The following is a 144,179-nucleotide window of genomic DNA, read 5'->3' as shown; positions in this document are numbered from 1 at the left end:
GAGAGCCACGATACGGAAAACCTTACTGAGACGCCGTCGCCGCCGATCCCATCTCGGGGGATCCAGGGATCGCCTCCGGCACCCCTGCCGGAGAGGGGAATCATCTCCCGGAGGACTCTACACCGCCATGGTTGCCTCCGGAGTGATGAGTGAGTAGTCTACCCCTGGACTATGGGTCCATAGCAGTAGCTAGATGGTTGTCTTCTCCTCATTGTGCTATCATTGTCGGATCTTGTGAGCTGCCTAACATGATCAAGATCATCTATCTGTAATTCTATATGTTGTGTTTGTCGGGATCCGATGGATAGAGAATACTATGTCATGTTAATTATCAAGTTATTATACATGTGTTGTTTATGATCTTGCATGCTCTCCGTTTCTAGTAGAGGCTCGGCCAAGTTTTTACTTTTAACTCCAAGAGGGAGTACTTATGCTCGATAGTGGGTTCATGCCCGCATTGACACTGGGACAGTGACGTAAAGTTCTAAGGTTGTGTTGTGTCTGTTGCCACTAGGGATAAAACATTGGCGCTATGTCCGAGGATGTAGTTGTTGATTACATTACGCACCATACTTAATGCAATTGTCTCGTTGTTTAGCAACTTAATACCGGAGGGGGTTCGGATGATAACCCGAAGGTGGACTTTTTAGGCATAGATGCAGCTTGGATGGCGGTCTATGTACTTTGTCATAATGCCCAATTAAATCTCACTATACTTATCATGTCATGTATGTGCATTGTTATGCCCTCTCTATTTGTCAATTGCCCGACCGTAATTTGTTCACCCAACATGCTTTTATCTTATGGGAGAGACACCTCTAGTGAACTGTGGACCCCGGTCCATTCTTTAATACCGAAATACAAATCTGCCGCAATACTTGTTTTACTCGTTTTCCGTGCAAACAATCATCTTCCACACAATACGGTTAATCCTTTGTTACAGCAAGCCGGTGAGATTGACAACCTCACCGTTTCGTTGGGGCAAAGTACTTTGGTTGTGTTGTGCAGGTTCCACGTTGGCGCCGGAATCTCCGGTGTTGCGCCGCACTACATCCCGCCGCCATCAACCTTCAACGTGCTTCTTGGCTCCTCCTGGTTCGATAAACCTTGGTTTCTTCTCGAGGGAAAACTTGCTGCTGTGCGCATCATACCTTCCTCTTGGGGTTGCCCAACGAACGTGTGAAATACACGCCATCAAGCATATTTTCCGGCGCCGTTGCCGGGGAGATCAAGACACGCTCGCAAGGGGAGTCTCCACTTCTCAATCTCTTTACTTTGTTTTTGTCTTGCTTTATTTTATTTACTACTTTGTTTGCTGCATTATATCAAAACACAAAAAAATTAGTTGCTAGCTTTACTTTATTTACCGTCTTGTTTGCTATATCAAAAACACAAAAAAATTAGTTTACTTGCATTTACTTTATCTAGTTTGCTTTATTTACTATTGCTAAAATGGCCAACCCTGAAAATACTAAGTTGTGTGACTTCACTAGCACAAATAATAATGATTTCTTATGCACACCTATTGCTCCACCTGCTACTACAGCAGAATTCTTTGAAATTAAACCCGCTTTACTTAATCTTGTCATGAGAGAGCAATTTTCTCGGTGTTAGTTCTGATGATGCTGCTGCCCATCTCAATAATTTTGTTGAACTATGTGAAATGCAAAAGTATAAAGATGTAGATGGTGACATTATAAAATTAAAATTGTTCCCTTTCTCATTAAGAGGAAGAGCTAAAGATTGGTTGCTATCTCTCGCCTAAGAATAGTATTGATTCATGGACTAAATGCAAGGATGCTTTTATTGGTAGATATTATCCCCCGCTAAAATTATATCTTTGAGGAGTAGCATAATGAATTTTAAACAATTAGATAATGAACATGTTGCTCAAGCTTGGGAAAGAATGAAATCTCTCGGTTAAAAATTGCCCAACCCATGGACCGACTACTTGGATGATCATCCAAACCTTCTATGCAGACTAAATTTTTCTTCACGGAATTTATTGGATTCAACTGCCTGGAGGTACCTTTATGTCCATCACTCTTGGTGAAGCAACAAAGCTTCTTGATAATATGATGGTTAATTACTCTGAATGGCACACGGAAAGAGCTCCACAAGGTAAGAAGGTAAATTCTGTTGAAGAATCCTCCTCCTTGAATGATAAGGTTGACGCACCATCCTTCGATAATACTTGAGATACACTTTCTGCGCCTAGCTGAAAGGCGTTAAAGAAAAGCGCTTATGGGAGACAACCCATGTTTTTACCTACAGTATTTTTGTTTTATATTTGTGTCTTGGAAGTTGTTTACTACTGTAGCAACCTCTCCTTATCTTAGTTTTATGTTTTGTTGTGCCAAGTAAAGTCTTTGATAGAAAAGTAAGTACTAGATTTGGATTACTGCACAGAAACAGATTTCTTTGCTGTCACGAATCTGGGTCTAATTCTCTGTAGGTAACTCAGTAAAATTACGCCAATTTACGAGCAGTGATCCTCAGATATGTACGCAACTTTCATTCAATTTGAGCATTTTCGTTTGAGCAAGTCTGGTGGCCTAATAAAATCCATCTTTACGGACTGTTCTGTTTTGACAGATTCTGTCTTTTATTTCGCATTGCCTCTTTTGCTATGTTGGATGAATTTCTTTGATCCATTAATGTCCAAGTAGCTTTATGCAATGTCCAGAAGTGTTAAGAATGATTGTGTCACCTCTCGAACATGTGAATTTTTATTATGCACTAACCCTCTAATGAGTTGTTTCGAGTTTGGTGTGGAGGAAGTTTTCAAGGATCAAGAGAGGAGTATGATGCAATATGATCAAGGAGAGTGAAAGTTCTAAGCTTGGGGATGCCCCGTGGTTCACCCCCGCATATATTAAGAAGACTCAAGCTGTTTAAGCTTGGGGATGCCCAAGGCATCCCCTTCTTCATCGACAACATTATCAGGTTCCTCCCCTGAAACTATATTTTTATTCGGCCACATCTTATGTACTTTGCTTGGAGCGTCGGTTTGTTTTTGTTTTTGTTTTTGTTTTGTTTGAATAAAATGGATCCTAGCATTCACTTTATGGGAGAGAGACACGCTCCGCTGTTGCATATGGACAAATATGTCCTTAGGCTCTACTCATAGTATTCATGGCGAAGTTTCATCTTCGTTAAATTGTTATATGGTTGGAATTGGAAAATGATACATGTAGTAATTCTAAAATGTCTTGGATAATTTGATACTTGGCAATTGTTGTGCTCATGTTTAAGCTCTTGCATCATATACTTTGCACCCATTAATGAAGAAATACTTAGAGCTTGCTAATTTGGTTTGCATATTTGGTTTCTCTAAAGTCTAGATAACATCTAGTATTGAGTTTTGAACAACAAGGAAGACGGTATGGAGTCTTATAATGTTTACCATATGTCTTTTATGTGAGTTTTGTCTGTACCGTTCATCCTTGTGTTTGTTTCAAATAGCCTTGCTAGCCTAAACCTTGTATCGAGAGGGAATACTTCTCATGCATCCAAAATCCTTGAGCCAACCACTATGCCATTTGTGTCCACCATACCTACCTACTACATGGTATTTATCCGCCATTCCAAAGTAAATTGCTTGAGTGCTACCTTTAAAATTCCATCATTCACCTTTGCAATATATAGCTCATGGGACAAATAGCTTAAAAACTATTGTAGCATTGAATATGTACTTATGCACTTTATCTCTTATTAAGTTGCTTGTTGAGCGATAACCATGTTTCTGGGGACGCCATCAACTATTCCTTGTTGGATATCATGTGAGTTGCTATGCATGTCCTTCTTGTCTGAAGCAAGAGAGATCTACCACCTTCATGGTTGGAGCATGCATGTTGTTAGAGAAGAACTTTGGGCCGCTAACTAAAGCCATGATTCATGGTGGAAGTTTCAGTTTTGGACACATATCCTCAATCTCATATGAGAATAATAATTGTTGCCACATGCTTATGCATAAAAGAGGAGTCCATTATCTCGTTGTCCATGTTGTCCCAGTATGGATGTCTAAGTTGAGAATAATCAAAAGCGAGAAATCCAAAATGCGAGCTTTCTCCTTAGACCTTTGTACAGTGCGGCATGGAGGTACCCCATTGTGACACTTGGTCAAAACATGTGCATTGCAAAGATCCGTAGTCCAAGTTAATTAGGACAAGGTGCGGGCACTATTAGTATACTATGCATGAGACTTGCAACTTGTAAGATATAATGTACATAACTCATATGCTTTATTACTACCGTTGACAAAATTGTTTCATGTTTTCAAAATAAAAGCTCTAGCACAAATATAGCAATCGATGCTTTCCTCTTTGAAGGACCATTCTCTTTACTTTTATGTTGAGTCAGCTCACCTATCTCTCTCCACCTCAAGAAGCAAACACTTGTGTGAATCGTGCATTGATTCTTACATATTTGCATATTGTACTTGTTATATTACTCTATGTTGACAATTATCCATGAGATATACATGTTACAAGTTGAAAGCAACCGCTGAAACTTAATCTTCCTTTATGTTGCTTCAATACCTTTACTTTGATTTATTGCTTTATGAGTTAACTCTTATGCAAGACTTATTAATACTTGTCTTGAAGTACTATTCATGAAAAGTCTTTGCTTTATGATTCACTTGTTTACTCATGTCATCACCATTGTTTTGATCGCCGCATCCACTACATATGTTTACAAATAGTATGATCAAGGTTATGATGGCATATCACTTCAGAAATTATCTTTGTTATCGTTTTACCTCGCTCGGGACGAGCAGTAACTAAGCTTGGGGATGCTTGATACGTCTCCGACGTATCGATAATTTCTTATGTTCTATGCCATATTATTGATGATACCTACATGTTTTATGCACACTTTATGTCATATTTGTGCATTTTCCGGAACTAACCTATTAACAAGATGCCGAAGTGCCATGCTTCGTTTCGCCGTTTTTGGTTTCAGAAATCCTAGTAACGAAATATTCTCGAATTGGACGAAATCAAAGCCCGGGGCCTATTTTCTCACGAAGCTTCCGAAGTCCGAAGGAGAGACGAAGAGGGGCCACGGAGGGGCCACACTATAGGGCGGCACGCCCCCCTTGGCCGCGCGGCCCCGTGGTGTGGGGCCCCGTGCCGCCTCTTGACCTACCCTTCCGCCTACAAATAGCCTCCGTGACGAAACCCCCGAGACCGAGAGCCACGATACGGAAAACCTTACCGAGACGCCGTCGCCACCGATCCCATCTCGGGGGATCCAGAGATCGCCTCCGGCACCTCGCCGGAGAGGGGAATCATCTCCCGGAGGACTCTACACCGCCATGGTCGCCTCCGGAGTGATGAGTGAGTAGTCTACCCCCGGACTATGGGTCCATAGCAAGTAGCTAGATGGTTGTCTTCTCCTCATTGTGCTATCATTGTTGGATCTTGTGAGCTGCCTAACATGATCAAGATCATCTATCCGTAATTCTATATGTTGTGTTTGTCGGGATCCGATGGATAGAGAATACTATGTCATGTTAATTATCAAGTTATTATACATGTGTTGTTTATGATCTTGCATGCTCTCCGTTTCTAGTAGAGGCTCGGCCAAGTTTTTACTTTTAACTCCAAGAGGGAGTACTTATGCTCGATAGTGGGTTCATGCCCGCATTGACACCTGGGACAATGGACGTAAAGTTCTAAGGTTGTGTTGTGTCGTTGCCACTAGGGATAAAACATTGGCGCTATGTCCGAGGATGTAGTTGTTGATTACATTACGCACCATACTTAATGCAATTGTCTCGTTGTTTAGCAACTTAATACTAGAGGGGTTCGGATGATAACCTCGAAGGTGGACTTTTTAGGCATAGATGCAGCTTGGATGGCGGTCTATGTACTTTGTCGTAATGCCCAATTAAATCTCACTATACTTATCATGTCATGTATGTGCATTATTATGCCCTCTCTATTTGTCAATTGCCCGACTGTAATTTGTTCACCCAACATGCTTTTATCTTATGGGAGAGACACCTCTAGTGAACTGTGGACCCCGGTCCATTCTTTAATACTCGAAATACAAATCTGTCGCAATACTTGTTTTACTGTTTTCTCTGCAAACAATCATCTTCCACACAATACGGTTAATCCTTTGTTACAGCAAGCCGGTGAGATTGACAACCTCACTGTTTCGTTGGGGCAAAGTACTTTGGTTGTGTTGTGCAGGTTCCACGTTGGCGCCGGAATCTCCGGTGTTGCGCCGCACTACATCCCGCCGCCATCAACCTTCAACGTGCTTCTTGGCTCCTCCTGGTTCGATAAACCTTGGTTTCTTTCTGAGGGAAAACTTGCTGCTGTGCGCATCATACCTTCCTCTTGGGGTTGCCCAACGAACGTGTGAAATACACGCCATCAAGGAGAAATTACCGGGGATCCAGTGCCAGCCGTCCTCGCCGTCGTGCTCACCGGCGCCCTCGCCGTAGGCATGTACCAAACGGCGGTCTGCACCCACTCCTCGTCTGGCCAATTCGTTCCGCCACTGCGTCCACCATCACCTGCGCGCGAGCTGCTTACACTCGGGGCCATCACCTTGTCGGAGCCCCTCTCAAGTTGCTCCCAGCTCGCCCCTCTCCGGCATTGCTCGCCTCTCACTCTGACACCAGCTCAACGGCAACCTCCCGCGCCAATCGCCGCAGAATCGCCTAGGGTTTCAGACAGGGGAAAATAGAATGTGGGGGCGACCGCAATTTTCCTTTCTTTTCTAACGCACGAGATGTATTCACAAGTACTGGAAAGTGTAGGGGGCTATCAGCAAAAGTAACGCAACGGCCAGCGCGCGCAGATTCGCCAGCGTGGACATCACGTGGCGCTTCCTGATTGCCGAGGACCTGATTTGAACCCGAAATACAAGTTGTAGGACTGCAATACCACGTTCTACAAAATGTAGGACCAAAGCTTCACATGGAGGACAAATTGTAGGACTTCAGGTGTATTTACCTCGAAATCAAATGATGTGGATCTTCCAAACTTTGTGTTAGCGACCTCTCCTTCCGCCACTACTGGGCTGGGATAGGGCTGACACTACTGGGTTTGGGCTATGAAGTCAGAGGCAGCGACGAAGCGATATGAATAGGCTGGCTTTGGAATTGGACGGCTTCGGCCTCCTGGCTTATGTCTCCTTCTTCCTCCTCAGCTCCTCTGCTCTTCTTCTTTAATGGCTAAGACCTAAATTCATGGCATGTAATTAGGGTCCGACATCATGAGAAATAGTTTCCTCTGAGTAGATTGGTGTTTACATTTGGTATTCAGAATCACTCGATTTCTCCACGAAAAATCCCCAAAATTCCACCTAAAAAATTCCATCTCTACTACCTGTCTTCTCTCAGTTCCATGGATTGGAAATCTGAGCTCGTCTCCTTAATCAAGGAGGATGTGCAGGCAGGTGTCGAAGCAGCCCTCCAGAGATCAGGGTATGGCTCTATAGAGGACTGACGACTCGACGGAGGAGACGACAAGGCGCCACACCAGCTGGTTCAGCGAGGTGGGCAGGCGTCGCATCGAGCGTGAAGAGGTTAAGGTGAGGCGTGACCCTGTGTATGCGGAGAAGATGGCTGGAGTCATGCTGCGTTTCCGGTACCATGGATGACAACCTCAGCATCAACTCCATCCACGGTCGGCGTCTCCGTTGTCCCCGAGTCAGCAGTCGTGGCCTCCACTACAACCTCGACTTCTCCCGTGGTCGCCTCTGTCATCACTGCACGTGCATCACGCCATGACAACCTCGCGGCTCGCCCGCCCACAACATGTTTGACGAATCGCCTAGACAGCGCCGCTACCTCAGCGGTATCTATGATCACCCCCGCTGCAACATCAACTCCATCCACGGTCACCGTCGCTGTCACCCCAGAGCGCTGCTTCCTCGACCTCGAGCCAATGACCACAATCTCGACTATGACATCCACACTAGGCATCTCGGCCGCCAGCGCAGAAGCGGAAAGTTCTGGAGTGCCGACGCCAGCGAACTATTCACCATATGCTACACCCGCCACTGCGGTCAGCTGGTTGCTTCTAAAGTGGGGAAACCTATTACTATCATGGTCTTTATGATATTGGAGCAAGTATAAGTGTGATATCGTATTCCGTATATCTTGAAATTAATCCTGATATTGACCCTATACATATGGAGGAAGGTATGGCCATCCAACTTGCTAATAAAGAATATATGTATCCGCTTAGTATTTTTTGAAATGTGGAAGTACTTGTGGGTAAGATTAAATATCCCACAGATTTAATTGTACTTGGTTATTCTTAAGATGCATTTTCTTCTATTATACTCGGTAGATCTTTGAGCTGAAATTATTTTACATAAAAAGAAAGTGTTCATGAAATGTGCAGGAGACAAATTAGAGTTCAACTTCACTAAATTCACTGATAAACATTTATAAAATGGAAAAAATTCTATAGATGAAGTGGAATGTGGTTGTTGCTTTATCAGACACGGTGGAGCGATATGTAATTAATCAATATGAACCCTTTATTATTGAAGAAAAAGAAACCTTAGAGCAAATATTATCTCAACAACCCTCTATTTTGCAATTAAATATTCCACCTGATCATTTAGGAGAATTGCCTCCCCCTAAGGAAGATCCTAGTTTTCAACTTAAACCACTACTTAAAGAAATGAAATATGCATACATTGATGAAAAGAATATATATCATGTTTTTATTAGTGGTAACCTTTCAGCTGAAGAAAAACCAAGGCTACTTGATGTACTGCGCGCCCACACGCTAACCATTGGCTATTCACTTGATAACTTGAAAGGTATAAGCCTAGATTTATCTATGCAAAAATAAATTTGGAAGAAGATGCAAAGACTATTGTTGACTATCAACGTCGCCTTTATCCAAAAATGTAAGAAGTGCTAAGGAAAGAAGTTGATAGTAAATGGGTAAATCATGTCCATTGTGTACCTAAGAAAGGTGAAATAATTATTGTTTCTAATGAGGAAAATGAACTTGTAGCTCAACGCACTGTAACTGGTTATAAAATGTGCATTGACTTGAAAAAATTAAATAAAGCTACCCGCAAGGATCACTATCCTTTACCATTTATTGATCAAATGCTTGAAAGATTGTCTAAACATTCTCACTTATATTATCTAGATGGTTATTCAGCTTTCTCTCAAATACCGGTGCACAAGGATGACCAAGAGAACACAACCTTCACTGGCCCCTTTGGTACTTTTGCTTATAGGAGAATTCCCTTCGGTTTGTGCAATGCTCCAGATACTTTTCAAAGATGCATGAATGCTATATTTGCTGATTATATTGAGAAAATTATGAAAGTATTCATGGATGAATTTCCTGTTTATGGTACCTCTTTCGATAATTTCTTGTTTAATCTTAACAAAGTTATGCAACGATGTGAGGACCAACATTTAGTCTTAAACTGGGAGAAGTGCCACTTCATGGTTACATAAGGAGTTGTTCTTGAACATTGCATTCATGAAGAGGAATTGAACTGGACCGCGCTAAAATAGAAACTATTGAGAAGCTACCACATCTAGAGATATTAAAGGTATAAAAAGTTTTCTTGGATATGCAGGTTTTTAAAAGAAGGTTTATCAAAAACTTCTCTAAAATATCAAAGCGTCTAACTAATATTCTGCAAAAGGATGTTCTATTCTCTTTTAATGATAATCGTGTAGAGTGATTTAATGTTTAAAGATCGCCCTGGCCCGAAGAGGAGAAGGGCCTCAAATATTAAACTAAAATAGTAAATCTTGTTCAAAATTTATGTACGCTGAATAGTGATTACTAGAAGTGATGTTTTTTCAGTTACATTTATAGAGTATTAAGATGCTATTAGTTTATCATTGAATCAACTATAACTCGTAATACACATTATTTGACCACGGAAAATAATCGTGCTAAAGGTCAATTATAATGCAAAAGTTTTCAAGAACTTGTTTTACGTCATCATAAACTACAATCCTCTATTTAGCTTTTTTTGAGATCGCGTGCTTCGTTATATCTACTAATATATTTAACAATATTAAAATATATATAAGAACACTCCCAATACAATATACATAAACACCATAGCATTCATATTGTGTTTAAAATTAATTCAAGGAGGCATGTGTTTTTTCCCCTCGTTTTGCTTTAATGTTAAGGTGGTTCCACTATATTCTTAAGAGGAAATGTGCCAGAAACAAACAAACAAACAACTTGTAACACAGCTATAATATTCAGTGACATATGTTGCAATTATGTAACACAAAAGTTATCACATTTGGCAACATTTCTATATGTTTACAATGCTAACAAACTAATATACACAATATAGTCGTAATAGCACAATATGAAAAACTATAAACAAGTATAAACTTTTATTATAATTATATTTATTTTAACTCGCCCTAGTTTTAAAAATTATTTGGAACGATAATGAGTTTATACTGGGATTACTAGTCGGCACATTATAAATAGTTGGTTACGGTGCTAATAGACATATCAATTGGAAGGTGGTTACTGACATAGTAATTGGAAGGTGGTTACCGGAAAATACAGTTCCCTATTAGTATAACATCGAGTGCGCAACACAGGGAGCAGTAGAGTACCTATGATCTCGAAGAGATTTCTGCGGATGCATGACATGCATCTGTCACACTTTTGTCCAGTGGAGTTGATCTTGGTCACACTTTAGTCCAATGGAGCTGATCTTGAACACCACCATCGCTGTCACCAGGGCTGAGACACACCAATGTCATCAGCGAGTACTATGCAAAGTGGCAATCTGACACACGAATACGACCAATAGCATACCATGGCCGCGTCTTTGTTGCCAACAAGAACAACCATTCTCCTGGTTGTTTTGGCGACGTTGTCATGTAAGAAAAAAAAATGACATGTGACATAAGGAAATAACAATAAGATTATGGAATAGAAAATTCCCAGCTAAAAAATGAAGAGATGTACCAGCAATACTTTCACCAAGTAAATACACACGAGCTAAACTCCGATGTTGTTTCGCATCCAATAAGAAATGTATACTTCTGATCCAAAACCCCACCTATAAAGGATACCGCAAAGACATCCCTAACACAAATTTCATGACCCGCACGCTAGATTTAACAGCTCACGACCAGTTTCACAGCTTCCAATAAATTCAGTTACCGTGACCATCACCATATGCAGCCTGCGCAAAAAAAAAGTTCATAAAATGACCAAGCTACATATTAAGGTTTGTAACTTATGGTGTAGCCATTTTCTTATTTTCATGGAGGTCGCCGGTGTGACTGTGTCATAATATTTTTTACACAAGAATTGCATTTCTTTATTACAATTCAAGCATCATGGGGATACAAACCATCAGGTGGCACCGACAGCCAAACATGGCGGCCCTGCTCGTGGAGCACACTACTTCTACCTAGCAAATGAGCTTCTACATTGGACTTCCTATTCTCATAAACGAAACCTAACTCATCAAAACTGTTTACCGACTCGTTTAACTCCTGGAAAATGTGCACATATACTCCCATCGTCCCCTTCTCCAGGCTCATGACAACGTTGCTGCAATCCGTCGCCACCCGTACTCTCCTGTCGTCGATATCGTATGCTAGGGCCACTCCCTCCCGGCAAGCCAATGCTTCGAGGGTCTTAGGCTGTGTCTTCCCCGGCAACACCATGGCCGATGCTCCCATGAATCTTCCGCTAGCATCCCTCGCCACTGACACTATGGATCTGCGGCCTGAGTTCTTGCCGACTGCCGGGTTAAATTTTATTTTCACCACACCCGACGGCGGAGCAATCCATCTAGGTGCTGCACTCAGTGGTGCAGAGACCACCGCCCTCCTCTGTGGCACATGATAGATCAGCCACGAAACTTTGAATGAAAGCGTGCACTGACAAGGGGCTCTGGTAAACCTTCTTGTTGAGGGTATACTTCATGGGTGTACCATCGACGGTGGCTAGATCCGGGAAGCACGGGTGGCCCATAGACGGTGATGGTGGCGTATGGCACATCGGGCGGCCCGGTTGTTGTTGATCAAGATGGAGGAAGTCCAGCCCAAGAACAAGGAGCCGGATCCACCGACCTGCTCCGGAAGTCGGATTCGGCTTGACCCATTAGGGTTAGCCGGATCCAGTACGACGTATAAGGAAAGGTGGATCCTTGATGTGCACGGCAATGTGGTATTCCGTAGTTAGGCAACTTGTATTCCGGCTAGGACTCTCCGTGTAAACCCTAGATCCTGGCGCCTTTATAAGCCGGATCCCGAGAGCCCTAGAGGCACGACCATAACTCATTGTAACAATGCAAAAGCGCCCAGATAATTCCATACAAGCAGCACTAGGCCCTGTCATCATACATGTGTTCCGAAGCTGGGTAAATCGCATACCACCGTCCCGAGGACTCTCCGCCCGATGGCCCCTACTTCTTCTCCCCCTCGTGAGGATCCCTCCTCCGAGGTACCGTCGAATAGGCAACGACAGTTGGCGCCCACCGTGGAGCCAGCAGCGTCTGGAGGCCGGAATCGGGAGGGTTCTGCCATGGGAAGCTTCAACGACTCCATCGCTGTGGGGCGTGTCCTTTACGCCGGGAACTTTCGATCGTCCCCCAGGACGAGTGCTGGATTCCGGATAAGACCGACCCCGTCAAGCTCTCCATCGTCCCAATCGGCGGCATTCACATCTTCATCGGCGAGACCATCGATTCCGACGGAAACGCCCTGGTACGTAACGCTGACGCGACCGCCGCTGACCAGGACGCAGTCGTGAGGATCCAATCTGAATCGCAGGAACTTCCTAAGGAAGATTACGCTTCAGATCGGAAAATTTCAAAGCCGACCCAATCCGCCCCTGAGAAGGATATTACGGTGGAAGACCAATGCTGATCCGCCTGGGTCTCCCAGGTGTTAGAGAAGCAAAGGTGTCACTTCGTGCACTTCCTCGCACATACCGCAGGAACCGCCCTTCCTCAGGATGGAGCTGGACCCATGCAGGTTGAGGCCGCCGGAGGCAGCAATACTCCGGATCAGCAAGAGGTTGCCAGAGACAACAATGCTCCGGATCAGCAAAAGGGTGCCGGAGACAAAGAAGAATTGATACTCGAGAATCTAAGCCCACTATCTGACGACGCATCTTCCATGGACACGGAGGAGTACAATCGTGCTATGAAAGAGTTGGAGGCCGAGGAAACAACTGAGGCAGAATCCGCTCCACCAAAGCAGGTCCTTTCGACCGTAACTAGGTTGGAGCAAGGAGCTGACGCAGAAACAACTCCGCCCAACGCCGGAATTTCGGGCCTGTCAAATCCGGATGCTCCTCGTCGAGATCGCTCTCGCATCGCGCCGGAGCCTAGAGAAAGACGTGGCCTTGACTTCGGGGAAGAGATGTCCATATAAGAGATCGCTAGGGCAGCAGGTCGGGGTGCCATCGCACACTCGGAAATCCTAACCAAGCCAATAACTCCGGAAGAAGCCGCAGACCCGGAAGCTTTAGATGCCAAAAGGAAAGAAATGCTGGCTACCACTGAAAAGTTCGCCAATACCGCAGTAGTAATGCTCGAGGAAAGGCAGGACGCGGAGGAGCTGATGGAATTGGTCGGGGAGAACGAGCGTAGAACCACAGAGTACCTGCAGAAGGCCAGAGCGCTTAGGGATCGGTGGCAGACAATAGTCAGCGATGCTAACAGGGAAGCAGAAAGGATCTGCCAGGAAGCCATTCGCCCCCAGAGGATAAATTTTGACAGCCCACCAATGGCCACTCGCCCCCAGAGGATAAATTTCGACAGCCCACCAATGCGTCACTAACAGCAGGATGCAGCCCTGCTCCAGTATTCACATGGCCATAATTAGAAGCAGCGAGTGGAGACCTACTTCTGGAAATTTGTTGTGAGTTTGCACTCATGGAGATTCGTGGAAGGGGAAAAACGCACAGAAACCAGAAGAAAAACCTAGAGAGGCAAGATGCTTCGGAAGAAAAACTACAGATTGGGACAGCAAGGAGAAGAGAGAAGCTGTGGATGGTGGAAGGGAACACCGTGGCGAAAGCGGCAAACAAAAACAGCATCGGCGGCTGAAGATAAGCTAGCTAGGGTTTCCTTGAGGGTGGGGAAATTGAAGAATAGGGGAGAGCCGACGAGGAAATCACTAAGGGGATAGAAGGGGATGGACCTGATCTGAGAATAGAAGGAAGAATCTGGAGGAAGGAGAGCGGCATCAACGCCAATCACCGGCATGTAGCCAAAGTCGCCATGGCGGCTCTTCTTAGACAGAGTCTCCCGACCAGGTAAAGAGAGGTTAATCACAAGTTGACACACCCCAGACGAAACATGTTCATCATGACCACTTGGAAAATATCCATCACCGCCCGCGGGAGTTAAGAGCATCTCCAGCCGCGTCCCCCAAAGGGATTTGGGGCGCGCCGGACAAAAAATGTGCTCCAGCCGCGTCCCCCAAAGCCCATTTTTGTCCGGCGCGGCCCGATATGGTGTCCGGTGCCCCGAGCCCATCCCCGTCCCACAGGGGACGCACCGGGGACGCCGGACACAACGAAAAGCGAGGTGAACCAACGCGGGCCCGACGCATCAGCGGCTCAGTGAAAAATTGTCTCCCATTCCTGCCAAATCCCGCCCCACCCGCCATATCGCGCCTATCCCGCCGCGCATTTCTGGCCTCCCAACACATATCCCGCCGCCGATTCATTTCTCCTATCCCGCCGATTTGTTTCTCCCTCCCGCCGTCCACCCGCCGCCGCTACCCTCTCCCGCCGTCCACCCACCGCCGCTACCCTTGACGAGGCGGTTCCTCGGCAATGCCCACCATGAGGGGCTTGGGTTTTAGAGAAAGGCGACGACGGAAGTTCCGGGAGCGAGGCGGTACACGACGTACCCGGGTTCACGCCCCCGCGGTGGAGGGTCGCTACGTTCTGCTAGCAATCCACTATATGAATATATGAGTACAGGGGCCGCCGTAGGCGGAGTTGTTGAATCTAGTCTAGTTCTAATCCGCGGGTTGCGGTGTCTAGGCGTGTTGCCTCTAAAATTATGTTTCTTATTGTCTGTGTCCCTAAGGGGTGCCCCTGCCTGGCTTTATATATCAACCAAGCTAGGGTTTACAAGAGTCCTAGTAGGATTCATATTGGAGTCTTCTTTCCTTGTAGTCCAAGTTGAGGCGCGTGCAGGTCCAGCTCGTCGAGTCCTCGTGCTGGTCCACCTTCATAGTTTGCACCGGGTATGGAAATGTCGAGTACCCGAAGGGTTATGCCCACGTCGCATGGCCCCGAGTGTCCGGCCGAAGTGAAGCTTCGGGCAGGGACTAAAGTTGTCTTCGCCGAATGTCTTGATCATCTCGTTGAATCTTGTGCTTGATGTAGAATCGGAGTTGCTTTCGTCGGGTGCGCGAAGCGCTCCCGATGGGAGTAGCCCCGAGTCTATGGGCGGGTGCTTGCAGCCACGCATAGACTCAAGTTGTACTACTCGAAGATCTTGATTGTTGATGCCGATGTCTTCAACTTTATTCTTCTTTGTTGGCGAGGTTGCCATATTTTTTATCGGGTGCGCGACTAGCGCTCCCGATGGGAGTAGCCCCGAGCCCGTAGATAAATATGAAATAGTTATGTATAGGGTGTTAAAAAATGCTAAGTCAAATACCGTACATGTCCTCGCGTTCCGAGAACATGATGCCGATAACTCTGATGATTTCACTGATAGAGGAGTTGATGATTCAGATGATATCCCAGAGGAGCCGATGATTGAGATGATGGCCCTGAGGATACGATGATTGGGATGATGGCCCAGAGGAGCCGATGATTGGGATGATGGCCCAGAGGAGCCGATGATTCGGATGATGGCCCTGAGGAGCCGATGATTTAGATGATGGCCCTAAGGAGCCGATGATTTAGATGATGGCCCTAAGGAGCCGATGATTTAGATGATGGCCCAGAGGAGCCGATGATTGGGGTGATATCCCGGAGGAGCAGATAATTTTATCGGGTGCGCATCCAGTGCTCCCGATGGAAGTAGCCCCTGAGTTTGGGCACTGATGCTTGCAACCGTGAGTAGACTGAAGTCGAGCAACCCGATGTTTACAGTTTTCTTCAGGTGCCGTTGACACATTGTTGTTTATTTCAAGGGAAAAACGCACCTTGAGCATCGTTGATGCCATTGTTTGTAAGTTTTTTGGTAGGTACATGTATATGCACTTTTACCGTGTCAATGCCGTTGGCAAATTTTGAAGGAGAAAATCTTAATTGCCCGTTTAAGGGTATGTGTATTCATTGGTCAGCAAATTGTTTGAGTGATCAGCTCGTGTTGCGGGTCTTGCTAAACCCGTTGTATGTGCAACTTTGCTTTCAACCGATGTATGTTTCGACAGTCACTCCCGAATATTTCGGGTGTAGTGGTTCTGCCGATGAGCCCGTTGTTCTTTGATACTTCCATAATTAAAGTACCGAACGTGAGTCGTTTTCGTACGTGTTTCATGATCCTTGCTATCTGTGGCACTCTTTGAGGCATCTATAGCAAAGGAAAAGAGAAAGGTCCCCGTTGCTTCATGATCCTTGCTATTTGCGGCACTCTTTGAGGCATCTATAGCAAAGGAAAAGAGAAAGGTCCCCGTTGCTTCATGATCCTTGCTATTTGCGGCACTCTTTGAGGCATCTATAGCAAAGGAAAAGAGAAAGGTTCCCGTTGCTTCATGATCCTTGCTATTTGCGGCACTCTTTGAGGCATCTATAGCAAAGGACAAGAGCAAGGTCTTCGTTGATTTTGCATCATAGCACTCGTAATTTCAGAGGCTTTTTCATTATCCTTGCTATCTGCGGCACTCTTTGAGGCATCTATAGCGAAGGAAAAGAGCAAGGTCCCCGAAATAATCTTCAAGGGACCGTGAGCATAGTCAAATCTTCAAGGGACCGTTAGCACAGCCGAATCTTCAAGGGGCTGTGAGCATAGTCAAATCTTCAAGAGACCGTTAGCACAGCCGAATCTTCAATGGACTGTGAGCACAGTCAAATCTTCAAGAGAACGTTAGCACAGCCGAATCTTCAATGGACTGTGAGCACAGTCAAATCTTCAAGGGAATGTGAGCCCCGAGGTTTGTTGTAATATACGAACAAGGTTCCTGACGATACAGTTCGGGTGTCCCGAATTACTGCAGTTCTTCAAAACTTGAGTCTTCATATCTTCTCGGGTTCCAGCGAACCGACGCTCCCGATGGGAGTAATAGTCTTCATATCTTCTTGGGTTCCAGCGAACAGGCGCTCCCGATGGGAGCAATAGGTGTTCATCCGAGGAGGTGCTCGACTCGGGTCTTCTGCTTGTAGATGCCGATGAATTTTTGCTGTTGTCGTCGGCAGCCCCCGAGTATTCGGGTGTGCTAACTGTCACCGTCTTCTCGTCTTCGTCCGAGGAGTAGTGAAATCCGTCGAAGTAGTGAAGTCCGTACGTGCAAGTTAGTTGCGCGCTCTTGCTTGATCACCATGTCGCGGAGTCACTCGTAGCGCCGGAGTGTTTGCGATGGCGATGAGGCTGTCCCAGGTGGTGGAGTCAAAATATACTGCAGAGTAGACTGATAACTTGGCGATGCAAATGCTGCTGATCTATTTTTCTTCTTCTTCACGTGGAGTATCATGGTTATTGGTTGATTGCTGTTTTGCGCATGCAATTAGCATTTTGGCCGCTCATTCCATGCGGGCAGAATCTCCAAGCATGCCGTACTTCGCTGATTGCTCGTGGTTTTCCCGAACGTGAAGCAATGGGTCTGCTGCCCGCCTTGGTACTTGCCGGGCTGAACTGAACCCGGACCGAACACGGCTGATGTTTCCAAGTTTGGACACAGATCGGGATGACGACATGTGCCGGGCGGCCAATCTGATGCTTCCTGGAGAGTTCGCATGATACCGATTCAGTGACACCTTTGGCTAACGCGATCCATGTGCGTGCTGATCGATGACTCCTTATTTGACCTTCCTGCTCAATCAATATTGCTTGGACCCGAGTGAGCCGTCGGGTGCATGCGTAGCGACGAGTGGACTCTCAAGCTAGAGTCCTGCTGCGTGGAAATTGGGATTCCGCGTTGCCGCCTTCACCTTTCCCGGCGAGATCCACAGATCGGATCCTACGACGGCGCATGATTACCGCCACAAATAGGTAATCTGCACCGCGCGCCTGGTAGCGCTGATGTTGGGCCTCGGGCGTGGTGATCATGCTTCTCAGCGACGTAGTAGATCTTGACGTAGTAGATGTTGGGCCTCGGGCGTGGCGATCATATCTTCTTGAATTCCGGCGTGGATTCTAGCGAACCAACGCCCAGCGAACCGGCGCTCCCGATGGGAGTAATAGTCTTCATGTCTTCTCGGGTTCCAGCGAACCGGCGCTCCCGATGGGAGTAATAGTCTATGCGATGGGAGCAGCTGAAGTAATTCGCCATCCAAGATAGTCGGTGTGGCGGGCGCAGCTGAAGTAATTGCGTCATCCAGGATAGTCGGTGCGGCGGGCGCAGCTGAAGTAATTGCGCCATCCAAAATAGTCGGTGCGGCGGGCGCAGCTGAAGTAATTGCGCCATCCAAAATAGCCCATGCGGCGCCTTGGCTGACGTGGCCGATGAAGAGGACGCAGTTGATGTGGCCAATCCGCGTCGGGTGAACATCCGAATATATCGGGTCCGTAATGCCGGATTCGCGGCAGGCGAGCCCCAGTATAACGAGTGCGTGACAGTGGACGCGGTCAGCCGAGCAGAGCAGTTGACGGGGCGAGCACCTGAATATATCGGGTCCGCGATGTTGGGTCCATGACAGGCGAGCCCCAGTATGATGAGCTTTTTTATATTGGATCGCTGATGAGTTTCGGATAACTGCGCAGCCTGGTGACTCGTCGATGTACTGTAATGTTGTCTTCAATTTTTCTTGCACATAGTGGCAGCTCTCTCGGTCGTTTGTTTTTCCTTCTTTAGTAATTGACCAGTCTTGATCTATTTCCAAGCTGCACACGTCTTTCTTTTCTTTTCTTTTCTTGGAACTTGCTTCCGCGAGGAAACCGTCCTGGCCAAGACCCAATCTGCATCGGAGTTGGAGCAGCTCTAGCATCTTTGATCGACCCTTCTTCTTCTATCTTCTTCGTTCCTTTTGCTTCACGTGGTTCCGTTTGGAGATAGGGCGTACGTACCCAGCTAATACCAGCATGTTGATTGGATTTTTTTTTTTTCCTTATGCGATTGACTTCTGTAAGCGCACATGATTCCTTGGATGAATTGCCTTGTTTTTTCCATGAGATTTGATCCTGCGTTGCCTCTTCTTCTGGCGTTAATTCGCATCAGTTTTTTTTTTCTTTCTCTCTTTTTTCTTTTGGCCGCCTGGAGCAGTACGTAACCTGGGCAAGCACGATTTGGCCGCCGCCCGATGCTTGCCGCTGATGTATTGCTAGAAGCGATCTAACAGCCGACGTAGTTGATGACAAACTCGATGACTTTCTGAGCGTTGTTGATGATGATGGATCTCGCCCGGATGACAAAATTCAGCGTCGCGCTTCCCACAGACGGCGCCAATTGACGAGGCGGTTCCTCGGCAATGCCCACCATGAGGGGCTTGGGTTTTAGAGAAAGACGACGACGGAAGTTCCGGGAGCGAGGCGGTACACGACGTACCCAGGTTCAAGCCCCCGCGGTGGAGGGTCGCTACGTCCTGCTAGCAATCCACTATATGAATATATGAGTACAGGGGGCCGCCATAGGCGGAGTTGTTGAATCTAGTCTAGTTCTAATCCGCGGGTTGCGGTGTCTAGGCGTGTTGCCTCTAAAATTATGTTTCTGATTGTCTGTGTCCCTAAGGGGTGCCCCTGCCTGGCTTTATATATCAGCCAAGCTAGGGTTTACAAGAGTCCTAGTAGGATTCATATTGGAGTCTTCTTTCCTTGTAGTCCAAGTTGAGGTGCGTGCAGGTCCAGCTCGTCGAGTCCTCGTGCTGGTCCACCTTCATAGTTTGCACCGGGTATGGCAATGTCGAGTACCCGAAGGGTTATGCCCACGTCAACCCTCTCCGCATTCCATTGCGCCGCCGATAGCCCCCAAAAAGATGGCCAAGAAAGCGGCCAAGAAGCCGCCGGGGAATGCGACGAAAGGGGCGAAAGCGCCGTTCGCGAGCCACGAAAGGCGCCGGCCCCGAAGAAGAAGCCGGAAGGATGGACCGATGATCAGTGGCATCAAGACTGTCTGCGCCGGAAGATGTCGACGGCGGAGCGGAAAGGACGGAGGGCGGCGGAGCAGGAGAAGAAGGCTCTGGCGGCGTGCCAGCACCAGCACATAATGGTCGGGTGTATCGCCGCCACCAACGCGAGCCCATATAGTACGAACGTGCCGGTGTACGTTCCGGGAGTCTTCTCTCCGTCGTCATCCGCCTTTTACAACGACGGCCCCTCCGGCACTCCCGGGTGCGTGACGCCTAACTTGTCGCCCCACTACCAGGATGCGCTGCCGCATGGCGGCTTCAACCCCAACAACCTATACTCCCCGGCGTACGAGCAGCGCGAGCCAGGACCCGGTGCGGACGGCGACCCTTTCACTGGCCGCAGGGGGCCGCTCGAATTCGATGGCACCGGTGCTGAGGGTGATGAGGAAGAGGGCGGGGGTGAGGACGAGGAGGACGATGAAGAGGAGGAGGTGGAGGACGAGGACGAAGAGGGCGGCGAGGGCGGCGAGGAAGAGGACGAGGAGGGTGCCGGTGACGATGATCTCGTGGAGGTAGACGCGGACGGCGTGAAGAAGAAAAAGAAGAAGAAGGCGTCGGGAACACGAGGCCCCAAGTGGAAGGTTTTGGAAGATCTTTGTCTGTGCGAGTCGTGGGCGACGGTGAGCCATGACTCCATCATCGGCGCCAACCAAAAATACGGGAAGTATTGGGCGAGGATCAAGGCCGAGTTCGATGAGCGCAAGCTCATCAACAACGAGTACAAGAAAGTGACAATGAAGAGGAGCCAAAAGGCAATGTCGACGCGATGGGCCATCATCCAGGCGTCGGTGAACTCCTTCCATGGATACCATCACGACTTAGTGACCAGAGCCGAGAGCGGCGCCGACCTCTCCCAAATGGTACGACTCTTTCTTCCATTCTCTGTAGCGCCTACATTGTGTTCGATGAAATGATTCCGATTCCTTTGGCTAGTTTGATAGGGCCATGGAGGTTTACGCTAAGAACTCGGAAGGTCACAAGTCATTCGGGCTGATGCATTGCTATACCAAGCTCAAAGGGAACGAGAAATGGCGGTTGACGCGCCAGTCGCTGTCCAAGGGGAAGGACGCCATTGATCTGGACGCGCCGCTGGCAATGTCGGCAGGGCGTCCTACTGGCAACAAGGATGCCAAGGCCGCCTTGGCCGACGCCGCGTCGTCTGAGAAGACGCAGGCGTCGATCACGAAATGCCTCGCGGACGTCTCCTCGACCTTTCTCTCCCGCGACAAAAAGACCGACGAAAGGTGGGCGGAGCTGCTCAAGAGGCAAGAGGAGAAGTTGGAGCTGAAGAAACGCAGGGACGACATGTCCCTGCTGAGAGCGTCGACAGAGGGAATGTCTCCGCGGACGCGGGCGGCGCACAACTTCTTCAAAGGCCAGATCCTCGACGACATCGAAGCCAAAATGGCGGCGGCCGATGCTGCGGCCGACGCGGCGGCCCAGGAAGCGGCAGCGGCAGCAACCGCGGCGCAAGAGCCGGCTGACGCGTCTTCGATTGCTACACCATCGTCGGCCTATGCAACGGCGGCGGAGCAGACGGAGCATGCACAGCATCAGGCAGATCGTGACGAGCTCGTCGTGATCGACGGGCCTGCGTCGACTCAGGATACGTCGCCGACGACCAACCCCTTCTTCTAATTTAGCATGCACCATGGTCTGTAATATGATCGCGCGCCTAGTACTCTGATCGCGACGATTCGGAGGGAACGATCTCTTCTGAATGCAACAATTTGAATAAATGTTTGGGGGCCGCGTTTGGGAGACGCGGCTGGGGAGCGACGTCCTCCAAATGCGGCACGAACAAAACACGTCCCCCAAACGCTCAATCCGGCGCGGTTTGGGGGACGCTTTGGGGGACGCGGCTGGAGATGCTCTAAGGGCATCTCCAACCGGCCGACCCAAACGGACGCGCTGGGCCGTCCGTTTTGGGCCGTTTGCGTGGCCGCGCGGACACCAGGACAGCGCCCCGCGTCCGCTTGTCCGTTTGGGTCGCACGCTGCGCCCAACGCAGCGGCCACCCATTTGGCCATTTGGCATATTTCTTTGGGAAATAGGCCATCTGGCCACACATACTTATAAATAGTATCTAACAATTATAGAAATAATATCAAATAGCATAAACTAATATCAAATAAAATGTTGCATCATGAAGAAATAAAATGTGCCATAGTTCGAACAAATATAAAAATTAGAAATTGAGATTGTCAACTCAATTTGGACGCTCTACGATCTCCTTCTGCCTCTTCTCGAACCAAGCTCTCTTCGCCTCGCTCATGTTGGTCAAGTCGGCGTTCATGATCAGGTTGTCCTCGGCTTAGCGTTTGAGCTCAACTTCCTTCGCCTTCAACTCCACCTCTTGGGCCCTTGCCAGTGCTGTGAGCTCAATTTCTCTCTCTTTGAGCTCAATTTCTCTAGCTTTGGTCTTTGGACGGTGCCTGTACGGTGGACAAATCGTCGAGCAGGTTCCGTGCACCTGCCATCGCTGCTGCTCCCATGTGCTTGGGGCCTTTGGAGTTCGCCGGCGCACGGTTCAGGTCAATGGACGAAGGAGACGGCCCCGTGAACGACTCGCCCACCTCCGGTGACCCATCCCGTGACGGGTACGCGTACCGCGCCGACTGCGTCCCCAATTCGTGGGCGCCGGGCGTGTACCCAAACGGTGCAGTCGACAGGGATGTTGACCTTGGAGGAAGGGGCCGGGTCACGGACGAGGCCGAGCTCCCCCCCGAGGCCATGCCGGCGCCCGGGAGGATCAAGTGCTGAGCGAGCGCTGCGTGGCCATAAAAGAGCATGGCATGCTCTTGCATGACATCCGCCTTCGCCTCCGTCTTGAGTTGGAGAAGCTGCTCCGCCGCCCGCTGCCGCTCCTCCGCGGCAGCGACATCCCTCTTCCGTTGCTCGAGCGCCCTGCGGCGGTCGGCCCTCTTCTTGCTCTCGATCTTCCTCTGCTCCGCAGTGAGGTCGGCCTTCGCCTTCTTCGACGCCGGCCCGGACTCCACGACCACCGGCCCGCCCAGTTGAGGAGCCTCCGCCAAGGGAGGACCGGCAACGGCCGCGAGCTGTGCCTCGTCTCCGATGGTGGCGGTGGTGGCGGCAGTCGCTTCGTCGGCCATCTCTAAGTTTTGGGAGTGGAGTGGACTGGGTGTGTTTTGGGAGACAGACAGGCGGGCCAGGGGCGGACAAGGGGAGGACGCGAGCGACCAGCATCCGGCGTCCGCGGCCACGCAAACTCGTCCCGGACGCCGCGGCCATCCGTTTTAGGGATGAGTCCGCGCGGTGGGCAGCGTTTTTGTCCGGTTGGACCCATCCGGACGCGCGGGCGCGGTTTAGGTCGCCCCGTTGGAGATGCCCTAAGGATGCATTATTCATTGAAAAATGGAGAGTGTAATGAGGAAGTTGTGGTGGGGCCCATGCACGTGGTTTTGCCTCCATTGCCCACAGAGGAGATACACTCCAGCATGCAACGTGGAATGACATCTACATTATCAACTTGATCCAACGACGCCCGACCTGATGGTTGCGACCGGCGCAGCCTCCAGGGATTTTTTTTTTCTTAGCATAATATAATAATTATGGATATAGTTCTCTTCAGTGTGTGTGTCTCATCTCATATGATTTAATATGATCAACTATCTGGGAGAGACCAAGTTCAAACAAAAGAATGTTGCATTTTATTTCACACAACCTTCAGGCCCGCCATAAAAGCATTCAGCATGATGAATAGGTGTAATAGAGTGGCATTTTTCCACGGTAACTACCTTAGGTAGGTCTGCTGTGATGGGGCTCCCGTTCCCATCTTGATCAATGAATTGAAGGTTTGTGAAAGATGCGGCACGACCATGTCCACCATGTGGAAGGGCACCACTACCCATGGGAGGAGTTGGAAGCGTCTTATCATTAATCACAAAAGCACCAAAAGCCACATGGTTTGCCTTCTCTTTTAAGTATGTGAACAACGACCTTGGGAAGTAGCCCACGCCTGTGGGGATGGTGTTAAAACCGTAATACACCCACCAGTCACCACTTGTTTTGTCCTACCATTGATTAGCATCAGGTTAGGTAAATAATTTAAGAACTTACTATTAAAGAATAAGAAATAGTAAGACCATAAGGGAGGACTAAGATATGACTTAACGAGTAAAATAACGTCTAAAAAATATTCATGTCAATAAAAATGTAACTATTACCTTAATCACTCTGATTGTGACTTTTTGTATATGTCCACCATGGACATCCGAAGCTGGATGTATGACATCACCAGGAGTAATAACGGCGCCATTTGCCCGTACAAAGCCAGGGCAGCCCATGTTTAAGCAACCTGTTTCGTTAAATCCATCTATCTGTTGCATATAAGTTCATTCATGTTTCAGAAATCTTATATATAAAAAAATATATAAATAATTTTCTTGTTGAGAACTATAATAGAAATCATTATAAGCACATTACCGTCCAGTCAATATAGAAGTGTGGATGTGAGTCCCCATAGTGGTCTGGATAAATCTATAAAACCAAGATACAAATGAGGATCACATGCAAAGGTTAATAATAGATCATATCAGACAACGCAATCCAGAAAATGAAGTGGTATTGCGCTTTCCACTTTTGACAAGTAAGGGCTACTTAGTTTGCAAAAAGTTACATTAACGACCTACATATGGTCCTTGGGTTTTTGCCGATATAAAGGGGCCCAAGTTATTAAGGGGCCCAAGTTTATCCCGTAAATCACTTTCAAGTTATTTATGACTATTTTAATCAAGTTTAGCGATGTTTCTCACGTTTTCCTAATTTGGAATGCAGTCGGTGTGTCCCTTTATATTGTCATTCATGCAACACATGAAACCTAGTACCCTAACAAGTATTTGAGTTGAAAATCTATGTCTGAATTGAAAGGCAAAAATAATTCATACATGCCAACCAGCTCTAATTGCATTGAGGCTTGATTTAACACCATCTCCACGATGATTAACCCAAATTCCTGTCGAACTCCCTTGGCCAGGTTTTAGCTCGAGGTCATACACATCCATCGTGGCATGCAAGCCATAATATTTGTCACCAGGACTTCCAGAAGTTTGATGTAGCGCAAACTGCACGGTGAAAGCACACAAAATAAACAAGATGATAAGTAGGGAAAAAATATGAACAAAACATGAAATTACATTATTGTTCAAATAAAGAACTCATAAATTCAAAACAATTCTGAAACTCATGCCTACTATTTGCTACAAATCAGCATGGCCTTGTAAAAAAGTTTATGAATTACATATTGTTTGATCCTAATACTGAATTTGTGAATGAAAATAAAAAAATAGTAAAACAAAGTTTGAATAGTTTCTTCGAACTATTACATGATCAAAGTAACCATTACCCTAAGTAGTTTAATCCTAATTCCACTATCGATCATGTCAACGCTAAAGCGCACACACACACACGCACACGCACACACATTAAATTATGTCTCCTCTTGACAATTGGGAAGTGAATTATCTTTTTGCTCTTGATATTTGAAAAGTAAATTCTCTCTCCTCGTACACCTATGATGCAATCTGACATCCAGGATGTAATCGTATGGTCATGATGCACGGTTCCACCCCACCCCACTCATCGTATTTTCATATCACTTTAAATTTGTCTGTTGGTTAACCCTAGGTACAAAAGATAAGAAAAGTAAGCAAAGATACAAAAATATAACTCACATACGGTTCATCGTACAAACTAGAATCTTGTCCTGAAGATGTCACCACGACGAAATTTGACTTCAAACTTGTCATATTTTGTTTGGTCAGACCATCCACTGAATTGAGTGGTACTGAATCATGTTCCTTCAGCTAAAATGGTAAATACACGTTAAGATGGAAACACATACGAAGCATCCAATGTAGAATCTACAAGCTCAAGAACCGTACCTAAAAGTTTGTAACATGACCGTAAGAAGCACACTAATCACTTTTAGAGTACCTAATTTGGTGGAATTCGACGATCATAAATTTAGTGTACTCAATTGATGTTCTAGTACTTCTCAAATAGATTTGTGTATGTGCTGGGTATATACATTGATGTAGCAAAATGGAAACTACTGATCCATTGTCATGTCATTGTTATCATGAACCACCATATTGTATAGTTTACAAGACACAAGGAATTAAAATGGTAAATAAAATTCACCTTTCCACCTCATCCATCAAGACCAACAAGCCTGGGAAGGGTAATGTCATATTCTAACTGGCGGACACTAGTCAAGAAGTTGTAGGGTGTTTTATTTCCCATATATGTCAATTGCGGAAACACCTAGTATCAACCAAAGGAACATATGTGGATGTCAATACGTGTTGGTAGTATCATTTTTTTTGGGTGCTTAACACCTAGATCCGATGCCACTGGAGCAAGATCCAAAACAAGCGTGTGGCCTATATCACCACCTAAACGAAAATATAGAAGTTCTCTTCCTTGGATTGTTAGATGGATGACAAGAAACATATATGGTTACTAAACATTTAGGATCTGAATTCTTTTTAGACCAATCCTATGAAATATCGAAACCACCTCCTTAATTTATCTCCAATCTAACCCTCTAATAACATGATTCAAGACATTAAGAGATAAATAGTCCCTACTTTCACATCCAACACATGATTATCCTATAATACACTACTACAACACATAATTGGATTACCTGTACGGTGGTACGACATAGGCGAACACCTTTGGTTTGAAGTGCACGAAAAAATAAGCATATAGCAATCACTTGTCCAAGGAGAATAAGTTTAACCATTTTGATATGTGACAGGATGAAGATCACTATAGGCATCGAGAACTATTTATAAACTTTTTGTGTCTTGTGAGTGCATAAGATACTTTCATAAAATGTAACAATTATTATTTGTGCAAAATCTTTCATTTAGTACAAATATACCCTGAGATATTTATGTGAAAATATTTGTTTAATGCTAATAAAGGCCTGGACATTTATTTTAGTAAGGTGTAAATCCTTTGTACTAGTTCCAAGAGAGCAATAAATAATGAATTGAAAGCATGCATAAATAGTTTTAGTTCCATCCAACTATACGGTACTAATTGACTCTGCAAATACTCCCTACTTTCACATACAACACAACACACATAATTGGATTACCTCTACGGTGGTACAACATAGGTGAACACCTTCGGTTTGAAGTTCACGACAAAATAAGCATAGAGCAATCAATTGTCCAAGGTGAGTAAGTCTAAGCATTCTGATATGTGAAAGGATGAAAATCACTATAGGCATCGAGAACTATTTGTAGACTTTTTGTGTCTCGTTAGGGGATGAAATACTTTAATAGAAGGGACCAATTAGTATTTGTGCAAAATCTTTCATTTATTACAAGTAAACCCTGAGATATTTATCTGATATTTTTTATTTAGTGCTAATAAAGGCTTCGACATTTATTTTAGTAAGGTGTAAATCTTTTGTACTATTCCAAGAGAACAATAAATGCTGAAGTGGAAACATGCATAAATATTTTTAGTGCCAACCAACTATACGATACTAATTGACTATGCAAATACTTCTAGATCTTTCCTTAACATCTTTAACATCCAAAAGATCAAATAATTAATAACCCATTGATAATGTGGTGACCCAGCACACCACTTCAAGTTGCAGTGCGCAAGTTGTTGACATAACACTCACTGTTTCCCCCAGAGTGATACAACAAAAATGTTGCAGGTGAAATACTCTTTTATTTCTTATCACATTACATAGAGTACACGAAGATCCATGATCCTTGTTGGTCTAAAAGAATTTGCAAATAAATCTAAATTCAGATGTCCTATCTCTAAGAGCTATGGTCCTAGGAGAAATGTAGTGGCATGGGATCTCAATACCAAACTAACCTATATAGTTATTTGTTTTATCTACTAGTCTTCTTCTCCATTGATCCTATACTAATATAGTTCGCTATGTAGATGTCTCCTCCATCTTCAAGTCCTCCTGGAAGTGTCTACTACGTCATCTTATAATCTAAGGAAGGGTTTAAGAAGAAACATATTGAGTACAAGTGCACTCAGCGAGTTCTATAAGTGGGTGTTAGAATCTCTTTCTACAACCTTGGATTTAGGGATCATGGGATTTATGCAGTTTTTCAATTTGGGTTTTTGCAATGGTAAGTTTTGTTTAGAAAAACTATGTTTGTAGCCTTCCTAGTTTGTGAGAATTTCATGGCTTTTCCCACCGCGATTGTAGTTCTTTCTGTTAACATGGAGTATCATGACAAGTTCTATACAATTGATACTTTTCCCACAACGTCCTTGTCATTGTTGCCCATTATAGATATACGAGGTATGAGGCCCGCACCAAGTTTATCGAGTCATATTGAGTCCCTCTTCGTGATTTTCCATCAATTCCCCATTTATTTTGTATTTAATTCTGGGAGAAAGATAAACCTCTTTTACGTGATTTTGAATTTCAGGAGCTACAGACTCGAAAAATTGCAAGATCAAAGAGCATGCTTTGAAATTTTCGGGACGCATCCAACAAGCTAAAGTAGAGCATCAGGAGGCCAACCGCCTGAGAGAAAGGGGCCAGGGCGCGTCACAAGGGTCTGGTCCTGTCGTGCCACCTATTTTGGCCAGGGCGCTGCGTGTTTTGACCTAAAACGATCTATATATACCCGGTGGTATTTTTCCTCACGACACACGGATGCGGAGATAAAAAAAACATCAAAACATAGGTACAACAGTCTGCCGCCGGAGGAAGATTGGAGGGGGGGGGGGGGGTATTGGGTATTCGAAGTTAAAAATGTTCCACCAGAATAATATAATATATATATGAGTGTGCATTTTCTGCAATGGTGGTAGCTACCCCTATTGTTAGAGCCGTTGGATGTTGTGCATCTTAAACCGTTGTTTGAGCTGACATATTTCAAATTTTGTGTTATGCCAGTGCAAGTAAAGTTACATTAATACTCCTGGGGTTTGGGGTTCCCGTATCCCCCAGCCGTATCGTGGGTGTATCCACTGCATATCCGCTTTATTTTCTTTTTTCAGAAAATGGAAAATCGTTAGATACGTATGGGATACGTATCGTATCCAGCCGTATCCGAACGTGTCCGACCCCCGATATGATGGCTTTCTTGCCGTATCCGTGCAACCTAGGTTGGTAATCATAAATGTGGAAGACGCCTCTATTTTTTCCTATTCAAAAAAATAAGAAAACAAGCACCTTAGTTACCAATTAGACTGCAACTAACCAAAAAAATACAACTAATCAAACCCTACGTTTCTTAGCGCCAAAAAAAACCCACAGTGAACTTGGGATAAAGTAGCACAACGCCATACTTTTAATCATCGATTTGGGATACAGATGAAATATGGTAATAAAACTGATGCAGAAATACTCAGATCCAAGATTTCAGTTCGCAGAATAGGGAAATCACATCTAACAACATAAAATTGTTGGAGAGGATAAAATTTCTAACCGCACAGGTCCCAATTCTTGACAGGGACGAAGGCGTCTTCTCCCTTCAGTCGAAGCCCTCCGGAGGCTCCTCAACCCATCGCGGCGGTACCTCTGGTCGAGGACGCAGCCCCTCATTACGCAGTGCCCTTAGAGCATCTCCACTCGTCTCCCCGACGAAGCCCCCGAGCGATGTTTTTTCCATCCATACGGCGTAATTCGGTCCAGTCGCGCCCCCGGTTTCTCGTTTTCGTCCGGATTTGGCCCTTCATCCATCCGGCGAGCCCACGCCATCCCCGATCCCCCGGGGATCTATCGGGGACTCCGGACGAGTGAAAAGCGGGGAAGGGCCCGATCTGTCGGTGACTCGACACACGAACCCCACCGCCACCTCGCTCAAAATCTTCCCCACCCCTCGTATCTCTCTCGCCGCCGGCACCACCCCGCCGGCTTGTTGCCCAGATTCCGCCGTCCCTCCTTCTCCACCTGCCTATATTCCGCCGTCTTTCGACGGAGGCCTATCTGGCTGCTCCTCCGCCGGCCTGTTTTGCGACTTTGGCCTACTCCTCGTCGCTCGCGGCTCGGGTTGCCTCGACCACGCCCGTCAGGTGTTCGTCCATTTGCGTCGCCGGCCATGGACTCAGACGAAGAGGAGGAGCAGATGTTCGTCGAGCTTATGCGAGAAGAGATGGCAGCCGCCGCCCAAGACCAGGAGCACATGATGATCCTCGGTTGCTTGTCAAGCATGTACGCCGGACTGGCAACTGGGTCGACGTGGTGGGTCGGCACCAGGTCGCCGGAAGTGCAAGCCGAGACAACGAATGGAGGGCTACTGCATGTTGTACGCCGACTACTTCGCCGACAATCCATTGCAGGGTGAGAGTGTTTTCCGGCGTCGTTTTCGGGATGAGCGAGAAAACTATTTCGCAAATTGTGTATGCCATCCGAGACTTTGACCCCTACTTCGGATGCAAGGCGGATTGCACTGGTTTGGTTGGATTTTCGTCACCGTGAAGTGCACGAGTGGCTATGAGGATGCTGGCGTATGGAGCTCCCGGTGATGGTGCAGATGACTATCTTCGGATGGCGGAGTCCACCGCCCTTGATTGTTTCTAGCGGTTCTGCAGGGCCATCATAGCAGTGTTCGGGGACTTTTACTTGAGATCACCCATTGTCGAAGACACTCAGAGGATCCTTGCAACAAATGAAGCTAGGGGTTTTCCAGGGATGCTTGGAAGCATTGACTGCATGCATTGGAAATGGAAGAACTGTCCGTTTGCATGGCAGGAAATGTACAAGGGTCACAAAAACGGCTGCACTGTGATACTTGAAGCAGTGGCTACCCATGATCTATGGTTTTGGCACTCTTTTTTTGGTATGCCTGGATCCAACAATGACATCAACGTCCTAAACTGCTCCCCGATCTTTTCCAAGCTTGTTGAGGGTCATGCTCCCCCGGTGAACTATGTGATCAATGGTCGGCACTACAATAAAGGATACTACCTTGCGAGACGGTATCTATCCAAAGTGGGCAACATTTGTGAAGACTATCTCGAAACCTAGCACCCCCAAACTTTGCGAGTTTGTGAAGAAACAAGAAGCTTGCCGAAAAGACGTCGAGCGTGCATTTGGTGTCCTCCAGCAGAGATTTGTCGTCGTCCGGTTCCCCGCTATGACTTGGTCCAAAGATCAGATGTGGGAGGTGATGAACTGATGTGTGTGCCTACACAATATGATTATTGAAAATGAGCGAAAACATCCGGTTCCTCTTGCTGAGCAACAAGCACCATATGAGAGAGAGGGACCTCTTGCACAGCCTAATCACCAGGTGCCTCCATCATGGGCCGCCTTCATTGCTATGCGCCAGGAGATCCGAGACTCTACAATGCATCAACAACTGCAAGATGATCTGGTGGAGCACATATGGACGCTCCGAGGCAACGCCAACACCGACGCCAACTAGTGTGTCTTTATTTATTTGTTTCAAAACTTGTGAAATTGTGTGCTTCATTTGTTTCAGCACTTGTTAAACATTGTACTGATTTTCGCCCAATTTGCTTCAGCAGTTTTCTGAATCTTGTTCGCCGAACTTGTTAAATTTTATGTCGAATTTGATTGAAATATGTCAAATGCCCCAAGTTGGGGGTGTCCTGCCGGGGGGACGGCTGGAACTTCGGCGCTCCCCAGGCCTAATTTTCCTCCAATCCGGACGAAACTTTCGCCGGATTTGGGCGTGGGGAGCGCCAACGAGTGGAGATGCTCTTACCCCGAGAGGTAGGCTTCCCAAATTTTTTCGTCTGTGAGATCAAACCACAAGCAGAGTGGCCGGATAAGGAGCTGGTGGCCGCTCATCCCTGCCAGGATACCCGGACCATTTTTTGCAAATAGGATACCTGCAAAGGGGATTAAATCGAGAACAATCAAAACATTAGGGTCAGCGTCGACTTGCAGGCCCGGAGCCGCATCACCGTGAAGAAAGGAAGATGAGCGCAACCTTGTGTCGGCGGCGAATCGAGAGCTCAACCTATCCCATCTCCTCTAGCTTAGCAACGCCGGACCTCACACTGTCACACATAGTCTCCACGCGAACCGACAGAACAACGATATCTGACACTTGCAAACGGAGGCGAAAAGTCTTGCACGGAAGCACCTCCCAAGTCCACCAGCGGCAAAACGGTAACACACCGCGAGGGCCCCAGCCAGATCGCGACGTCCCGAGCAACCATAGGACACCGGAACCCTGGGAGATTAGAGCTCTTAGACTATCCACAATGGGAATATCATAAGTAGTATCATGCATTCCATGCATGCAAAATGCTGATGTGGCAGTGCAATTAAGGATAAGAGAGGGGGTACTAGTATCATAGGTAGATACTGTATCATAGCAAATACTACTAGAAAAATTAATATCAAGTAAGTCTTGTACATATATTTGCATTGAGATTTTACAAACAATTAATATATGAAAACTATGATACTAGTATATGATACCATGCATTGTAAAGATAATAACATGTAGTAGCACTAGTGGAAAACAGGGCTTCCGTGGGAGCCTTTTGTCGCGGGCGCGCCTGCACCCGCGACAAATGGCCTGGCCACGTCGCCCCGAAACCATGTGGAGCGCGCGGAGGCTTTTGTCGCGGCCTTTGTCGCGGGCCGTATTACGACCCGCGACAAAAGGGGTAGGAGCGACGTGGCCACCCCTTTTGTCGCGGGTCGTAATACGGCCCGCGACAAAATGTCCCCCCTATATATATAGAAGCAGCCAGCCACCCCCCACCTCATTTTTTCCTTGGTGGTGAAGGTGGAGGTGTATGCTAGCTCATTTTTTCTACATGTGCACAAGAGGTGTTTGATGGAATGCTTGTGAGAGGGATGCCACTTGGTTTTATTTGATAAGATTTCTCCTTTTTTTGATCCTAAAAGGTTAGCAACTATTTTCTCGACTATATATATATGCATAGTCCGTACAATACTAATTTTAGCAAGGTGATTGCATCTGATACATATATAATTGTACTTATGATGCAGATGAGTCATCCATGGATGTACGGTAACCGATGTGCCCCGCTTTCAGAGAGGGCGTGAATTCTTTCCTGCTTGTGGCCGAGGCCAACAAGTCGAAGCAAGGTTTTATGTGCTGTCCATGTCTAAAATGTAAGAACGAGAAGGATTACTCTTGCTCAAGAGACATTAAGAGCCACACCGCTTCGGTTTGGATTCATGTCCAGCTATAATGTTTGGACCAAGCACGGAGAAGAAGGGGTTATGATGGAAGACGGCGATGAGGAAGAAGATAATGATGACCGAGCACCGATCTATGTTCTCTGAATGCTTTGATACCGCAATGGACGACAATGAAGAAGAAGGAGGTGAAGAACAGGCATCGAGATGATCCCGTTGATGATGATCTTCGTCGGGCCATTTCGATGCAAGAAGAGAGCTGTGGCACGGATAAGGAGAGGTTGCGGTTCGACAAGATGTTAGAGGACCACCACAAATTGTTGTACCCGGGTTGTGAAGATGGGCATAGAAAGTCTGGGTAGCATATTGGAATTGCTGAAATGGAAGGCGAGAGGTCGGTGTAACTGACTCGGGATTTGAGAAATTGATGATAATATTAAAGAAAGTCTGTTTCCAAGAAATAATGAATTGCCCGTCGGTACATATGAAGCAAAGAAGCTTGTCTGCCCTCTAGGATTAGATGTGCGGAAGATACATGCATGCATTAATGATCGTATCCTCTACCGCGGTGAGAAGTACGAGAATTTGAATAAATGCCCGATATGTGGTGCATTGCGGTATAAGATCGAAAAGATGACCCTGGTGATGTTGAGGGCGAGCCACCCGGGAAGAGGGTTCTGCGAAGGTGATGTGGTATGCTCCAATAATACCACGGTTGAAACGTTTGTTCGAAACAAAGAGCATGCCAAGTTGTTGCGATGGCACATGGAAGAACGTAAGAAAGACGCGATGTTGAGGCACCCCGCTGATGGTCGGCGGTGGAGAAACATCGGGAGAGAGTTTCCGGATTTTGCGAGGTGAGGCAAGGAACTTATACTTTGGTCTAAGTACGGATGGCATGAATCCTTTTGGGGAGCAGAGCTGCGAGTCACAGCACCTGGCCCGTGACTCTATGTATCTACAACCTTCCTCCTTGGTTGTGCATGAAGCGGAAGTTCATTATGATGCCGGTGCTTATCCAAGGCCCAAAGCAACCGGGCAACGACATTGATGTGTACCTAAGACCATTAGTCGATGAACTTTTGGAGTTGTGGGCCAAACCAGGTGTACGTGTGTGGGATGAGCACACGGAGCAAGAATTTGACCTACGAGCGTTGCTATTCGTAACCATCAATGATTGGCTCTGCTCTCAGTAACATTTCGGGACGGACGAACAAAGGATACAATGCATGCACACACTTGTTTAGATGAGATCGAAAGTAAATATTTGGGAAAAAGCAGAAAAGTTGTGTACCCGTTCAATCGTCGTTTCCTTCCGCGCAAGCATCCCTTAAGGAAAAAAGGCAAGCATTTCGATGGCGAGGAAGACCGCCGTCCGAAGCCTGTCCCCCGTAGTGGTGCTGATATATTTGACATGGTCAAGGATTTAAATGTTATCTTTGGAAAGGGTCCAGGCAGTCGACCTGTTCCGAAAGACGATGACGGACACGCGCCCATGTGGAAGAAGAAATCTATTTTCTGGGAGCTAGAATATTGGAAAGTCCTGGAAGTCCGCTCCGCAATCGACGTGATGCACCTGACCAAGAATCTTTGTGTGAATATTCTAGGTTTTCCGGGCGTGTATGGAAAGACAAAAGATACAACGAAGCACGGGAGGACCGGGAACTTCATAAAGGACGAAACGGCAATCATCCAGGGCGGTTTGTAGGGCCTGCCAGCTATGCTCTTACCAAACAAGAGAAGGAGATCTTTTTTGAAGCCCTATTCAGTATCAAGGTTCCGTCTGGTTTCTCGTCGAATATAAAGGGGATAGTAAATATGAAGGAGAAAAAATTCCGGAACCCGAAGTCCCATGACTCGTCACGTGCTTATGACACAATTGCTTCCGATTGCATTGAGGGGACTTCTACCGAGAAAATGTTCGACTAGCCATTGTGAAGATATGTGCATTCCCGAACGCAATTTCTCGAAGGTAATGGATCCGAAACTTTGTCGGGATTACAGGAAGATGTGGTCCAATGTCTTGTCGGCTTCGAGTTGTTGTTCCCACCATCCTTCTTCAATATTATGACGCACCTCCTCGTTCACCTAGTTGAAGAGATTAGAATTCTCGGTCCTGTATTTCTACACAATATGTTCCCCTTCGAGAGGTTCATGGGAGTCTTAAAGAAATATGTTCATAACCGAGCTAGGCCGGAAGGAAGTATCTCAAAGGGCTACGGAACTCGAGGAGGTCATTGAGTTTTGTGTTGACTTTCTTCCCGACCTTAAGCCGATTGGTGTTCCTGAATCTCGGTATGAGGGGAGGCTGATCGGAAAAGGCACACTAGGAAGGAAAACAACGGTGTGGAGGGACAAGATTTCTTTCAATCAAGCGCACTACACGGTTCTATACAATTCCAGCTTGGTGGCTCCGTACATCGAGAAACATAAGAATGTTTTACGAGAAATAAACCCGGGCCAGCCCGAGTCCTTGATTACACGTCAACACATGAATACCTTCGGCGGTTGGTTGCAAAGACATCTCATTAATGACCCATCTGCGGTGGAGCAGCTGTACTTGTTGGCCAGGTTACCATCTTCAAACATATGTACATTCCAAGGGTACGAGATAAATGGGAATACATTTTACACGATCGACCAAGATAAAAAGAGCACCAACCAAAACAGCGGTGTCCGCTTCGATGCAACAGACGAGAATGGGCAGACCACCACATATTATGGATACATAGAGGAGATATGGGAACTTGACTATGGTCCCACTTTTAAGGTCCCTTTGTTTCGGTGCAAATGGGTGAAGCTCAGCGCTATACATATTGACGATAAGTACGGTATGATAACAGTGGATCCCAACAATCTTGCGTACACGGACGAGCCTTTTGTCCTAGCCAGCGAGGTGGCTCAAGTTTTCTACGTGAAGGACATGTCTAGCAAATCAAGAAAAAGAAATCAACAAAAGAATACATCAATCGAGGAGCCAAAGCGCCACATAGTTCTTTCGGGGAAAAGAAACATCGTGGGAGTGGATGACAAGACAGACATGTCAGAAGATTATAATAAGTTTAAAGAAATTCCGCCCTTCACGGTGAAAATTGACCCAAGCATCTTGCTAAATTGTGAAGATTCTCCATGGCTACGGCGTAGAAGATCACAACACTAGATGGCGATGTAATAATGTATTCTTCATATATAGTTCCCAAGACAATCTCTACATTTATGTAATAATGAAGATTAAACTGTGCTTGGCTTGTTGATCCGCTTGGCAAGGCGTATCGATGCTCCTTTTATAGGCACGGCACCGCTTGTACTTTGTCTTATTCCTTCGACAGGCCGTCGTGCGCTACATGCTTTATCTCATCGAGCAGTGCGTCCACCCACGCGTCCTTATCCTGCCGACAGCTTTAGTCGCGGTTGCAGCCACCAACCGTGACAAAAGGTTACCGACACATCCTTATTATCCTGCCGACATCTTTAGTCGCGGTTGCAGCCACCAACCGTGACAAAAGGCCCTCCTAGATAAGCCTCCCCAGTCTTTTGTCGCGGTTTGAGCCTCCACCCGGGATGAAAGTTTCGCGCGCCACTTCGTTCCCGCCTATTTTCTTCCCGCATTCCCGCCATTTTTCCACTATATATATGTAGGCTTGGACTCTCATATCCGCAAACCTCATCACTCTCTCCCATGGCTTCCATCGTATGTCTAACACCCCGGGAGGCGGAGGCGCTTTGCGCCTCGAACTACCCCTGCCCGCCCGGCTACCGCGTCCCGACCGGCCGGTTGCTGAGCGTCGGAGGCGTACCGGTCCCTCCTATCCCTCGTAGGTGTGCCACGCGAGATGGCCATCACGAACCACTACTATTTCGAGCTCACGCCTGAGCAGCGGAGGAATCCCCAGTGGCATCCCGACTACAGCCCGACTTGGGACAGCTTCTTCATCAATCGGCGTGAGAGGGCGGTTGCCAGGTACGAGGAGGACGGCCCTCCTCCTTCGAACTTCAACGAGGCCGGCCGTCGGATGTGGTGGCGCGGCCGGACTCTCCGGAGCGTCCCGGCCTATCGTGGCCCCCGCCTGCGCTACCCTCAATCCCAGCCCACGCGTGGTCATCCGCCGAGGTTCGACAACCGCGACCCCGATGCTAGCGACGATGACGTCGGCGACTTTGATGACTACGGTGGCGACGTGTATAGGACTAGGCACGACTATGATTGAATGGCTCCAACATTCGAATCTGGCCATGTATCTTATTTTTCGGTTGAGCTACGTACTTTAATTTCAGTTCAATCGTAATAAATTTCGTGTCAACCACTTTATTGAACAAAAACAACCGACAACGACTTTATAAACTAAATTTAAACTAATAGAACCGACAACGACTTTATTGAAATTACAATAAAATAGATAAATTACTAGTCTAGTCTCTACTCGTCGTCGGAGGTTGTCTCCGTCCAAAGGTCATCCCACCGAGGGTCGTTTTCGGTCCAAGTTGTATTCGAGTTCTCGAGCTCGAAGGCGGCGACGGCCCGGCGGTGCCGCCTCGTTGGACCTGCGTTGTGCCCTAAGGTTAGCAAAGAACGCGTCGGGGGACCGCGCCCTCCACTGGCGCATCAACTGCTCGTCGCGCTCGGCGATGGCGATCCTGCGCTGCACCTGGCGATGCCGGCGACGGTCCTCGTCGGTGACGAGGCACGGCAGTGGCGCGAGGAACTCCGCCTCCTCTAGCGATTCAACATCCGGGAAGTTCATGTCGTGCCCCGGCCGCCGAAAGCGCCACGCCGCCGCGTCGTAAGCGCGCGCCGCCTCTTCCGGCGTGTTGTACGTGCCGAGGGTGAGGCGGAAGCCACCGGCGCGTATCTCGGCGGTGAACCTACCGCTCGGATGCACTCGAACGCCACGGAAACCGGACGCCCCTCGACGACATGGAGGCATCCCGGAGATGAATGAGCGGAGGCGGTGGCGACGTGTGGTTGCGCCCGCACTCGTCGCTCTATATAGTGCACGCGGGGCATGGCACGTGTCAGCGGTGGCTACACGTCGCACGCCGGCGTCGGCGGGGTGAGGCACGTGTCAGCGTGTGGCTACACGTCGCACGCCGGCGTCGGCGGGGCGAGGCACGTGTCAGCGCGCGGTGGCTACACGTCGCACGCCGGCGTCGGCGGGGCGAGGCACGTGGAAGCGGCGGCGGCATGTGGCGAGGCACGTGTAAGCTACGGGTACACACGTCGCACGCGGGCAGCGACGGGGCGAGGCACGTGGAAGCGGCGGCGACACGTGGCGAGGCACGTGTAAGCCACGGCTACACACGTCGCACGCCGGCGGCCGACGGAGCGAGGCGCGTGGAAGAGGCGGCGACACGTGGAAGAGGCGGCGACGCGTGGAAGATGCAACTAGTTATATGGATGTCATATTCATGTTCATTGTATTTTTCCGACAAATTTTCATATATAACACTTTTCTATTTGATTTACCATTTAAAAGTTATTGAAATAAGAAAAAACAAAAAAGGAAAAAAGAAAAAAGAAAAAAAACAGAGCTGATCCGTGTCCAAGCTGCTCCGGGCCGTTGGATTCAAACGGCCGGAGCCGTTGGATGCGGAGTGCCACGGATCGGCCAAAAGGGCCTTTAGTCGCGGGCGGTGGCTCAACCCGCGACAAAAGACCCCCTTTGTCGCGGGTGGTAGCTCAACCCGCGATTAAAGGGGCCTTTGTCGCGGGTTGAGCCACCACCCGCGACAAAGGGGGAGGTATATAACTGCGCGCGTCGCGGGCGGGCCGCCCACCCGCAACACCCGGAGGCCAAACCCTAGCGACTTAGCGCGCCGCCGAGCTGCCGGACTTCCGCGCCGCGCCTCCGCCGCCGCGCGGCCGTCTTCCCCGCCTCTGCGCCGCGCCTCGCCCTCGGCCGCCGCCGCGCCTCGCCCTCAGCCGCCGCCGCGCCCTCGCCCTCGGCCGCCGCCGCGCCTCGCGTCGCGCCGCGCCCGGGCCGCGCCGCGCCTCCGCCGGCCATCTCCCTGCTGCCTCCGCCGCCGCCGGGCGCCGTCTCCCTGTGCCTCTGCGCCGCGCCTCGCCCTCGGCCTCCGCCGCCGCCGCGCCTCGGGCCGCCGCCGCGCCAGCTGCAGGTAGCGCCCGCCGCAAAGGAACACCTTTTTTTTCTTTTTTAATTACTGTAATTGTTTTTAATTTAGTTTTTACATTTCTGTAATTGTTTTAGTTTTTATGTTTTTGTAATTTAGTTTTTAATTTTCTGTAATTGTTTTAGTTTTTAGGTTTAATTAGTTAATTAGTTAATGTATTTAGTAGTTAGTTTTTAGGTTTAGTTAGTTAATTAGTTAATTTGTTAGTTGTTTTAGTTTTTATGTAATTAGTACTTAGTTTAATAGTTAATTTGTTAGTTTTTATGTAATGTGTGATAGTGCAACTTTAAAATGATGAAGAACATTGTTATTCGATGGTATCACTTAACCGCGAACGATTAGTCACTCCCTTCTAGAATCGATTTAGCCGCAACTCCCTCTCTCTCCCTCGCAATCACTCGACGCCGCAACTCCCCTCTCTCTCCCTCTCCTCTACCTCTCGCAAACACCCCCGACGCCGACACCGGCCCTCTCCTCTCCCTCTCGCGCAATCGCCCTCGTCCCGTGCTCCCTCTCCCTCTCGCGATCACTCGACGCCGCAACTCCCCTCTCTCCCTCTCCTCTACCTCTCGCGAACATCCGAGCCTCTCGCAAACACGCGTCGCCGACACCCTCTCCCTCTCGCAAACAAGCGTCGCCGACACCCTCTCCCTCTCGCAAACACGCGTCGCCGACACCCTCTCCCTCTCGCAAACACGTGTCGCCGATTAGGGTTAGGGTTTGGTTTGTGTTTGATTAGGGTTAGGGTTTGGTTTGTGTTTGAACATGTACTTATCGATTTAATTCTTTTGCAGAAACAATGGATCAATTCGAACGGGACTTGGAACAGGAAGACATATTCGCGGACATAATCCGCGATGGTACAGAAGCCGACCGAGCCGACTCCGGTGATGGAGAAGCCCGCGGCTCCGGTCATGGAGAAGCCGACAGCTCCGGTCATGGAGAAGCCGACGGCTCCGGTGACGGAGAAGCCGACGACGGCTCCGGTGACGGAGAAGCCGACGGCTCCGATCATGACGAGGTATTAATGGAATTCTATATGTACATATGTATTGAGGCATTAGTATAGAGGCATTAATGCAATTCTATATGTATTCTCTTAGGCCTCCGAAGATAAGATAGAGAAACGAGGCCCGGCAAAGAAGTTGACCAAGAAAGACCACTTCACAATTGAAGCTATATCACCGGAAGGCCAACCGGTGGTACCCGAGAATGTCGGAGTGAAGTTCAAAAATCAGTGCGGAGTTGTGGTTAGAGATCGTGTCCCGATCACTGTCAGAGAATGGAACAAGACGAAGAATGTGTCCGAAAATCAGGTTGCCGATAGGTACAAAGACACACTTTTCGGAGACCCGATGGCACATTTCACTTTGCCGATTTGGGATCGGAGTCTGAGAATGCTAAGCAGCGAGAGCTAGTGAAGAAATGGGCTCTTAAGAAGATGGGGGAACTTTTCCGGGCGTATAAGAACCGGTTATGGAAAAATTATAAGAAAGACAAGAAGCCTCCATTATTCGAGAACTACCTAGCGAAGCGAGGAGCATAAGCGGGAAGAATTTGTGAGGTACAAAGAATCGGAGGAGGCTCATGAACTCGTCGGCGAAAAACAAGAAGAATGCAAGCGAGAAGAAGTATCACCATCATACGGGGCGAGGGGGCTACGGAAGAGCCATGCCTAAGTGGGATGCACAAGAGGCCGAGATGGAGCTGAACGGGATCACTCCGGAACCCACGCGAGAAGGATGGGACACAAGGGCTCGAAATTGGTTCCTCGCGCATGGCTGTGAGTATGACATGAAGACAGGGAACATTGTTGAAAGTGACACCGGGGTTAGGGTACCCAGGCAAAAATGGATTGAAGTGACGACAGATATAAAGGCGGGAAAACTAAAGTTTGCTCCCGATAGAGAGAAAGACTTGCCGACGCTTGTCCTCGGTAATCCCGAGAAGGGAGGACGAGCAAGAGGCTTCGGCCCTAGTGTTCCGTGGTCGCTTGGGTTTCCGGCCGACGCGGAGACTTATAGAAGCCGAGCGAGAGCTAAACAACGCCAGCCGGAGGTGCGGAATGACCAGATGGCCGAGTTCCAACGCCGACTTGACCAGCGAGCAGCGGGAGCTTCAGCAGCGAGCAGCGGGAGATAAATGAACTAAAAGGACGGCGCCCGCCGGATAATGCCGCTGAAATATCTCGGCGACGAGACAAGCGAGCGTGGCCGACTCGGAGGCCCCTCCTACACGGATGATGATAGATGCCGGTCCCGGCGACCCCTTCGATGGAATCAAGGAGCAAACACCTTGTGATCTCCATGAGGTGTTCGGGAAGGTTTCTGTTAAGGTGGCGGTCGGCTATGTCTTACCGGCATTTGGACTCGAAGGTGAGCCGGCAACATGGCATGGCAATCCGATTCCAGCTGGATATGCTCGTGTCGGGGTGGATTCAGTTGTCCCGTCGTGGGGGACATTGGAGCTCGATATCCCCGGAGGTGATGGGGGGCTTACACTCGAGAGAGGTGCTCGGGAGAAATCATTCTCTCGGGAAAAGAAGAATATCAAGCCGCCGAGCTGGGTAGCACCTAGTACCGGTCGTCCCGAGCAGGTCACCATCACCTCCTCCAGGTGATCGCAGGCCACCATCACCTCCTCCTACCGATCACATGTCGCCACCATCACCCCGTGGGTACGGCGTCGACCACGACATCGGTAGTCCATCTCCATCTCCAGCGCCGCCGCCTCCGCCCAAAAAGACTCGGAATGCACCCAGCCGGAAGCGTTTCAAGAGTCCTGTCCCCAAGAGGTCGCCCCTCCCAAAAGTACCAAAGGTTCCTCCCCCCCGTCCTTACGATCGTACCCCGGAGGAAAATGATGCCATTGTTAAGAAAATCAATTATGATTTTTTTCATAAGCCAAAACCTCCAGCGCCAGAGCCATACACAGAGAAGCAAATAGCATATGCTACTAGTTTTCCGAACACACCATCGCGAGTATGACTTACACGAGAAGAAGGATGACTATACACGCACTCTTGCGAAGGTAATTGACACAAAGAATGCTGAAAAGGCTAAGGAGAAGGACATTGCTGGCACGAGCAAATCATCAGCTAGAAGTGCAACTTAGAATAAGTCAACTTCAACAAGTGCACCCCTCAAGGCCAAGCAAACGACAAACGCAAAAAGAGAAAGGAAGTTCCCCTCCTCGGTGCTCAGCCCAAACAATCGATCCCACCACTCAAAGTGCTTAATGTTCCCAAGCTGTACCAGGAACATGGTGGTTTCAATATGGAAGAAGCTGCAAAGCTAGCGGCTGCCCGTGACGTTACCGTGGAGGAATTGATGTATGCAGCGGATGCTGCAGTACCCACTGCTGATATAGCTCCTAAATTTGTCTACGGGGCCGACTTGGTCAGCACAGAGCAGCTGCTTAAACTGCCAACACATATGCGGAATTTGCATCGAGTGGTACCTTGATGCATGCAAGGAGAACATAAGGTTCATCGTGGCGAGTATACCATGGGAATATTACTACCGAAAGGAGGAGATCCATATTGAGATGAATGAACTCTGGCGGTTATTCAATCTAGATGCCCTCGACAAATCTCTCATGAGTTGCTATTGCTTGTAAGTTGTTAACTACATATAAGTTCATTTTCATTCAGTTCATGTTCGTTTTCATTGCATATATATACTCATTATATCTTATGTGTTCTCTTATGCGGACTGAAGATCGATGAATGCAAAAGTAATAATATTATCAATATTGGGTTTATTGACCCGGATAAAGTACATGTTCAAACGGTAAAGTTTAATGCCCAAGAAACGGGGGAAACCTACTAAGGTTTTTGGGGGAGCAATATTTCGTGATTCAATATTGTTTCCTTACAACTACGAGTGAGAGTCTTAATGATCTTTATGCACATTCAATTTTTCTTACTCGATGTTAAGTGTAATTCCTGACGTATATGCATAACATGTGCAGCTTCCACTTGGATTCTACTAGACATTCAACCTCGATAAGGGAATAGTTGAGGTAAAAGACCCACCGAGTAGAGGCGTGGACGGGTTCCAGGACTTGCGAAGTTGCTCCAAGTGTAATTTCCTTCATCGCCGCGCTTTATCATTCGTGAGATATCAATTAATTATCCACTCATTCAATCATTCTTTTGCACTGGCAGGGCTTGGACCGCTTTCAAGAGACATCGTAAGAACGAAACCCAGGCAGAGAAGCTAACATTTACTCCTGTACCGTGCTCCCGAGCAGCCACAAGGGACGAATCTATGTGGATACTACGTTTGCGAGTCCATTCGCATGTTAACCACTCGAGAAGCGTAACAATAATAAATTCAACGTAAGCAATAACATTCACAACTTTATTTATTATCATCAATATTTCGTTATCAAGACCGATATAGTCATACTCATCTCATTTTCGTATATAGGTCGACTTCATGCGGGACAGACTCCAACCAAAGGAACACGCACTAGGAATCGCGGAGGAACTGGCGGGACTTTTGATTAAAGATGTACTAAACAACAAAGGCTTGTTTAGTCCAAATAGATGCTCTACCTCCAAATAGACGGTCGTTAGTACCGCTTGTCGATCGTGAGCTAAATGTATATATATATGTAAGGGCTACATGTAAAGAGGAATCGACTTTTGCTTCCAACATTTGTTTGATCGATCTATATATATATATATATTGAATGAACGTGTACAATTTCTAGTAGCGTACAAATATATGCAACTTTTATTTTCGAACGAAAAAAATGATATAACAGAGCGGTCGGTGGCGGGGGAGGGGTGCTGCACCCTCAAACCCTAAAGCGTAAGCGTTGTGCGCGCGCCACGTAGAGGGCCTTTTGTCGCGGGTGGTAATACCGCCCGCGACAAAAGGGCTCGTGCCCTGCGCGCCGGGCGGCCGCCACGTGGTGGACCTTATGTCGCGGGTCGTAAGTGACCCGGGATAAAAGGCCTCCCTTTTATCGCGCCTTGCTTGTCGCGGCTGGCCGCCCGCGACAAAAGGCCCTAACCACCCGGATCAAAAGGCCTGTTTTCCACTAGTGTAGTATCATATGCATGATACTTCTATATGATATTATGCATTGTGACTAGTCTTAGGATGCTCGGGCTGGTACAGTCTTCGGCCCAAAATTAAGCGCCAGCCCTAATTCGAAGCAAATTCAGAGTCCCCGATGGCCCATGGATACTTACAGTCGTACAGGCCTTCTCTTTGTCCCTGACACTCGTAAACCATGCCAGCCCATCCACGGTTGCTGGCTTGCGGAGGTGACCTTTTTTTTTTTCTTGCGGAGACGACCATTCAGTCTGACATTCACTCGGACCACACGACCTTCCAAACAAAGCTTGGCCGGTCCAGACGCCGCGAGCCAAGCCAAGCAGACCAGACGCAGCACACAGCACAAATCGCATAGCAGATCTGCAACCTGGAACCCAGAGCTAGGCTGAGGCCAAGAACGCAGGCAGGCGCCGTTTTGTCCCTATCAGGCGCGCCTTTCCGAGTCCGATACGTCCCGATCACCGTCGCCGTCGCCGCCGCGGGGGCCATTCCTCCTCCGAACTGCTCTCTACCTTTCTCCTCTGTGTGCTCGCATGTGTCCGTGTTGGCAAATCGATCCCCGGCTTTCGCACGGCCCGAGTGGGGGCGCGCGGTCCGCTTTCCCCCGTCCCTCCGACTACCACCACGACGGACGGCCATCATGAGCGGCCGCGACCGGCGACCGGGGCATGGGTAAAAGAAGAGATTCCGTGCGGTTGCCTGCCGACAAATCTCGCCGTCGACGGACAGACGGCTCCGGTCAGTCCATCCATCGGGGCGGTCAAACGCTCGATGGGTCGTGTGGTTGACGATCGATTTGCATGCATGTGTGTGGTCGAGTGCACATACTAGCTAGGGACAACCATTGATGGCCACGTTCGTGCGGCAGGCGCTTTGCTTCCGGCCACAGTGCTATATGTGTTACGTGCACCGATCCTGCATGCCCAATGCCCATGATATTGATATACACATATAGATCTGCAAATGTTTTCTCCAGACTGAACCATGAGTACACACAGAACATGAGGCATGCATATGCATGCATGATCGATCGATCGATCGTGCATGCGCGCGCCATCTTTCGATCGTGCGTGCTAAAGCTGCCAGCCTTCCTCGCCAGAAATTCCGGAAGAGTTCTGACAAAGCAAAGAACTTCAGAACCCGGAGAAGGACGATGGACTCTACCCTTCCATGTCTTTATACATGCCTCGCAGCTTTCGTCCATGGCTTTGCACAAGCTTGCTGCAGGCACTCGAGGCATCAATGTGCGCAGCCAGCATGCGAGCGATCGAGATCTGCAGGGAGGGTAGAAAGAAGACGCTCATTATGCAAGTCCGTGCACGCAGCATTGCCATGTCCGTATCGGTGTCGCCTCTGAGCTCTAGCTTTTCCTCCTCCGTCGGCACGAAAAGGAAGAGCTAGCTAGTGGTGGTGGCGACAAGCCTTTTGCGCTCACAAAGTTCTTGTTCCTACATTTGTCGCCACCGGTTACATGCATGTGCCTAATGCCTATGCATATACTGATATACAGCAATTAGCGCTGATGGAATACGGTATCTAACCAGTCGATTATTAGGGTATGCGACGGTACTAAAAAGGGCGCCACCTCTAGCGCTTGGTCTTGTGGATGTAGGCTTCTTCACCTTTGTAGAAGCATCACAGGTCAGTTTCTCTCATAGGAAGCGCGATTTCTAATGTTCACCACCGCTGTGAGATCAGATAGTTTGGTGTGGAGCGGGTTACCGTTAGTTGGGTTCGTATGGTTGACGACTTTTTATGGTCCCCGATGTGTCGTCGGCGAGGATAGGTGTGACCATGTTGTGTTGTTGTTGAGGTGAACTTAGTTCTTATTGGTTTTCGTCCGGTTTCTCTCTAAAAACTAGGTTTTTTTTTTTTGAGAAACACAATATATAGACGCTCACATACACGCGCATACACTCATCTCTATAAACACACGTACATCCTACCTCTATGAGCACTTCCGGAAGACCGAGGCAGCGGATTGGATATGGTGACGAAGTCACCACTTGCGTCGTTATTGACGGAAACGCCGCCTCCCACTGAATGAATACTCCACCTTTATGAGACACACAGATGTTAAACCTAACGTTTGAACTCTGATGGGTCAGGTACGTATAACCGCCTTCCTAACCACCCAACCTCATATTGGTTCTGAGGTACTTTCTTATTAATTAATAAATATGACAAAGTTTTTACCTTTTATTGAAAAAGACAATAAAGATTTGTCAGAACTGATTTAAGATCGACAAATTAGCAGCGTCGACTGCTATCATTGCAGTGGCAGATTAGCCTGTCGACTTTTACTGATAAACAAGCGACAGCAAACAAGCATCCAGCTCGCAGATGCTGCTATCAGCTTGGGAAATGGCTCGATCGTGACATCAAATCATAGCCTGAGAGTGATCAGTAGGGCCTACGATTAGATGTTACAAAGCAACATTTCAGGTAGCAGCAGGCCCCTCTGGATGACACTATTTGCACTGCACCCCTCATAAGCAAAGCCTGCAGCGGCACAAGGCTAAGACTGGGCTAGGCTGACTTTGAATTTACTGTACTTTCTAGCGTTGACAGCGGAACCGCGTGCCGTGGCGGGGCGGTGACGTGGACAAAGTTAGAAGTGAGCTTTCAGGCCACATTGTTACACAAGATAAGCACCTCAGTCACGTCCCTAAAGCGTCGCGCTGGATATATTTTCGGCTCCACTCGTATGCTCCCAAAGCCTACACTGGTGGAAATTCTTTGGTCGCGGTTCGCAACTGCCATTAGTCGCGGTTGCGCAACCGCGACGAAAGTAGCGCGACTAAAGGCCCCCCCTTTAGTCGCGGTTGCTTACGAACCGCGACTAAAGGCCGTCCACGTGGGCGCCAGGCGACCGTCGGGGCGGAGGCCCTTTAGTCGCGGTTCTTCCGGCCGACCGCGACTAGAGGCCGCCGCAGGTTTAGGGTTTTAGGCCCCCCTAAACCTGCCCCCCTAAACCTGTTTTCTGTTTAATTTGTATTGTTTTATTTCTTTTGTGCTTTATTTGTAATTTTGAAGGAGTACGTTTCACATATTCTACGGTACTACATACATGCATGCATATGAATGTACAATTTCAAACAAATTTGAAATTAGAACCAAAAAAAATTCAAGAGGAATATACAATATATATTCAATATCATCGGATGACCATATACAAGTTTGAACAAGTTTCCATACATAATTTAATGCATGTATAGTTCTACGTCCACTACGTAGTGTTGTCCTCGTAGGATCGATGACTTCCCTCGCGAACCATCCAGCTAGTTCCTCCGAAGTGGTCGGAAGCGAGCTTCCGGACTAAGCGTCTTCCGGAGGTTATTCCTCTTGATGTTGTTCTCATCCGACCGGTCCCGCTCATTGGTGTATCTCCGGATCCTCTCACAAACATAGTATCCACATAGATTGGTCCCCGGTGGCTGAATATCCCCGACCGTCCGCACCGCCCTTTTAAAATGTAGCTCTTTTTTGAATTCACCGACCTTTTCATCTACGAACCGTCTCCAAACCCTACGAGGCAAAGAAAATTAAATGAACAAGAGAGTTATTAATTAGTTACTTGATATTAGGAAATGATGAACGAAATAGGCCGATCGATATAGAGCGCAAATGAATGAAAACAATTACTTTTGCATCATTTTTCTCATGTCGGCCCAAAGCGCCGCATCCATATTCGGAGAGTCGTGGACGAGAACCGTGGAGGTGTGAAATTGAATTACCATCGGAATCCAAGTGGAACTCGCGGACACGATACATGCACAATCATGCATATATAACTCATCGATTAGCCACATACCATGCATGGAGTAAACAAAAGAGAATGTGCTCAAGACGTAAACACTCACCCAAAATGGTAAGGAAATAGAATATCACTTTTGAGTTCCCGTTTTCTAAGAAACCGCCACGAGTCTTCCTCCACGTCGGCGGGGTGGTGTTCTAACACATATGAATTAACGATGTGTGGGTCAATGAACCCAACATCATGGATGTTCCTTATTTGCATTTCCCACTTCTTCATTCTGCATAATAGCGTACACAACAAGATAGTTAGGACAATATATAGTGCAGGCAATGAACGAGATGGAGTAGAAATTAATAAATCACTTACAGAACGTAGCAACTGATGATAGATTTGTCGAGGTCGCGCAGATTGAACAGCTGGAACAATTCACTCCGATGAATTGGTATATAGTAATGTTTGAAGTGATGCTCAGCTCTAACTTCCGCATAAATATAGTCTTTGGCGTTTTTAAGTTTTATGTAACTCTTGTACCAATTTAGCGTACCTTTCATTTGTCGAGGTAGATCCTCTTCCCGCGCTGTGCTCGACGAGAGGGCCATTCTTCACATATGTAAATACTACGTCCTTCATTGGCGCCTCATCAAGGCCTAACAGGTGCACGAAGAGTGATACCTAAGTCGGCCGCTTGTTCTCCGGCACTCGTTACAGCCAATCCATAAAGCCGCCGCAGCTGCTATGATATCGGGGGCATCCGGACCGGCGGCTTGCACTATGAGCGGGGCGATCGATTGTTTACTTTGTTCCCCGAGCTGGGCAACTTCTTTCCCCTTTCTAATTTTTTCTCGGCCTCCTCCAAGGCTTTCTTCTCCCGCTTCTCCGCCAAATCTTGGTTCCTCTTGAACGCGAGTGCTTGCCTACGAAGTTCACGTGCATAGTCGTCGAGCGGATTCTTTGCGGCTTGGGACGGTGTGTTCAAAAATGACTTAGCCCACTTCTTTTGCTCATCAGAAAATACTGGCTTGGGCTCGCCCTCTATTTTCTTCTTGCAGCTCGCCTTCCATTTCTCTAAATCAGCAGCCGCGCCCGCCTCGACTTCCTCGGCACTATGTTCCCAAGGCCTCGTGGGGAGAGGCTTCAGTGATGGCTCCGGTACCTTTGTTTTCTTAGGTACGTAAGGGTCCGGGTTAATAATCCAGGACTCGCTGCTTCTGCTTCTTCGCCGGAGGTGGATTGGGGGGCGGCGTCTGCTTACCCGTCCGGGGCGGACTAGGGGGCGGCGGCTGCTTACCCGCCGGAGGTGAATTGGGGGGCGGCATCGGCCCTCGTGAAGGAGGTGTAGGTGAAGCACCACCACCACCACCGCCACCGCCGCCACCACCACCACCGTAGGGGGTGGACTTGTTGGCGCCTCGCCCGGAAACTTGATAAACTTCTTCTCGCCATAGAATGAACTCGGAGCTTGACATCTCCAAGTCTTGTCGCCCCTTCAGGTGTAGCAATGTCAATGTCCAGTGTCCTCAAACCCTTGGACTATGTCCTCCACCGTGACACGAGCATAGCCATCTTGAATGGGGTTGTTGTGGTGGAGTGCTCCGTGTGGTAAAGCACCGCCGATGGCTACCTTCATGGACATGTTCCCGATAGGATAATACAGATGACATGCTTTCATCTCCTTTATATCATCCACGGGGTAGCGAGGAGGCTCCGGTGCAGTAATTTCGACCACCGCAGGCTCCGGTGCAGTAATTTCGATCGTCGGTGCACCAGCCGATGGGGCCTCCGTGGAAGCCACACTGCTTCTCCGCGGCTGGCTTCCGAGATCCAATGGATGATCTTCATGCGGCGCCCGAGCTGCATCTCTTTCGGCTACTAGTACACTCACGGTTTTCTTCATGACATCCATTTCCGATGCCAACCGCGCCACAACATCTTCTTCCCGATCCATCTTTCTCTTACGGCTTCTGTAACCGTACGGGTCATCGTTCTGGGAACCCTATTTTCCACGGAATGTGCCCCATGCCTCGTACACGTCCTCCGTGTTCAGGATTCCCGAGGGCTTTTGTCATGGCGTCGTTCTCTCTGTTGAACTTGATCCTCCCCTCTTGAGCATCCCTCATTGCCTCAATAAGCTTTTGGGTGGGTGTAATTATTTTGCCCTGGTAAACACACTCCCCTGTCTCCGGGTTCAGCGATCCCCCATGCCCGTTGATACGTCTCCGACGTATCGATAATTTCTTATGTTCTATGCCATATTATTGATGATACCTACATGTTTTATGCACACTTTATGTCATATTCGTGCATTTTCTGGAACTAACCTATTAACAAGATGCCGAAGTGCCGCTTCTCGTTTTCTGCTGTTTTTGGTTTCATAAATCCTAGTAACGAAATATTCTCGGAATTGGACGAAACAAAGACCCAGGGGCCTATTTTTCCACGGAGCTTCCAGAAGACCGAAGAACATACGAAGTGGGGCCACGAGGTGGCGACACCACAAGGCGGCGCGGCCCAGGGGGGGCCCACGCGGCCCTATGGTGTGGCCCCCTCGTCAGGCCCCGACTCGCCCTTCCGCCTACTTAAATCCTCCGTCGCGAAACCCCCGATGCGAAAAACCACGATACGGAAAACCTTACCGAGACGCCGCCGCCGCCGATCCCATCTCGGGGGATTCTCGGAGATCTCCTCCGGCACCCCGCCGGAGAGGGGATTCATCTCCCGGAGGACTCTACACCGCCATGGTCGCCTCCGGAGTGATGAGTGAGTAGTTCACCCCCGGACTATGGGTCCATAGCAGTAGCTAGATGGTTGTCTTCTCCTCATTGTGCTTCATTGTTGGATCTTGTGAGCTGCCTAACATGATCAGGATCATCTATCTCGTAATTCTATATGTTGTGTTTGTCGGGATCCGATGGATAGAGAATACCATGTCATGTTAATTATCAAGTTATTATACATGTGTTGTTTATGATCTTGCATGCTCTCCGTTACTAGTAGAGGCTCGGCCAAGTTTTTACTCTTAACTCCAAGAGGGAGTATTTATGCTCGATAGTGGGTTCATGCCCGCATTGACACCGGGACAGGTGACGTAAAGTTCTAAGGTTGTGTTGTGCTCGTTGCCACTAGGGATAAAACATTGGCGCTATGTCCGAGGATGTAGTTGTTGATTACATTACGCACCATACTTAATGCAATTGTCTCGTTGTTAGCAACTTAATACCGGAGGAGGTTCGGATGATAACTCGAAGGTGGACTTTTTAGGCATAGATGCAGTTGGATGGCGGTCTATGTACTTTGTCGTAATGCCCAATTAAATCTCACTATACTTATCATGTCATGTATGTGCATTGTTATGCCCTCTCTATTTGTCAATTGCCCGACCGTAATTTGTTCACCCAACATGCTTTTATCTTATGGGAGAGACACCTCTAGTGAACTCGTGGACCCCGGTCCATTCTTTAATACTGAAATACAAATCTGCTGCAATACTTGTTTTTACTATTTTCTCTCGCAAACAATCATCTTCCACACAATACGGTTAATCCTTTGTTACAGCAAGTCCGGTGAGATTGACAACCTCACTGTTTCGTTGGGGCAAAGTACTTTGGTTGTGTTGTGCGAGGTTCCACGTTGGCGCCGAAATCTCCGGTGTTGCGCCGCACTACATCCCGCCGCCATCAACCTTCAACGTGCTTCTTGGCTCCTCCTGGTTCGATAAACCTTGGTTTCTTTCTGAGGGAAAACTTGTTGCTGTGCGCATCATACCTTCCTCTTGGGGTTGCCCAACGAACGTGTGAAATACACGCCATCACCCGTACCACCAGCTTTTGGCCCTTGGGTCCCATCCCACCGTACCTGGACAGATTCCTCGCGTCCTCAGCTCGTTCTCCATCTTCTCCCACCTAGGCTGCCAAAAGCGATACCCTCCTGGCCCCATTTTATGATTGTACTCCTTCTTGGCCGCATTATCCTTATTTTTTTCGATATTTCAAGGAACTGCTCCGATTTCTTTTGCTTCACAAATTCTGGCCAATCATGTTGCAGTTTCTCGTATTGTCCTTTGAAATCCGGAGTCTTGCCCGGCTTGACAAAGTCATGGGCTAGATTTTGCTTGTATTTCCGGAATGCGTTGGCCATCCTAGAAAGAGCGAACTGTTTGACTAGCTTGCACCTCTCCTTGGTTTCCGCAATCTTGTTACCCTCCTCATCGTATTTGCCATATTCCGGAGGTAGAACGAAATGTTCCATAAGATTTTTGAAGCAATATTTTTTTGTTCTCTTATCGACAAAAGTGAAACCAACACGTGCCTTCTTTGGCTCATTCCACTCCTGGACGGTGATCGAGACGTTGTCTCTAACAACGGCTCCGCATTGGCTGACAAACTTGGTGGCGTTCTTGCTGGGCTCCGGCTGGCCTGCCGGTTGCTTCCTCGACAACATCGATGGTGCATGTTTCTCCTGCTTTCATCGTCTTGGTTGCGCCACGCTTTGACGACGACGTACTCGATTGTTTCGACGATCCGGCCGAGGGCTAAAATAAGAAAGAGAGGCGCGCGCGTTAGTACACACATATTTATTCAAATCGGTGAGTTTGTATCACCGGAGGCTCAATGTATATATATATACCTCGGCGCCGGAGGTGGTTGCTACTTCCAACCGAAGATCGTCGTTTATCGACGTTTCTTCGGCACCATCTTGCCGACCATGCCCTTCATCTTCACCGTCAAGGTTCGGATAAGAATCGATATCATCTTCTTGTCCGGTTCGGCACATATAGAACATCGCCTTTTATGATGCCGAAGATTTGTTCTTCGAGCGTCCGGATCATAGTTGTCCATAATTGGGTCAGCTCTATCGTCCGCCATATGTCGATCCTGAAAACATGTAGTCAAAACAAATTAATTAAGTGAAGAAGGGGGCGGTGGCGGTGGCGAAAGGGCGGTGCCAAAAGGAGGGGGCCGGCGAGCTGGAAGGGGTGGGAGAGGGTGTCGCGGAAGAGCGCGTGTGTGCGCCGGGAGAGATTTGAGGGGCCGGGGCACCGGCGGGCGCCGCCCAAGCGATTGCATGTGTGCGTGTGTGGCGCGCGCCCCCGGCCGGCCGCCGGCCTCCCTCTCCCCCTGTCTGTGTGGCGCCGGTGGGGAAATTATAAGTCTCAATTATTTGTTTTTTAAGTCAAATTGTAGTCTCAAATTATTTAGTCAAATTGTAGTCTCAAATTATTTAGTTAATTTTAAGTCTTAAATTTTAAGTCTCAATTATTTGTTTTTTAAGTCAAATTGTAGTCTCAAATTATTTAGTTAATTTTAAGTCTCAAATTTGAAGTCTCAAATTTGAAGTCTCAAATTTTTAAGTCTCAAATTTTAAGTCTCAAATTTTAAGTCTTTTTTTAGTTTTTTAAGTCTCAAAATTTTAAGTCTCAATTATATATTTAGTAAATTTTAAGTATCAATTATTTAGTTTTTTAAGTCAAATTTTAATTAGTTCCTTTTTAAGTGAAATTTTAGTACACACATATTTTTAACAAGAAAAAAAACTAAAAAAAAACGGCCGGGGCAGCCTCTCTGATCTCCTCTCTCTCTCTCTCACCGCGGGTCGCCCCGGCCCCCTTCTCTCTGGCCGGTGGCTCCGGATCGACGGCGGTAACCGGCCGGCGGTGCGACGCGGCGTGTGGCGGCGGCGGCGCAACGCGGGAGAGCAGCGCGTCGAGGGCGGCGTCAAGGGGCGCCCGAGAGCAGCGCGCGGCGGCGCGGTAGTGTGGCGGCGCGCGCGATCGAAGTGAGAGAAGGCCGGGGGAGAGGCGCACGCGGCGGCGGACGACGGCGACGTACGAGCTTCGCGTCGGCGGCGAAGACGGCGTCGGCGTGTGGCGGCGGCAGCCGGGCGTCGGGGCGCGGTAGAGCTTCCCGTCGAGGGCGGCGGCGTCGAGGAGCGCAGCACTCTGGATCGCGCGGAGAAGAAGAAGTGCCGTGGCGGTTCGCGCGGCGAGTTTTTATAGGACCCCCCTTTAGTCGCGGTTGGGTCCCTTTAGTCGCGGTTGGTGACCCCAACCGCGACTAAAGCCTTTTTTCGCCCCGTTTGAGATTCCCGCGGAAAACGACCTTTAGTCGCGGTTGGCCAGGCCAACCGCGACTAAAGGCCTTTTTCGAAATTATTTCGTTTTCTAAATGTGAAAAATAAAACTAATTAAATTCAAAACTTTAAAAATACAAATAATATATCAAAAAATTCAGAAAAATAAAACTAATTAAATTCAAAACTTTAAAAATACAAATAATATATCAAAAAATTCAGAAAAATAAAACTAATTCATTTCAAAATATTAAAAATACAAATTATATATCAAAAAATTAAGAAAAATAAAACTAATTCATTTCAAAATGTTTAAAATACATATAATATATCAAAAAATTCAGAAAAATAAAACTAATTCAATTCAAAATTTTAAAAATACAAATAATACATCAAAAAATTCAGAAAAATAAAACTAATTCAATTCAAAATCTTAAAAATACAAATAATATATCAATAAATTCATAAAAATAAAAATAATTCAATTCAAAATCTTAAAAATACAAATAATATATCAAAAAATTCAGAAAAATAAAACTAATTCAATTCAAAATTTTAAAAATACAAATTATCAAAAAATTCATAAAAATAAAACTAATTCAATTCAAAATTTCTTCCCGACCGCCTCTCGTCTTCTCGTTGGCCCCCTCTTCCCGCCTCTCGTCTTTCCGCCGACCCCCTCTTCCCGCCTCGTCTTTCCGCTGACCCCCTCTGTCTTTCCGCCGACCCCCTCTTCCCGCCATTTCTTCCCTGTCTTCCCGCCTCTTTCTTCCCGCCAATTTCTTCCCGCCAATTTCTTCCCGCCACTTTCTTCCCGCCACTTTCTTCCCGCCTCATGTCTTCCCGCTCCCATTTTTCCCGCCATTTGTCACTACATATATGTAGCCCGGCTTGGCCAGCATTATCACATCTCTACAATCTCTCATCACTCTCTCATGGCTTCCACCGCACCCACTCTAACCTACCAGCGGGTGGAGGAGCTTTGCGCCTCGAACTACCCTTGCCCACCGGGCTACCGCGTCCTCGCCGGCTGGAGCCTAAGCGCCGGCGGCGTGCCGGTCCCTCCCGTCCCTCGTGGGTACCGCGCGCCGGGCGGCCATCATGAACCACTACTACCTCGACCTCACGCCGGAGCAGCGGATGAATCCCGCCGGCATCCCGATAACCGAGCATACTTGGGACGCCTTCTTCATCAATCGGCGTGAGAGGGCGCTCGCCGAGTATGAGGAGGACGGTCTGCCTCCCGGAAACTTCCATGAGGCCGGCCGTCGGCTATGGTGGTACGGCCGGACTGCGCGAGCGTCATGGACTACATCACGGCCGGCGATATCCCCGCCTGCGCTACCCTCGATTCGAGCCACGAGCGCCGCCCGACGACGGCCGACGACAAGCAGCGACGACGACGCCGGCAACTTAGAAGCAGGCGGCGACTACCGCGAAACGGCGGCGGCTATGAAGACTACGAGTATGCATATTATACGCCTAGGCAGGAGTATGACTAAATCACTCCAAATTTCATGTATGCAGGAGTATGACTTAGTCACTCCAAATTTCCTGTATGCAGGAGAGTATGACTTAGTCACTCCAAATTTCATGTATGCAGGAGTATGACTTAGTCACTCCAAATTTCCTGTATGCAGGAGTATGACTTAGTCACTCCAAATTTCATGTATCATCAGTGCTATCTCGAGTCAATTGAATCATTCGGAAATGGACACCAACCACATCACGGGTAATATAATTCACATGATCCATTCAACAAAGTTTGGTACAATAAATTATTACACATCATTTCTTTCCTTGTGTCCCTGCTTGCTTACGATTGTGAAAGGATCGTATGTCGCACCTAGAGGGGGGGTGAATAGGTGCTAACCAATTTTTAGTTCTTTTTCAATTTAGGCTTGACACGAAAGGTAAATTCTCTAGATATGCAACTAAGTGAATTTACCTATATGACAAGGATATCAACTAAACAAGGTATAGCAACGCAATAGTAGATGGAGTGGGATAGAGGTAACCGAGAGTGGAGCACGCGATGACACGGAGATGATTCCCGTAGTTCCCTTCCTTTGCAAGAAGGTACGTCTACGTTTGGAGGAGTGTGGTTGCTACGCAAGCCAAACCAACAGCCACGAAGGCTTCACTCAGATCTCCTGTGAGCAACGCCACGAAGGCCTAGCCCACTTCCAAAGGGATTTCCTCGAGGCGGAAACCGGGCCTTTACAAAGTTCTTGGGGCACACATCCACAACCAAATTGGAGGCTCCCAAATCTGTAACAATACAACAATCAACAACAACACATCAACAACAAATTAACTAGGGAACCAAATAGGAACACTAGCATGAGATCCCTCAAACAAGAGAGGGGAAATGAAGAACGCTTCGGTGAGGATGTAGATCGGTGTCTTCTCCTTCGAATATCCAAAGATCAAGAGCTTTGGTTGGGGGAGGAAGGAGATCTTGCAAATCTTGACTTTCTTGAGGTGGCTCTAATGGAGGTGGCTTGGCAGATTTCTTGTGTAATGATTGAGCAAGCAACCAAGGTAGAAGAAGGGGGTATTTATACCCCCTCACGAAATTGAGCCGTTGTCTGCTTCGGGGGCCGGATAATCCGGCCTAAGTAAGGGCCGGATAATCCGCTCCCGGATAATCCGGCCATCGGGACAAAAGTGTGACATTGTCCGGCCAAATGTCCGGCCCATGTACTGATTCACAATTCTTCCAGTCCTTAGCCAAAAACGAGGGGGCCGGATATTTCCAAAATATCCGGCCCGGATAATCCGGCCCTGGTACAATACCGGGACATTATCCGGGAAAATGTCCGGCCCCCATACTGCGCTGCTTTCCCTCGAAGACTTAGCCAAAATCGGGGGCCGGATATTTCAAGAATATCCGGCCCGGATTATCCGGCCCGGCCATATTTTTCCCGTTAACTTTTGACGGACCGACCAAATCCAACACACGCAAATATGAAACTATGTAATCCCCGTACCACTTAATCAAACATTAGTGTATCACATATATTGACATCAAACACACAAAACATAATGCAAGAGATGTTCTTTCAATCTCCCCCTTTTTGGTGTTTGATGAAAATATACGGATTTGCCAAGGAATCACAATAGAGACAAGCATGATGGCAAGACATAGAGGCACTCCCCCTACATGTGTGCATATAAGTAATTTGCATTTGAATACAAATACACAACACATAGGAGTATGGTGCCTCAACACAAGAGATATCCAACATGCGCTCTAACAAAAGACATTGACACATATGAAGTTGAGATAGGAAGCAAGAAATGTAATATCCTTGTGTAGATATATAATGCGGAGATATAGCATCACACACAATGTAATATCCTTGATCTCAACAAATAGAAATCCGAAAACCATAACAATGTCTCACACCACAAAGCACATAGTTTTGAACGGCACACAAACAAACCAAATAGTTCAGCTAAAAGGGGAACACAAGCAATATAAGAATGATAAACGCATATGCTTGTGCCCAAACCATGCAAATCCCCGAGAATCCTAATAGAACACTTCTCCCCCTTTGGCATCGAGACGCCAAAAAGGGACAAGCGCGATGCTACACGTCCCATGAGAATCACTCGGAGGCATCATCATCATCGGACTCGTATGGCACTTCCTCTTCTTCTTCCTCATCAGAGTCAGGTGCATCCGGAGAGCGGCGAGAGGTGTTGGACCTTTGAAGGCAATCATCAAGATCACTCCATGGAACCTGTGCTGAGTGCCAACCACTGTAAACCTGGTGAGCTGGAGGCTGAGGCGGGGGTCCTTGATCACCACTAAGCTTGTGAAGAATAACCGCCCGAGTATGCTTAATCTCGAGCGCTCTCGGCTAGCTGCATAGTTCTCCTTATGGATCTCAATGTTCATGCAAAGGATATGGCGCTGGAACCAACTAAGCCGGGTCACTTGCTTCCTCATAGCTGGGACATCATGATGACGAGCAGGAGCAAAACCACTAGAACGAGCATCACCCATGAAGGAGTCAGGAGCAGGAACAGCTGAAGAGACTGGCTTAACCTTGTAGGCCTTCTTGACATGGTGCGTCACCAACGGGTACCCACTCAAATCTTCACCAACCACAGCCACAGAGTTGTTGATGAGAAGCTGGATGTAGGGAGCATAGGGTATGGAGGTCCGGGAGACCATGGCATCATGGATCTCATGGAAGATAAAATCCATGATATCAAGAGTGAAGTTCCGTTCCTCATTCCCATCACGAGCACACTTATAGCTGAGGTGCATAAGGTTCACAAGGACTCCCCGGAGAGCATCATTGTTACCACCACTTGGGCAAATGGTTGCCCGAAAGAAGCGAAGCAGCTGATTGTATATGGGAAGCAGCCCCTTAGTATAACCAATTTTCCCTGCTGAGGTATAGAGCTGCGCAAGAGCATTCTTATCTATCGGTTGTGGTCCATGAAGACGACGACCCCCTCAACAGGAACTCCAAGAAAACCAGCAAATTGGCGTAGAGTGGCACTGCAGTGGGAGGAGCCAGTCATCCATTCCATAGTGTGTTCCTCATCTTTCTTGATCGCCAAAGTGGCAAAGAATTGCTTCACCAAATCTGGGCTGTAGTCACATTTAATCTTCATGATATCATGCAAACCCAACCTTCCAGCTACCCAGATGGCATCTTCAAAGTGATTGTTTTCAGCCAGAATGTCCACATCAATAGCTTGCATGGGTCTCAGCTTCTTCATGGGCTCATATATGTCCTTGTAGATGAATTCCTGCTCAATGCACCAGTATCTCCTGCCCTCAATCTCTTCATCCCTTGGGACATCTTCATACCAGTTCTTCATGCGAATAGCAGAATAGGAGACTGGGTCCATGGCCTTGTAGTTCTCCCTCACTTCCTTGTTCTTCCGCCTTGAGGTGACGGACTTGCGAGGTGCATTGGTTGCAAACTCGTCACTAGAACGATCATGCCTTGAGCGTCTCCGACCACCCCGAGAAGCACCACCTGTGAGAAGCAAGGGCGGGTAGCAAAGGAAAGGTAATGCTCATAAGTCATGTAAGATATAGTAATATACTCGAGAAGCATGCTATAAGTCGGTACAAATCTAGACATGATAGATTGAAGCAGAAACTGCATTGGCGATGAAGCTCCAGGCCGGATAATCCGGGGTCCCCTGGGGGCGGATAATCCGGCCTGGCCGGATAATCCGGCCGGCTCGGGGGGCGGATAATCCGGCCCTGCGAGATGTGCAGATTTCCAATCAAAAACTTGTCTAAGACTAGATCGGCCTCATAGCATGCAAGAGGAGTACACTACACACGATTTGGAACAACTAGACACCAATTCCACCAAGAAAATAGCACATATAAAACACAACATCTAGGGTTAGAGATTTTGAATCATACCCACATCCATTGTGGAAACCGCTTGGAGGAGAAGGTAGCTAGGGAGGAGATCCACCCGATCCACCCAAGAACTCCGAGAGGGGGCGGACGGAGCGACTCCGGCCGAGGAGGAGGAACTCCGGCGGCTTGAGGAGGAAGAAGGGGGGCGCGTGGGGGAACTGATTGGTGTGCCAACCGTTCACCCCGCGGCCTCCCTTAGTCTTCCCGCAAATCGCCCAGGCCGGATAATCCGGCCCAAAGTGACGGCGGATAATCCGGCCCGGCCGGATATTCCGGGGCGCCAGGGGGCCGGATTATCCGGTGTTCTGGAAGATTCCAGAATACCGTAAATCCAGCCTATCTTTAGTTGGATATTTGCGAACCCATATGTGGTGCAATAAACTATCACGTCACATATGAGATGCATATTTACCAATAAGATGGGGCAACCTAGATCATCCGATCGAGAAACCTCAAACTCCAGGTTTTTACCAAACATGACAAATGAGCAAGATGGAAGTGGCTTATTGGAGAGTGTAGGCTTAGGCTTAGAGGGTTCAAACTGTTAATGGTACATGATCACTCAAGTTTGCAAGATATGAGAAAATAAGGCCAAACTTGAGTGATTTCCCATAAGAACAAGGAGTTGTCAAATAAAAGGCAATAAGATCCAAATAACTCCAACTCTTCACAAAGAAGAGTGTGGTGGCCTAGGCCACCATATATGAGTGTTGTGGCATGGCACCGCGAAGATATATCTTGGGTCCAAGCCACTACTCATCATTGAAGCTCACATATCAACATATGATATAACGAGAATGATTTCTTAATGTTGGCATTATGGGGGGAGGGATAGCTCAATAATTTAAACCGCACTCCCCCTATTTCCATGCCCACACCTAAACCAAATAAAGTTTTGAGATGAAAGTGTGTTTGCAAGATGGTCAAGCTATACTCCTTGAATCAATGATATTTAGCTCATTCCTCAAATAAGAGAACCTTGCTTCATCAAGAGGCTTCGTGAATATATCGGCAAGTTGATCTTTGGTAGGAACATAGATAAGCTCAATATCACCCCGGGCAACATGATCCCTAATGAAATGATTCCGGATCTCAATATGCTTCGTTCTTGAATGTTGCACTGGATTATAGGCAATCTTGATGGCACTTTCATTGTCACATAATAGAGGCACTTTGTCACAAATGACACCGTATTCCTTTAAAGTTTGCCTCATCCATAACAATTGAGTGCATCCACTTGCGGCGGCAACATATTCGGCTTCGGCGGTGGAGAGAGATAAACAATTTTGCTTCTTAGAAGACCAACATACCAAGGACCTACCAAGGAATTGGCAAGCCCCGGAAGTTGATTTCCTATCATCCTTGTCACCCGCCCAATCCGCATCGGTATAACCATTGAGAATAAAACTTGAGCCTTTGGGGTACCAAATACCATATCTTGGGGTATCAACCAAATATCGAAAGATTCTTTTGAGAGCCATCATGTGGCTCTCTTTAGGAGAAGCTTGATACCTTGCACACACACCAACACTCAACACTATGTCCGGTCTAGATGCACAAAGGTAAAGCAAGGATCCAATCATGGAGCGATATACCTTTTGATCCACCTCTTTACCATTGGGATCTAGTGCAAGATGACATTTGGTAACCATAGGAGTGGCCACACCCTTCATCTCGGTCATATTGAACCTCTTGAGCATGTCTTGGAGATATTTTGCTTGGTTGATGAAGGTTCCTTCCCTCAATTGCTTGATCTCAAAACCAAGGAAGAACTTCATCTCTCCCATCATAGACATCTCAAACCTATCGGTCATAAGCTTTGAGAATTCATCATTGAAAGCTTTGTTAGTAGATCCAAATATAATATCATCAACATATAATTGGCAAACGAAAAGCTCCCCATTGACCCTCTTAGTAAAAAGAGTGGGGTCGATTAGCCCAACATCAAACCCACGGTCTACCAACAATTCCTTAAGGTGCTCGTACCAAGCTCTAGGAGCTTGTTTGAGACCATAAAGTGCTTTATCAAGCTTGTAGACATGGTTAGGAAAGTTGAGATCCTCGAACCCCGGGGTTGCTTAACATAAACCTCTTCATGCAAAGGACCATTAAGAAAAGCACTTTTCACATCCATTTGTTGTAACTTAAAGTTATGATGCGAAGCATAAGCAAGAAGGATACGGATGGACTCAAGGCGAGCTACGGGAGCATAGGTTTCTCCAAAGTCAATACCCTCAACTTGAGAGAACCCTTGAGCCACCAATCTTGCCTTGTTCCTCACAACATTTCCAAACTCATCTTGCTTGTTCTTGAAAATCCATTTAGTGCCTATAACATTGCGGCACTCCTTAGGCTTCTTTACTAAAGTCCACACTTTGTTGCGCTTGAAGTTGTTGAGTTCTTCATGCATAGCTTCCAACCAATCCGAATCTTCAAGGGCTTCAAACACTTTCTTGGGTTCCACTAAGGAGATATAAGCATGATGATGGCTAAAGTTCGCCAATTGCCTTCTTGTGGAAACCTTTGCCCTTACATCACCAAGAACCTTGTCATGAGTGTGTCCACGAAGCTCGAGGTTCCTTTCTCTTCTTGCTAGACGACGGGCCTCGATCTCCTCCTTGGTCTTTCTAGGCCTTGGAGGTGTCACTTGATCAACTTGATCATTTGGGTCCCCGTCTTGACCTTCAACTTGAGCTTCCTCAATTACTTGGGGTTGCTCAACATCATGTGCTTGATCTTGGACATCATTTGGTGCGGAGCAAATATCAAATGGATACTCGTCGGAACCATCATGAATTCTTGGTTGATCTTGACCTTGATCTTGTCCTTGATCTTGCACACTAGAGGGAGGGTTTTGTTCTTGTTCTTGGGTTGGTGCATCATTTGCTTCACTTGATGGGGTTTGTTGATGTTGAGAAGATGAGGGCTCCACCGTGGTAGAGCATAGTTCTTCCCGAGACGCCACACCGTGTCCCTCAATGGGGCGGAAAAATCCCACACCCATTCTTACTATGGCATCTTGAGGTATTTCATCACCTGCACAAACATCAACTTGCCCCACTTGGGAGCCATCATTTTCTTCGAACTTCACACTACAAGATTCAATGATAATCCCGGAGGATACATCAAAGATTCTATAAGTGTGAGATTCGGCACCGTAACCAACAAATATACCCTCCAAAGCTTTAGGAGCGAATTTAGATAAACGAACTCCTTTGATCTTGTAGAAACACTTACACCCGAACACCTTGAAGTATGAGATATTAGGCTTGTTCCCGGTGAGTATTTCATATGGAGTCTTGTTCAAGCCCTTGCGGAGATAGAGCCGGTTGGAGGAGTGACACGCGGTGGAGATGGCTTCGGCCCAAAAGTTATAGCGGGATTTATACTCCGCCATCATAGACCTTGCCATATCCATAAGAGTCTGGTTCTTCCTCTCCGCAACACCATTTTGTTGAGGGGTGTAAGCAGCGGAATATTGATGACGAATCCCCTCATCACTAAGAAAATCATTGAGTGTGTAGTTCTTGAACTCGGAGCCGTTGTCACTTCTTATTTCCATAATGAGGATGTTGTGTTGGCGTTGCACCTCGGTAGCAAAGTCAATGAATATTTGTTGAGTCTCATCTTTCGTCTTGAGAAAGTAGACCCAAGTGTATCTTGAGTAGTCATCGACAATCACCAAGCAATGTTTCTTCGCACCAAGACTTGCATGAGTAACGGGACCAAAGAGATCCACATGAAGGAGCTCCAAGATCCTCTTGGAAGATATAATGGTCTTGCTTGGATGCGGAGAGTCATGCATTTTACCTTCAACACAAGCCCTACAAACACGATCTTTGGCAAAAGACACATTTTCCATTAGTCCCACAATATGGTTCCCCTTGTGAAGACTTTGCAAAGTTCTCATGTTGACATGGGCTAGGCGGCGATGCCACAACCAACCCACGTCCGCCTTTCCGAATAGGCACATCGCACTTGACGTGGTGGTCCCCGAAAAGTCCACCACATACAAGTTGTGTTCGCGATACCCAACGAATGCGACTTTTAGAGTCTTGCTCCACAAGAGGACCACAATATCATTATCAATAAAGACGGCGAAACCCATCTTGCCAAGGGCGGAAACGGAAAGCAAATTGTAACCAAGGGTTTTGACAAGCATGACATCCACAAGAGTAATGTTATGTGCAACCACAACCTTGCCAAAACCTAATACCTCGGATGTAGAATTATCGCCAAAGGAGACGGTGATATCATTAATGTTAGGCCTCAACTCCTTGACGAGGTTCTTGCCGCCGGTCATATGACTTGTACATCCACTATCAAGTACCCATTTTGAACCTCCGGCGGCATAGTCCTACATGAGATCAATTCTTGGATTTAGGTACCCATTTCGCAATGGGTCCTCTTTTGTTAGCAACAAGGGTCTTTGGAACCCAAATAGACCAAGCAACATAACCATCATATGGGCCAACATATTTAGCATAAACATCACCATAATAATCTTTAAATAAAACATAGTGAGGGTTAGCAATTCCCGCATCATCATCATTCATGGTTTTGCCCTTGGAGGCTTCACCATTAGTGACTTCTTTCTTCTTTTCTTGTGCGGGCTTGGCCTTTTGCTTGTTTGCCTTCTTTGCCTTGGCTTTAAAGCCAAGGCCCTCCTTCCCATTGTTTGATCTTTGCTTACTCAAAAGATCATCCAAAGAAAGTTTACTTTGGGGAGAGGAGGCCTTAGCAAGTTCATCCTTCAACCTAGCATTTTCCTCAACAATATTTGCATGATCACATAGAGGAGTAGAGGAACTAGGCACATCATATGTAGCAAGCCTAATTTGAAGTTGCTCAAACGACTTGGATAGGAGAGTGTATTCACTCTTCAAAGCTTTGTGAGCTTTGTCTAGTTCATCTAGATCCTTCACAAGTTTCTCATGATCAACCCCAAATTGGGCCTTTTCCTTTGTAAACACTTTATTCTTAGCCCTAGCAAGATCTCTAGCTTTAGTGAGCTTGTTAATTTTATCTTGAGGCTCTTCAATATTTTCTAACCTCTCTTCAAGAGAAGCTATGTTTTCTTGACATTCCTCAAGAGCATTTTTAAGAGCATGGATTTCGAGAGAGTCTTCTCTCTCTATTTGACCCTTTTTCTCAAGCATATCACTTTGTTGAGCTAAACGAATCATGAGGTTTGAAACATGCTTTTTAGTGTTACCTTGTAGGTTGAGAATGAAATCATCAAAATCTAGCATTTCTTGTTTCACTTTTAGACTAGCATCATCAACCCCTAGTTCACTAGATATGTTAGGAATAGAGGGGTTAGGAGATGATACCTCGGAGGATTTAGCCATGAGGCAACTTTCTTCCTCCACAAGGATGACCTCATTGGGGGATTCACTTGGTGATGAAGAGTTAGTGGAGAGGAAGGCAAGAGCGACCAATCCATTGGAGGATGCATCTTCTTCATCATCAACATCATCATCTCCGGAGGTATACTCTTCTTGAGTTGATAGCACGATGGATGTGTCCAAGGAGGACCTTGCCATGAAGCAATGTGCATTCTTGATAGGAGGGTTCTCATTGGGAGATTCAAAGAGAGATGAAGAGGGTATGTTGGTGGTGACGATGGCGGCCAATTCCTTTGAGCTTTCTTCATCTTCATCACCACTAGAACTTTCAACTTTATCGGATGAATATTCTTCCCTTGTTACTAGCACAACTCTTGAGGGCCTCTTGCCCTTCTTGGTCTTGTTGTTGTAGAACTTTTTGTTGGGGGCTTTTGAATACTTGCCCTTGGTGTCCTTGCTCTTGTCCTTGGGAATGAGCCTTCCATTATGAAGCTCTCTATTTTCATAGGGGCATTCGGCAATGAAGTGGCGCTTGTCATCACAATTGTAGCAAGATCTTGTCTTTGGACCAAAGCTAGTGAAACCACTTTTGTTGTTCCTCTTGATGTTGTCTTCCTTGGCCTTGGAGGGATCAACCCAAAAGGATTTTGCATGGAAGGCCATGTGATCATGGTAGTGGCATTGCAAATCTTCCGGATAGGACATACTCCACGATGCCCTATAAGATTCTTGAGGAATCACTTCTTCACCGGGGTTGACCACCAAGGCAAGGTTTGCACCTTTTGCCATCCCAAGAGCACGATTGCGAGAATCATGAGAGGTTTCCTCAAGCACCTTGAGAGCTTGCATCTCGTGCATGACTTGTTGAGAGATGAGAGAGGAATAGCATTCCCTTCCCACAAGAGTCTTGACATCAATGGGAGCAAATGGCATCATGCATTCAATGTACTTCTCCTTGATCCAAGAGTCATTGATGTGGGTGGCACCAATAAGCCGGAAGGCATCGGCAACCGTGACAAGTCTTCCATACATGAGTTCATGATCTTCATCCGGTAGCCTCATGAATCCTTCGGCTTTATTCTTAAGAGCATTATACTTGTTCCTCCTTGTGCTCTCACTTCCAATGCAACTAGCGGCCAAGCCGTCCCAAGCTTCCTTGGCGGTGGTGTAGTTCCGGACACGATGCAATTCCGGTGTCCCCACACTAGTTTGAATCATGTGAAGGGCGGTGTTGTTGAGTTGACTATCAATTGCTTCTCTTCTAGTCAACTTGTCGGGGTTGTATGGCTTGAAGCCCTCCAAGATGACTCTCCATAGTTCATTGGAGGCACTACAAACATGAGAGCGGAACTCAAATTGCCAAGTATCGAAATCATCAACAGAAAACTTAGGTGGGTCGCCCCGAATGTTTAAATGGGGATGGGGAACCGGTATATCGGGAGATAGGAAAGGTGGAGCTACTCGATTGTAGCTTTCACCTCCACTAGTTCCCCTAGGAGATGCACTGGTAGATTTGAGAGTGTTTAAGTTATCACCATCCACGGGTTTGGTAGATGAGGGTAAGTCCGAAGCCTCTCCATCATCTAACGCACCCGTGTCTTTTACCTCTACACTAGGAGCCTTGGGAAGGGCCGGAGCTAAAAGCTCGGCAATCATCTTTTTCATGCTTTCCATTTGGGCTTCCATGGAGGACTTCAATGAATTGAAGTCTTCCACGGAGACCGACTTGGCGGCCCCTACCGAGGGCTCCTCGTCCGACATACTCTTAGGCGGTTAAGCCCGAAATAAGAGCCGAGGCTCTGATACCAATTGAAAGGATCGTATGTCGCACCTAGAGGGGGGGGGTGAATAGGTGCTAACCAATTTTTAGTTCTTTTTCAATTTAGGCTTGACACGAAAGGTAAATTCTCTAGATATGCAACTAAGTGAATTTACCTATATGACAAGGATATCAACTAAACAAGGTATAGCAACGCAATAGTAGATGGAGTGGGATAGAGGTAACCGAGAGTGGAGCACGCGATGACACGGAGATGATTCCCGTAGTTCCCTTCCTTTGCAAGAAGGTACGTCTACGTTTGGAGGAGTGTGGTTGCTACGCAAGCCAAACCAACAGACCACGAAGGCTTCACTCGGATCTCCCGTGAGCAACGCCACGAAGGCCTAGCCCACTTCCACTAAGGGATTTCCTCGAGGCGGAAACCGGGCCTTTACAAAGTTCTTGGGGCACACATCCACAACCAAATTGGAGGCTCCCAAATCTGTAACAATACAACAATCAACAACAACACATCAACAACAAATTAACTAGGGAACCAAATAGGAACACTAGCATGAGATCCCTCAAACAAGAGAGGGGGAAATGAAGAACGCTTCGGTGAGGATGTAGATCGGTGTCTTCTCCTTCGAATATCCAAAGATCAAGAGCTTTGGTTGGGGGAGGAAGGAGATCTTGCAAATCTTGACTTTCTTGAGGTGGCTCTAATGGAGGTGGCTTGGCAGATTTCTTGTGTAATGATTGAGCAAGCAACCAAGGTAGAAGAAGGGGGGTATTTATACCCCCTCTCGAAATTGAGCCGTTGCTGCTTCCGGGGGCCCGGATAATCCGGCCTAAGTAAGGGCCGGATAATCCGCCCCCCCCCGGATAATCCGGCCATCGGGACAAAAGTGTGACATTGTCCGGCCAAATGTCCGGCCCATGTACTGATTCACAATTCTTCCAGTCCTTAGCCAAAAACGAGGGGGCCGGATATTTCCAAAATATCCGGCCCGGATAATCCGGCCCTGGTACAATACCGGGACATTATCCGGGCAAATGTCCGGCCCCCATACTGTGCTGCTTTCCCTCGAATACTTAGCCAAAATCAGGGGGCCGGATATTTCAAGAATATCCGGCCCGGATTATCCGGCCTGGCCATATTTTTCCTGTTAACTTTTGACAGACCGACCAAATCCAACACACGCAAATATGAAACTATGTAATCCCTGTACCACTTAATCAAACATTAGTGTATCACATATATTGACATCAAACACACAAAACATAATGCAAGAGATGTTCTTTCAGATTGTGCCGTATCCATGGAGCATCGTCATCATTTAACTTAATGCTTGGGTCGGTGTTCACTTTGAAGGGCGGAATTTCAGCAAACATATTATAATCTTCTGACATGTCTGTCTTGTCCTCCACTCCCACGATGTTTCTTTTCCCTGAAAGAACAATGTGGCGCTTTGGATCATCGCATGATGTACTGATCGTTTTCTTATCTTTCCGTTTCCTCGGTTTGCTACTCATGTCCTTCACATAGAAAACCTGAGCGACATTTTCGCTAGGACGAATGGTTCGTCAAGGTAACCAAGATTGTTGAAATCCACCATTGTCATTCCGTATTGCTGGTCCACCTTTACCCCACCTCCTGTTAGCTTGAACCATTTGCACCGGAACAAAGGGACCCTAAAGGAGGGTCCATAGTCAAGTTCCCATATCTCCTCTATGTAACCATAATATGTGACCTTTTGCCCATTCTCGGTTGCTGCATCAAAGCGGACACCACTGTTTTGGTTGGTGCTCTTTTTATCTTGGGCGATCGTGTAAAATGTATTCCCATTTATCTCGTACCCTTGGAAAGTCGTTATAGTCGAAGATGGTGTCTTGGCCAACATGTACAGATGATCTACAACATGTTCGTCACTCATTAAATGTTTTCTCAACCAACTGCCGAAAGTCTCCATGTGGGCCTTCCTAATCCAGGATTCAGGCTTCCCAAGGTTGTCCGAGCGTAAAATATTCTTGTGTTTCTCAAAGTACGGAGCCACCAAGCTGGAATTGGTCAGAATTGTGTGGTGTGCTTCAGTCAGAGAATGGCCGTCCATACATATCGTTGATTTCCTTCCGATCGTGCCTTTTCCACTTAGTCTCCCCTCGTGCCGCGATCGAGGAAGACCAATCGGCTTAAGGTCAGGAACAAAGTCAACACAAAACTCAATTACCTCCTCATTTCCATAGCCCTTGGCGATGCTTCCTTCTGGCCTAGCATGGTTACGAACATATTTCTTTAATATTCCCATGAACCTCTCGAAGGGGAACATATTGTGTAGAAATACAGGACCGAGAATGGAAATCTCATCGACTAGGTGAACCAGGAGGTGCGTCATAATATTGAAGAAGGATGGCGGGAACACCAACTCGAAACTCGACAAGACATTGGATCACATCATTCCGTAACCGTGGTAGAACTTCCGGATTGATTACCTTCCGAGAGATTGCATTGAGGAATGCACATAGCTTCACAATGGCTACTCGAACATTTTCCGGCAGAGCCCCCTCAAAGCAATCGGAAGCAATTGCGTCATAATCACGTGGCAGTCGTGAGACTTCAGGTTTTGGAACTTTTTCTCCGCCATGTTTATTATTCCCTTTATATTGGACGAGAATCCGCACGGGACCTTCATACTCGCTCGTGCATTCAAAAAAGATGACCTTCTCTTCTTTGGTGAGAGCGTAGGCCGGCACGACCTTGAAACCGTTCCGGATGCCGGTCATCGTGGTCTTTCAAACTTTGCTGGTCCTGCCGTGCTTCCTTTGTATCATTTGACTTCCCATACACGCCCAAGAAGCTTAGGAGGTTCACGCAAATATTCTTCGTAACGTGCATCACGTCGATTGCAGAGCAGACTTCTAGGACTTTCCAATATTCTAGCTCCCAGAATATAGATTTCTTCTTCCACATGGCTGCGTGCCCGTCGCCTCCCTTCGGAACCGATTGTCCGCCATGACCCTTTCCAAAGATGACTTTCAAATCCTTGACCATATCAAATACCTCAGCACCAGGTGTGTTCCGCGAAGCTTCGGCCGGTGATCTGCCTTGCCGTTGTAATGCTTGCCTTTCTTTCTTACTCGGATGACCTTTCGGAAGAAATCGATGATGCCCAAGGTACACGTTCTTCTTACAATTTGGCAAATGTACACTTTCAGTCTCATGTAAGCAGTGCGTGCATGCATTGTATCCCTTATTTGACAGTCCCAAAAGGTTACTAAGAGTATAGGCCAATCGTTGATGGTTACGAAAAGCAACGCTCGTAGGTCAAATTCCTCTTCTTTGTGCTCATCCCACACACGGACACCAGGTCTGCCCCACAGCTGTAAAAGCTCATCAACTAATGGCCTTAGGTACACATCGATGTCGTTTCCGGGTTGCTTCGGACCTTGGATGAGCACTGGCATCATAATGAACTTCCGCTTCATGCACAACCAAGGAGGAAGGTTGTAGATGCATAGAGTCACGGGCCAGGTGCTATGGCTGGAGCTCGCTCGCCAAAAGGATTCATGCCATCCGTACTTAGACCAAATCTTATGTTCCTTGCGTCGGCTGCAAAATCTTTGAACTCTCTCGTCGATCTTTCTCCATTGCGTTCCATCTGCGGGGTGTCTCAACTCCCCGTCCGACTTACGGTCCTCTTTGTGCCATCGCAACAACTTGGCATGCTCTTTGTTCATGAACAGACGTTTCAACCGTGGTATTATAGGAGCATACCACATCACCTTGGCGGGAACCCTCTTCCCGGGTTTCGGCCCTCAACATCGTCACCAGGGTCATCGCCTCTGATCTTATAACGCAATGCGGTGCATACCGGGCATTCATTCAAATTCTCGTATTCACCGCGGTAGAGGATGCGATCGTTGATGCATGCATGTATCTTCGTAACCTCTAAACCTAGAGGGCGAGACAACCTTCTTTGCTTCGTACGTATCGGCGAGCAACTCGTTATTCTTTGGAAACATATTCTTCAACATTTTCAGCAAGTTTTCAAATGCTCGAGTCAGCTACACCTGCCTGTGCCTTCCATTTCGAGCAAATCCAGAGTGTGCAGCCCAGCTTTTTCGGACCATCATCGCATCCGGGGTACAGGCGCCTTCCCGTGATCCTCTAACATGCGATCCAAATTCTCCCTCTCCTTTTCGGTTTCGCAGCGTCTCCGTGCATCAGCAATGGTCCGACCAAGATCATCAACGGGATCATCACGTGCCTCTTCTTCACCTTCCCCTTCACCTTCCCCTTCACCTTCAGCATCCTCCATGAAAGTATCACCGAAATGAGCAAGATAGCTTTCATCGATGAAATCATCCCCTTCTTCATCTTCTTCCATTATAACCCCTCTTTCTCCATGCTTGGTCCAACAATTATAGCTTGGCATGAAACCGTGCCGAAGCGGTGCATGTGAACATCTCTTGAGGAAGAGTAACCCTTCCGATTCTTACGGTTAACACATGGACGAGATAACAAAACCCCCGCTTGTTCGCATTAGCCACTACGAGGAAATCTTTCAAACCCGTACCGAACTCGCCGGAGAGTCGGTTACCGTACATCCATTGCCGATTCATCTGCATTATTATAATATAAAATATATAATTAACCATCATGCATTTGTTAAACTAACTAGCTACAAACAATATAAATTAAACAATGAACTACACACACATGCATATTGTATCAATGACGACACATCAAAGGTTCAAGTTGCTAACCGCGATCGAGGAGGAAAAAATAAATGAGAAAGCTCAAGTGTGGCTCCAACACTTCATATCATGTTTGTTTCATGCTCTTGGGGCATTTCATCAAACACCTTATGTGCATAAGAGGAACCAAAAGCAAACCTAACACTCACTTGTGAAGTTTGTGAAGAGAATGGCTCCAAATGGCTAAGTGTTGGCTGCTGGATGGGTATATATAGGGAGGGGCTTTAGTCCCGGTTGGCCTGGCCAACCGCGACTAAAGGCCTTCGGCACCTTTAATCGCGGTTGGCCTGGCCAACCGCGACTAAAGCCCCCACGTGCACCAGCCTGGCCACCGTGCGCCCGGGCCCGAGCCTTTGGTCGCGGTTCGCCACACGAACCGCGACTAAAGACCCCTTTAGTCGCGGTTCCTGTAGCTTCGCGACTTATGGGGCTTCCCGGAAGCCTGTTTTTCTACCAGTGCTACTTCCGTTCGACACGACTCAATATGGTGTTTGGGGTCTCGAGCCCGTTTTTGATCCACAGGAAACGCTTCGGACGTGCTGGACACAGCAAAAAGCCAAGCGAGGAATGGTGGACACGATGGGTCATTGACACACGAACGAAGCGTCGCAGCTTTGCCTTAATGGTGACGAAGGGGCAAGCGAGACGTCCCATCGGCGCTGCGCCTCCTCCATGTTTCGTTGTCGTTCGCACGCCACCGTGCATTCCCGCTCTTTCTTCCCGCGCTTTCTTCCCGCGTCTTCTCGCGACGTCGACGTCTATAAAAGTCCTCCTCCATTCAACGGTCGCCACCACAGCCATCGGCATCCCTTTCTCCGCTGCAAACACATGCCTCGTCGCCTATGCACCACCTACCCAATGATGAACCGCGACGCCGACGGCCAGTTGCCTCCACCACCGTCTCCACCTCCACCTCCATCTCCACCACCACAGTAGTTCGACGTCGACCCGGAGGCTGCGGAGAACGAAGCGTGGGAGGAGGCGGCGCTAGCAGACACCATAGCGGCGTTCGACGCTGCCACAGAGGAAGAGGCGCGCTGGCGCCGAGCGGATGAGATGGGCGAGCGGTGGCGTGCTGAGCGGGAGCAGCGGCGCCGCCGTGCGGACGAGAAGGAGCTGCGAAGGCGTGCGGACGAGCTATACGAGCAGCGTGCGGAGAGCTGTACGAGCGACAGCGCATTGAGGATATGCAGGAGCGGCTGCGGATGCGGGAGCTCCATCAACGGCAGCGGCAGTAGGAACTGGAGCAGCAGCTGCAAGAGGAGGCAGCGGCGGCCTGGGCGGCGGAGGCGGATGCGTTGGCGGTGGCTGTGGTAGCGCAAAATGGAGGAGGAGGAGGACGAAGACGATGACGACGACTTCGACTGGTCCGATGACGACGGGCCGGACCCGGAGGAGGCGGCGGCGCAACAACATGCGCTCCTCGAGTCGTTCGAGTCGCAGCAGAAGCCGCAGGCCGACGCCCGCCAGGAGGAGCAGGTTCGCCGATGCGGTGACCCAACATACCACTGCATGTTGTAGTATACAATTCGTTGATATGATCTTCATGGGGCCTTCTTCACAAATATCATATACAGAAACATCGCAGGTCATAATTAACACTCTAGATTATATTACAAACATGGCCTTAACAAGTTGGTACTCTCACAGGTCCGATGAGAACACCCTACGATATTACTTAAGTACTCTTACAACTCAAACTTAAAGATCATAACGAGCTCATCAACTTATTTAGGTAAGCTACTATGCTACTCGGCTCTAAGATGTCTAGGGTAAGACTCTATTCCTTTTCCTCGGTGTTGTCAGCTCTGTAGACTATCCCATAATCCACGCCTTCCACTCCTCCCGACAGATCAGGCTCCTCGTAGACCAGCTCGTAGTCCCCTTCTGGTGCTCCGTCGTTGGCCTCCTCTTCATTGTCACAGTCTAGCAAGGGTGTCAAAAGAAAGTGAGTACAGAGGTACTCAGCAAGTTCAAAAGAGAAAAGGTGTTTGATGCTACGACCATTGATCAGAAAATCTTAGGTCAATGCATTTTCGAAAACATTTCTTTAAAAGGTTTATTTTATTTTGAAAACTATGCCCGTTTGTCTTTACAGGTTGACCAGAACTTTACGGAGTTCCTTTCCTGCCGCGTTCGGAGTTACCTTCTAGGAACAGGGAGTGACAAGCCACAATTTAATATACTCTGCAGAGGTGCATTACATTTCCCTTAAGAGAACTTATCCTTGTTGCCAACCGGGCTTAAGACTCCGTCCACACTTCCTTGGTGTGAGGCCAGGTATAAGAACCAAGCCAATCACTGCCTTCTCCGTGACCTCGCATACCCACCCTTTTGTCCATCCGCACATCCCTGGTAGACATCTCCCACTGATACGGCTTTACACTCGATGTGCTACGGATAATCCATCATAGACGGTAGAGCGCTCTCATCCACTTGGATGGTGATTTAAAACGATTTTCCAACCTACTGCGGTGTTATCACAACACCCAGCCAGGATCTATCAAGTTTGTTGATATGCAGAAGTGAAAAGATACAATTGACTTCCCCAGAGCCATTATAGATCTCATGGTTAACGCGAAATGTACTTCGCTAGAATCACTAGAAGGCATTGGTGATTAGTCCTAGATGAGTAGAACCCTTGCAATGGAACCTCCACCATAAACACATACCATGGTTCCATTGCCCACCACATAGTCATATTCATAATTGCAAAAGTACCTTTTTTTATTTTTAGTGCAGGAATGATAAGTATATTGCTTTGCGAGTAAATTGATAGAAAATAATCAATATGACATGAGCAAGAGTGAACTTGCCTGGTGACTACGAGATAATGCAGTTCGATGGTTTGGATGGAACCAGGACCTCGGGTTCTAAAAATAAACATCATTGTCCGATAAGGAGAATGTTAGAAAATCCAAAAGATGCATGCATGGGTGCATTATTTTATGTTGAATCCCTTTCCCCAAAGTACCTATTAAGATTTTGATGATTTAAATATTTATGCCTTAGGCAATAATTTATAATCCCTTAAAGTCCTTTAATATAGGTTTCCTTAAAAAGAAAAGGATTTAAGAATAATAGAATTTTCCTTCGGAAAATATTTATTTCAAATAAATAATTTGAAATAATAGAGTTTTTCGTTTTGAAAATAAAAGAAAGGCTTTGGAATATTAGAATATTTCCTTTTTGGAAACTATTTATTCTTTAAAAGAAAGACTTGGAATAATAAAATTTTCTTTTGAAAATAGTTGATAAACAAATATTCAATTTCATTTGGAATTTTCCTTGATTTTTATATCAAAGGAAAATTGCAAATTTCAAATTCCAAGTTTATAATTAAATTCAAAAATTTCAAAATTTTGAAATTGTGTTGTTCATTTCCTTTCTTATTTTATTCTGGTTAAGAATTATTTTTAATCTACTATTCCATTTTTTCTTGAATTTTTGAGGTATTTATAATTATTTGGAATTTTACAAAGTTCAAGGGTTATTTAAATTGTGAAATGACTAAAATACCCCTGGGCCCACTAGTCAGGTCAACCAACTGGTTGGACCAGACCGGCCCAGGTCGGTCGGCCCACCGGTTCACTTCCTCCTCTCTCTCTCTCTCTCTCTCTCTCTCTCTCTCTCTCGCTTACGAACCCTAACCCTAACTCCCGGGCGATGGCGTCGCCACCACTCTCCGGCCGATTCCGGCGGTCCTAGGGCTCGCCACTGGTCCAATTCGACGCAGCGCGCGACAGTGCTCCTTCCTATCCGCGTCGATCTGGATCTCCCCTCTTCTACTGGCCATGCACAAGCTCTCCCGTGCCAGGCGTTGACGAGTTCATCGATGAACTCCGTCGATCTGCGCTCCTTGGACACGCTCGTGCTGCTCGCCGCCTCCTCCAGTTGTGGTGCGTGACTGGCACCGGCCTGGCCGCGGTTGGTGGTGCGTGGCTGGCACCGGCCTGGCCGCGGTTTGGCGCCGTCGTGGCTGGCCTGTGCCACCAAGCCGCCATGGACGCCGCCATGGACACCTCCAGTTACCACTGCCTCTCCTTCTACCCCTCTCTCTACTCCATCTCCTACATCTGCTCGAGCTCTGGCTACTGGTTCATCCTATGATTGTGCTACTACTACGTGTTGCGCTTGTTATGCTCATCTGATGCCATGCCTAAGCCTACTGCAGCCATGCTCATGCTTGTCTAGGCCTACTGGTGCTATGCTCATGTTTGTTTGATCCTACTGGTTGATTGAGCTAGTCCTATTCTACCTGTTCATGCTCTTGTGCTGCTCGATCAAATGCTTACTGGTGGCCTTTGCTGTTGATAGTGGCTAGCAATTCTGACACTTGTGATGCTAGTGTTGCTCTCCTGTGTCTTGTACATGATCTAATTGGTCCATTTGGATCAATACATGCTAGTGGCTAGGTTACAGGTTCCATTCTTGGATAATTTGTGGGCTTGCCCTAGCTATTGCAATGGTTTAAGCTTGCTCTAGCTGCTGCTCATGTGTTGGTGAGCTGCCGTTGTTGTTCATAGCACATTGAACAAGATTCAATGGCTAGGATGCATTTGGTCAACCTACTGGCTGCCTCTCAGTGATGCTATTGCTTGTCAATTGATGTATTATCTTGTATTCATGCCTTGGTGAATTATTTGTATATGAACTGCTTATGCAATGTTGATTATATGCATGGATTTGTATGAAATGATATCTCCAATGTCAATTTGAAGATAAACAAAGTCTGAATCCATCCTGGATGATGATGACTTATAAATTTGATTACTGGATAGCTTGTGATTGATGTGACCACAATAGCCTTGCTACTGCTTGGGTTGCTCTCAGTGTTGGATAATTTCTTGTTGGCTAAATTAATTGTTGCTTGTACAATAGGGTATCATAGTTCATATGAAGACAACTATTGTTGGAGATATGCCCAAGAGGCAATAATAAAATGGTTATTATAATATATCTTTGTGTTTATGATAATGTTTACATACCATGCTATAATTGTATTAACCGAAACATTGATACATGTGTGTTATGTGAACAACAAAGATTCCCTAGTAAGCCTCTTGTATAACTAGCTTGTTGATTAATAGATGATCATGGTTTCGTGATCATGAACATTGGATGTTATTAATAACAAGGTTATATCATTATATGAATGATGTAATGGACACACCCAATTAAGCGTAGCATAAGATAACGTCATTAAGTTATTTGCTATAAGCTTTCAATACATAGTTACCTAGTCCTTTCGACCATGAGATCATGTAAATCACTTATACCGGAAAGGTACTTTGATTACATCAAACGCCACTGCGTAAATGGGTGGTTATAAAGGTGGGATTAAGTATCCGGAAAGTATGAGTTGAGGCATATGGATCAATAGTGGGATTTGTCCATCCCGATGACGGATATATATACTCTGGGCCCTCTCGGTGGAATGTCGTCTAAATAGCTTGCAAGCATATGAATGGTTCATAAGAGACCACATACCACGGTATGAGTAAAGAGTACTTGTCAGGAGACGAGGTTGAACAAGGTATAGAGATATCGATGATCAAACCTCGGACAAGTAAAATATCGCGTGACAAAGGGAATCGGTATCGTATGTGAATGGTTCATTCGATCACTAAGTCATCGTTGAATATGTGGGAGCCATTATGGATCTCCGGATCCCGCTATTGGTTATTGGTCGGAGAGAGGTCTCAACCATGTCTACATAGTTCGCGAACCGTAGGGTGACACACTTAAGGTTTGATGTCGTTTAAGTAGATATGGAATAAGGAATGGAGTTCGAAGTTTTGTTCGGAGTCTCGGATGGGATCCATGACATCACGAGGAGGTCCGGAATGGTCCGGAGAATAAGATTCATATATAGGAAGTCATATTCCAAGTTTGGAAATGATCCGGTGCATTTATGGCAGGTTCTAGAAGGTTCTAGAAAAGTCCGGAAGAAATCACCATGGAAAGTGGAGTCCCGGAGGGACTCCACCTTGCATGGCCAGCCAACCCTAAAAGGGAGGAGTCCAAGGTGGACTCCCCAAGGGTGGCCGGCCAACCCCCCAAGGAAGGGGTGGGAGTCCCACCTTGAGTGGGATTCCCCCCTTGGGTAGGTTTTGTCCCTATGGAAGGTTTTGGTTTCGGGTCTTATTCGAAGAATTGGATACCAAAACTTGGGGATTTCCACCTATATAATGAGGAGGAGAGGGAGGGGGATGCCCACTCTTGGCCGCACCACCTAGGGCTGCCCATGGCCGGCGCCCTAGCGACCCCCTCTCCCCAAACCCTAGCCTCTCCTCCTCCACATAATACTCCCGCAGCGCATAGGCGAAGCCCTGCCGGAGTTCTCCACCACCACCGCCACCATGCCGTCGTGCTGCCGGGATTCCGAGGAGGATCTACTACTTCCGCTGCCCACTGGAACGGGGAGAAGGACGTCGTCATCAACACCGAACGTGTGACCGAGTACGGAGGTGCTGCCCGATTGTGGCACCGTCAAGATCTTCTACGCGCTTTTGAAAGCGACAAGTGATCGTCTACCGCAGCAACGAGAGCCTCCTCTTGTAGGCTTTGGAAATCTTCAAGGGTTAGTCTCGTTCATCCCCTCGTTGCTACCGTCTTCTAGATTGCATCTTGGCTTGGATTGCGTTCTCGCGGTAGGAATTTTTGTTTTCTATGCTACGAATCCCTACGGTGGTATCGAGCCGTGTCTATGCATAGATGGTTGCACGAGTAGAACACAATTGTTTTGTGGGCGTTGATGCTTATGTTGTCTTTAGTTTGAGTACTTTGCATCTTTGTGGCATAGTGGGATGAAGCGGCTCGGGCTAACTTTACATGACCGCGTTCATGAGATTTGCTCCACGCTCGACATGCAACTTGTATTGCATAAGTGGCTTTGCGGGTGTCTGTCTCTCCTACTATAGTGAAGATTTAATTTACTCTTCTATTGACAACACTAGTATCACCGTTGTGGTTCATGTTCGTAGGTAGATTAGATCTCACTCGAAAACCCTAAACCACGTAAAATATGCAAACCAAATTAGAGACGTCTAACTTGTTTTTGCAGGGTTTGGTGATGTGATATGGCCATAATGTGATGATGAATATGTATGAGATGATCATTATTGTATTGTGGCAACCGGCAGGAGCCTTATGGTTGTCTTTAAATTTCATGTTGAGTAGTATTTTAAAGTAGTTGTAATAGTTGCTACATGAGGTGAACAACCATGAAGACGACGCCATGGACCTTGACGCTACGCCGACGATGATGGAGATCATGCCCGTTGATGATGGAGATCATGTCCGTGCTTTGGAGATGAAGATTGAAGGCGCAAAGATTAAAGGGCCATATCATATCACATATGAATTGCATGTGATGTTAATCCTTTATGCATCTTATTTTGCTTAGATCGCGATGGTAGCATTATAAGATGATCCCTCACATTAATATCAAGATAATAAAGTGTTCTCCCCTTGTATGCACCGTTGCACAGTTCGTTGTTTCGAAGCATCTCGTGATGATCGGATGTGATAGACTCAACGTTCACATACAACGGGTGTAAGCCATGTTGCACACGCGGAATACTAGGGTTTTCTTGACGAGCCTAGCATGTACAGACATGGCCTCGGGACAACGGAAACCGAAAGGTTGAACACGAGTCATATGGATGATATGATCAACATGTTGATGTTCACCATTGAAGCTACATCATCTCACGTGATGATCGGTTTTGGTGTAGTGGATTTGGATCGTGTACCACTTAACAACTATGAGGGATGTTGTATTAAGTGGGAGTTCATTAGTAATTAGATTAAAACATGAACTAATTATCATGAACATAGTCTGAATAAGTATTTTAAATTAATTTTGTAGTATTGGCATCCGTTTTCTACCATGCGCTAGTCTTGTTATTGAGATAGAAATACTGTTAAAATCTGACAAGAAACTTTACAGATTGGTACCGTATTGTTAAAGAATCAAGAAATGATTAAGTCCTATTGCAAACTTTTAGTAAACCTCACATTGTTGATTCGAGAGAGCTATGGTTTCAATTAGTACCTAAAGTTATCTTGTCTCCAGTGAAACTTGAAGTTCAAAACTGTTTGAAAAGTAAGGAGCTGAAAATTTAGTTTTCAGAAATAATCAAGGTATGAGATATATGTGATATCTAAGACCTTATTGCAAGATGATAGAATATAATTTTTTGAGACTACATAAACTCATAAGTTTTATGGGAATGTATGAAGGTTGAAGACGCCAGGCGTCCCAATCCTCCAACTATTGGGGCACTAACGATATTCGCATATCCATGAAGTGATTGTCCTTAGTATGCACCGTTGCTAAGACTCGTTGTTTCGAAGCATCACGTGATGATCGGGTGTTATAGATTCTACGTGTGCTTACAACGGGTGCAAGCCAGATTTGCACATGCGAATACTAAAGTTAAACCTTATGAGCCTAGCATGTACAGACATGGTCTCAGAAAGTCATCATGAATTGATGGATAAAATTATGAGTGAAATTGTTCATCATATTATAAAGTTACTAATAGTGAAATCTAGAACACTTGTCATATGATGATCAACTTCAAAGTAAGAACCTCAAGGTTATTGGTATTTGACCAACAAACCTAGAAGTTATTGATGTTGAAGTGTTTTTCTGAATAATGAGGAAAGCTAAAAGAAAAACTACAAAATATTATTGGCAGAAAGAAAGAAAAGACTAGAAAGTCTAGCTCAGGTGTATATAAATGATATACATGTTATGGATATATTCCTTGTTTGGTCACATAATGAAATTCTTGGGTATTTGTACCATATTGGTTGGTATGAAGTGTCATACAAAACAACGCAAGTACAAGAATACAATGGCCTAAGTGACCGATAAGGAATATGGTAATAATGCACATCTGGAACATAATAAAGTGTTATTATGTTTGTCGTTGGCATTCTACCTAGCCCTTAGAATTTATAATAAAGAACTTAATAATAGTTATTTTGTTCTAGTCAAATAAAAACAATGAGTTGTTCAAATTATGACATTACTCCATATACGATGGATAAGTTATTATAAATCTTAATGGTGAATCACACATACATAATACTGACGCTAAAATGCCATAAAGGCAAATGATTTGAATTCCACTTATTTGTGAAACCGCCATTTAGGTCATGTTATAAAGGAACGCATGAAGGAACTCCATGCAAATGGATTTTTGGAGTCATTTGATTTTTTGAATCGTTTGGATCTTGCAAATCTTTTCTAAAAGAAAATGACTAAAATACCGTTCATAGGCCAAGAGTTGAACGGGCAACTAACTTAGTGAAAACATACATGATGATATATGTGGTTCACTGGGCATAGTTGTGTGCGGGAGATTCTTCTACTTCATGAAAACTTCCAACAATGAATTGAGTATATATATGTGGATATATTCGATAAGGAAGAAGTTTGAAACATTTGAATGGATTCAAATAAATTTCAGCATGAAGTGGAAATCATCGTAATAGAAAAGTCAAATATCTATGATTGGATCATAGTGGGAATATTTGAATTACGAGTTTTAGCGAACATCTAAGAGAGTTATGAAGATGTTCTACAACTCACGTTTCTTGGAGTGTCATAGTGATGATGCAGTATCCGAGAGACGTATCCAAACCTTGTTGGATTAATGATGAGATAAAATAAAATAAAGCCATTATATTTTTGTGGATTATGCTTTAGGGACTACCGCTTTCACACTAAATAGAGCATCATCATGATCCGTATGACACCATACAAGTTATGGCATGGGTATAAACCCTAATAGTCCTTTCTTTAAATTTTGGTCTAAGAGTTTACAACCAAAATCGGATGATTGTCTTTGTTGGTTATCCCAAAGAGTTGATAGGGAATTCTTGCCACTATGAAGTAAAAGACAAAAGTGTTTGTTAATGTTACTTGCTTATTTCCAATAAATTGTTTTCTAGCGAAGTATTTGAGTGGGAGGACAATAGAACTTGATAAGGTTTATGAACCTGAGCATAATGATCGAGTAGCGCAGCATCGGAAATTCGTTCTGAAGCGGCCACGACGATCATGGCTCCCATGACTACAAAGTGTTTTAGCCATGGAGATCGAAGTACATATTGAACCTTGTAGGTATGGTTTACTTTGTGATCAAATAAATGATTTGTGGACAAAGGATTGATTTTGAACAATGATAAACCAACTACAAACAAGGAAGTTATGATGGGCCCTGACTCCGTTAAAATGGCTATATGCCATGAAATCCAAGATAGATGAATACTTTTTGAAAGTAAATGGATCTATAAAATTGATGGACTTGGATGTAATATCCTTGAAAAAGCTCAATTTGTCGAAAAGTTTTTACGACAAAGTTCAAAGAGTTGACTACGATAAGATTAGATCTTCTGTAGCAATGCTTATAGTCTATGTGGATTATTCTAGTAATCACTACATATTTCTTTTATGAGATATGCTAGTAGGATGGCAAAATGCATTACTTGTCAGAAGTGTGTATTAAAGGTGTATACAAGATACAACCAAGAGTTTTGCTGGTCCGTGGAATACTAGATAGGTATACGAACTTCAATTAGATGAATTAAGTATCGCGGAGTTGGAATCTTCACCGGATGAAATGATCAAAGAGTTATGATTTCATCAGATACGATGAAGAGGCTTGCATTTGCAAGAAATTAAGTGGGAGCGCTGAGACATATTTGTAATACTTTATGTAGATGACATATCGTTGATTATAAATAATATAATTATATAATTGATTAAAAAGGTTTCATTGAGAAATAAACTTCAATGAAAGGATATGGGCTGAAACAAATTTAGTGTCAAGATCTATGAAGATAGATTGAAACACATAATAAGTTTAAGTCAAAATACATAGAATGGATATTGAAGTAGTTCAATATAGAAATATTAAGAAAATGTTCTTGTCATGTGAAGGTTTGACAAGACTTGAGTGTATCTGACACTCAATGAGTAAAAACACATGAGTGATTATAGATCACAAATAATATGTACACAATCAGATGTCCCGTGCTCTAAAAGTGTTATGAGCATGTACCGGAATGATTCATGTGATGATCATTGAAAAACAGTAAGAATATTCTTGAGTACTTAAGAAGAACCAAGGATATATATATATATATATAGTTTTGTATGGAGAAATGACAAACAAATCGCTGTAAGGTGTTGCACCGATATTTGTTTTGTCACATATAAAAATAAAATTTCAATCTCAAATTAGAATAAGTGTTGTTTTAAAAGGTAGCACAATGAGCTAGAAGTTGTCTATGCTAGATTTAGAAGAGTTCTAAATATTGTGAAGGATTCTACAAACGAAGGCAGAGTATGTCATTGTTTTGACAATGACTGAGGATGTTAAGTCAAGAGGTTCTTTGAGAACTTGGTGTAGTTCCGATAGTGTCAGAACTTTGAAGCTATATTGTGTATGACAATATTAGTGACATATTTCAGACCGCATAATTAAGGTTCCACCAGAAGACCAAACATATTTAATGCCGACTCATTTAGAAAATGAGTGATGCGTAGAGACGCAAATGAATTACAAAATACATACGTTTCTGAGCATGTCAGATCCGTTGACTAAAACCTCTCCCGTGAGCAAAACATGATAAAGCACCGGAAGACCAAGGTGTTATATCTTTACAAATGTAAACTAGATTATTGACTCTAGTGCAAGTGGGAGATCTGTTGGAGATATGCCCAAGAGGCAATAATAAAATGGTTATTATAATATATCTTTGTGTTTATGATAATGTTTACATACCATGCTATAATTGTATTAACCGAAACATTGATACATGTGTGTTATGTGAACAACAAAGATTCCCTAGTAAGCCTCTTGTATAACTAGCTTGTTGATTAATAGATGATCATGGTTTCGTGATCATGAACATTGGATGTTACTAATAACAAGGTTATATCATTATATGAATGATGTAATGGACACACCCAATTAAGCGTAGCATAAGATCACGTCATTAAGTTATTTGCTATAAGCTTTCAATACATAGTTACCTAGTCCTTTCGACCATGAGATCATGTAAATCACTTATACCGGAAAGGTACTTTGATTACATCAAACGCCACTGCGTAAATGGGTGGTTATAAAGGTGGGATTAAGTATCCGGAAAGTATGAGTTGAGGCATATGGATCAACGAGTGGGATTTGTCCATCCCGATGACGGATAGATATACTCGGGCCCTCACGGTGGAATGTCGTCTAAATAGCTTGCAAGCATATGAATGGTTCATAAGAGACCACATACCACGGTACGAGTAAAGAGTACTTGTCAGAGACGAGGTTGAACAAGGTATAGAGATACCGATGATCAAACCTCGGACAAGTAAAATATCGCGTGACAAAGGGAATCGGTATCGTATGTGAATGGTTCATTCGATCACTAAGTCATCGTTGAATATGTGGGAGCCATTATGGATCTCCGGATCCCGCTATTGGTTATTGGTCGGAGAGAGGTCTCAACCATGTCTACATAGTTCGCGAACCGTAGGGTGACACACTTAAGGTTTGATGTCGTTTAAGTAGATATGGAATAAGGAATGGAGTTCGAAGTTTTGTTCGGAGTCTCGGATGGGATCCAGGACATCACGAGGAGGTCCCGAATGGTCCGGAGAATAAGATTCATATATAGGAAGTCATATTCCAAGTTTGGAAATGATCCGGTGCATTTATGGCAGGTTCTAGAAGGTTCTAGAAAAGTCCGGAAGAAATCACCATGGAAAGTGGAGTCCCGGAGGGACTCCACCTTGCATGGCCAGCCAACCCTAAAAGGGAGGAGTCCAAGGTGGACTCCCCAAGGGTGGCCGGCCAACCCCCCAAGGAAGGGGTGGGAGTCCCACCTTGAGTGGGATTCCCCCCTTGGGTAGGTTTTGTCCCTATGGAAGGTTTTGGTTTCGGGTCTTATTCGAATAATTGGATACCAACACTTGGGGATTTCCACCTATATAATGAGGAGGAGAGGGAGGGGGCTGCCCACTCTTGGCAGCACCACCTAGGGCTGCCCATGGCCGGCGCCCTAGCCACCCCCTCTCCCCAAACCCTAGCCTCTCCTCCTCCACATAATACTCCCGCAGCGCATAGGCGAAGCCCTGCCGGAGTTCTCCACCACCACCGCCACCATGCCGTCATGCTGCCGGGATTCCGAGGAGGATCTACTACTTCCGCTGCCCACTGGAACAGGGAGAAGGACGTCGTCATCAACACCGAACGTGTGACCGAGTACGGAGGTGCTGCCCGATTGTGGCACCGTCAAGATCTTCTATGCGCTTTTGAAAGCGGCAAGTGATCGTCTACCGCAGCAACGAGAGCCTCCTCTTGTAGGCTTTGGAAATCTTCAAGGGTTAGTCTCGTTCATCCCCTCGTTGCTACCGTCTTCTAGATTGCATCTTGGCTTGGATTGCGTTCTCGCGGTAGGAATTTTTTGTTTTCTATGCTACGAATCCCTACAACTATGACTTGCCTGTGAAGGAAATATGTATAATATGATGGTTTAATTGGCTAAGAATTGCTAGGTGGTCTCTGTAGCCTCTAGTATCTACGTACTACACTACTGGGTTGCTATATGTGCATCTATACTTATCTATTTGCATAAGAATAGCCTCTGGATGATATTTGGATCTAGCTGCTCACTTTCCGCCAGTAATCCTTGGTCAAAACCAAGTGATGTTAACCCCTCATGAGCATCTGCTCATGCTTATGCTTTGTGTCATGCTATGAGATGGATTGGATCCACTGGATCCACTCCAGTATCCATTATACCTTGCTTCAGCTCCTAGATGGTCATGTTTGGTTGTTGTTGAGCTTTGTTTGATGATTTTGGTTGCTTATCCTTCTTCTCCTATCTCCTAGATGATCTTGCTTATGTTCCCATCTCTTCGACTGGTTTTGGTTGGTTGGTTTGGAGAACTGGATGATTTCTAGGGTTTGGTTTGGTGTTCTTGAGCTGGTTTCTGTTCACTGCTAGCTACTGGTTGATGTCTCTCTGGTCGACTGGATTGATAACTCCAGCTGGTTCTGCCTATTTATACTTCCTGGTGCTTCTCCCTTGCCTTGACACACAGGCCTGTGCACTTTGGTGACTATGCCTTGGTGGTCTGGATGTTGAGCATGCACAACAGCTTGTGAGCTGTGTGTGTGCTTGGGATGGGAACTTGAGCCCATCATTACTCAAACTCTGGTCTGCTGGTGCCTATCTTGCTTTTGGGCATGGTTTTGGACATTGGCAAGTGTTATTGACACTTGTATTTCACACTCTGACTAGTTTCTATGTATTTGCAAGTTTCAAGCTAAATTTGATCCTGGGACAAAGAATTCAAGACTAGTAGTTTAGGATTTTTGTGTATGAATCAATACTTGTAATCTTATTTTATTTTATTTATTATATTGCTCATTCTTGTATATTGAATATTGTAAAGACAATGTAATTTGTGTGTATGATCAATAAAGCTCAAGGTTTTTTCTATGAGCTTTTGTGTAAATTTGATATTCACTTATGAATTATTTGTGTAAGTGTGATGTGGTTTTGAATTATGAATTCATAATTCATTTATATATTGTTTACTTAATACTTTTTTTGAATTCAAATTTGAAATGCAAAATCAAATATTCTACCAAAACTGTATGTTTAAGAGGTGTCGAAATTCATAACACTCACATTGCTCTAACCCTAATAGCAACAAGAGAGAAACCTCAATCCCTCTTAGGTTTTATGCAATAAGGCGCAAAAATTCCCCTCGTTTTGCGATAAAATGCACATCCCATTTCTAAATCTACCCTTCGTTGGTCCTATGTTCTAGGATATTACAGTTGTGCCGTCGAACTCTCCCTCCAGCAGGAGCAGCTGGGGAGGATAGGCGACGATGGAGTGAACGAGCATGCCATCTTCTCGTCACGCTCTGTGGGGAGAGGCAGCGCGCGGCGCAGAAGCGGCGACGGAGGGGAGGCGACGACGGGGCGGGGCTGTCGAACTCACCGTCGGGCGGCCGGTAGGCTAGGGTTAGATAATCTAGCCGTTTTTATTCAAACTTGTAAAATATAATCAAATTTGAATAAAGACATTTATTTTCGTACATTTTTATTGATTTGGGGTCTCGTTTGGGGGACGTGGCTGGGCAGCGACGTCCCCCAAACGCGGCACGCAGAAAAAGCGTCCCCCAAATACTCAATCCGGCGTTGTTTAGGGGACGCGACTGTAGATGCTTGATACGTCTCAAACATATCTATAATTTCTTATGTTCCATGCTACTTTTATGATGATACTCACATGTTTTATACACATTATATGTCATTATTATGCATTTTCCGGCACTAACCTATTGACGAGATGCCGAAGAGCCGCTTGCTATTTTCTCGCTGTTTTTGGTTTCAGAAATCCTAGTAAGGAAATATTCTCGGAATTGGACGAAATCAACGCCCAGGGTCCTATTTTTCCACGAAGCTTCCAGAAGACCGAGGGAGATACGAAGTGGGGCCACGAGGCGACGCCACACTAGGGCGGCGCGGCCCAGGCCCTGGCCGCGCGGCCCTAGCGTGTGGGTCCCTCGTGATGCCCCCGACTCTGCCCTTCCGCATACTTAAAGCCTTCGTCGCGAAAACCCCAGTACCGAGAGACACGATACGGAAAACCTTCCAGAGACGCCGCCGCCGCCAATCCCATCTCAGGGGATTCAGGAGATCGCCTCCGGCACCCTGCCGGAGAGGGAATCATCTCCCGGAGGTCTCTTCATCACCATGATCGCCTCCGGATCGATGTGTGAGTAGTTCACCCCTGGAATATGGGTCCATAGAAGTAGCTAGATGGTTGTCTTCTCCTCATTGTGCTAACCTGAAGGTGGAATTTTTAGGCATAGATGCATGCTGGATAGCGGTCTATGTACTTTGTCGTAATGCCCTGATTAAATCTCATAGTACTCATCATGATATATGTTTGTGCATTGTTATGCCTTCTTTATTTGTCAATTGCCCAACTATAATTTGTTCACCCAACATCTGTTTATCTTATGGGAGAGACACCACTAGTGAACTGTGGACCCCGATCCATTCTTTACATCTGAAATACAATCTACTGCAATTGTTCATTACTGTTCTTCGCAAACAAACATCATCATCCACACAATACATCTAATCCTTTGTTTACAGCAAGCCGGTGAGATTGACAACCTCACTGTTACGTTGGGGCAAAGTACTTTGATTGTGTTGTGCAGGTTCCACGTTGGCGCCGAAATCCTTGGTGTTGCGCCGCACTACACTCCGCCACCAACAACCTTCATGTGTTCCTTGACTCCTACTGGTTCGATAACCTTGGTTTCTTACTGAGGGAAACTTATCGCCGTGCGCATCACACCTTCCTCTTGGGGTTCCCAACGGACGTGTCGACTGCACGCCATCAAGTAAATTTCTGGCGCCGTTGCCGGGGAGATCAAGACACGCTGCAAGGGGAGTCTCCCACATCTAATCTCTTTACTTTGTTTTTGTCTTGCTTTACTTTACTTAATTTACTGCTTTGTTTTCTCTTATATCAAAAACACAAAAAAAATTAGTTACTAGTTTTACTTTATTTACTGTCTTGTTTGCATTCTCTATATTGAAAACACAAAAAGTTAGTTACTTGCATTTACTTTATTTAGTTTGCTTTATTTACTACTATTAAAATGAATACTCCTGAGAACACTAAGTTGTGTGATTTCACTAGTTAGGCTTAATGGAGAACAACAAAAATATTAGAGATCTTTATAGTATTTATCTTGAGTTAGGACATGAGGTGTTTGAAGAGAAAATTAAAAAAACCCATGGAACTTTGTTTGCAAAATAGTTGTAGCAATGTTATTAGCATGAACTCTTTGAACACTATTATTGCTAATGCTATGGAAGGATTTAAGCTTGGGGAAGCTGGTTTTGATGAGCATGATATTTTTAGTCCCCCAAGCATGGAGGAGAGAATTTACTTTGATGACACTTTTCCTCCCATTTATGATGATAGTGGTATTTTGGTGCCACCTACTATTGAGGATAAAGTTTATTATGATTATACTATGCCTTCCACATTTGATGATTATGGTGATGAGAATAATAATGATAGCTACTTTGTTGAATTTGCTCCCACTACAATTAATAAGAATGACTATGCTTATGTTGGGAGTAGTAATTATTTTATGCATGAGACTCATGATAAGAATGCTTTATGTGATAGTTATATTGTTGAGTTTGTTCATGATGCTACTGGAAATTATTATGAGAGAGGAAAATATGGTTGTAGAAATTTTCATGTTACTAAAACATGTACCTCTATATATGCTGAAATTTTTGAAGTTACACTTGTTTTGTCTTCCTATGTTATTCACTTTGTTCTTCATTGACTTGTTTATTTACAAGATTCCTTTTCATAGGAAGTGGGTTAGGATTAAATTTGTTTCATACTTGCTTTTTGATGCTCTCTTTGCTTCAACTCTCATCCTTATGCGAGTGCATCATTAAATTTACTGAGCCCATCTTAATGGCTATAAAGAAAGCACTTCTTGGGAGATAACCCATGTTTTTATTTTTCTACTGTTTTGTTGAGTCTTGGAAGTTATTACTACTTTAGCAACCTCTCCTTATCTTTATTTTATTGCATTGTTGTGCCAAGTAAAGTCTTTGATAGTAAAGTCAATACTAGATTTGGATTACTGCGCAGGAACAGATTTCTTGCTGTCACGAAATTGAGCCGCCCCTGCTGTAGAAAATTTAGAAAAATCTTCCAATTTACGTGCGTGATCCTCAGATATGTACGCAACTTTCATTCAATTTGGGCATTTTCATCTGAGCAAGTCTGGTGCCTCTAAAAAATTCGTCTTTACGTACTGTTCTGTTTTGACAGATTCTGCCTTTTATTTCGCATTGCCTGTTTTGCTATGTTTGATGGATTTCTTTGTTCCATTAACTTTCAGTAGCTTTGTGCAATGTCCAGAAGTGTTAAGAATGATTATGTCACCTCTGAATATATGAATTTTCAATTATGCACTAACCCTCTAATGAGTTTGTTTTGAGTTTGGTGTGGAGGAAGTTTTCAAGGGTCAAGAGAGGAGGATGATACAATATGATCAAGAAGAGTGAAAAGTCTAAGCTTGGGGATGCCCCCGTGGTTCATCCCTGCATATTTTAAGAAGACTCAAGCATCTAAGCTTGGGGATGCCCAAGGCATCCCTTCTTCATCGACAACTTATCAGGTCACCTCTAGTGAAACTATATTTTTATTCCGTCACATCTTATGTGCTTTACTTGGAGTGTCTGTTTGTTTTTTTTTGTTTGAATAAAATCGGATCCTAGCATTCTTTGTTTGGGAGAGAGACATGCTCCACTATTTCGTATGAACACATATGTTCTTAGCTTTATTCTTAATGTTCATGGCGAAGGTTGAAATCGCTTCGTTCATTGTTATATGGTTGGAAACGGAAAATGCTGCATGTGGTAAATGGTATAATGTCTTGAATAATTTGATACTTGGCAATTGTTGTGCTCATATAGATCATGTTTAAGCTCTTGCATCATGTGCTTTGCACCTATTAATGAAGAACTACATAGAGCTTGTTAAAATTTGGTTTGCATGGTTGGTCTCTAGAGTCTAGATATTTTCTGGTTAAGGTGTTTGAACAACAAGGAGACGATGTAAGTCTTATAATTCTTACAATATGTTCATATGTGAGTTTTGCTGTACCGTTTTATACTTGAGTTTGCTTCAAACAACCTTGCTAGCCTAGCCTTGTATTGAGAGGAATTCTTCTCGTGCATCCAAATCCTTGAGCCAAAAACTATGCCATTTGTGTCCACCATACCTACCTACTACATGGTATTTCTCTGCCATTCCAAAGTACATTACTTGAGTGCTACCTTTAAAAATTCTATTCTTTGTCTTTACAATATATAGCTCATGGGAAAATAGCCTTAAAAAATATCGTGGTGAAGAATATGTACTTATGTGTCTTATTTCTTAATAAGTTGCTTGTTGAGCGGTAACCATGTTTCTGGGGACGCCATCAACGCTTTTATCTTTGTTGAATATCATGTGAGTTGCTATGCATGTTCGTCTTGTCTGAAGTAAGGGCGATTTTCATGATAAATGGTTTGAGTATGCATATTGTTAGAGAAGAAGATTGGGCCGCTAACTAAAACCATGATCCATGGTGGAAGTTTCGGTTTGCACAATCAATCCTCAATCTCTTATGAGAATATTATCTGTTGTCTATGTTGTCCCGGTTTGCACAATCAATCCTCAATCTCTTATGAGAATATTATCTGTTGTTGAATGCTTATGCATTAAAGAGGAGTCCATTATCTGTTGTCTATGTTGTCCCGGTGTGCATTGATTCTTACATGTTTACCTATTGCACTTGTTATATTACTTTGTGTTGACAATTATCCATGAGATATACATAATAAAGTTTAAAGCAATTGCTGAAACTTAATCATCCTTTGTGTTGCTTCAATGCCTTTTACTTTGAATCTATTGCTTTATGAGTAACTCTTATGCAAGTCTTATTGATGCTTGTCTTGAAAGTATTATTCATGAAAAGTCTTTGCTATATGATTCATTTGTTTACTCATTATCTTCACCATTGCTTCGAATCGCTGCATTCATCTCATATGCTTTACAATAGTATTGATCAAGATTATGATAGCATGTCACTTCAGAAATTATCTTTGTTATCGTTTACCTACTCGAGGGCGAGTAGGAACTAAGCTTGGGGATGCTTGATACGTCTGATGTCTATGGGTGCTTCTATTCTTGTAGACAGTGTTGGGCCTCCAAGAGCAGAGGTTTGTAGAACAGCAGCAAGTTAACCTTAAGTGGATCACCCAAGGTTTATCGAACTCAGGGAGGAAGAGGTCAAAGATATCCCTCTCAAGCAACCCTGCAATCACGATACAAGAAGTCTCTTGTGTCCCCAACACACCTAATACACTTGTCAGATGTATAGGTGCACTAGTTCGGCAAAGAGATAGTGAAATACAAGTAATATGGATGTATATGAGTGGTAATAGCAATCTGAATAAAATATGGCAGCGAGTAAATATGCAACGTAACGAAGAATAAACGGAGTTTCGATGCTTAGAAGCAAGGCCTAGGGATCATACTTTCACTAGTGGACACTCTCAACATTGATCACATAATAAAACTACTCTACACTCTCTTGTTGGATGATGAACACCACTAATTGTGTAGGGCTACAAGAGCACCTCAATGCCGGAGTTAACAAGCTCCACAACATTCAATGTTCATATTTAAATAACCTTAGAGTGCATGATAGATCATTGCAATTACACCAAGTACTAACATAGCATGCACACTCGTCACCATCACACTATGAAGGAGGAATAGATCACATCAATACTATCATAGCAATAGTTAACTTCATAATCTACAAGAGATCACAATCATAACCTACGCCAAGTACTACACGATGCACACACCGTCACCATTACACCGTGGAGGAGGAATAGAGTACTTTAATAACATCACTAGAGTAACACATAGATGAATAGTGATACAAAACTCATATGAATCTCAATCATGTAAGGCAGCTCATGAGATCATTGTATTGAAGCACATAGGAGAGAGATTAACCACATAGCTACCGGTACAGCCCCGAGCCTCGATGGAGAACTACTCCCTCCTCATGGGAGACAAGTAGCGTTGATGAAGATGGCGGTGGTGTCGATGGAGATGCCTTCCGGGGGCACTTCCCCGTCCCGGCGGCGTGCCGGAACGAGACTCCTCGTCCCCCAGATCTTGGCTTCGCGATGGCGGCGGCTCTGGAAGGTTTCTCGTACCGTGGCTTTTCCGTGTAGGGTTTTCGCGACGGAGGCTTTAAGTAGGCGGAAGGGCAAGGTCGGTGGAGTCCTGGTGGGACCACACAACAGGCCGGCGCGCCCTACCCCCCTGGCCGCGCTGCCCACATGTGTGGGTCCCCCAGAGCTCTCGTCTGGTGGCTCTCGGGTGTTCTGGAAGCTCCGTGGAATTCTAAGATGTTGGGCGTTGATTTCGTCCAATTCCAAGAGTATTCCTTACTAGGATTTCTGAAACCAAAAACAACAGAAAACAGCAACTGGCCCTTCGGCATCTCGTTAATAGGTTAGTTCCGGAAAACGCATAATAATGACATATAATGTGTATAAAACATGTGAGTATCATCATAAAAGTAGCATGGAACATAAGAAATTATAGATACGTTTGAGACGTATCAAGCATCCCCAAGCTTAGTTCCTACTCACCCTCGAGTAGGTAAACAATAACAAGGATAATTTCTCAAGTGACATGCTATCATAATCTTGATCAATACTATTGTAAAGCATATGAGATGAATGCAGCGATTCGAAGCAATGATGAAGATAATGAGTAAACAAATGAATCATATAACAAAGACTCTTCATGAATAATACTTTCAAGACAAGCATCAATAAGACTTGCATAAGAGTTACTCATAAAGCAATAAATTCAAAGTAAAAGCATTGACGCAACACAAAGGAAGATTAAGTTTCAGCAATTGCTTTAAACTTGTAACATGTATATCTCATGGATATTGTCAACATAAAGCAATATAACAAGTGCAATAAGTAAACATGTAAGAATCAATGCACACAGTTGATACAAGTGTTTGCTTCTAAGATAGAAAGAATGGGTAAACTGACTCAACATAAAAGTAGAAGAATGGCCCTTCGCAGAGGGAAGCATGGATTACTATATTTGTGCTAGAGCTTTTATTTTGAAAACATAGAAACAATTTTGTCAACGGTAGTAATAAAGCATATGTGTTATGTATAAAATATCCTATAAGTTGCAAGCCTCATGCATAGTATACCAATAGTGCTCGCACCTTGTCCTAATTAGCTTGGATTAACACGGATTATCATTGCATAGCATATGTTTCAACCAAGTGTCACAAAGGGGTATCTCTATGCCGCATGTACAAAGGTCTAAGGAGAAAGCTCGCATTGGATCTCTCGCTTTTGATTATTCTCAACTTAGACATCCATACCGGGACAACATAGACAACAGATAATGGACTCCTCTTTAATGCATAAGCATTCAACAACAGCTTAATATTCTCATAAGAGATTGAGGATTAATTGTCCAAACCGAAACTTCCACCATGAATCATGGCTTTAGTTAGCGGCCCAATGTTCTTCTCCAACAAGATGCATACTCAAACCATTTGATCATGAAAATCGCTCTTACTTCGGACAAGACGAACATGCATAGCAACTCACATGATATTCAACAAAGGTAAAAGAGTTGATGGCGTCCCCAGAAACATGGTTACCGCTCAACAAGCAACTTATTAAGAAATAAGACACATAAGTACATATTCTTCACCACAATAGTTTTTAAGCTATTTGTCCCATGAGCTATGTATTGCAAAGACAAAGGATAGAATTTTTAAAGGTAGCACTCAAGTAATGTACTTTGGAATGGCGGAGAAATACCATGTGGTAGGTAGGTATGGCGGACACAAATGGCATAGTATTTGGCTCAAGGATTTGGATGCACGAGAAGAATTCCTTTCAATACAAGGCTAGGCTAGCAAGGTTGTTTGAAGCAAACTCAAGTATAAAAGGTGCAGCAAAGCTCACATATGAACATATTGTAACTATTATAAGACTTTACATTGTCTCCTTGTTGTTCAAACACCTCAACCGTGAAAATATCTAGACTCTAGAGATCAATCATGCAAACCAAATTTTAACAAGCTCTATGTAGTTCTTCATTAATGGGTACAAAGTACATGATGCAAGAGCTTAAACATGATCTATATGAGCACAACAATTTCCAAGTATCAAATTATTCAATACATTATACCATTTACCACATGCGGCATTTTCTGTTTCCAACCATACAACAATTAACGAAGCAGTTTCAACCTTCGCCATGAACATTAAGAATAAAGCTAAGAACACATGTGTTCATATGCAACAGCGGAGCGTGTCTCTCTCCCACACAAGCATGAATTTATTCAGAGAATGAAAATAACAAAACGAAAATAAAAGCACACGTACGCTCCAAGTAAAGTACATAAGATGTGACCGAATAAAAATATAGTTTCAAGAGAAGAAACCTGATAATTTGTCGATGAAGAAGGGGATGCCTTGGGCATCCCCAAGCTTAGATGCTTGAGTATTTTTGAAATATGCAGGGATGAACCACGGGGGCATCCCCAAGCTTTGACTTTTCACTCTTCTTGATCATATTGTATCATCCTCCTCTCTTGACCCTTGAAAACTTCCTCCACACCAAACTCAAAACAAACTCATTAGAGGGTTAGTGCATAATCAAAAATTCACATGTTCAGAGGTGACACAATCATTCTTAACACTTCTGGACATTGCTCAAAGCTACTGGAAGTTAATGGAACAAAGAAATCCATCCAACACAGCAGAAGAGGCAATGCGAAATAAAAGGCAGAATCTGTCAAAACAGAACAGTCCGTAAAGACGAATTTTATAGAGGCACCAGACTTGCTCAGATGAAAATGCCCAAATTGAATGAAAGTTGCGTACATATCTGAGGATCACTTACGTAAATTGGCAGATTTTTCTAAGTTACCTACAGATAACACTGCCCAAATTCGTGACAGCACGAAATCTGTTTCTGCGCAGTAATCCAAATCTAGTATCAACCTTACTATCAAAGACTTTACTTGGCACAACAATGCAACAAAATAAAGATAAGGAGAGGTTGCTACAGTAGTAATAACTTCCAAGACTAAAATATAAAACAAAAGTATTGTAGTAAAATAAACACATGGGTTATCTCCCAAAAAGTTCTTTCTTTATAGCCATTAAGATGGGCTCAGCAGTTTTAATGATGCACTCGCAAGAAATAGGAGTTGAAGCAAAAGAGAGCATCAAAAAGCAAGTATGAAACAAATTTAAGTCTAACATACTTCCTATGAAAATGAATCTTGTAAATAAACAAATTCATGAAGCATAATGCAACAAGCATAGAAAGATAAAACAAGTGCAGCTTCAAGATTTTCAGCAAAAGAGAGGTGTTTTAGTAACATGAAAATTTCTACAACCATATTTTCCTCTCTCATAATAATATCCAGTAGCATCATGAGCAAACTCAACAATATAACTATCAAATGAAACATTCTTATCATGAGTCTCATGCATAAAATTATTACTACTCCCAACATAAGCATAATCAGTTTTATTAGTTGCAGTGGGAGCAAATTCAACAAAGTAACTATAATCATTATTCTCATCAAGTGTAGGAGGCATAGTATAATCATAATAAAATTTACTCTCCATAGTAGGCGGCACCAAAAGACCACTATCATTATAATCATCATAAATAGGAGGCATATCATAATCAACATAAACTTTCTCCTCAATACCCGGAGGGCTAAAGAGATCATTTTCATCAAAACCAGCTTCCCCAAGCTTAGCATTTTCCATATCATTAGCAACAATGGTGTTCAAAGCGTTCATACTAATATCATTGCTACTAGCATGCAAATAAGGTTCCATAAGTTTTTTAATTTTCGCATTAAACCATTCATGTCTTGACTCAGGAAATAGTACAAAAAGCTCACAGATGTTTTCCATTATGCCTTACTAGTGTAAACAAGAAACAAAAAGATGCAATTGCGGGATCTAAAGGAAATAGCTTTGAGCACACACACAACGGCAACAGAAAAGTACTTAGTTACCTGGGACCGGAGTATGAGTGCCTTTTACCTTTCCTCCCCGGCAACGGCGCCGGAAAAGTGCTTGATGTCTACGGGTGCTTCTATTCTTGTAGACAGTGTTGGGCCTCCAAGAGCAGAGGTTTGTAGAACAGCAGCAAGTTTCCCTTAAGTGGATCACCCAAGGTTTATCGAACTTAGGGAGGAAGAGGTCAAACATATCCCTCTCAAGCAACCCTGCAATCACGATACAAGAAGTCTCTTGTGTCCCCAACACACCTAATACACTTGTCAGATGTATAGGTGCACTAGTTCAGCGAAGAGATAGTGAAATACAAGTAATATGGATGTATATGAGTGGTAATAGCAATCTGAATAAAATATGGCAGCGAGTAAACATGCAACAGAACAGTAAATAAACGGAGTTTCGATGCTTAGAAGCAAGACCTAGGGATCATACTTTCACTAGTGGACACTCTCAACATTGATCACATAATAAAACTACTCTACACTCTCTTGTTGGATGATGAACACCACTAATTGTGTAGGGCTACAAGAGCACCTCAATGCCGGAGTTAACAAGCTCCACAACATTCAATGTTCATATTTAAATAACCTTAGAGTGCATGATAGATCATTGCAATTACACCAAGTACTAACATAGCATGCACACTGTCACCATCACACTATGAAGGAGGAATATATCACATCAATACTATCATAGCAATAGTTAACTTCATAATCTACAAGAGATCACAATCATAACCTACGCCAAGTACTACACGATGCACACACTGTCACCATTACACCGTGGAGGAGGAATAGAGTACTTTAATAACACCACTAGAGTAACACATAGATGAATAGTGATACAAAACTCATATGAATCTCAGTCATGTAAGGCAGCTCATGAGATCATTGTATTGAAGTACATAGGAGAGAGATTAACCACATAGCTACCGGTACAGCCCCGAGCCTCGATGGAGAACTACTCCCTCCTCATGGGAGACAGCAGCGGTGATGAAGATGGCGGTGGTGTCGATGGAGATGCCTTCCGGGGGCACTTCCCCGTCCCGGCGGCGTGCCGGAACAGAGACTCATGTCCCCCAGATCTTGGCTTCGCGATGGCGGCGGCTCTGGAAGGTTTCTCGTACCGTGGCTTTTCCGTGTAGGGTTTTCGCGACGGAGGCTTTAAGTAGGCGGAAGGGCAAGGTCGGTGGAGTCATGGTGGAACCACACAACAGGCCGGCGCGCCCTACCCCCTGGCCGCGGCGCCCACATGTGTGGGTCCCCCAGGGCTCTCCTCTGGTGGCTCTCGGGTGTTCTGGAAGCTCCGTGGAATTTTAAGATGCTGGGCGTTGATTTCGTCCGATTCCGAGAATATTTCCTTACTAGGATTTCTGAAACCAAAAACAGCAGAAAACAGCAACTGGCTCTTCGGCATCTCGTCAATAGATTAGTGTCGGAAAATGCATAATAATGACATATAATGTGTATAAAATATGGGAGTATCATCATAAAAGTAGCATGGAACATAAGAAATTATAGATAGGTATCAACGTCTCAAACGTATCTATAATTTCTTATGTTCCATGCTACTTTTATGATGATACTCACATGTTTTATACACATTATATGTCATTATTATGCGTTTTCCGGAACTAACCTATTGACGAGATGCCGAAGGGCGCTTGCTCGTTTTCTCGTTTTTGGTTTCAGAAATCCTAGTAAGGAAATATTCTCGGAATTGGACGAAATCAACGCCCAGGGTCTTATTTTTCCACGAAGCTTCCAGAAGACCGAGGGAGATACAAAGTGGGGCCACGAGGCGACGCCACACTAAGGCGGCGCGGCCCAGGCCCTGGCCGCGCGTCCCTAGCGTGTGGGTCCCTCGTGACGCCCCCGACTCTGCCCTTCCGCCTACTTAAAGCCTTCGTCGCGAAAACCCCAGTACCGAGAGCCACGATACGGAAAACCTTCCGCAGACGCCGCCGCCGCCAATCCCATCTCGGGGATTCAGGAGATCGCCTCCGGCACCCTGCCGGAGAGTGGAATCATCTCCCGGAGGTCTCTTCATCACCATGATCGCCTCCGGATCGATGTGTGAGTAGTTCACCCTCGGACTATGGGTCCATAGCAGTAGCTAGATGGTTGTCTTCTCCTCATTGTGCTATCATGTTAGATCCTGTGAGCTGCCTATCATGATCAAGATCATCTATTTGTAATGCTACATGTTGTGTTTGTTGGGATCCGATGAATATTGAATACTATGTATGTTGATTATCAATCTATCATATATGTTGTTTATGTTCTTGCATGCTCTCCGTTGCTAGTAGAGGCTCTGGCCAAGTTGATACTTGTGACTCCAAGAGGGAGTATTTATGCTCGATAGTGGGTTCATGCCTCCATTGAATGCGGGGAGTGACGGCAACCTCTAAGGTTGTGGATGTGCTTGTTGCCACTAGGGATAAAACATCGATGCTTTGTCTAAGGATATTTGTGTTGATTACATTACGCACCATACTTAATGCAATTGTCCGTTGTTTGCAACTTAATACTCGGAAGGGGCTCGGATGATAACCGGAAGGTGGAGTTTTTAGGCATAGATGCATGCTTGGATAGCGGTCTATGTACTTTGTCGTAATGCCCCGATTAAATCTCATAGTACTCATCATGATATATGTATGTGCATTGTTATGCCTTCTTTATTTGTCAATTGCCCAAGCTGTAATTTGTTCACCCAACATCTCGTTTATCTTATGGGAGAGACACCACTAGTGAACTGTGGACCCCGGTCCATTCTTTACATCTGAAATACAATCTACGCAATTGTTCGTTACTTGTTCTTCGCGAACAAACATCATCATCCACACTATACATCTAATCCTTTGTTTACAGCAAGTCTGGTGAGATTGACAACCTCACCGTTACGTTGGGGCAAAGTACTTTGATTGTGTTGTGCGAGGTTCCACGTTGGCGCCGTAATCCCTGGTGTTGCGCCGCACTACACTCCGCCACCAACAACCTTCACGTGTTCCTTGACTCCTACTGGTTCGATAACCTTGGTTTCTTACTGAGGGAAACTTACTGCTGTGCGTATCACACCTTCCTCTTGGGGTTCCCAACGGACGTGTCGACTGCACGCCATCAATGCTCTAAGATCAGTGTTGCTTGCTGCTCTGGGGCAATCTTTTACGGCAAAATTGATTGCCTGTATCCGTTTGCATCGAGCCGCGGACGCCGAAATTGATCGTTGGGTCATGCTTGACCGTTTGCATCTCGGGTGCCTCCAACAGGCTAACACATTTTATCTATCGAGGTCAGCCATGGGTTCTATCTAAACGTATCACAAATTGAAGATAAAATGTAGCCATAAATAAACAGTGGCAAATTTAGCCAAAATAGTGCAATATTAGAAACAAATTGGACATATTAACTACAAAAATGGAGGTTTAAACTAATTTAAAAAAATTACAGAAACAATCTAGTTCTTATAAGCCCCGCATCGCCATCATTGATACGCGTAAAGCACACGCCCGTTGGGAACCCCAAGTGGAAGGTGTGATGCGTACAGCAGCAAGTTTCCCTCAGTAAGAAACCAAGGTTTATCGAACCAGTAGGAGTCAAGGATCACGTGAAGGTCGTTGGTGACGGAGTGTAGTGCGGCGCAACACCGGGGATTCCGGCGCCAACATGGAACCCGCACAACACAATCAAAGTACTTTGCTCCCAACGTAACGGTGAGGTTGTCAATCTCACCAGCTTGCTCGTAAACAAAGGATTAAATGTATAGTGTGGAAGATGATCTTTGTTTGCGAAGAACGAGTAAGAACGGAGTTTGCGTAGATTGTATTTCAGATGTAAAGAATGGACCGGGGTCCACGGTTCACTAGTGGTGTCTCTCCGATAAGAAATAGCATGTTGGGTGAACAAATTACGGTTGGGAAATTGACAAATAAAGAAGGCATAACAATGCACATACATATATCACGATGACTACTATGAGATTTAATCGGGGCATTACGACAAAGTACATAGACCGCTATCCAGCATGCATCTATGCCTAAAAAGTCCACCTTCAGGTTATCATCCGAACCCCTTCCAGTATTAAGTTGCAACAACAGACAATTGCATTAAGTATGGTGCGTAATGGAATCAACACAAATATCCTGGGACAAAGCATTGATGTTTTATCCCTAGTGGCAACAGCACATCCAAAACCTTAGAACGTTCTGTCACTGTCCCAGATTCAATGGAGGCATGAACCCACTATCGAGCATAAATACTCCCTCTTGGAGTTACAAGTATCAACTTGGACAGAGCCTCTACTAGCAACGGAGAGCATGCAAGAACATAAACAACACATATATGATAGATTGATAATCAACTTGACATAGTATTCCATATTCATCGGATCCCAACAAACACAACATGTAGCATTACAAATAGATGATCTTGATCATGATAGGCAGCTCACAAGATCTAACATGATAGCACAATGAGGAGAAGACAACCATCTAGCTACTGCTATGGACCCATAGTCCAGGGGTGAACTACTCACACATCGATCCGGAGGCGATCATGGTGATGAAGAGTCCTCCGGGAGATGATTCCCCTCTCCGGCGAGGGTGCCGGAGGCGATCTCCTGAATCCCCCGAGATGGGATTGGCGGCGGCGGCGTCTCTGGAAGGTTTTCCGTATCGTGGCTCTCGGTACTAGGGTTTTCGCGACGAAGGGTTTAAGTAGGCGGAAGGGCAGAGTTGGAGGCGGCGCGGGGGCCCCACACCATAGGGCGGCGCGGGCCCCACCCAGGCCGCGCGGCCCTGTGGTGTCGGCGCCCCATCGCTCCACTTCGTAATCCCTCCGGTCTTCTGGAAGCTTCGTGGAAAAATAAGACCCTGGGCGTTGATTTCGTCCAATTCCGAGAATATTTCCTTTGTAGGATTTCTGAAACCAAAAACAGCAGAAAACATCAACTGGCTCTTCGGCATCTCGTCAATAGGTTAGTGCCGGAAAATGCATAATAACGACATAAAGTGTGTATAAAACATGTGAGTATCATCATAAACATAACATGGAACATAAGAAATTATAGATACGTTTGGGACGTATCAAGCATCCCCAAGCTTAATTCCTACTCGCACTCGAGTAGGTAAACGATAACAAGGATAATTTGTGAAGTGACATGCTATCATAATCTTGATCAATACTATTGTAAAGCATATGAGATGAATGCAACGATTCGAAGCAATGGTAAAGACAATGAGTAAACAATTGAATCATATAGCAAAGACTTTTCATGAATAATACTTTCAAGACAAGCATCAATAAGACTTGCATAAGAGTTAACTCATAAAGCAATAAATTCTTAGTAGAAAGCTTTGAAGCAACACAAAGGAAGATATAAGTTTCAACAGTTGCTTTCAACTTCAACATGTTTATCTCATGGATAATTGTCAACACAAAGTAATATAACAGGTGCAATAGGTAAACATGTAAGAATCAATGCACACGAGTTCACACAAGTGTTTGCTTCTAAGATAGAAAGAAGTAGGTAAGCTCGACTCAACAATAAAGTAGAAGAATGGCCCTTCGCGAGAGGAAGCATGGATTACTATTTTTGTGCTAGAGCTTTTCATTTTGAAAACATAGAAACAATTTTGTCAACGGTAGTAATAAATCATATGTGTTATGTATAAGACATCCTATAAGTTGCAAGCCTCATGCATAGATTACCAATAGTGCCCGCACCTTGTCCTAATTAGCTTGGATTTACATGGATTATCATTGCATAACATATGTTTCAACCAAGTGTCACAAAGGGGTACCTCTATGCCGCATGTACAAAGGTCTAAGGAGAAAGATCGCATTTGATTTCTCGTTTTTGATTATTCTCAACTTAGACATCCATACCGGGACAACATAGACAACGAGATAATGGACTCCTCTTTAATGCATAAGCATTCAACAACGAATAATATTCTCATAAGAGATTGAGGATTAATTGTCCAAACTGAAACTTCCACCATGGATCATGGCTTTAGTTAGCGGCCCAATGTTCTTCTCTAATAATATGCATACTCAAACCATTTGATCATGATAAATCACCCTTACTTCAGACAAGACGAACATGCATAGCAACTCACATGATATTCAACAAAGGTAAAAGCGTTGATGGCGTCCCCAGAAACATGGTTACCGCTCAACAAGCAACTTATTAAGAAATAAGACACATAAGTATATATTCTTCACCACAATAGTTTTTAAGGCTATATATTTTCCCATGAGCGATATATTGCAAAGACAAAGGATTGAATTTTAAAGGTAGCACTCAAGTAATTTACTTTGGAATGGCAGAGAAATACCATGTAGTAGGTAGGTATGGTGGACACAAATGGCATAGTTTTTGGCTCAAGGATTTGGATGCACGAGAAGAATTCCTCTCAATACAAGGCTAGGCTAGCAAGGTTGTTTGAACCAAACTCAAGTATAAAACGGTACATCAAAACTTACATATGAACATATTGCAAGCATTATAAGACTTTACATCGTCTTCCTTGTTGTTCAAACACCTTAACCAGAAAATATCTAGACTCTAGAGACCAATCATGCAAACCAAATTTTAACAAGCTCTATGTGGTTCTTCATTAATAGGTACAAATTACATGATGCAAGAGCTTAAACATGATCTATATGAGCACAACAATTGCCAAGTATCAAATTATTCAAGACATTATACCAATTACCACATGAAGCATTTTATGTTTCCAACCATATAACAATGAACGAAGCAGTTTCAACCTTCGCCATGAACATTAAAAGTATAGCTAAGAACATATGTGTTCATACGAAACAGCGGAGCATGTCTCTCTCCCAAACAAGGAATGCTAGGATCCGATTGTATTCAAACAAAAATAAAAACAAAAACAAACATACGCTCCAAGTAAAGCACATAAGATGTGACGGAATAAAAATATAGTTTCACTAGAGGTGACCTGATAAGTTGTCGATGAAGAAGGGATGCCTTGTGCATCCCCAAGCTTAGATGCTTGAGTCTTCTTAAAATATGCAGGGATGAACCACGGGGGCATCCCCAAGCTTAGACTTTTCACTCTTCCTGATCATATTGTATCATCCTCCTCTCCTGACCCTTGAAAACTTCCTCCACACCAAACTCAAAACAAACTCATTAGAGGGTTAGTGCATAATTGAAAATTCGTATATTCAGAGGTGACATAATCATTCTTAACACTTCTGGACATTGCACAAAGCTACTGAAAGTTAATGGAACAAAGAAATCCATCAAACATAGCAAAATAGGCAATGCGAAATAAAAGGTAGAATCTGTCAAAACAGAACAGTCCGTAAAGACGAATTTTTCTGGGGCACTTAACTTGCTCAGATGAAAATGCTCAAATTGAATGAAAGTTGCGTACATATTTGAGGATCACGCACGTAAATTGGCAGATGTTTCTAAATTTCGTGACAGTAAAAATTTGTTTCTGCGCAGTAATCCAAATCTAGTATTGACTTTACTATCAAAGACTTTACTTGGCACAACAATGCAATAAAATAAAGATAAGGAGAGGTTGCTACAGTAGTAACAACTTCCAAGACTCAAATATAAAACAAAAGTGCAGAAGTAAAATAATGGGTTGTCTCCCATAAGCGCTTTTCTTTAACGCCTTTCATCTAGGCGCAGAAAGTGTGAATCAAGTATTATCGAGAGATGAAGCATCAACAGAGGGGTTTGGAGTTTTCTCAACTATGCATTGTATCGTATCTATGTAATTTTCAGAGGCTCCTCTTTCATTACTCTTAGGCTTGCTATTCTCATCAAACAAATTTTCAGGAACAAGCCAACCATAGTTATTTTCTAGAGCTTCATGCATTCCTAGGAGCTTACTAGGTATCGGTACTTTAATCTCATCCCCCCATCATTGACATTATTAGTGTACTTTATTCTATCCATGTCCATCTTTTCAAGTGTTTTTGCGAAATCGGTGAACAAACCAAGCCTCTTATGCTTAATAAAAACTTTTCTAGCTTCCTTAGCTATATCTTCAAATTCTCTAAGAAGGACTTTTAAAACAAAATTTCTCTTTTGTCCCCTTTCCATATCAGAGAGTGTAAGAAACATATGTTGAATTATAGGATTGAGATTAACAAATCTAGTTTCCAACATGTGTATTAAACAGGCAGTAGCACTCTCATAAGTAGGAGCAACTTTTACCAAGGGTGTATCTTCAAAATCTTCATCCATACTAACATGGGTGAAAAATGCTTCTATAATATCTCTTCCAATGATAGACCCTCGTCCTACCGGTATGTCTTTTAGAGTGTATTTAGGAGGAAACATGATGAAATAAACAAAAGGTAAATGCAAGTAACTAATTTTTTTGTGTTTTTAATATAGAGAACGCAAACAAGACAGTAAATAAAGTAAATCTAGCAACTAATTTTTTTTGTAGTTTTGATATAGAGAACAAAGAAAGCAGTAAATAAAGTAAAGTAAAGCAAGACAAAAACAAAGTAAAGAGATTGGATGTGGGAGACTCCCCTTGCAGCGTGTCTTGATCTCCCCGGCAACGGCGCCAGAATTAGCTTGATACGCGTAAAGCACACGCCCGTTGGGAACCCCAAGTGAAAGGTGTGATGCGTACAGCAGCAAGTTTCCCTCAGTAAGAAACCAAGGTTTATCGAACCAGTAGGAGTCAAGGATCACGTGAAGGTCGTTGGTGATGGAGTGTAGTGCGGCGCAACACCAGGGATTCCGGCGCCAACGTGGAACCTGCACAACACAATCAAAGTACTTTGCCCCAACGTAACAGTGTGAGGTTGTCAATCTCACCGGCTTGCTGTAAACAAAGGATTAAATGTATAGTATGGAAGATGATGTTTGTTTGCGAAGAACAGTAAAGAACAGAGTTTGCAGTAGATTGTATTTCAGATATAAAGAATGGACCGGGGTCCACAGTTCACTAGTGGTGTCTCTCCGATAAGAAATAGCATGTTGGTGAACAAATTACAGTTGGACAATTGACAAATAAAGAAGACATAACAATGCACATACATATATCACGATGACTACTATGAGATTTAATCAGGGCATTACGACAAAGTACATAGACCGCTATCCAGCATGCATCTATGCCTAAAAAGTCCACCTTCGAGGTTATCATCCGAACCCCATCCAAGTATTAAGTTGCAACAACAGACAATTGCATTAAGTATGGTGCGTAATGTAATCAACACAAATATCCTTAGACAAAGCATTGATGTTTTATCCCTAGTGGCAACAACACATCCACAACCTTAGAACTTTCATCGTCACTGTCCCGCATTCAATGGAGGCATGAACCCACTATCGAGCATAAATACTCCCTCTTGGAATTACAAGTATCAACTTGGCCAGAGCCTCTACTAGCAACGGAGAGCATGCAAGAACATAAACAACACATATATGATAGATTGATAATCAACTTGACATAGTATTGCATATTCATCGGATCCCAACAAACACAACATGTAGCATTACAAATAGATGATCTTGATCATGATAGGCAGCTCACAAGATCTAACATGATAGCACAATGAGGAGAAGACAACCATCTAGCTACTGCTATGGACCCATAGTCCAGGGGTGAACTACTCACACATCGATCCGGAGGCGATCATGGTGATGAAGAGTCCTCCGGGAGATGATTCCCCTCTCCGGCAGGGTGCCGGAGGCGATCTCCTGAATCCCCCGAGATGGGATTGGCGGCGGCGGCGTCTCTGGAAGGTTTTCCGTATCGTGGCTCTCGGTACTGGGGTTTTCACGACGAAGGCTTTAAGTAGGTGTGAGATGGGATTGGCGGTAGCTCATCGTCGCTGGAGGTGTCGGATGGAAACTTGGATGAATGGCGGCCGGTTGAAGATCCGAAAGCGCCTACGTGTGGGTCTTATTGAGCGCGGATGAACGGCGGCGCAGAAGTCGAAGAGAGCGGCGGTTGCTCTTCTGAGGAGTCCGCGTTCCATTCTGGTGGTTGGCGCGTCGGTCGACGCGGTTGCCAATGCGACGGTTCCGCTTCCCGGCAACTGCACCGTCGCTATGTAGGCGGCGGTTGAGCATCCGAGCCGCTGACGCGTCAGGCCCGCGTCGCTTCGCGTCGCTTTTCGTTGTGTCTGGTGTGCCCGGTGCGTCCCCCGTGGGACGGGGACGGGCTCGGGGCGCCGGACACCGTATCGGACCGTGCCGGACAAAAATCGGCTTTGGAGACGCGGCTGGAACCATTTTTTTGTCCAGCGCGCCCCAAAACCGTTTGGGAACGCTTTGGGAGACGCGACTGGAGATGCTCTAAGTAGTTACTGCTTAGATCTCAAGGTACCATTTCACACATCCATCCCTATTCCAAAAAAAAATCTATAAATGCTCTATAAAGTCAAACGATTATAAGTTTAAATAAATTTATAGAAAAAAGTACTTACCAACATGATCGTACTGCCACGGCTGGGGACCCGCGAGTACAGTAATTTTGACTGGATCTCTAATTCTGTCGTCATCTGGTCTAGTCAGTGTCAATGCACAAGACGCATGCAACAGTAGTGCACTATTAGCGCTTTACCACACCTCGCCATTTGCCATTTCTGCGGGTGCCAGCTTCGTTATAGTTGTTGCAGTTGCTGTTAGCCGCACGAATCTGGGTGTGGACAGGACAGATGGAGGCCGGATACATGTACAAGCTCTTTTAAAAGGATCGAAAATTGCGTTTACAAATTTCAAAAATATTGGGAAAAAGTTTGGATGAAGTTACCCTACATGTGCTCAAATTTTGATTTTAATGTAAAATTCTTTTGGCCTTAGCCTTGAAGTATGCGCTATTCACCGCCACACTTTTGAAATATGCGATATTCACCGTCACACTTCAGTTATTTTTACAACAAAAGACAGTTGTATTGGGAAATCCAATTCGGCTCACGGGTGCATATAAACTTGTCGTGTGAAAATACATTTTAAAGTGTTAAATTTAAAATAATTTTCTACATGTATATCTAATTTTTTTATGTTTGCACATAAGTTTTCGGGGAAAAAGAATATTTTTTGTATCTCGTGTTAAAAAGATAAATTTTAATGCTCCAACACGACTACGTATAGGACATTTTTTTGTCTTTTTCATAAATGCCACATAAAATGTTGTTTTCCCAAAAAAAAAAAACTTGAGTACAGACATAGAATGTCAGCATGTGCATCTAAAATTTTATTTCAGAATTTTTTGACATTTATAAATTCATTTTAATTATTTTTTATAATAACTGCATATGCACCTATGAGCCAAGACGCCACCTCCGTTTTATTGTGTTCCTACTTTTCTGGTATACCTCATTGGCTACATCTAGGATTTATTTTTCAGATTGTTATGAAACTTTGAAATATGATTTAACGATTCTTGAAAATAAGGGGCTAGATATACTTGGCCTTGATTTGGAGTTTCCGCTCGAGATCTAGCATGATCGAAGTGGCCAAGTACAACAGGTAGATATTTATTTTTACGCTTGATGACCCACGAGTATAGGGGATTGCAACAATTTTCGAGGGAAGTAAAACCTAAATTTATTGATTCGATACAAGGAGAGACAAAGAATATTTATAAGGTTTAACAGATGAGTTGTCAATTCACCTGCGCCTGAAAATAGACTTGCTGCAATAGTTTATCAGTAGTAACAGTTTTATGGCACTGGGAGTAGTGAAGTAATACCAGTAGCGAAATAAAAACAATAGTAGTGATGATTGCAGTAGACAACAAGATTAAAATACTGTAGGCACATGAATGGATGAACGAGAATGGATGAACGGGCGTTGCATGACTGAGAGAGTCCATATAATAGAAAGACATAGGCATTGCAAGTAATAATGATATAAGCATCCTAGCATAATATAAACATAGGTGTGTGTTCTTATTTAGTCGTGCGTGCTCGCAATAAGAGCATCCCCACTCGTTGGCGCTCCCCACGCCCAAATCCGGACGAAACAACCGCCGGATTGGACGAAATTAAGTCGTGGGGAGTACCGTATTTCCAGTCGTCCACCCGGAGTTCGGCGGATAGAGTTTAAATTCAAACAAATCGCCGTCCCGCGCTACTAGTACGGCCAGTTGATCGGCAAAAGGAGCAAAAGGATCAGCCATCGGCGATCGGAGGGAAATTACACGGAGACAGGCTCGTCGGCAGTCCCGGCCGGCACGGCGGTGTCCGACGGACCAGTTCCCTCACACGCCGTGGCCGAGGCGGCTGCGGCGGGCGACGAGGAAGCAGCGGCGCGTGGACGCCGAAGCAGCCCGCAGTCGACGAGGTAGATGGTGAGGTAGACGAGGTAGGAGCCGGCGGAGACGACGAAGGACCGGCCGGGAGTGACTCGGAGGATGTCGCTGCGGTGGCCCCGGTACCAATTCCTCGTCTCCTCGTCCATCGGTTCCATGTCGCCGCCGCCCATGAGGAACGCCAAGTCCGTGTTCCTCTTCTTCGCCGCCGCCGTCGTCTTCGGCGGGGCGATCCGGACGCCTTGGTTGGCGAGCATCTCCCGCCACCTGCCGTCGAACTTGTCGTTCCTCCCGTCGGCGTGCGACCTCAAGTCGGCCCAGCGACTTGTCGATCGACGCCCGCATCCTGTCGGCGGGATTGTCCGTCCGTTTGAGCTCTTTCAGCTTCTTCTGGCCGAGTTCGTGGCGCCCTTCCGCCGCACAAGCCGCCGGAGCGTCGGGGTTGTACTGCTCGGTCTTGCTCTTCGAGAGGGTCGTGCGAGTTTCCTTCCACTTCTCGCAATTCTCGAGGCGGGCGTAGACGTTGAGGAACTTGTACTGCAGGCCGGTGTCGTCCGTGTACATGTCCAAAGCTCGGCGCAGCTGGGGAAAAAAGAGCACGGCGATACGGGTCAGGTAACGACGATGTACCTCGGTGATGCAGGGTCGGCGGAGCATACCTTTGCTCCAAGTCGTGGCCGCTGATCGGCCGTTTCTCGACCTCCTCCTCGTATGCCGTGCCATTTGCCGCACGCCGTCCGCATGATCCCCCAATGGGTGGCCATTGCCTTCTCTCCCGGTACACGTTCATGTTCGTCTTGTTGAAGTAGGGATCGACGAGTTTGCGTTCCTCGTACGCCCGCTTCACTCGAAGCCGTATGTGTCGAACGACTGATTGGCTCCGATTATGCCGTTCGTGGACACGGTCATCCAAGCTTCGGCGAGGCACTCCTCTTCCTTCGGCGTCCATTTGATACGCGGTTCGGCAGGCGGCGAGTCCTTCTTCCTCTTCTTCTTCCCCTTCGACAGGTTGGCGGCGGCTTGAGTTGGCTCTTCTTCTTCCCTCGTCTTCTTCTTCGACGGCTTGGCTTCCGTCGGCAACATCCTCCCGATGCCCGTTGCGCGCTGCCACAGCTGCCGTCGCCCTCGTCTCCTCTTGCGTGAAGAACCCCGGGCACGCAGCGGCGGCGGCCATGAAGAACCTCGGGCTCGCAGCGGCGGCCATGGAGCCGGAGGTTATCATCTCGTGGATCTCCTCTTCGTTCGGCGCCGCCATCGCACCGAACGGGAGCGGCCCTCGTCGCAGGGCCGGCGAGGTGTCCTCGAACAGGCCGCCGCCGCCGACGTCAAGCTCGGGCGGCGACGTCGTGGACCTGGACGGTTGGACGTAGGCGCCCTCTTGGAACACGGCAGTCGGCGACGGCGAGTACAGCGAAGGGGAGAAGGACGACGGGGAACTGGTTGTACCTTGCGTCGGCCATTGGCCGGGGAACACGCTGCCGCCGCTCAGGGCCATGCTGATCATCCTCGCTTGTTCGTCCTGGGCCGCCGCCGCCCTCTTGACGGCGGCTCTTTTCACCCTCTCCGCCCTGGCGCTTGTTTCCACCTCGCGCCGTTTCTCGTCCGCCGCCCACTCGGAGTTCGACATGCCCGGCGGCTTCGTCTTCTTCGCCCGCATCTTCCTCGCCGGCGCCTTCGGCGGCATTGTGGTGGACGAGAAGACGAGTAGGAGAGTGGTGGACGAGAAGACGCCGGCGGGAACTGGAGCTGGAAGACGAGGAGATTGGGGAATTTCGGCGGGAGAGAATGGGGATATGCAAGCAAATTGGAGGGAATGGGGATATGCAAGCAAAGTGGAGGGAAAATCGACAGGATTTGGTTTTCCAGTCGCCGACTACGCGGGTCCACACGACGTTTCGCGCCAAAATCTTTCGTCCGGAGTCCCCGAGCGCTCCCCGGGGGGCCGGGGATGGCGTGGGCTCGCCGGATGGACGAAGGGCCAAATCCGGACGAAAACGAGGAACCGGGGGCGCGACTGGGCCGAATTTCGCCGTCCGGATGGAAAAAACGCTCGCCGGGGGCCTGTTCGGGGGGACGAGTGGAGATGCTCTAGGAAACTTGCACGACATCTTTTGTCCTACCAGCCCGTTGCAGCGGGGCCTCTAGGGAAACTACTGGTAATTAAGGTACTCCTTTTAATGGAGTACCGGAGCAAAGCATTAACACTCCGTGAACACATGTGATCCTCACATCATAGCCATCCCCTCCGGTTAACCCAATTATTGTCACTTTGGGGCCTCGGGTTCCGGACAACAATATGTGTATAGAACTTGCAGATATGATGAAAAATAATTATTATTCTCATGAATCAATAACATGTTCAGATCTGAGATCATCTCACTCGGGCCCAAAGTGCCAAGCATTAAGCACAACAAGTTGCAACAATGTCAAAAATACTAACAACTACTGGGTACTATGCCCATAACAATCTTATAGCTATTACATGAACAATCTCATCCAATCCCTACCATCCCCTATAGCCTACAGCGGGGAATTACTCACACATGGATGAGAGAATCATGGATGGTTGATGGAGAGGCGTCGGTGATGGCGATGATCTCCTCCAAATCCCCGTCCCGGCAGGGTGTCAGAACGGAGTTTCTGGTCCCCGGATTGGGGTTTCTGGTGGCGGCGGAGCAGTGGAATTCTTTCTGGAGAAAACGTCGAACCCCTCCGGTTTTCAGGTCAGGAGGCTTATATAGTGCGAAGGAGAGGTCGAAGAGGTGGCCGAGGCGGCCAGACCACCCCTTGGTGCGGCCAAGGCCTGGCCCGCGCCAAGGGTGGGTGTGGGCCCCTCGTGCCCCCCCCCCCCCTCCGTCTTGTCTTCTGGCTGCGGAGTCTTCAGGTGAAATAATGATTTTTCTATATTTTCCGGGAATTTTCCCGAAAGTTGGATTTCTGCACAAAAACAAGACACCAAAGCAATTCTGCTGAAAACAGTGTTATTCTACGTTAGTTGTATTCAAAACACATAAGATAGAGGCCAAATAACAACAAAAGTATTCGGGAAAATAGATACGTTTTGAACGTATCAACGCTACCCTTTAAAATTAAGGTGGGCCCCGACAGAATTCTGAGAGGGGGCTAGGACACACAGTCCAAAGAACACCAAGTCATTACTCACTAATACCAACACATTCTTCATGAGTTAGGACACTAAATTTTTGCGCTACGACTAATAGGGATCTTCACACGAATTAGGAGATCACCAGTTTTCATAAACTATTGGTCCTTCACGAATCACTACGGTGGTTTTCAAGTGAAATCTAGCCGGCTTCGAGGCGCACACCCACCATGAAGTAACAACACTAGCCTAGCACCTGAATCTTGAGCCTCCCACAAAGATATCATAAATAGTTCGTTTCACAAAGCATAGGTTTCTTCATACTAGAGTGGAGGTTTATATTTAGATGCATGGGCGAAGAGGCAAATGTATGGTCATGAAAGGATGTGTCGTTTCTCTTAGAAGAAACTACTCCGAAAACCTCTACTTTTGCCTTAGGGGTATGGGTCTAGTTCTAGGGTAAAGCATAAATTCAGCCGTTATTACAAAAACTAGAAGACCGGAAGTACCAAATGGTTAAACCTGGAGGTTCCAAAGTAGTACAAAATTCAAATTGTCGGAGCAGGAAAACTGAATCTCAGAGGTTCCACTTTAAAACCTTGGTGCTACCTTCTTAACGAGAAGATCTCAAAGATGGATTTTACTTGCAGGTAAAGAAAAAAATGCTCCGAGGTTCTATTTGAAACACGACAGGTTTTTGTCATAGAAATGTGCATGATTTGTAGTACTGGGTCAGACTCACCTCAGAGGTACCAGGTTGAACAGAACACCCTTAAAATCAAAGTTGTATAGAAAACTAGAAATTAAGTCCTTGCTTGGAAGTACCGGACAATTTTGACTTGGAAGTGCCAGCCCATACAGAATATATTTTCATGGACCGGGTTTATGAAGGGTCATGGTTCTAATAGCATAACGAACTTGGTGGTACCTGCAGAAATAGAAACATAGCAATATTAGGACCCTCCTTGTCTCTAAAAATCACATCGTCCTCCTATCGGCAAAACTTTTAATAACGTCAACTCCCTAATTCCTTCATGCAATGTGATAGGAGTGAAATTGTTTCCAAAATTATATTAGAAATGATGAACAAGGCATCTTATTGAAGACTAAGTCATTTCTAAAAATCCAAATACTACAAATGTGTGCGCCATTGATGCACATGTGTTTCAACATGAGATGGGCAACATTGCTTTCTCAAATTTTTATGCATTTTTTGTGTTTTCGCATTTGGAGGATGATCAAATAAATTTCTTGCACATTCACCTTGCATTTAAATTATACTTGATAAATTTATGTTGTTCCAATTGGTCTTATGAACAATAATGGACATGTCATGAATGACGTGCTCCTATATCACACACGCACACACACTTTTTGATTGGTCTTTGTTATGTGAACATAGATATGCTTATTTGTCAACCTCTACGGGACATGGGTTGACAAAGAAAACTCTAGGGAGCTACTAACCATGTATTTTAATGACGGATTTGAACCACACACTTCCATGGAGCAAGACCTTTAAAGAAGGGCACACCAAAATCTTGCTAAGGTGAACTCGTTATACCTACAACACCATGCTATGATTTTCAAGAATTGACCAATCTTTGAGTGTTGATTTGTTTTCATTGCTAGCTTTGTAGGCTTCATGGAAGGTGAAGGAAAATTGAAGATTTGCCAAACGATTCCTCTGAAGGAAATTTGTGTTGGAGGTATGCCCAAAAGGCAATAATAAAGTGGTTATTATTATATCTTTGTATTTATGATAAATAATTCTATCTCACGGTATAATTTCATTAACCGAAAATATTAATACATGTGTGTTTTGTGAACTAAGTGGAGTCCCTGGTAAGCCTCTTGTTTAACTAGCTTGTTGATTAATCGATGATCAAGATTTCCTGGTCATGAACATTGAATGTTGTTAATAACAGGATCATGTCATTAGGAGAATGATATGATGAACACACCCATAGCAAGCGTAGCAATAAAACCAAGTCATTGAGCTCGTTTTGATGTAGCTTTAAAATGCATACTAACCCAATCCTTAGACCTAAAATTGTATTAATAACTAACACTGGAGGAACACTTTGATGACATCAAACAACACACCATAACTGGGTGATTTTAAAAGTGGCATTTTCTATTCTAAAAGTGGTAGTTGAGGCTAATGAATCAAGAATGGGATTTGCCCATCCAGATGACGGAGAGATATACTCTAAGCCTTCTCAGTGAGATATCATCCAATTACCTTATAAGCATGTGACTAGGTCACAAGGGATGTCATATCATGGAAAGGGTAAAGAGTAAATATCAGTAACGAGGTTGAACTAGGTATGGTTGATACCGACGATCGAATCTTGGATAAGTAAACTACCGCGAGACAAAGGGCATTGGTCATGAATGCATATTGTTCATGCAATCACGAGGTCATCGTTGAATATGTAGGAGTCATTACGGGTCTCCAGGTCCTCCTATTGCTTATTGATCGAAGAGGTGTCTCGATCATGTCTACATCATTCACGAACTGTAGGGTGACACACTTAAGGTTATCGCTTAGGTTAGATATATAATATGAATTGGAGATAAAATGTTGTTCGGAGTTTCGGATTGGATCCAGGACATCCGGAGAAGGTTCGGAATAGTCCAGAGAATAAGACTCATATATGGGAAGTTACTTTCCGGGTTTCACAAAAGTTCGAGAACGTCTCGGTATTTGATCGAACAGTTTCTAGAAGGTTCTAGAGGGGCCACTAGTGGCCCCGGTGGCCCGGGAGGGGCCACACAAGCCTAGGGTGCATCCCATCCCTGATGGACCAGGCGCACTAGCCTTGTAGACGCAGCTGGCCAGCCGGTACAAAACTCGACTTGCCGCTTGAAAAACCTCAATGGCAGCACAAATTGCAACAATAATATCAATAATGCAGTGGAACCTCCATTCCAACACACCCCTCAATGTCATCTTCCACTATTTTTTCCACGCACAATGATGTCGAGTAATCGCCGCCCTCACCCCTCGCCGTAGGTGCGCGATCAAAAGTTAGGATAGCGCTTTGGGGATGCCGCTTCGGGAGTGGCTATTTTACGGAGGACTAATAATAAAAATCAAGTTCAAAATACTGCAAGGGGTTTCACGAAAATGGAAAACATAAAAAACAAATAAAAAAAGCCTGCCACTCTCTTACAAAAAAGGCTATTAAACGAGAAACCAAACATACTTATATAACACTAGTTTGAAAGTGTAAAAATGAAAACAACGAGAGATAAAAATCAGTAACACAAATAATCAATCAACAACTAAAAATAATCAACACACAAAAATTATTAAAAAAATACAAAAGTAAAAACACGTTACACTAAAAAGAAAAATAGTACAATATTGACACTTGACTACAGTACCTAGATGTAGACATAAAAAAAAGTAGATATGGTTCCACGCACACTTGTAAACTTCAATTCTTTCGGTTCCTTGGTGAAAGCGCCAAAAACTCGAGGAAGTCAATACATAGTTTATTACAAATTTTAATTCATGGTTGAAAAATGGTTATAGAAATCTCATTCGTTAATCTTGCTAATCACCGGCCTGACTCAGATCTTTTCATACTTTTTCGTAACTACGGGCGCAATAGTTAAAAATGAATAAAAAGACATAAGTAAGGTCCATTTAAATCTATATTGTTTAGTAGTTAGATGCGTAGACAACGGTGTATGCTGAAAACCGAAACGTCCGTGGGTAAAATATTTCTTCGGCCACACCGACTAGTAGAAATATTGAGTACACCTAGTATATCTATACGAGGGCATATAGGACTTGATAAGGGTTTTTGTGGACTAAAAAAAGAAGGCACCGGGATAAACTTACCCCTTCAAGTTTTGTAGAGGGGGTGGGGGGGAGGGGGACACCGAAGCAAGCCTCATTATAGATGTGGTCAACGTTAATCTATGTCTGCGGCCAGATGTAAACGGATTGTGGTTGTCCCTTTTAGTCCTTGCGGATAGGATGACACCAAAACCATAGACCAGCGGGTCGACACAAATGGAACGATGTGTCCGCGTCGATCTATTTGCAACACAAATTTGGGCAGCAAATGCGTCGATGCGGACCGCACATGTGTCCCTCCTGCTGTCGCCTTGGGCCTGGCAGCGGGTCAACGATCGCTTCGCTTGCACGAGTGCTGGTCACTGTGGCGCCATCAATTGCACGCTTCGACTTCACAGATGTCTTGCTTGCGGTGGCCGGTCTTCTTCCGAAAGGGGTAGAATGGGAGGGGGTGCTCAGGCTTGCCGTCAATGCCTCTGAGCTGCAGGGAACGTCGATCGTGCATAGGCGTTCTGCCACTTCCCACATGCCGGAAGGGTTGGGCGAAGAGGAGCCGCTCAGGCTCACCATGGAGGCCTTACGTGTGCCTCCCCCTAGTGCCAAGGTTGTCGTGGGATCATTTGCCCGCGCCTGCTCCGGCCGCTACTCCACCTCCGCCTTTATTCCCTTTGGCAGCGTTGTCACCTAATTGGTCGTGGGATATGCCGGTGATCATGGACCTGACCTTGGAGGATGCTCATAAGCAGGTTTTGGACCTTTTTAGGCTGTTGGGCCACACGACTCAAACGGACCATAATAGGCACTTTTCGATGTCCAATTTGCGTCGGACGGCTGGACATGCCCCTTACTACAGATATTAAAGTTTATCTCGATGGCTAATTGGCAACTGAGGAAGCTGTATTTCCTATACCTGTAATATAGCAGGCGCGAGAGGTAGCTAGCATATCATATAATGTAACATCACGCGAAATGATGACCGATCAGATAGAAAAAACAGAGATCAGAGAGGGCATGCTGCAAAGAAGAAGCAGGCTACCGGACAGGGTGTTTCTACACCCGGGTGCATATGCACCATTTATTTGAAATTCATATTATACATATTTACAAATGTTAAAAAATACAAATAAAAATGTCTCGTGTATACCTTGACATGTTACATGCTCACAAAGTTGTTTCAGCAAAAACCGATATGTTTTGTGCCCTGCGCAAAAAAGACAAATTTTTGGTGCTAAAATAGTCTATTTTGTGAGACATTATTTGTCTTTTTTACACAGGGTACGAAAATTATCGGTTTTATGTGAAACTTTACGTGCACACATAGAACATGTCTCTCTGCATGCTAATTTTTTCCTCTAATTTTTTTATATTTTTGAAAAATGATTTGTACATACCGGGTGCATATGCACCTGGGATCAGTTTTGGTTTTCCGCAGGCTACCCCGGTACCCCTCATCCTATATATCCTGCCTCTCCCAAAACAGAACACGCCGCACCTGCCTTTCGGGGCGTGCAGGGGGCTTGCCATCGTTTCCGATTTCAAAGCTGCCTTCTCCTGCTACAGTAGAGCGGCTCCTTCAAGAGTTTCAGCGGGACCACGTAGTATGTGTGGAGTACAAGGTAGAGCACCACAGGTTGATCAGCGCGCTGGACTTTGGGGAAGTTTGGACCGGATCGAGACGGCCATGGATGGCGGCGAGGTGAGCCGGCATGGCATCCGATGATCCAACCTGAGCTATGCTGGGGCCGGCCTGGAGCACGGTCCAACTTTCGTTCGCCACCATGGGTGTGCGTTCTGACTTGTGCATAAGCGAACCGACAAAAATCATGTGCATTTGCATGCATGCAAGCCAGTGTTCTGCACTTGGGCCGGCCTCCCCTTTTTCCTGTCTCGCCCGGGCTTCCACGATCGATCTACGTAGCAACTCGCAAGCAAAGCTGCATGTCGCTATGGACGTTCCTTTTGCACTGCGTGCACGTACGGCAAAAAAAAGCTTACACCAACATGTCGCTACGTTCGATATACAACGTGTCACTACGTTCGATATATGCTCCAGTACGTGGGGGCATATACGCATGCTACAGCGGCACACAACATCTTCAACAGTTCGACTCATTTCGAACAGCAAAAAACACAAAATTACCTGTCTCACCCGTTTGTCCGTTTGGGTCGGTGCAGATCCAGCAACTAAACGCATTGGTTTTTTTAGGACTTTTAATAACAAGTTTAATTTACATAGTGCAAAATAAAATAAAAACATAGAAAGTAGGGCTGACATCCTAGGCCTACCTACTCTCACCGTCATCCTTGATGGCTTGATCAGGCAGCCGTACTTCGGAATAGGCCACAAGTACGTCCACAACTGCATTGGCGCCGCCATTGTAAGGGCCGGTGCACGCCACTGATCGAATGGCGACCATGCCGACGCAGGAGGCGGCGGTGCTAGAGCAGCCTAGCGTTGTGGGGTCTTGGGCGGAGTGGCTGGCCATCCCTGCTCGAGCACGGACTCGCGTAGTTGCACAGCGAAGCCCCGCCACTCGTCTACCTCTTGAAGCTCATGGATGGCCACTCAAAGAGCCTCCTCCTCGCTTAGGGCATCTCCAACCGGGCGACCCATCCCGCGCCCGCGCGTCCGGATGGGTCGAAACGGACAAAAACGCGGCCCAGCGCGCGGACCCATCCCTAAAACGGATGGCCGCGGCGTCCGGGACGACCCAAACCCGGCCCAAATCTTGGCCGGGTTTGCGTGGCAGCGGACGCGAAAGGCTGGTCGCTCGCGTCCTCCCCTTGTCCGCCCGGCCCGCCTGTCTGCCACCCAAAACACAAGGCCGCCGCACGCATCTCCCCACCCGCTCCGCCGCCACCCACGGACCGGCGATTTCGGAGCGCGTCGACGCCGGCCATCGTCGTCGAGACGCCGGCAAGCGGGCGGAAGCATAGGTCGAGGTCCCGCGGCTGCTTTCGCCGCGTCGTAGCGAAGTCGGAGGACGCCGGCGCCGGCGTTGTTGTCCTCTCACCGTCGCGACACCTCCCGCCGTTCGCAGGCTGCGCCGTTTCCGCCGGAGGTGAGCCCTCTGCACCGTGTTTCCGGACCGCAAGTCGGCTGAGGCGGCCATGGCTGCGGGTCCCTAGAGAAGCATTTGGATCGCCTCCGCTGCGAGTGTTCGTTCAAAAGCTCGAACTAATATGTGTCCCTTTTCGGATCATGGTGGACGGCGACGACGAGTACTACTTCAAGAACTTCATCGACACGTCGTCCGAAGAGGAGTCCGACGAGCGAATTTTTCACGGATGCTGCGGTGCTCATCCACGAGCACATTGTCTCGCGGATCCCCGTGTTCCGGGGGTCCTTGCCGGGGCGCGCGGCCGCCTTGGACCGCAAAGAGAACGCGGCCACGACCGGCTCTACAACGACTACTTCCAACCCAATCCATTGTTCGTGCCGCACTTGTTTCGCCGTCGTTTTCGGATGAACAGGCGCTCGTTCCGCCGGATAATGGATGGCGTCAAGATCTACGACGACTACTTCCGTGCGAAAGTGGATGCACTTGGCAAGGTAGGCCTCTCTTCGTACCCGAAATGCACGGCAGCGATTAGGATGCTCGCATATGGCGTTGCCGGTGATTTCGTAGATGAGTACACGCGCATGAGTGAGTCAACCGGCCTGGAATCGATGTACGGGTTCTGCGGAGCGGTGATCGGTTCGTTCGGAGAACGGTACCTCCGGCAACCAAATGCGGAGGACACGGCTCGTCGTTGTCGATCAACGCTTCCGGGGGTTTCTGGGATGCTTGGCGAGCATAGACTGCATGCATTGGGAGTGGAAGAACTGCCCCTTTGGTTGGCGGGGGTCATACGGCGGCCATTCGAGGGGTGCACGGTCATTCTTGAAGCTGTTGCTTCCCATGACACATGGATTTGGCACTCATTCTTCGGAATGGCTGGCTCGCACAATGACATCAATGTCTTGCGGCGCTCTCCGGTGTTTGATAGGCTAGCGTACGGTCGGTCCCACGATGTGGATTTTGAGATCAATGGCCACCACTACACCAAGGGGTACTACCTTGCTGATGGTATCTATCCACCTTGGGCTACACTCGTGAAGACAATCCGAAACCCCGGCTCGGAAGCGGGAGGCAAGGTTTGCCAAAGAGCGAGGAGGCAGCCCGGAAAGATGTCGAGCGGGCGTTTGGCATCCTCCAAGCTCGTTGGGCTATCGTCGGACACCTGCCGCGAGCCCGGGATGTGCAAACTCGTGGGAGGTGATGACCGCTTGTGTAATCATGCATAACATGATTGTTGAGGTAGAGCGGGATGATTCACTCTTTGATAATGAATGGGACGGCCAAGGAGAGTTGGTTACTCCTCAACGTGCTCCGGCATCATTCCAGGACATTCTTCATGCGCACCATGAAATTCGAGATCTAGCTGTACACAACCAGCTTCAGGCTGATTTGGTCGAGCACATGTGGCAGCATGTAGGCAACAATGCTGCAAACAACAATGATGAAGGAGCCTAGAGCATTTTGTATCGTTTCTTCATTTTATTTGAATAATACTTTATCCTTGATTACATGGACTATGTAATGTATAATACATTTAGAGCATTTCAACTATTTTATATATTTTTTCTATAATTTATTTTGCGTTTTTCTAGTGATTTTACAAGAAAAACATACCATGGGGCGCCGCGACCCAAATCTGGCGCGTTGGGCGCAGCGCGCGACCCAAACGGACGCGCGGACGCGGGGCACCGTCCGCGCGTCCGCTCGGGCACGCAAACGGCCCAAAACGGACGGCCCAGCGCGTCCGTTTGGGTCGCCCGGTTGGAGATGCCCTTAGCTCGGGCCTCGGGCGGGCATAGTCCATCCGTTTACGTGGGCCCTTACGAAGGCAAAGTACGCCGTCGTCAATGTGTCTCCGATCGGACTCCTCGGTCTGCCCATCCTTGATCCATCCATGGCTGCCCGTGATGAATGCAACAGCGAGAGTAAAAACGGAAAGGCACAGCCAGGCAGCAGGGGGGAAGTAAATGGCGGGTAGCCAGAACTGATCATCAAGCGGAGCGAGCGGCGACAGTCGACAGGGGCGCCGTGGCTGCACACTGTGCTAGCGTCCGTACCGTCGTCACCGATCCTCCCTCTCCGCTCCGCGCGTGTCAAGCAGCAGAACCTTAACACTGCTCACGAAATGGCGGAAGCTACCACAGTTAATGCGGACAGGGCTCGAGCGAACGGTTGCGCGCGTATTAACGCATCAAGACAGAGAAGACAGAAGATTTTGGTAGGGGAAAGGACGGTGGAGCTCGTCATGGAGTGTGGCGCTACAGTTCTGAGTTCTGACATGAGAAATTGGAGGCATGCAGTGCAGCATAGACTATTTTTTAAATACTACTGCCCTGTCCGGTTAATCCACTTGCCAAATGAATGAGAGTGGATCAGTGAAAGATTTAGATTTAGATGGGATTTAGTTCCTTCTAATCGATATCAGCCTCTTTCTTTTTCAATTCCAATGAAATCGAACAAGGCCAGTGACTGACTAACGTGGTTCGGATCCAGTTGAAACGCTCCGGCCCGTCCTGTCGCTCCCCGCGGGGTGATGGGCAGGTGAATCCCAAACCCTAGCACAAGCCCCCTCCTTCCCGCCCCCCCCCCCCCCCCCCCGGCCGTCGGCACCGCCCGGGCTTTGATCTGGCGCGTATGGAGGTGGCACGGGGCATCTCCCTCGGGCGGCGGAGATCCACTGCGAGGAATCGATGGTCCCTCGCGCGACGGGCTGACGCGCCGCGGTGAGGCGGTTCCTCGAGGTCGAGGCGGCGAAGCTCGGCGGCGCGGTCGCCTTCCTCGCGGGCGACGACTGTGACGTCGCTGCTTCTACGGGACGCTGAGGCGGCGGCCTCAGGGTGAGGCGCCACTGGCTTGGCGGCGAGCAATGCGCGTGGATGCGGTCCAGCGCCCTCGACCGTGCGGACGGCGAGGGGCTGTCGGGCGCTGGTCGTGGCGTGGCGTTCGCCGGCGCCAGATCTGAAGGCCATCCTCCCCACTTCGTCCTAGGCCCACACTGCATCTCCGACACTGTCCATGGCGGCCCTCGTTCGCCGGATCTCTGGCCGGGTTAGGTGCTGGTTCTCGGGTTGTGAGAGAGGGAGAAATCCCTGGTCAGCCTTGCTGGTCCGACGGTGACGACGCCTGCGGGCGCCGTGCATCCTTCTTGAGGTACCGTCCTTTCTCTCCTCCCCTCCCCCTCCCCCTTCGTCTCCCGGGTGAAAACCCCAACTTTGTTGGGGCGGCGCGGCGCTGGTAGCGTCGTAACCTTCTTGAAGGCACCGCCTTGGGATAGATGGGGCGGTGGGTGTGGCTCTGTGTTGGCTGGTGGTGGCGGCAGCAGCAGTGTGGCTCGGGGTTGGTCTTGGTTCCTTGTGTACCTTGGTGAGCTCCTAGTCCTCTGCAACTTCTTCATCAACGATCAGACCCGCGGCTTCGGTTCGGCGTGAGTGGATCCATGGCGGGCGGCAAGGCGTCTCTAGGCGAGCTCGGTGCAATGTGTAGCTCGTCTCTTTCGTGTCCATTTGGCAGTCTGGTTCCTGGACGGTTCTCTGCTCAGGGTGAGCTTTTTCAATGATGGCGGTGCGGCGCCCTTCGAGCCGGGGTGAGGGGGCAGGGGTCCCTCTCCTTTCATGGAATAGAACGCTCAGGCGATGGCTTGCTTCTCCTGGTGCAGTTAAGGACGGCCACTCTGTTGACGACGCTTCTTCTTCGAGTACTCCCTTCGACGCCCCCTGGTGCTTCGCTCTCGGTTGAAGGGCATCGAGGACTCCAGCTTCTTTTCTTGTGTTTCTCCTTTGTTTTGTTGTTGTCTGTGTTGCTTGTAAGCTGCTCCTCTACATCTTGTACCAAACCTAGCCGTATGGGATTTATTAATTTAAAGCTGGGCACGTTGTGCCTACTGTTTAAAAAAAAACTAACGTGATTCCGATAAGAAAAACAAATCTTGGAGGAGGCCGGGATTCTTGGTAACCAGCTACCCGAGATAACCGGTCAAGTTGACGAGATCCTCAAACAAAATTTGAAATTCATACGCGATAGTGTTCAAACATTTTGAATAATATCTCGGAGAAGTGAGTTGGGGGCGGCCGGACTAACCAACGGGTCCAAACTCGAATCAAATTCAATTGTACCGAGATTTTCTTGCACAACAAACCCATTTACCTAAAGGGGAGAAGGGTTTGAGATTTCTAGTTACCGGCCTGTAGCCAGGGTGTCGTTATTTTTCAATCGAAAACCAAATCCCTGTCTAAAAATAGCACGAATCACGAAGAAATCTATTGGTCTAACGTATTTATTTCTGCCGGTTGTAGTTAATGTGCATACACTGAATCTCGGTGGCAACTTCATATGCATATAAGAAAATATCAGCCCTGCAACCCATAGCTAGCACAAATCACGATTCAACTAAACAACTAATGAGATTACTAAGAATTAAGCTACTTCTCAGCAAATGAAGATTAGCAAAAACTTTGTTTTTAGGTATCCAGAGGGGAAGGACACGGACCAGACAGCATTGATCTGTGCCCGGATCATGCCCAAGCAAGACCCCAAGACTACCGGACTGTACAAAAACAAGGAATGCAATGCAGCAACTGTTTTTTGAAGACAAACATGTCTACCTTCTTCAGGACTAGCGCATGAAGTAGACGAATGGCCCGACCCGCCATGAGTAAAATTGTCCTAACCACAGGAAAATAATAAAGAGCACATACACGGAATCCATGGCCATGCAACCCCGATCCCCAGACACAGTTCGTCGTCGGCTAGCTGATCGGCCGGCCGCATCACCGAGTACATTCCCAAGAAGAACCAGATCAGCAAATGGCCATGGCGCCACAGCTAGCTAGGAATTACAGTCCTAAACAACAGTAAATAAAAATAATATAATAATAAAGAACGAAGGAACGCTCGATCACTACAGCTTAACCTAATTAAGCTAGCCATGCACGGCCGCATGCAGGAGGGAAGTTCAGACGCGAACCTCGCTAGCTAAGTAAGAAAGCACATGCAGGTCAATATACCTAGCCAGCCACGGTGGAACTTCAGCTGACTCTGACTGGGGCCGGGATGCCAGATGGGCGGAGCTTTCTTTGCATGCGGCGCCGGCCGGGCCGGAGGATCAGATGCTGCCGGGCGGCGGCTTCTTGCCGAGGGTGTGCTTGTTGTTGTGCATCCACACCTTGAGCACGTGGCGCTTCACGCCCACCTCGTCGCAGAACTGCTGCACCGCCGCCTCGTCGTGCTTCTGGATGCGCCACCCCACGCGCTCCGCGAACGCCAGCATCCGCTCCTTCTGCTCCTGGCTGAACTTGGTGCGGAACCGTTTCCGGCCGCCGGACCCGGACCCGGAGAAGTACCCGCCGGAGGGACCAGCACCGGCGCCGAGGGACATGCTGCTCATCGGGCCCACCGCCGACATGGGCCCGGCCGCCATCCCACCAGACATGTCGTCGCCGTCGTCCCGCCCGCTGTGTGACGTGGACGGGAGCGCCAGCGGCCGCGGGTGTCCTGCGGCTGCCGCCGCCGCTGCCATGTGGGGGTGATGGTGGTGGTGGCTGTGCGGCAGGTAGCCCGCCGGGGTGCGGTAGTACGGGGAGAACTGATGGTGCGGGGGGATGGCGCCATAAGGCAGCGGGGAGAAGGGCGAGCCCTCGGCGCCGCCAGCGCCGGGGAACTCGGACTCCCGCCGGTGGAAGTTGCGGTGGCAGCCGCACGCGGCGCAGCGTAGCGCGTCGATGCTGCCCTCCTCTCCGGCGGCGATGAACTCGCCGCACCCGTCGACGGCGTGCCCCCGATGCCCACCGCGTGGTTCTTGAGGCACTCGCGGTACCTGGCGCCGCCCGCAGCCTTGGCACGACCGCCCGCCTCGCCAGGAGGCTTGTAGGGCGCAATCCCCGCGCCGCCGGCTAGCCCCGTCGATAGCGGAGGGGTCTCGTAGCTCGAGCTCACCGGCATCGGCATCTCCTGCATCTCCTCTTCGTCGCCGTCGTCGTGGTCGTCGTAGTCCATGCTCACCGACGGCCTGCCTGCCGCCCAGCTACCCGCGACGTTTGTCTAGGCTAAGCTCTTGGTTTGCTTGTGTTTTCTCGAGAGGAGGCTAAGAGAAGGCTTAGCAAGGTTAAGAGCGGGATGAAGGGATAAGAGATCGACGCAGGAGAGAGTGTGGACACCATCTGGCTAGCTGCCAGTTTTGACGCGCCGCTCAGGCTCAGGCGCTCAGCTAGCTGCACCAAAGCCTCGGCCTGCACCAGCCCCTACCTAAGCTAGGGTGATGTGATGATATAACTCTCTTTATCCCTGTAGCGAACTCGCTTTCTCTACTGTTCACTGCCTCCCTCTCAATCGATTCGCACTTGTCTGATCTCTCTCCCAGCGTGTATGTTCTTTTGCTACGTGCTCGTGCCTTTGCTCTCTGGCTGTCCCTCTCTACGCTGCCCCTTTCAACTGGTTTGGCTCCAATGCCTTTGCTTTTAAATTGAGGTTTGTAATATTTGATTGTGACATTTGGTCTTTCTTATTTCCCATTTTGTACCTGGATCTTTGCGTGGCTAATATGTACTCCATCCGTTCATAAATAAGTGTATGCCTAGTTTTTTTAGTCTAACTATTTTAACATTGCCAACATTTTGCAAAAAATAGCAAAATATGTGATATTACGGTAGTACATTATGAAACTATATCCAAGATGAACGATAAAAAATTTGTGTCATAAGTGTAGCTAATTTTTATAAGAAAATTGGTCAAGTCTACTCTCTCCCTCTGGAAAAAAAAATCACAAATATTTGTGAACGGGGGAGATATCATTTGAAGACCAGATCAAATAATAGTGCTAGGAAGAGCTTATCATAGGCTGTGAGAAAAAAAAAAGTAACTTTGTACCTTCCTTGTGACAAATATCAGAGGAAAGTAGATTAAACTTCAGTTTTCTATGTATGTTACACATTAATGTTACCCATCAATTTGGTGAACTCAGTGTCCCGCTTGTGTGCACAGAATGTCTAATCATCCCCCATGTGCCTTCAGGAGCTGAAAAGCATGAAGGCCATGCTGCTCCAATGTCAAAACCCCTTGGCGTTACCCTGCCCGCTATTTGTTTCCAGCTCAACTGATGTAACCAACACTAGCCATTTCCAAGAGCATCGAAATGCGCAACAGGTTACTTGGAAGTCCTAATTAAGTAGTACTCCTATCCTACTGCATGGATGATTACAAAATCTTGGCTGTACACCACACATTACATCTCCATAGAAGATCTTTTTATCCTTTACTGAGCGTAGCAGTAGTACTAGCAATATGCAAAAGATTGTTGCACCCCCTCCTGCCTAAAATAAGATTAATGTGCATTTGGAGTCTCTCTTATCCCCTCTCCCGTGCGACAGTCGAGAGAGGCGATTTTGAAAGTCGTCGGTCGTTCCCCCCCCCCCCCCCCCCCCGTTTCTCCGGCGCCGCCGTCGGTTCTCCTCCTCTCCTCCATCCGCTGTAGCGGTGGGAGAGGGGGGGAACCGCGGATCTGGTGTCCGGCTTGTAAATAGGGCGTGGACGTTGGTGGCTGGCGGCGGCGTCCGAGTAGGAGCGGCGTCGGCGTGGTCATCCATTTGGTCTCTGCGGATCCAGCTCCTCCTCGCTGGTGCTGTGTGTAGCGGTGATGGATCTGTCGGAGTTCCTCCGCGTGGATGGCGTAGCGACGGCGCCGTCTTCGCCTGGTGGGGATCCTGTCCTCGGGCTTTCGGTCGACGCGCCGCCGTTTCCTCCACCGACGATGCGAGGCTGCTGAGGTACGTGTTCTGGAGGGTGCTTGGACGCTGGATGTCGGAAGGAGAAGGTGACCTAGGAGCGGGATGGTGGCTTGATGGTGGTGGTCTCGGGCGCCTGTTTGGATGCCTAGACCTGGAGTGGCGCGAGCTCGACGCGTCGTGCTGACCGATCGTTCATCGTCTTAGATCCAGCTTTGTAGCTGGTGGTTGCAGCGGTTCAAAACGCCTTTGGCTAGGGGCTCTTGCTGCTCCTTCTGTTGGTTTAGATGTGTGGTTCTTCCTGGTGTTCTCTTCTTCCTTCTTGCTTGTTCATGTGTTCGATTTTGTGCTAAATCTGTACTTGTTCTTGTTTGAATGAATATATGCTCTTTAATCTTGATACGTCTCCGACGTATCGATAATTTCTTATGTTCTATGCCATATTATTGATGATACCTACATGTTTTATGCACACTTTATGTCATATTCGCGCATTTTCTGGAACTAACCTATTAACAAGATGCCGAAGTGCCGGTTCCGTTTTCTGCTGTTTTTGGTTTCAGAAATCCTAGTAACGAAATATTCTCGGAATTGGACGAAACGAAGACCCAGGGGCCTATTTCGCCACGGACCTTCCAGAAGACCGAAGAGCATACGAAGTGGGGCCACGAGGTGGCCAAACCACATGGCGGTGCGGCCAAGGGGGGGCCCGCGCCGCCCTGTGGTGTGGGCCCCTCGTTAGCCCCCCGACTCTGCCCTTCCGCCTACTTAAAGCCTCCGTCGCGAAACCCACGAGGCGAAAAACCACGATACGGAAAACCTTACCGAGACGCCGCCGCCGCCGATCCCATCTCGGGGGATTACGGGAGATCTCCTCCGGCACCCTGCCGGAGAGGGGATTCATCTCCCGGAGGACTCTACACCGCCATGGTCGCCTCCGGAGTGATGAGTGAGTAGTTCACCCCTGGACTATGGGTCCATAGCAGTAGCTAGATGGTTGTCTTCTCCTCACTGTGCTTCATTGTTGGATCTTGTGAGCTGCCTAACATGATCAAGATCATCTATCTGTAATACTCTATGTTGTGTTTGTCGGGATCCGATGGATAGAGAACCATGTTATGTTAATTATCAAGTTATTACATATGTGTTGTTTATGATCTTGCATGCTCTCCGTTACTAGTAGAGGCTCTGGCCAAGTTTTTGCTTTTAACTCCAAGAGGGAGTATTTATGCTCGATAGTGGGTTCATGCCTGCATTGACACCGGGACGAGTGACGGAAAGTTCTAAGGTTGTGATGTGCTCGTTGCCACTAGGGATAAAACATTGGCGCTATGTCCGAGGATGTAGTTGTTGATTACATTACGCACCATACTTAATGCAATTGTCTGTTGCTTTGCAACTTAATACTTGGAAGGGGTTCGGACGATAACTCTGAAGGTGGACTTTTTAGGCATAGATGCGAGTTGGATGGCGGTCTATGTACTTTGTCGTAATGCCCAATTAAATCTCACTATACTTATCATGACATGTATGTGCATTGTTATGCCCTCTCTATTTGTCAATTGCCCGACTGTAATTTGTTCACCCAACATGCTTTTATCTTATGGGAGAGACACCTCTAGTGAACTCGTGGACCCCGGTCCATTCTTTTAATACTGAAATACAAATCTGCTCGCAATACTTGTTTTACTCGTTTTCTCTGCAAACAATCATCTTCCACACAATTCGGTTAATCCTTTGTTACAGCAAGCCGGTGAGATTGACAACCTCACTGTTTCGTTGGGGCAAAGTACTTTGGTTGTGTTGTGCAGGTTCCACGTTGGCGCCGGAATCTCTGGTGTTGCGCCGCACTACATCCCGCCGCCATCAACCTTCAACGTGCCTCTTGACTCCTACTGGGTTCGATTAAACCTTGGTTTCTTGCGAGGGAAACTTGCCACTCGTGCGCATCACACCTTCCTCTTGGGGTTCCCAACGGACGTGTCAATTACACGCATCAAGCAAATTTACGGCGCTGTTGCCGGGGAGATCAAGACACGCTGCAAGGGGAGTCTCCACTTCCCAATCTCTTTACTTTGTTTTCGTCTTGCTTTATTTTATTTACTACTTTGTTTGCTGCATTATATCAAAACACAAAAAAATTAGTTGCGAGTTTTACTTTATTTACTGTCTTGCACTCTATATCAAAAACACAAAAAAATTAGTTTACTTGCATTTAGTTTACTTTTGTTATCATGTCTAGCTCTGTACCTGCTACTTCTTCACCTGAGGAATTAGTTTTTACTTTTAAACAAGGGGATGAGGAAAGTTTTAAAGATGCTTGGTCTAGGATTTTTACTTCTTATCGTAAAACTGAACCTCAAATGACTCTAAGTTTGCTCCTTAGTAATTTTTATTTTGGTCTTATGATTCGCTATAGATATGCCTTGGATGCTCTAGTGGGAGGAGATTTCCTTCATTGTAATGGGGATCAAGCTTTTAATGCCATAAAGAAGTTGGTTGCATCACATGATTCATCTAATAATATTGATTCATCCCTTATTAGCATTCATAATAGATTAAATACTCTTGAGAGAAGTGCATCTCGCTTAAATGAAAATTATGGATACATTCGTAACCGTCTTGATCAAGTTTTAGTGAACTCTGAACCTTCATTGTGGAAACCTACTATTAAAATTGTCATAGGTAACCAAACTCTTCGTGCTAATTGTGATATTATGACTGAATTTTGCCTAATGCCTAAGGGGATTCGGAAATCTTTGAAACTTTGGGAATTCACTGAAGGGGGAGAAGGAATAACTCTTATTGATAACTCGTTATAATTCCTAAAGGGATAGCTGCGGGTGTGCATACAACCATTCTTGGGATAACAATATCCGTTGATTACCTTGTCATTGAATGCGCAGGAACAGGACAAATCACACTCGGAAGATCCTCGCTGAAATTATTGGGAGCAGATCATAGACGTGAGAGAAGGCACCATAAAATTCACCTCTACACCCGGGGTAGTCATATATTCCCTAAGCCAAAGAGTAAGGATAAGAAAGGTAAGGGTAAAGCCCAAGGTAATGTCAATGCTTCATCTCTCGATGTCACTTGAGATACACTTTTACGCGCCTAGCCGAAAGGCGTTAAAGAAAAGCGCTTATGGGAGACAACCCATGTTTTTACTCCAGTATTTTTGTTTTAAATTTGTGTCTTGGAAGTTGTTTACTACTGTAGCAACCTCTCCTTATCTTAGTTTTGAGTTTTGTTGTGCCAAGTAAAGTCTTTGATAGTAAAGTAAGTACTAGATTTGGATTACTGCGCAGTTCCAGATTTCTTTGCTGTCACGAATCTGGGTCTACCTCCCTGTAGGTAGCTCAGAAAATTAAGCCAATTTACGTGCATGATCCTCAGATATGTACGCAACTTTCATTCAATTTGAGCATTTTCATTTGAGCAAGTCTGGTGGCCTAATAAAATCCATCTTTACGGACTGTTCTGTTTTGACAGATTCTGCCTTTTATTTTGCATTGCCTCTTTTGCTATGTTGGATGAATTTCTTTGATCCATTAATGTCCAGTAGCTTTATGCAATGTCCAGAAGTGTTAAGAATGATTGTGTCACCTCTGAACATGTGAATTTTTATTATGCACTAACCCTCTAATGAGTTGTTTCGAGTTTGGTGTGGAGGAAGTTTTCAAGGATCAAGAGAGGAGTATGATGCAATATGATCAAGGAGAGTGAAAGCTCTAAGCTTGGGGATGCCCCGGTGGTTCACCCCTGCATATTCTAAGAAGACTCAAGCGTCTAAGCTTGGGGATGCCCAAGGCATCCCCTTCTTCATCGACAACATTATCAGGTTCCTCCCCTGAAACTATATTTTTATTCCGTCACATCTTATGTACTTTGCTTGGAGAGTCGGTTTGTTTTTGTTTTTTGTTTTGTTTGAATAAAATGGATCCTAGCATTCACTTTGTGGGAGAGAGACACGCTCCGCTGTAGCATATGGACAAATATGTCCTTAGGCTCTACTCATAGTATTCATGGCGAAGTTTCTTCTTCGTTAAATTGTTATATGGTTGGAATTGGAAAATGCTACATGTAGTAACTCTAAAATGTCTTGGATAATTTGATACTTGGCAATTATTGTGCTCATGTTTAAGCTCTTGCATCATATACTTTGCACCCATTAATGAAGAAATACTTAGAGCTTGCTAATTTGGTTTGCATATTTGGTTTCTCTAGAGTCTAGATAATATCTAGTATTGAGTTTTGAACAACAAGGAAGACGGTATGAAGTCTTATAATGTTTGCAATATGTCTTTTATGTGAGTTTTGCTGTACCGTTCATCCTTGTGTTTGTTTCAAATAACCTTGCTAGCCTAAACCTTGTATCGAGAGGGAATACTTCTCATGCATCCAAAATACTTGAGCCAACCACTATGCCATTGGTGTCCACCATACCTACCTACTACATGGTATTTATCCACCATTCCAAAGTAAATTGCTTGAGTGCTACCTTTAAAATTCCATCATTCACCTTTGCAATATATAGCTCATGGGACAAATATCTTAAAAACTATTGTGGTATTGAATATGTACTTATGCACTTTATCTCTTATTAAGTTGCTTGTTGTGCGATAACCATGTTTCGGGGACGCCATCAACTATTCTTTGTTGAATATCATGTGAGTTGCTATGCATGTCCGTCTTGTCACGAAGTAAGAGAGATCTACCACCTTTATGGTTGGAGCATGCATATTGTTAGAGAATAACATTGGGCCGCTAACTAAAGCCATGAATCATGGTGGAAGTTTCAGTTTTGGACATACATCCTCAATCTCATATGAGAATAATAATTGTTGCCACATGCTTATGCATTAAAGAGGAGTCCATTATCTGTTGTCCATGTTGTCCCGGTATGGATGTCTAAGTTGAGAATAATCAAAAGCGAGAAATCCAAAATGCGAGCTTTCTCCTTAGACCTTTGTACGAGGCGGCATGGAGGTACCCCATTGTGACACTTGGTTAAAACATGTGCATTGCAAAGATCCGGTAGTCCAAGCTAATTAGGACAAGGTGCGGGCACTATTAGTATACTATGCATGAGGCTTGCAACTTGTAAGATATAACTTTCATAACTCATATGCTTTATTACTACCGTTGACAAAATTGTTTCATGTTTTCAAATAAAAGCTCTAGCACAAATATAGCAATCGATGCTTTCCTCTTTGAAGGACCATTCTCTTTACTTTTATGTTGAGTCAGTTCACCTATCTCTCTCCACCTCAAGAAGCAAACACTTGTGTGAACTATGCATTGATTCCTACATATTTGCATATTGTACTTGTTATATTACTCCATGTTGACAATTATCCATGAGATATACATGTTACAAGTTGAAAGCAACCGCTGAAACTTAATCTTCCTTTGTGTTGCTTCAATGCCTTTACTTTGATTTATTGCTTTATGAGTTAACTCTTATGCAAGACTTATTGATACTTGTCTTGAAGTACTATTCATGAAAAGTCTTTGCTGGTGTTCGAGCGCGGCGGCCCGTCGTCGGGGAGGAAGCGGATGAAGATTTTCTCTCTGGGGCGGCGCGGTTCACCGAGTCCGATGCGCCCAAATCTCGGCCGGAATCAAAGTTGAGAGTGGCTGCGGCGGCGCCATCGAATCCTGGTCGTGAGCTGGCTAGGGCTCCTGCGACGAGCGGTTGGGAGAGATGACGGATGAGAGAGAGGTGTTCCCACCTTAATCACTAATTAACCGCTAAACCTGATACAGTAATAGGTGGGATGGGGTAATGAGGTTTGACCAAAGTGGACAGGTGTCATATGCCGAAGGGGTGCGCAGCTACCCCTCTGGTTACCAAGTTTCATCCGGCCATATTATTGATGATACCTACATGTTTTATGCATATTTATGTCATATTCGCGCATTTTCTGGAACTAACCTATTAACAAGATGCCGAAGTGCCAGTTCCTGTTTTCTGCTGTTTTTGGTTTCAGAAATCCTAGTAACGAAATATTCTCGGAATTGGACGAAACGAAGACCCAGGGGCCTATTTCGCCACGAACCTTCCGGAAGACCGAAGAGCATACGAAGTGGGGCCACGAGGTGGCCAAACCACATGGCAGCGCGGCCAAGGGGCCCGCGCCGCCCTGTGGTGTGGGCCCTCGTTAGCCCCCCGACTCGCCCTTCCGCCTACTTAAAGCCTCCGTCGCGAAACCCCCGAGGCGAAAAACCACGATACGGAAAACCTTACTCGAGACGCCGCCGCCGCCGATCCCATCTCGGGGATTCTCGGAGATCTCCTCCGGCACCCTGCCGGAGAGGGGATTCATCTCCCGGAGGACTCTACACCGCCATGGTCGCCTCCGGAGTGATGAGTGAGTAGTTCACCCCTGGACTATGGGTCCATAGCAGTAGCTAGATGGTTGTCTTCTCCTCATTGTGCTTCATTGTTGGATCTTGTGAGCTGCCTAACATGATCAAGATCATCTATCCGTAATACTCTATGTTGTGTTTGTCGGGATCCGATGGATAGAGAATACCATGTTATGTTAATTATCAAGTTATTACATATGTGTTGTTTATGATCTTGCATGCTCTCCGTTACTAGTAGAGGCTCTGGCCAAGTTTTTGCTTTTAACTCCAAGAGGGAGTATTTATGCTCGATAGTGGGTTCATGCCCGCATTGACACCGGGACGATGACAGAAATTTCTAAGGTTGTCTTTGTCTTGTTGCCACTAGGGATAAAACATTGGCGCTATGTCCAGAGGATGTAGTTGTTGATTACATTACACACCATACTTAATGCAATTGTCCTGTTGCTTTGCAACTTAATACCGGAAGGGGTTCGGACGATAACCTGAAGGTGGACTTTTTAGGCATAGATGCGATTGGATGGCGGTCTATGTACTTTGTCGTAATGCCCAATTAAATCTCACTATACTTATCATGACATGTATGTGCATTGTTATGCCCTCTCTATTTGTCAATTGCCCGACTGTAATTTGTTCACCCAACATGCTTTTATCTTATGGGAGAGACACCTCTAGTGAACTGTGGACCCCGGTCCATTCTTTTAATACTTGAAATACAAATCTGCTGCAATACTTGTTTTACTTGTTTTCTCTGCAAACAATCATCTTCCACACAATTCGGTTAATCCTTTGTTACAGCAAGCCGGTGAGATTGACAACCTCAGCTGTTTCGTTGGGGCAAAGTACTTTGGTTGTGTTGTGCAGGTTCCACGTTGGCGCCGGAATCTCTGGTGTTGCGCCGCACTACATCCCGCCGCCATCAACCTTCAACGTGCCTCTTGACTCCTACTGGTTCGATTAAACCTTGGTTTCTTACTGAGGGAAACTTGCCGCTGTGCGCATCACACCTTCCTCTTGGGGTTCCCAACGGACGTGTCAATTACACGCATCAAATCTCAAAAAAAATAAAAAGTAAGATTAATGTATAATTTTTCGAGTCGAATTCAAAGAAATATTAAAATGTTATAAATATCTACAATTCCAAATACATATAATATTTAAAATCATGATAACTATAATAATATTAATTTGATATTGTATATTTTTTCGATAAAGGATGTTTTATTACTTTGAAAAGCAATTACATCCAGCCTCTGCATAACCAGGATGCACACAACCGTTTAAGTGTCTCAAGTCAAAAGATGGAAAAAGAACTAGGCGAAATACATATTGAAGCGATGAATCATATAACGCCTAAGGTGAGGGTGGGACTTCAATCCGTAGACTATGCTGACACCCATGTAGGAAAAAGTATCCCTCGTCGTAGCCTCCAACCGTGTACAGAACTTCGTAAATAGGTCTCAATTCTCCACTCGCTGAAGAGGTAACCACAAACGGAGAATACATGTACATCTGTAGATGACCTGCAACAAAGAGCAATTTTTATCGTTAAAAATCTTGTCATTTCTACTTAGCCAAAGCGCTCAGATAACTGCTAGCGCCCCCATCCCAAGAAGCAACTTGAACCTTGAATCGATACCGTGAAGCCAATTGCCAAAGACATTGGCCACACTAGTCGGAGGATACAACGTAGATGCTACTTGGATGACTGACCATATAGATCTCGCAAATTGGCACTGAAAAAAATAGGTGTTTAATGGTTTCATCATGATGACAGAAAACACACCGTGTACTTCCGTGCCAATTCCGCTTAACAAGATTGTCTTTGGTGAGAATAACTCCTCGACGAAGATACCATCCAAAAAAATTATTTTTAATGGTATCTTCATCTTCCAAATTTTCTTATTATTATCAACTGGTATATCAAAATGAAGGATCACATTGTATAAAGATTTGATCGAGAAAGAGCCATCTACATGAAGATTCCATCTAAATTCGTCCGGTTCAGACGATAGGTCAATATCTCCCAGCCGTTGAATTAGGGTATTCCATGCCAATAGCCTTTGTCCAAGCAAAACCCGTCTGAATATCACATTCGGAGGTGAGGCAGCCATTACTGTGGCAATGGTATCACCTTTGCAACGAACAATACTATATAAAACAGGATATTGTTCACTTAAGGGTGCATTGTCTAACCAAACATCTTCCCAGAACCGTATATGTGCTCCATTCTTGATCGAGAAAGTACCATGGCGAAAAAAGATATTTTTTGTCGCCATGAGACCAGCCCAGAAGTATGAATCCTCGGGTTTCCAAACCACTTGGGATAGCGTCTTCGAGCCGATATATTTTCTCCGAAGAATAGTTTTCCAAATCCCATCCTCGGTAAGAAGCTTAAACAGCCATTTACCTAGCAGAGCTGAATTCTTGACCTTCAGGTCATGAACTCCAAGCCCGCCTTGATCTTTGGGACTACAAACTATACTCCATTTAACTAGTCGATATTTCTTTTTCTCGATGTCCCCTTGCCAAAAGAATCTGGATCGATAATAATCGAGTTTATGCAGAATTCCTTTCGGTAGTAGGAAGAATGATAACATATATAGTACCATATTTGTCACTACCGAATTAATGAGTACCAATCTCCCCCCCCCCCCCAGGGACAACAATTTACCCTTCCAACTACTAAGGCGTTTTTGTAATCTTTCTTCCACTATTTTCCATTCAGCAATTGTAAGTCTCCGATAATGAATCGGATTACCCAAATAGCAAATAGGAAATTGGCCTTGCCCACAACCAAACAACTCTGTATACAGAGTCGTATCATTTTGGGCATCACCGAAACAGAACAATCACTTTTATGGAAATTAATTTTTAATCCCGACAACTACTCGAAAGCTGCCAAAATTAATTTCGGATTGCCAGCTTTTTCGAGATCGTGATCCATAAATAAAATTATATCGTCGGCATATTGATGGATAGATAAACCCCCCATCTACCAGATGTGGGATCACACCTTCAATATGACCATCAGACTTAGCCCGCTCTATGAGTATAGCCAGCATATCCGCTACAATGTTAAATAACATTGGTGATAATGGATCCCCTTGGCGTAACCCTTTTCGTGTTTGGAAATAGTGTCCGGTGTCATCATTAACCCGGATTGTCACACTACCTCCATACACAAAATCATTTATTAGAGCACGCAATTCAGGGGAAAAACCTTTCATCCTGAGCGTCTGTTGTAGGATAGACCACTTGACCTTATCATACGCCTTCTCAAAATCTAATTTAAATTAACCCCATTTAATTTCTTAGTATGCATCTCATGTACCGTCTCATGCAAAACCGCCACTCCATCGAGGATATTCCTTCCTTGCATGAAGGCGGTCTGTGTTGGCTGAACGACATGATCCGCAACCATATTAAGTCTAATGGTGGCCACTTTCGTGAAAATCTTGAAACTTACGTTTAAGAGGCAAATAGGTCTATATTATTGAATCCTTTCTGCCTTATTAACTTTTGGTAACAAGATTACTTCACCAAATTTAGACGAAATAATTCTAGTTGTCCTATGTGCAGATCACTGAACAAATCTAGAAGGTCTGGTTTAATAGTATCCCAGAAAGTTTGATAAAACTCCGCTGGAAAACCATCTGGACCCGGTGCCTTGTTGCACTCCATTTGAAAATTTTCCTTCTGGACCTCTTCCTCACAGTAAGGTGCGGTTAGTAGGCCATTTTCTTCAATAGAAACTTGGGGTATGCCATCCGTTAAGTGCTCATTAAGAGAACAGGAACTTTTCTCCGGAGGACCAAACAGACCTTTATAATAATTAGTAATGTAGGATTTGAGTTGCTCATGGCCTTCAATCAACCCTTCATCTTGAATAAGAGAGTGAATACGTTTTTTCCGATGTCTCCCATTGACCAAGCCATGGAAATATCGCGTATTTGAGTCTCCTTCCAATATGAATTGGGCTTTGGAACGTTGATACCATTTGAGTTCCTCTTCGCGAAGAAGACTCGCCATCTGCGTATTGGACTGATTCTTAAATTCAATCTCATGCGGGGAGAGCGGTCTTACCTCCGCTATAGCCTCTAGCTCATCAATCACATTTGATAAGCGAGCCTTCTCTTTTTTAAGGATACCAGCCATATGGGCAGCCCAACCAGAGAGATGTTTGCGCATTGTCTGCACCTTATTATTCCATCTCAAAATTGGAGTGCTACCCCCGACCAGTCTTTCCCAAACCGTCTTAACCATCTCATGGAGCCCCTCTCGATATAGCCAGCTAAGTTCAAACAACGGCCGTTTACAAACAGGTCGGGGATTCCCAGTAGTTAGGAAGATAGGAGCATGATCAGACAATTTTTCAATACGTTCTAGTGCACGGACTGACACCATAGGGTATTTATCTTCCCATTCGGTATCCATCAACACGCGATCTAGTTTTTCGTATGTGGGTTCAGGCAAGCTGTTGGCCCAAGTAAACTGTCGACCGGACATAAACATCTCTCTTTTGTCAAGGCTATCAATGACATCATTAAACAATAAAGGCCTTTACTTTTCTCGTGAGGAAATCTTAGCAAATTGAAATCCCCTCTGATCAAAATCGGATAGGGATTCTCTTTTGTAAGATTTACCAACTCACGTAAAAAGTCAGCCTTAAAAGCGTCTTGGGCGGCACCATACACAGCAACTAGACTCCAAATGAAACCGTCAGCTTTATTCTGAATGTCGAGCTTAATGTGATACTCTCCATCAGAACTAGCTAAAACAGTCATGGTGTCTATGCAGACGCTAAGTAAAATGCCCCCAGACCTACCATGGGGCGGGCGAGAAAACCACTGAAAGTTAATCCCGCCTGACAATATGTCGAGAAAACTTTGTGAGGAATTCCGCCTACCTGTCTCCGATATAGCAATAAAGTCTAAATCATAATCTCTACAACCATCGGTGATGTGAGAATGCTTAGCCAAGTCACCAAGACCTCTGTTATTCCGAAACATGCCATCCATCGAGAAACTATTTTAGATTTAGTACTCTTTCCATATCTACGAGATTTCTTACCAGCCGACGATCGAGAACCACGTGCAGAAGCTTTTAGATCATAAACTGAACTAAGCTCCGAGTGTTCCAAATCGACTTCTGTAATATTACCAATTATAACCGAGAGAAGCTAACCATCTAGGATGTTATCCTCTTCATCATCGTCTACAATAGTAGTTTCAAGCCCAGTGGAGTCATTCGGAACAACCGTTAAACGGTCAAGCTCCGTCTGTCTCAACACATTAGCCGAAACCGAAATCTCATCAGACCGACTACCCAACGAAACACCTAGACTACTCAAATTTGAAGAAATACGAGAATCTGAAAAAGAAGTAAATGACTTGGCTGATTGTTTAGTACCTGCCGTGTCGAGGTTCTTCTCCGCCTTGCGCCGCATGGTTTGATATTGTACATATTTATATTTTAATCTATATATTTGATAAAATTCTATAAATTGTGTCTTCAACTAAACCCATTTGCTAGTTCTAGATCATCCAGAATTAAGATCAACTCTAGACCAATTAGATTTGCACTGTGATTTGTCAAAATTAGAGTTGCACATGGTTATACAATTTCACATCTTTTTTCACAGTTACACTTGGATATTATATGAAATAGGGTGATCAGTTCCAGATCTACCGAGAATTAGTCGTGTCCTTAACTAAATTTATATGCTACTTACATTGAGGAGAAGGTTGTGCCATCTATGCGCCCCTTTGATCTAAAATTTAGGACACATTACCGTAAACGTTTCGTACCCCAAAGGGACAACGTCTCGAGGTGTCGCATCTGGGGCACACCCGTTTCCAGCCACACGCTCCCCAAACGCCTTCTACGAAAGAAATTAAATTCAGCACAAATTTAAATTTTCATTCAAACTTTGTTATATATTACAAAGTTGAAGGATAAACCTATAAATTTTTTTAAAAAAATCTTCCCTACTCGCCATCCGTCAAGTCGCACGATGAACTAGTCTCGCTGTCGTTTTTCCCTTCGTCCTGTTGTGCCTACGCCCGAGCCTGTCTCTCTGTACTTACTTCACACCGTTTACGGTGTTGCAACATTCATAGCTTCCTTACGACGCTATCCCTTCACCAATGCCCGCCTCATGCGGTACTAGTTGTTCTAGCCAGGGGAGAAGCTACCCTTTGGGCAAGGCATGGCAGCTATGCTACCTTAAGTTTTGCGAATGCATTTACATGGATGTGTTTTTTTGAATAATTTGAGTGGTTGCACATCAAAACGGACTTTGTATGAAACACTTATGCTTGTTTTAGTAAACACTACGAAAAACCGACTTCGAACCGACAAAATGAACTAGGTATAAAAAAAGATAGAATTATTTTCTAGGTTTAATGTGAATAGAATTTATTAACATGCAGAGATTTATCATCAATCCTACTATTTGCAAGATAATTGAGCTATTTGTTATTCATCCATGGAGAAGTCACGGTTTTAAATGTATATTGATATTTGAAAGGCACAACATGTTTCTCCAGTGATATTATGAGATCATTGAATTGGTTTTCCTTTTCTAGTGACAATGGTAGGAATAGAAATGTATAAAGATCATCAAGATCGAGCTGCATATAAGATTTGTTTTGAAGGTAAAGTTTTGCCATTTAGATAAAAAAAATTGTATGTTTGTAGGTCCTACTTATAATCAAATATGTTTATATTTTCATTGTTCTAAGGGATGTGTTAGAATCATTTATAACATCATTACTATTTTTTTATCTTTGCATTATTTTCCGAGAATTCATCGCCCTACCTTGAATTATTTTCGTCCTCCGCAACTGGTTCTAGGCGACCCCCATTGTTTCGCAGGCTAGACCTATGGTGCATATTTGAACATTGAGCTCGAGAATCCTATGTTGCTCGATCGCCATGAGTAAGCGACCATCCTTGTCCGTTGGTGCCCGCTCGACAGGGATTTAGGCGATGTGCTTCCATCTGTCCTCGTCGGCCTCCTCTCGGGAACGGGTGGCATCTCTAAGTTGTCGCTCCATCTCTTACGACGTGAGGATGGCCGCTTGAATTGGGTTTGTCGGCACCAACCAGTCGATCTAGTCCTCCTCTCTCCAGTTTTCCTCTTGCTGCTTTCCGCATGCTCTTCCACCTTGCTTTTCCGCATCGGCCATGAACTACGCATTGAGCTCTATGAACTCCGCCAAGTCATCCTCGTTGAGCTCAGGACGCAGCAACGCCGGTTTGACCGGAGGTAGGGTGGAGGTGGAGGTGGTGGTGGTAGTGCTGACACACGACCGTTGCAGCCTAGCATGGAATATGTCGTGGTGGCGCGACATATGCGTCTAGGATGCTTGGCTAGGACATGGAGGTGGAGGTGGCATCCTGATAACCCCCAAGAGCAGGGGGTCATCGTAGCACCTTTTAATATGGAAGCATGGGTATCATAGGAGCCAGAATGAAAAGCTATTTACTCTCTCCAACTACAGTGTCACAATTCTAGTTGTCTATGCAGTAAACAAAACAAAGTAACAAAGGGAGTTCAACTTGATGCTTAAAAGTGAAAACAAAACAAACAAAAAATGTAAAAGTGCCCCAATCCTCCAAATGCAAGTTGACAAGACTACTCTTATAGTAACAATGAACCTGAGTTTATTGTTTCACTTGATCTCTCTCCCTCTCAAACAATAATGGCTATGGTGTTACAAGATGAGTACACACAATTATTATGTTTTAATATTAAACATTTATAGTAGCTACATGTCCTCAAACACATAGTTGAAAATAATTACACATATGTGTTGCGTCCTGCAGCGTTAGAATTTTCACTTCTCCATGTCATATTACTCCATTTCTACCCCTAGACAAAGGATCCCGGATGTGTCATTGTTTTCACTTGGCTACATCCCTCATCTACATACATCATAATTTTGTATATGAAAATACACTGCAACGCTATGAAAAAGGTTTTGTTTATTGTGCGTATACATCATATCTCCCATCTTCCTACACTCAAATGTTGTCAAACACCTCGTGATGTGCGTAGGAAGAGCATTACCACTGGCATTACCTTGATGCTTCAGTAACGTATAATAAGACTAGTCATAGTGGGGAGTAACATTAGGTAGTAATATACACATGTTACTACTCCATGTTACTATCTCTATAGTGGTTAGTATCATAGGTGTAGTAAAACTGATATATTTATTAAGTTGTAGACTCATCTTACCTTGAAATGTGTGATGAGATGGTAACATAGCTAGTTACCACTATCATCTCTCTCATCAATTAATAGCATGCCATATCATCAAAATACTTATTTGGCATTGCATGTTGTTGATATTACTACATATATTACTCCCCATTATGAGTAGTCTAACAAATCAATGCATAGATATCACAAACATGCTTCCAAAAGTACGACAGGCTAAAAAAAATGTCTCAACACAACGGTAAATGCATAACATGTATCATCTCGTACCATAATATCCACCATAGAAATTACATAGATAGCACTGTAATCATGTAGGGAAGCTCATAAGGGCTAGAACAATGATCACACATAGAGAAACTGGATCAAGTTATTTTCATAAACCCCAATCCTGCAGGGGGTGGACTACTCCCATCTAATGGTGGAGATGAGGAGGCGCTAGTGAAAGAGTAGTGGTGACCGGAGGCAATTCCAGCAGTGGTTCCCACTCCAATCTTCCGCCGGCGGCGGATTGCAGAGTCTGTGTAAGGGTTCTCGAACTCCGCCTCCTTATGTTGCGAGGAAGACCACCAAGGATATATATATATATATATATATATATATATATATATATATATATATATATATATATATATATATATATATATAGGATTTTAGGTCAAAATACACATGTATGAGAAAAATTGAGGCCAATCGAAGGGCTGAGGAGAGAGATCCCTCTGTTGGCGTGGCTAGGTATCAGACCGCGTCACCGGACCTCATTTGCAGCCTGCCGATCTCGTGCTGGCTTAATTAGAATATTGGGTGCGTCTCGAATATACCATGTCTTTTTTGAAGTCTGGAAGCTTTGCAAAGTCAAAAATATTAAGAGAAGATTTCTCTGCTAGACGGAGTTTGAACAAAAAAAAATTAAAAAACCTTTTCGAGAATTCCCAAAATCAATTTGAATCAAGGAGAGAAAGACGCAGGCCCATGTAGGGCCAGCCATTATGTGCACGGCGATTGACTCGAAATGACGGGAGGAATAAAACGTGTGTGTGTAGCTCGATCCGCCGTCCCGTCCCCGGCCATATGGATGCATGCCAACTTGCGACTTCACGCGCACGGCGGTGGCGCAGAATTGACCTGCCGGCGCTGGGCATTTCCGTTTCTTCTCTCCGGCGGGGCCGGGCCGTGCCGTGGCGTGCCGCTTAGAGTAAGTAGCTAGGTAGCCAGTCTCCAATTCCGGCCGACGTAATCGCCCATTTAAGCCATGCTTTGTCCCTTCCCAGCCCATGACATACTAGCAATAACAAGCTAGCTAGCGTCAGGATAAGCTACGTACTCCAGGTGGGTTCACGGCCAAAACACGTGCCCGTGGGGATGCGTGGCCGCCTGCATGCGCGGCATGTCTCGCCGCCGCTTACTAGCCACGACGTCACCCTAAGACGAACCTGCGTGCGGTGCGCATCCGTTTCTGGAAACTGCTTGCGGGATTTAATTCCGTACGTCGGCCGGTTGAATTATTAAGGCGGCAGATGATGCCTTATCTGGAATCATGATAAGGGCAAGCTAAGCTAAGCAGCAGAGGTCCACAGGCGGCTAATCCTGCTAATCTCCGCCGACCGCGACCGGCCGCGCGCGGAGGAGACGCCGCCCGGTTGCTTTCCCGCCGCGGCGGTCCGGCCAGGCGAATTGTTGCGTTCCGTTTCACCGCGGGACCGAATCCAAATCGGGATATTTGGTGGGCCAACGATAGAGCCGAATACGGCCCACCCGTATTTTTTTTTGTATTTGTCAGGGGAGCATGTACGATAACTGGCATTACTTCTTACTATACGGTGAAGCGAGATACCCCAAGGGTTTCAACTTTCACATCTCCTAGCTGGCGGTCGGACCGTCGCCTCTGAAACCTCTGTCGCCGTCGATCGATCGGTAGGAGGATGTCTGTTGGCGCCTGGCGGTGAATGCGATCTCTCGCGGAGAGTACAGCTGGTATTTGCCGCATGCAACAACAACAACAAACAACTGTATATCGGGCAATCTATTCAATCAATTCAGCTGTGGTGCGACGCGTGGACCACACAATCTGCACGACCGCAGCCGGGCGATCTGCTCCGCGGCTTCACACGACCAAAAAATATATTTTCGAGGTGCCCGCGGCATCTCCAACGGGCTGACCCATTAGATGCTGGCCTGATCGAATCAATTTGTGCGGATAGGTGGATTACCGACACATGCTTCAGCAGCACAGTCCATACGTCTCCAAGCACGGCATGGCCACCTAGAGCCCGTTGCGCTGCCGCATCGACCACCGTCACCAGTGCCTGCTGGGACACGTTGCCTGCATGCTCGAAGGCGGACACCTCGTCCGCAACCTACTGGCGAGCCATCTCCGTGGCCATTATCTCGACCTCCTCGTCGGACCTCAGAGGGAAGATGACTAGGCACATCGCCCTCATGTGGTTTTAGTTGGCGATATTCCGACGGGCCATCGATGGATTTGGTGTTTTCGGTGTCGATGGGCGGTGATGCTCGTCGACGCGCCGGTGGTCGTTCTTATAGCCCTCGCCTTTGGCGGGAAATGGTTGTCGGACGCGCGAAGTTTTCTTGCCACGACGGGAAAAATCAAACGACAACGAGCGGGAAACCGGAGTAGCCGTGCGTGGGAACCAACCGGAAGCGCGGTAATCATTTTTGTCGTGCGCGGGAAACAAACGGAGGGCGCGCGAAGCCGGCGACAACCATAAGCGTCCAATCGCCATTAGATGCAAAGCGTCATCCTTGACAACAGGCGAGGGAGGTCAATATGAGTCGGTCTACTCGACGCAGCAACCAACCAAAACGGACAAACACCACCAATTTGTTCGTGTGCCAACCTAAACGGACCAAAACTAACCGAATGGGTCGCTGTTTTGGGTCGGCTCGCTAGAGATGCCCTGAGGCAGCACGAAAGAGAGGGAACACCCTATGTGCCCATGGTTAACTCACAAGTTGTGGTGACCCTGCATACCACTGCATGTTGTAGTATGCCAGTCGTTGATATAACATTCACGAAGTACCATTCCGCAAATATTACATCCCTCAGAGTAGTACAACAGAATATAGCAGGTCCATAACTCATTCATTTATTATTACAAGCATAATACACATATCGTCTCGGAGCTCCTCTTGGGTCCTAAGAGAGATACTCCTGGGTTCGAGGCGAACCCAACTTAACTTACAATATAGAAGTTTCACTAGGTTATACCTTTATTA

At 45.9% G+C, this 144,179-nt stretch overlaps 2 pseudogenes; one reads left to right on the top strand and one right to left on the bottom strand.

Annotated features, from left to right (window-relative positions):
- The first annotated feature begins 30,470 nt into the window (after window positions 1-30,470).
- LOC124654907 lies at window positions 30,471-119,635 on the top strand (annotated as a pseudogene).
- Window positions 119,636-123,359: 3,724 nt separating this feature from the next.
- LOC124654516 lies at window positions 123,360-124,840 on the bottom strand (annotated as a pseudogene).
- Between the last annotated feature and the right edge of the window lie 19,339 nt (window positions 124,841-144,179).

This window comes from Lolium rigidum, chromosome 5, assembly GCF_022539505.1.
Source record: "Lolium rigidum isolate FL_2022 chromosome 5, APGP_CSIRO_Lrig_0.1, whole genome shotgun sequence".
NCBI classification, from domain to species: Eukaryota; Viridiplantae; Streptophyta; class Magnoliopsida; order Poales; family Poaceae; genus Lolium; species Lolium rigidum.
The sequence above is the reverse complement of the archived record's forward strand: the minus strand, read 5'-3'. Positions and strand labels throughout refer to the sequence as shown.